Source organism: Homarus americanus, unplaced genomic scaffold (assembly GCF_018991925.1).
Source record: "Homarus americanus isolate GMGI-L3 unplaced genomic scaffold, GMGI_Hamer_2.0 scaffold54679, whole genome shotgun sequence".
NCBI classification, from domain to species: domain Eukaryota; kingdom Metazoa; phylum Arthropoda; class Malacostraca; order Decapoda; family Nephropidae; genus Homarus; species Homarus americanus.
Genome location: NW_024722701.1, coordinates 767,556 through 911,734, shown reverse-complemented (window position 1 = coordinate 911,734; position 144,179 = coordinate 767,556). Strand labels below are relative to the sequence as shown.

Below are 144,179 nucleotides of genomic sequence, written 5' to 3'. Positions count from 1 at the left end.
AGCCAGGTATGACGGTGCTTAATATAGTCTATGGCGTCTACCTCAAGCCTCGACACTCTCCTTATACTATACTGGGGCGGGGCCTGCGTGTCAACAAACAATGGCGGGGACGGTGGTGACCCTCATGTGTCTACTGTGTAGCCGCTAAACCAGAGCAAAGAGAAGAAATAAGATGAGCGAAGGGTTACCTGAGAGGCAGGGGAGCACAGCGGCTGAGTCACGCCCACCGCACCGCAGGCGGCCGCCTGTGGCCATCACGCTTCCTGACGCCCACGAGGTGAGAGGAGCGCACAGGGGGTGGTAGTGGTGGTGGGTGGGGTTGGTGCAGGGGACCTCACTACCTTGGCTGATACATGAACGCTAGGGAGGAGGGGGGAGCACGTCATCATCTATAATGTAGGCAACACAATCCTGCCCTAACACCAACACTACATCCTGCCCTACACTACACCCAAACATCCTGCCCTACACAACACCCAAACATCCTGCCCTACACTACACTCAAACATCCTGCCCTACACTACACCCAAACATCCTGCCCTACACACCCCAAACATCCTGCCCTCACACAACACCCAAACATCCTGCCCTACACCACTCAAACATCCTGCCCTACACAACACCCAAACATCCTGCCCCACACTACACTCAAACATCCTGCCCCACACAACACCCAAACATCCTGCCCACACTACACCCAAACATCCTGCCCTACAACACCAAACGTCCTGCCCTACACAACACCCAAACGTCCTGCCCCACACTACACCCAAACATCCTGCCACTACACCCAAACATCCTGCCCTACACAACACCCAAACACCCTGCCCCACACAACACTCAAACATCCTGCCCTACACTACACCTCAAACATCCTGCCCTACACAACACCCAAACATCCTGCCCTACACAACACCCAAACATCCTGCCCTACACAACACCCAAACATCCTGCCCCACACTACACCCAAACATCCTGCCCCACACAACACCCAAAACATCCTGCCCTACACTACACCCAAACATCCTGCCCTACACAACACCCAAACATCCTGCCCCACACTACACCCAAACATCCTGCCCTACACAACACCCAAACATCCTGCCTACACAACACCCAAAACATCCTGCCCCACACTACACCCTCAAACATCCTGCCCTACACTACACCCAAACATCCTGCCCTACACTACACCCAAACATCCTGCCCTACACTACACCCAAACATCCTGCCCTACACTACACCCAACATCCTGCCCCCCACACACACCCAAACATCTGCCCCTACACAACACCACATCCTGCCCTACACAACACATCCTCCTACACAACACCCAAACATCCTGCCCCTACAACACCCAAACATCCTCCCTACACCCAAACATCCTGCCCTACAACACCCAAACATCCTGCCCTACACAACACCCAAACATCCTGCCCTACACACCCAAACATCCTGCCCTACACAACACAAACATCCTGCCCTACACAACACCCAACATCCTGCCCTACACCAACACCTACACAACACCCAAACATCCTGCCTACACACCCAAACATCCTGCCCTACACAACACCCAAACATCCTGCCTACTAACACCCCAAACATCCTGCCCTACACAACACCCAAACATCCTGCCCTACACAACACCCACATCCTCCACCACCCAAACATCCTGCCCCACACAACACCCACATCCTGCCCTACACAACACCCAAACATCCTGCCTACACAACACCCAAACATCCTGCCCTACACAACACCCAAACATCCACACACACTCCTGCCCCTACACACAACACCCAAACATCCTGCCCTACACAACACCCAAACATCCTGCCCTACACAACACCCAAACATCCTGCCTCACACAACACCCAACATCCCCCTACACAACACCCAAACATCCTGCCCTACAACACCCAAACATCCCCTCTACACCCAAACATCCTGCCCTACACAACACCCAACACCTGCTCCCTACACAACACCCAAACATCCTGCCTCCACACAACACCCAAACATCCTGCCCCACTACACTCAAACATCCTGCCCTACACAACACCCAAACATCCTGCCCTACACAACACCCAAACATCCTGCCCTACAACACCCAAACATCCTGCCCTACACAACACCCAAACATCCTGCCCTACACTACACCCAAACATCCTGCCCTACACAACACCCAAACATCCCCTACACTACACCCAAACATCCTGCCCTACACAACACCCAAACATCCTCCACACACACCCAAACATCCTGCTACACAACACCCAAACATCCTGCACACACACCCAAACATCCTGCCCTACACACCCAAACACCTCCTCACCACCCAAAACCCCACACCCAAACATCCTGCCCTACACAACACCCAAACATCCTGCCCTACAACACCCAAACATCCGCCTGCCCTACACAACACCCAAACATCCTGCCCTACACAACACCCAAACATCCTGCCCTACACTACACCCAAACAGCCACACCCCAAACTCTGCCCTACACTACACCCAAACATCCTGCCCTACACACACCCAACATCTGCCCCTACACAACACTCCCAAACATCTGCACACAAACATCCTCCCCACACTACACCCAAACATCTGCCCTACACTACACTCAAACATCCCTACACACACCCAAACATCCTGCCCTACACAACACCCAAACATCCTCCACACAACACTCAAACATCCTGCCTACACAACACCCAAACATCGCCCTACAACACTCAAACATCCTGCCCTACACTACACCCAAACATCCTGCCCTACACAACACCCAAACATCCTGCCTACACAACACTCAAACATCCTGCCCTACACAACACTCAAACATCCTGCCCTACACAACACCCAAACATCCTGCCCCTACACTACACCCAAACATCCTGCCCTACACTACACCCAAGCATCCCCTACACACACCCAAACATCCTGCTACACCATCCTGCCCCTACACTACACCCAAACATCCTGCCCTACACTACACCCAAACATCCTGCCCTACACTACACCCAAACATCCTGCCTTCACCACAAACATCCTGCCTACACTACACCCAAACATCCTGCCCCACACAACACTCAAACATCCTGCCCTACACAACACCCAAACATCACCCTACACTCAAAACATCCTGCCCCACACACACCCAAACATCCCCCCACACAACACTTTTAGCATCCTGCCCTACACAACACTCAAACATCCTGCCCTACACTACACCCAAACATCCTGCCCTACACTACACCCAAACATCCTGCCCTACACAACACCCAAACATCCTGCCTACACAACACCCAAACATCCTGCCCACACTACACCCAAACATCCTACACACACCCCAAACATCCTGCCCTACACCCACACCCAAACATCTGCCCTACACTACACCCAAACATCTGCCCTACACAACACCAAACACATCCTGCCCCACACAACACCTCAAACATCCTGCCCTACACAACACCCAAACATCCCCTGCCCTTACCCAAACATCCTGCCCTACACACTACACCCCCAAACATCCTGCCCCTACACAACCCAAACATCCTGCCCTACACAACACCCAAACATCCTGCCCTACACAACACCCAAAACATCCTGCCCTACACACAACACCCAAACATCACTGCCCCTACACAGCACCCCCAACATCCTGCCCTGCACAACACTCCAAACATCCTGCCCCTACACAAACACTCCTCCTGCCCCACACAACACCCAAACATCCTGCCCTACACACCCCAAACATCCTGCCCTACACAACACTCAAACATCCTGCCCCACACCTCCAAACATCCTGCCCTACACTACACCCAAACATCCTGCCCTACACATTAACACCCAAACATCCTGCCCTACACAACACCTTACATCCTGCCCCACACAACACTTCAAACATCTGGCCCTGCCACAACACCCAAAACATCCTGCCCTACACAACACTAAACACTCCAACCCCTGATGAATTACTATGGAGGGGTGGGGGAGAGAGACAGCTGATTTCCAAGTGTGGGCAACTGTCGGAGGTAGATGGCACTATAGAATGTAGGAGTTGTGAAGGTAAGTGGTGGTGAGGAAGGTAAGTGGTGGTGAGGAAGGTAAGTGGTGGTGAGGAAGGTAAGTGGTGGTGAGGAAGGTAAGTGGTGGGTTACAGGCAGAAGGATGTACTAAACTTACAAGGTAATTAAAAACAATATACAACATACACATTAATTACAAGAACAGGATACAGAGCGTGTATAAAATACGTCTTTCCGTATTACCAGTCTATTACGGTCACTACGTTAAAGAGAAAAACAAAAGAGACATGAAAAAAACATACAATTTACATAACACAAATACAGAAAATAAACCAGAAATAACAACCTCGTTAAGGACAATTTAAAACATCCGTACAATGAATAAGAATATAATGAATAAAAATATAAAATATCAATATAACGAAACATTCATCCTATTGGAGGTAAAAAAACGAGATATAAGCGACCTCCTCCCTCCCTCCCATTGGTGGAAAAACGTAAACACACCACACGTGACGTTATTACAGGTAACTTGCCCGCCTCGCAACACACACCACACGTGACGTTATTACAGGTAACACTGCAGCCCACCTCATAACACACCCAGGGAGCCAGATATTACATCACAGGTGGCTATACTTACCAAAACAAAATATCTATATAAAATGGTATCGAAAAATTATGACACAAGGGACGCAGGATTTTGATACAACCCTACCGAGACAACAGGAGTCACAGTGTTCATTCTGGAATTCATCGATCACCCCCCCCAAGTACAGATAGTTTTTTGTGGGTAACAGGAGAGAGAACAATAACAGGGAGAGGGAATAAAGATGTGAAGAGCAACAGGTGGAAGATATAATAAAGTGGAGGGGATAGAATGACGTGGGTAGAGAAACAGTACAATAAACTGTGTGAGGTCAGGGCGGTGATGGTGAGGTCAGGGTGGTGATGGTGAGGTCAGGGCGGTGATGGTGAGGTCAGGGCGGTGATGGTGAGGTCAGGGTGGTGATGAGTAGCGGGTCAGGAATGGTCAGGGGTGGTGATGGTGGTCAGGGTGGTGATGGTGAGGTCAGGGTGGTGATGGTGAGGTCAGGGTGGTGATGGTGAGGTCAGGGCGGTGATGGTGAGGTCAGGGTGGTAGTGATGAAGTCGTGGTAATGGTGAAGCAGATATGATAATAAAACATGTGATGATGAAGCAAGGATAAAGAAGCAAAAATAATGGTGAAGCAAAGATGAAGTTAAGTCTAGCATCATCAGGTTTCCCAATAGTGAGAGGAGGCGAGGCGAGGCGGCGGCCACTCGAGACCAAGCAAACACTTCAACCCAGACGAGTGGCGAGTGTGATCTGCCGACCCTCCCGAGCGATGCCCAAACGTCAAGACAACACAAGCTAACACCACCAACCCTTTTGTGGGTGTGTGTGTGGATGGTGGGTGGGTGGGTGGGTGGGTGGGTGGTGGGTGTGGTGGATGGATGGATGGATGAATGGATGGATGGATGAATGAATGAATGAATGAATGAATGAATGGGTGGGTGGGTGGGTGGAATGTATGTGTGTGTGTGGATGGATGGATGGATGGATAGATGCACGTGGGTGGGTGGGTGGAGTGGATGTGGGCAGAGTGGTGAGTGTGTGTATCAGTAACCTAATCTAAACACAACAGCAAGAACCCCCTATTTAACAGCTGAAAAACAACCCCGATACAGAAGAGTGTCTGTAGGAGGAGTGAACGAACGAACGAACGAGTCGGTAATACGCAGCGAGACACAGTGAACGAGACACAGACAGTTAGCGAGAGAGACAGTGCTTGAAGGAGAGTAATGTGATGCTGAACAAGTTGTAAAATGAGAGAGAGAGAGAGAGAGAGAGAGAGAGAGAGAGAGAGACCCCGCCCCTGGCCTGCACCGTCTCCAGGGGGCCATCAACGCCGCGGCTGGAATACGCAATATCCCGTAACTTTTATTATGATGATGATGTCGCCAGCACTACTACACCGAGGGAGATAATAACAATACCCCCTGGCAGACAAGAGAGACGGCCCCGTGCACCTGGCAGACAAGAGAGACGGCCCCGTTTACCTGGCAGACAAGAGAGACGGCCCCGTGTACCTGGCAGAGAAGAGAGGCGGCCCCGTGCACCTGGCAGACAAAGAAGCGGCCCCGTGTACCTGGCAGCAAGAAGACGGCCCCGTGTACCTGGCAGACAAGAGACGTCCCCGTGTACCTGGCAGACCAGAGAGACGTCCCGTGTACCTGGCAAACAAGAGACGGCCCCGTGTACCTGGCAGACAAAGAGAGACGGCCCCGTGTACCTGGCAGACAAGAGGGACGTCCCCGTGTACCTGGCAGACAAGAGAGACGGCCCCGTGTACTGCCAGAACAGAGACGGCGTGCACCTGGCAGACAAGAGAGACGACCCGTGTACCTGGCAGACAAGAAGACGGCCCCGTGTACCTGGCAGACAAGAGACGTCCCCGTGTACCTGGCAGACAAAAGAGAGACGTCCCTGCACCGGCAAACAAGAGAGACGGCCCCGTGTACCTGGCAGACAGAGGGTGCTGGCCGAATGTACCCTTGGCAGACAAGAGAGACGTCCCCGTGTACCTGGCAAACAAGAGAGACGGCCCCGTGTACCTGGCAGACAAGAGGAACGTCCCCGTGTACCTGGCAAACAAGAGAGACGGCCCCGTGTACCTGGCAGACAAGAAGACGTCCCGTGTTGCAGACAAAAGAAGTCGTGTACCTGGCGACAGAAGACGGCCCGTGTACCTGGCAGACAAGAAGGGCTGTGTACCTGGCAGACAAGAGAGACGTCCCCGTGCCTGGCGAACCAGAAGAGACGGCCCCGTGTACCTGGCAGACAAGAGACGGCCCGTGTACCTGGCAGACAGAGGACGTCCCCGTGTACCTGGCAGACAAAGAGACGTCCCCGTGTACCTGAGACAAGAGAGACGGCCCCGTGTACCTGGCAGACAAGAGACGGCCCCGTGTACCTGGCAGACAAGAGGGCAGCCCCGTGTACCTGAAACAAGAGAACGGCCCCCGTGTACCTGGCAGACAAGAGAGACGGCCCCGTGTACCTGGCAGACAAGAGAGACGGCCCTGTGTACCTGGCAGACAAGAGAACGGTCCTGTGCTACCTAAGCCTCCAGCATCATGTAAACGCCTGTATACCTTGCCGGAGTCATCATCAACACCACCACTAACTGTTCATGACCCACTCCACCGGCACCCTTACTAGATACTCGTCATTAATTGATGATTTGGTGTGGGAGGGGGTGAGAGGGAGTGGGGAGAGAGAGAGGAGAGAGAGTAACCCAACCTAACCTCTCCCTGTCATTTGAATACTTTGATTCTCTCTCTCCTCTCTCTCTCTTCTCTCTCTCTCTCACAGACACCTATGATCTCTTTGACTTATATGGCCATACCATCCCAAACTATTCCACCCCTTTCATCGTGACCTTTAAATCTCCTTCCCTTACCCTCTTCCACATGAGCAAAATCTACATTTTTTGAGGAAATATCACCTTTTTTTTTTTTACCCTCGACCTGGGGACAAAATATGATCTCTCCTTCACACAGAACCGTGGGCCACACCTCCTCCCTCACAATACCATGGGCACATCACCCACACCACCATGGGACCTCCTCCCTCACACAGTATCATGGACATCACCCACACCACCATGGGCCCTCCCTCCCCTCACACAGTATCATCGGCCACATCACCCACACCACCATGGGCCACACCTCCCTCCCCACAGTGTCATGGGCCACATCACCCACACCACCATGGGCCACCACCTCCCTCCCACACAGTATCATGGGCCACACACCACCCCCACCAGGGGCCGCACCTCCCTCTCTCACCCAGTATCATGGGCCACACCACCCACCACCAGGGGCCGCACCTCCCTCCCTCACCCACTATCATGGGCCACACCACCCACCACCATGGGCATCAAGGAAGGGCGTCCCAGTGCTCACGTCATAACATCACCAATAATAACCCGCTACACGTGTTGCATTTCACAGATTGACAACTGATCATCACCAGTGGTATTAATCATGTACTCTGGAACTTCTGGTTTGGGAGTTAACATTAAATATATAACACTGAATTAAGCTATAACTGAGAAACAAATGTTAAACTCAGACACAGGTGAGACATTATTACCTTAAATAGCATCAATAGGAAGTAAATAGCCCATCATTTAATTAACACAATTGAAAAAAATAAATATAGGGTTTTTTTTTCTCTGGTCTAGTGGGTGGATGAGCGGCAGTGGGGGGGGCAGGGGGTAGGCCAACACGCATAGGTGAGGAGAACACCTGTGGGGCAAACACCGTAGCCAGACACAGGTAAAAGAATTGGGGGTATATGCCAATGTCACAAAAGTCCTCAATCTGGGAGTCACCACGCTGGGGTGTCACCAATCACAGAGTCACCGATGAGGTCATCACCAATCTGAGAGTCACCACGATGGGGTGTCATCAATCCTGGGAGTCACCACGATGGGGTGTCATCAATCTGGGGAGTTACCACGCTGGGGTGTCATCAATCTGGGAGTCACCACGCTGGGGAGTTACCACACTGGGGGTGTCATCGTCTGGGGAGTCTGATCACCACGCTGAGGAGTTACCGCTGGGAAGTCACCACGATGGGGTGTCATCAATCTGGGGAGTCACCACGCTGGGGAGTTACCACGCTGGGGTGTCATCAATCTGGGGAGTCACCACGCTGGGGAGTCACCACGATGGGGTGTCATCAATCTGGGGAGTCACCACGCTGGGGTGTCACCACGTTCAACGGTGACCTCTTCACACTCCTCCTCTCTGACGGTCACCAGGTCATCAATCACGGAGGAGGAGGTGGTGCTGCGGTGTTCACTGTCCCCGTTGAACTATGTACCTTAACCGCAACACTGGTATATGAACACACACACACACAGCTCACACCAACCGATGCGCGCCAGTCCAAGTTTCCGGGTGTAGCGCGCATACAAGCACCACTATTTGCACCTTCACGTGGCTATTGTCACCTTTAACCACCATTACAACTACTTTCTCGGTTTAGTTCACAGTGAGGCGCGGTGGGGGGGTGGTTGGTGAGGTATCCCAGACCCTCCGTCGAGCGATACCGTTACCGCCCTACGTGAATAGACGGGCGGGAATGTATAATACCGCACACGGGTCTTGGTAAACAAACACAATATTGGCGGGAAACGAGAAGGAGAGATTGTGTTGGGAGGAGGGGTGTGTATCACCCATCTACGTCATTTCCTCAGTGTGCTGTTTTATCTGCCAGGTTCTCAGCACAACAAGTAGGATGTTTCATCACGGTGTTCATACATGGAGAAGGTTTGTCCGTAACACAGTGTGGATGATGTACAAGGGAGGTGTGTGTGTGTTGGGGCGAGATAGTGAGACTAGCATGTATAGGTTGCCAGCAGCGACGATGGGTATGTGCAAGTCTGAGCGACCTCCAGGCACCACTGACACCTCCTCCTCCCCGTGCCTGCAGCCCACACACACGCTACTCCACACCAGCTGGACCTGCGTCGCCACACTACGCGCTACTACCTACACTAATCCCTAACCTACACTAATCTAACGCTAGCCTAACCTACGCTGACCTAATATTAACTTAACCTACATTAACGCTAACTTAACCTAACTACACCCTGAAATAGCGTTTGGGTGGTTAATCTGCAGGTGAAATAAGGAAAGAAGAGGGAGGGGGGAAAGGGGGAGGGGGCCAATCTTCAAGTTATCCATGACCCACTCACTTCACCTCACCCACCCACTCCTCACCCACCCACCCACTCCCTCCCTATGGCCACAACACACTCATTGGTTTCTATTCCACAAGTCCACTATACACTGTGTCTTACATACGGGTCCCATTGTGTGTACGTACGGCATATACAGTACATAAACGCCTTGTTAAATATGTTAATCCTTAGAGGCATTAACAGGTAAATTGTATTAAATATCTGAGTTTATTTATTTATTGTTTCATTCACCATAAACAATACAGCAGTTTATTTGTTAATGTACTCACTTATTAACTCCGTCTTTACTATCTTTATCCTAAACTAACAATAATAACAAACAATTTAAATTAACAAGTAAAATTTACATATCATTTTCTTTACTACGAGAAATTATACAAACTTTCCAACTGATTTTATTTACTACGAGAAATAAGTTCGTAAAATAATCTGACCTGAAAATTATTAAAACTTATCCACTGAAAATCATGTGTCAGTCTCCATTTGTGTTCCCGAGTAAACCAACACTATATGCATAATCTGGCTTGACATTCTCCCCTCTCTTTCTACTCTAGCGGTGACCTGGCCTCTCTCCCCTCCCCTGGCCACTACTACCATACCTGGCCTCTCTCCCCTCCTCTCCCCCGGCCACTACTACCACCTGGCCTCCTCCTCTCTCCCCGGCCACTACTACCATACCTGGCCTCCTCCTCCCCTCTGGCCACTACTACCCTGGCCTCCCTCCCTCCCTCCCCGGCCACTACTACCATACCTGGCCTCTCCTCCCCCTACTACCATACCTGGCCCTCCTCCTCTCTGGCCTCTCCCTCCCCTGGCCACTACCATACCTGGCCTCCCTCCTCCCTCTACTACCATACCTGGCCTCTCTCCTCCCCCTGGCCACTACTACCATACCTGGCTCTCCCCCCACTACCATGCCTGGCCTCCTCCTCCTCCGGCCACTACTACCATACCTGGCCTCCTCCCCTCCTCTCCCCGGCCACTACTACCATGCCTGGCCTCCTCCTCTCCCCCGGCCACTACTACCCACCTGGCCCTCCTCCTCTCCCGGCCACTACTACCATACCCTCCCCTCCTCCTCCCCGGCCACTACTACCATACCTGGCCTCCTCCCTCCCCTCCCCAGCCACTACTACCATACCTGGCCTCCTCCCTCCCCTCCCCCGGCCACTATTACCATACCTGGCCTCTCTCCCTCCTCTCCCCGGCCACTACTACCATACCTGGCCTCTCTCCCTCCTCTCCCCCGGCCACTACTACCATACCTGGCCTCTCTCCCCCCTCTCCCCGGCCACTATTACCATACCTGGCCTCTCCCTCCTCCCCCGGCCACTACTACCATACCTGGCCTCTCCCTCCTCTCCCCGGCCACTATTACCACACCTGGCCTCTCTCCCTCCTCTCCCCCTGGCCACTACTACCATACCTGGCCGGCCCTACACTCCTGGCCTCCTCTCCCCCGGCCACCTGGCCTCTCTCCCCTCCCCTCCTCCCTGGCCACCACCTGACTTGGCCTGTCCCCAATGACCTTCCTAGCCTGCCCACTACCATGATCTACCTGCCCTAACTTCCTCACCACTACTACCATGATCTACCTGGCCTGCTCCCCCACCCCTACCACGACCATCCTGCCCTCTCCCCTACCACCATGACCTTCTTAGCCTTCCCCCTACCATGATTTGCCCAACCTCCCTCCCACCTACTACTATTACTACTACTACTACTACTTTTTTTTAACTACTACTACTACTACTACTAGGCAGCCGTACTAACATGCCTCTCATAGCAAGACCTCAAGATGTCCACTATCGTCTCAGTTCGTATGACCTGAAGTTATTGCATCGCCAGGGATGTAATTACCAATCAATCACTCTCTCAATCAATCAACCAAGCAATCAATCAACCACGCAATCAACCACTCAATCAAGCAATCCCACCATCACTGCCGCAAATTCAAGATACTCTGAGCTAGTTTGTCGTGCCGAATTGAAAATGACTGTGGCTGCCGACAATGGTTTCCTGGAGAAGAGGAGCGAGGAGGAAGAGGAGGGAGAGGGAGGAGGGGGAGGAAGAAGAAGGAGAGGAAGAAGGGGGAGAGAAGGGGAGAGGAAGGGGAGGAAGGAGGGAGGGAAGAGGAGGAAGAGGAAGAAAGGAGGAGGAAGATTACGAGGAGGAGAGAAGTGGAAGTGAAGGGAAGGAAGGAAAGGGAAGGGATGAAGTGAAAGGAAGGAAGGAATGCAAGGGAAGGACTGAAGGAAGGAAGGAAGGAAGGAAGGAATGCAAGGAAAGGACAGGAAGGGAAGGAAGGGGAAGGAAGGAAGGGAGAATGCAGGGAAAAGGACTGAAGGAAGGAGGAAGGGAAGGAAGGAGATAAAGGGAAAGGACTGAAGGAAGGAAGGAAGGAATGCAAGGGAAAGGACTGAAAGAAGGAAGGAAGGAAGGAATGCAAGGGAAAGGAAGGAAGGAAGGAAGGAAGGAAGGAAGGAATGCAAGGGAAAGGACTGAAAGAAGGAAGGAAGGAAGGAATGCAAGGGAATGACTGAAGGAAGGAAGGAAAGAAGGAAGGAATGCAAGGGAAAGGACTGAAGGAAGGAAGGAAGGGAAAGGAAGGAATGCAAGGGAAAGGACTACAGAGGAAGGAAGGCAGTAAGAGTGTGGTGTGGTAGTTATAACTCAACAAAAACTCCCGGAGGCAGGAGAAGGAAGGAAGGAAGGGAAATGATGGTGTGGTAGCATAAACTCGAGGCAGAAGGTAATAAAGGGTAAACTGAAGAAGCAGTTAGCATATTGCAGTCACGTTCACTGCCTGGAGCCCTTACCACCTCCACTACTGAGAAGGAGAGGGAGGGAGGGGTGGGGAGGAGGACAAGGGAGGGAGGGAGGGAATGGAAGGAGTGAAGAAAGGGAGGGAGGAAGGGAGGTGGGAGGAGGATAGGAGGGGAGTGAGAGTGAAGGAGAGAGGGAGGAGGAGGAGAGTGAAGGGAGAGAGGAGGAGGAGGAGAAATATCACCTCATCATCCTTGTAGTACAGTATTTCCAATCACCATTTAGCTGCACACACACACACACACACACACACACACACACACACACACACACACACACACACACACACACACACACAGAGTACATAACCTAACCTAACCCTTTCAATTTGCAGGAGGTACACATTTGTTTTTTGAAAAGTTGGTCAAATTTCTCTTCTACTATGCAAATTTTGGGGCGTTTATTTCATACAAATTAAGATCCTTCAAGTTCTGTTGGTCATTAAAGTCAGGGAGGGCAGGGAGAAAGGGAGGGGACAGGGAGACAAAAGGGAGGGGACAGGGAGACAAAAGGGAGGGGACAGGGAGACAAAAGGGAGGGGGTAGAGGGAGAGAAAGGGGGAGGGAAGAGGGGGCAGGAGATAAAACAAAAAGGAGAGAAAGGGGTGGGGGAGGGGGTAGAAGGAGATAAAAGGGAAGGGGAGGGGACAAAGGGAAATAAAGGGTGGGGAGGTGGAGAGAAAGGGAAAGGGAGAGGTCGGTCTTCTGTTGAATATTTCCTCAAATGCAAACGATCAACATCAAAATCAACAATAATTTGCTGGAAAAACTGAAGAAATTACACTACACTTAAGGACATATACACAGTGACTCCAACACATTCATTCTAGATACAGTAATTCAATGTTGACAAAATATACATATTGGTTCCAAGAAGTATCTTTATGGAGGGTGTACAATGAGTTTCAAAATGAACACTGCGACTCCTGTTGTCTGGGTAGGGCTGTGAAAATCTTTCGTTTGCTGTGTGATATTGTGTAAAAATTGTACAGATACTTTTTTGATCGTGTGTACAAGTCCAACACCACTGAAGATGTACTGTACTAATGTTGGCTATTTCCAGTCAAAACAAAACCTTTGGTAATGTTATATTGCTTTTGTTCTATGTTTACAGCATAGTATTGTATGTGTGAACCCAAGCTGGGGCATAGTTTTGACTTTTGAAGTACTGTAGCTACCATTATTTATTGGTGTTCAATTACGGTCTCTCCTCGACTTACGACGGGGTTCCGTCCCGACGACCAGGTCGTAAGTCAAAAAGGCAAAAATAATATAGAAATTGTAAAATGGGTGTTTCTTTTTCTTCTCAGCACCACGAGAACTCTCACTTTTACGCTTGCCAGCCATTTTAAAGGGAATTACAAAAAAAAAATTTGTCAGTACACGGTGCGATCACTAAAATCATGGCTCAAAAATACGTACAGTAATGTGAAAATTATTTTATACAACCATGGCCGTCGTATGTCCGGGTTGTCGTAAGTCGAGGAGAGACTGTATGTGTACGGTAATAATAAAAACTGATTATCATTTTTATAATAATAATAATACAGTAATAATAATAATAGTAATAATAATACAGTAATAATAATAATAATAATAATAATAATATACAGTACTGTACAGTATTTATTCAATAAAATCATCATACTGTACAAGTTTACAGTTGTTTGATTTGTACAGTACTTATATAGACAATGCAGGCATACAGTTCATCATGTGTACAGCATAGACAATACAAGTATACAGTGTACTGTATACAGTGTACTGTATCTCAAAAAACATTTGTCCACACAGTGTGAAACATTATGGCAGCATTGATGACAGATACTGGGACATACTTTGGTACTGTATTTAGTTTAACATAAGTAATGCAATGTGTATTTATTTTGGAGTACAGGTACAGTACTGTAATTACTATGATGTTCGGTTACCAACTGTAGTAGGATCAGTATGCCACAGAGCCACGCATACCAACCCTCCCGGGGCATGATGAGTTGCTTGTAGCATTTCCGAAGTCATCGGACCCATCCCGGCAGATACTTGTTTGAAATACTGCACATATACCTTGCAGGTATACAGTTTCCAATGTAGCTACAGTATGTAGACAGTGCTGGTATACAACATAAATAAACAGTAAGGCAATTTGGCCAAGGATAGTCGACTAAGCCATCAGATACTATTTCCAGTATCGTCCTTTGCCTGGGCTTGGATGCTAATCAATAGCTAGTACAGTACAGTAGTATAATACTACAGTATCTATAGGAGTAAACATGTAAGTTTTTGGGTAAATATAACAAGCATTATATTGCACCTGGACCATCTGAGGCTGATGCATCACTCCAACAATACAACATTCTGTGATTTGTGGTCCAGAAACTCACTCTTTTCTCATGTGCCTTCATAGGTCTTGTACTTTTTAGTTTTAGCTTAAAAATATTTTCTAACATTCCTGGTTTACTGCGGACAGGTAATTTGTTCCAGTCCGTTATAGCTGCAAAGAAGAAAGTTTTTTTTTTCACCTTAGTGTGGACACCAGGTACCATAAAATTGCGTTAAGTCCCTCTAGTGCCGGTTCATATCATTAATCTTTACAAAACTTGCCATGAGATACTATGGGTACAGTCCACTGAAAATCATATACCCAGTAACTGTGATTCAAGTTCAATCTTAGTTTTTATCCTTATCTCCTCTAACTGTGCTACGTGGTCAAGAACATCAGTAAAAGTACTTCTGAACTTCTCCGAGGCGTCGTTTAACTCCGTGCAGTTTGTCACATGAGATCAATCAATATTTTCAAGTGTAATTTGGAACATTTCTTTATTTTAATTCTTCACTGACCATATTTTTATTACCTTATGCTGTCCTGTCTTTCCCCTGACCTTTTTCCTGCTGCAGTAAGTGATAAGTGGTCAAAAAGGTCACCAGGAATGACCACTACCTGACTGATTTTGTCTTGGTTATTACATGATCTTGTATGGTGGCTGAGGACTTTGTTATCCTGGTTCATAAATGAATTAATTGTTTATAGTGATTTATACCCAAGGTTTGTATACGCTTCTTATTCTGTATTGACTATTTTCTTCCTCTTTATATCAAATATTGAAGTATTATTACACACAAAGTTGAGAACTACACCACTAGATGTCAGACTGTCATATTCCTCCTTGGTTGTTCTTTTGACTGTTGTGTTATCTTTGAGGTGAAGTCCTGGTGACGGGTGACTTCTGTTGCTCACCAACCAGGGGTGGTGACTGATTGGATGATGGGTGATATTCATTTTCCGATACTGTGGAGGGGACGAGTGATGGCTATTCACCCACTGGGGCTGGCATCATGTTGGCGGGTGATGTTTGTCTTCCGATATTGGAGAGAGGTTGATGGGTGATGGCTGGGCTGCTCATCCACCAGGCAGGTGACATTTTGAAGGATGAGATGTTGTGGTGAGTGTATACCAAGGACCAAAGGTTCACAGGTCACTGACGATGCTGTTGTAGTGGCGTTGTTTACTGTGTGGAGCAGCCATTGTTTGATGTAACCTTATTGTTGCTACACAGTTGTTGTGGTATTCACTGTACAGTTTATGTTTATATTAACATTTATATTAACTAGAGAACCTGAGGAACAAGATCCCATAACAGGAAGTTGTTTGAGTTGAAGTAATTGTGTAGTTGTTCCTGTAGGTGCAACCTCTGTGGGTATACTATACAATACCTGGTGATAATGGTGGTCGTAGGGGAATTTCTCCTTTCATATGTTTTATTCTTAACAAATCCAGATTCTAGCTTATGTCCACTTTGTCTTTGGCTATTACAACACACTAAGTACAAATGGAGAAGACGGTGTTCATCAGCTGGTGAGTACCTGATGCACCAACTGTTGTAGCTATTGAAGACGAACCTTAAAACCATTGGACTTCTATGGAATCCCATCTCCGTACTGGTAGTGGATGGGAGAAATTTTCATGTGATGTACCAGAAGCCTGAGCTGATTCACATGGTGTATGTGTGTACGATGGTCAAGTTTCCCCAGAGGTGTAAAGTGGGGGAGGGGGTAGGGGGTGTTGCAGTTGGCATGATGTAGGTGGTGATGTGTGATGCTGCCAGTTCTGGATTGTATCACATTGAGGTTTTGTGATTTGATGATTGCCGATGCTTTATTCACTGTCTGAGTCAGAGCTTTACTTATCAACAGTACAGTATAAACAGTTCATATTTTTACCATAGCTTGGAGGCATTGTTGATGTGCGAGCATACTCTAGGGGGCAGTTGTATGTTGAAGATGGTACGGCACTGTCACTAGCCAGCTCACCATGCATTGCTTAAGGAGCTGACACTTGTTTGAGTGAAGTAACAGTTTTCCTCCAATATATTCTTCTAATTTAGTAGTACTGTATGCCTTATGTCCTCACTTGAATGTTCAACTGTGTGTTCACTGTTGTATATGCACAATTTCATAGACCCAGAGCACACACTAAGTTATTCAGGGAAATTCAATATCAAACATACTGTGAAGCATTACAGGAAAATATCTGCCGACTTCAACCATGAGTCAAAGGAATGGCTGCGGAGATTCAACAATTAAAAAACAAACGAGGACGCATCTTGGATGTACTGTTAGTAAACAAATGTACAGTGTCTCATATCCCAACTTCACGGAGACATTTCCCTAACTGAAACTAAATGTGAAAAAGATCTGGTTGTTTATTTTGCTGAAGAACTGAAGTTCTTGGTTTATTGTGAGATGACCCTTGCTAATAAACTAGTAGGAATATTAGCTACCAAGGTCCTACACACACTTAGATGGTCCCTCTCTCATAAAACTTTTCAAGTATGGTACTAACATACGTGGATTACTCTACCGTAATTCTGCTCGGTCTCTTGACACCAAAAGTACCGACTGATTGAGAAAGGTGAAAAGAGGACAACCAAACTGGTGCTGGTCCTTAGGCATCTCACTTACCAAGAAAGAACACTAAGTCTACAATTGTCTTCTTTTTATTATATACAGGGAATAGCCCATCCAGGCACAGGTCATTGATCCACAACTGGGGTCTATTTTTGTACTCTCAGCCCGAATCATTTTTTAAAAACTTGTAAATTTACTACACATTATTTTAAAAGCCTTGTTTAAGACCTGACATTAGGCCTCTCAGGGTTTTCTGTGCCAGACCAGTCAAGTTTATAATTAATATTACAGGTACAGTCGCAGAAATGTGTTCCTACACCCAATGTGGTAACCCGTGTCTCCAAACAGTAACGTCGCAGTAGTAATATTACTGTTGATGAATGGATGAGTATTGGTCGCGTGACGATGGACGTGATTGGTGGATAGGTTTGATATACTGTAGGTCATAATAGGTTGGCCGCTTGGAGACACGGGTTACCACAGGAGATGTAGGAACACATTTTCGCAACTGTATCCGTACTGTAAACTTAAACCATACTGCACTGTACTGTATTAAGAGTGGTTAATTAAGCTCAGATTAAAATACAGCACCACATGTAGCATTAGTTATGGCTCACAGGACTGTTATGTGAGGCAGTGGCAAGATGATGGCTCACAGGACTGTTATGTGGGGCAGAGGATGATGATGATGGCTCACAGAACTGTTATGTGGGATTATCATTCTGTAAGATTAGTGATACATTTTGTAGAATACAGTATCATGAAATTACTATTTTTCTAAATCAAAAGACCATGTACTGTATCAAGAGTTTCAGGCAGCAGTGGGCGACAAAAAAAAAAATCTAACATATGACAATAAGTACAAAATGGAAATATTTTTTTTGGAATTTTTGTGTTATCCTCACAGTAATATTATACTGTAAATACTGTACTATATGATAATTGGGTAGTACAGTACTTGTAATTGTTGTTCCTACCAATATTTCATTTTACCTTAGACTCGTTACAAAAAATTCTTGAACACTCTAAGGGTCAAAGAGCATGACCAAATGAATTAGAAATCTGAATAAGTTTTATGGCAAAATTAAATTACAGTATTTCTTTCACCTGTAAATAATATAAAAACAAGCAACATATATTATTACCAAATATTGAGTCACTTCACAGCCAAGCATACCAATCATTCTAAGACGACACGAGGCATAATGCCCTCTGAGGTCTGTAATGCTCTTGAAGAAGCTTTTGCGGTGAGTGCAAAAGTGACACTGGGTAAATTCCAATTAAAATCTATTAATCAATCAATCAGACAAAATAAAAGCTAATTTACTGTACAGAACATATATATTAATACTTTGTCAAACATTAGCAGATTCACTCACATACCGACAGTAATTATAAGCTCTTTGGGGATTAGGAATTAAGCCTTGTATGCAGTTTAGATTTTCAGAAATATAGCTTAACTATTCATTCCTAACCTAACCATTCCTATCTCATTACCTGTATGATTGTATGACTGTAAATTAGGTTATTATTACAGATATGTTCTCATTAAACTGGTCACCATTGCTACCTCCCAAAGCCTATAACTTACCTAACTATGTTTTTTGAGTGATATAGATGCAAAATGGGTAAATAATCTGTAGTGACCAAGTACGGAACTCTGTAACGATTTGTATACGTGTAGGGAGACTGTGCAAAAATAATAATAATAATAATAAGAAGAAGATGAAAAAGAAGAATGAGAATAAGAAGAAGAAGAAGAAGAAGACTGTACTTTACTTTATAGAAATTGTTTTTATATTTACATTTTTTCAAGTTTTCTTTCCTTTTCAATTTCACTTCAAGAAATACAATTTTAGCCATATAAAGTGGGCAGGACTTTGAAGTAAAGGGAAACTATGGGGGTAAAAACACATAAAAACTTATGTAACCAAAACTACTGACTCAAATATTAATATAATATAGAATGACCTGACCCAATCCCTCATGTGTAAACCTAACCTAACCCAAGAAGAAAAAACAAAGGAACCTAAAGAAACCAAACCTGAAATTGAAAAGTAAAAAATAAATAAATATTCCCAACTAAAACACTAGTAAGAACTGGACAATATTGTTATAGACTAAATTGATGTAAGGTATTCATAATTTTTTCTTTTTTTTAGTAATCCTATAATACCCAAATGTGAAAATCTTGCCACAGACATTAAATGAATAATAACTGCTTCCTCTAATCTACATAAAGTACCATTTAAACGAGTGTATAATTGTTAACGAGTCTATACAGTAGTCCCATGGTGAAGACTGTTACCATAATCACCCTCTGTCAGTTACGGTACTAAGGGTCATTTCAGTTACCTTTTAGTTGCTGCTGGTGTGAAATGTAATTAAAATTATATATAACAAAAATAAACAACCAACAAAATAAGTAAATGAAGGATTTTTTCCAAGTCAAATTAAATAGAAAATCCTTATCCACTCAACACAAATTAATTACAAACACAAATAGAATAAATAACCAAAAAAAAATTACAAATATTATACAAACTTTAATTAAATCTATTACATTGACTAAAAGTAATACATACCTGTTAATACATGATATTCCTTAAGAGGGACACCCACTCAGCCCTTCCCATCACTGACACAGGAACACCTCTATACGTCGCTTCGTCACCAAACCATTTACTTCATTCATATTAACAAATGATATATTTCTTAATAGCTAGTATGTACCTCTAAATATATCTCTATATTTATTATTTAGTTTTATGTGGTTTTACTTTTATAAGCATAAACTGTAGGGTTAAGAGAGTATCTATACCCATATAACTCTGAAGATCATTAAAACAAACGATAGTAAATGATTTCAAATATGCTTCTCTATCTAGTGATTTAAAAGAAAATGATCCATTCCAGTCGAACTTCTTTTTATTTATCACATCAAATACACATAAATTAGTTTAAAAAATATTATTTATAAAATTACCTTGAAATATAACATATATTTATTAATATTATAGGTTTAATTATATTTGCAATGAAATTTAATAATCTATAATATATGTTGTTCCTTTGGCTTCATGTCTTTTAACGCTCAGTCTCAATTTAAAGATTTAAAGGGTATTTTATCATAAGCTTCCTTTAAACTAAGTAATCAATAACTAATCTTCAATAATATAAAGATATAATACACAAAAATATATAAAATTTAAGAAAAAATAGATAAATTATGTAGATATCAGATAAAAACTGGGGACACGAAAGGCTCTAACTGGAGAACATTTAAAGGCAGCATTTATTAAAAGAACCGTCGCCATTTAAACATTTAAATCTTAATTAAAACCTAAACATTTTAATTTTCCTTTAATTTAGTAAACATAAACAGACTATTCATAATAAAAACATTAAATTAAAACAGAAAACGGATGAATGAGATTGAAAATTGAAGTAAATGGAGGAAAAAAGCCTAAACTAATTTTTGTAATACGGAAATAGATAGAATTATATTGAAGGATTGAAGATAAATAAGATAGACGAATTAGATAAACAAATTAGAGTTCGTATGTGAATTAAATAGTAAATAAAAGAAAGAAAATTGAGGGAAAACTTTGTAAGAGGATAAACTAAAGTAATATAATTTTTGATAATACAAAAGAAATAAATGAATGAGACATGAATTAGATAGATAGATTAGATAGTAAAATAATGTAGAGGAAACTAAAGAAAGTATAGAAGAATAAAGTAAGTTAGGTTATATTTAGTTCCTAGGTTTTATAGCTAGATTAGGTTAGTTAGATTAAGTTAGATTGATTAGGTTAAGAATCACCAAACAGAAATTTAACAAATATATTAGATGGAATAGAAAATATATGAATTAAATAGACAAATTGGATAATATATTAATAAAACTAAGGAAAGGCTTTAGTGGAGTAAGCGACGACCCACCCAGCAAACAGCAGAACGCGCTAGAAGCTTACCGGTCACCACAGAGGCAGGACCCAGCACCTCTGTCTCTCCTTCAGTTAACTCGTTACAACACTTTACCACACCTTAACAAGATGGTTCGTTGGCTACCACTCGAATCTAACCCAGCGGTAAGTTATAATATTCTTTTATCGTTATATTCCAAAGTTTCATTGATATTAAGAGTTTTTAATTTTTTCTTTGTCATGATTGTACAGTAGTTTGAGGAAATTGGGCTAAATTATATTATTCTACGTATAATATTGGACTTAAATCCCACAATAGGAGAACTTGTTAGGTATATATAATCATGATTTATTGATCCTTTGAGTGGTTTTATTACATACTTCCCATACAAAGATGAAAAGCATTATTAAACTTGCAGGTGTCACACAAAGCATTACAACAGTCTGAAGTATTCTACCTCATAAAATGGTGATTATAGATTCGTTAGATGTTTATAAAGAGAAAACTATAACACCTGTACTATATATTTGTCATTTGTATTAATAAAATTTCAAATAAGAAACAAGGATAAGTCACCTAATCCAGCACTGATGATTTTATATATTTATTAAATTTTTATGATTATTGTCCAATTGTTCATACAGGAGGGAACTTAAGTGCCTGGAGAAAACTTGTAATGGTTGGGTCAGGTCAGGTCAGGTCTCCCATCCAATGACCCTTGATGTAATGGACTGTATTCTCCCATATAGTCCGCTAAGTATAGGTCTAACAACAGTTCTTTTTAATTTGGTGTTTTTTATTGTGAAGTTTTTCATCTATTGGAACAAATTATACCTGTAAATGGTAGTTGTTGTGACTTAATAAGCGATAACGTGAACTGACCTGATCCACCTAACCTAAGATAGGGTAAGTTAGGTTGTGTTTTATTACCAATATATAGTTAATCATATAATGGGTAACAGTTTATAATAGCTCATTAACAAACTCATTTACATCACTTTAGGAAACTCTCTACTTCTCAATACACTGGATTTAATGTGTTTTTTTTCTTATTTATAATCTATATACAATGAAAATTTCTTTATTTTTTTATTTAATGAGTAAAATAAACATTACACAGCGTTTTTTAGTGTTTGGGGTCTAGTTTCTCTCTAATTTGTGTACTTCCTATTACTAGGTATACTATTTGCTTATAAAAATCATTGTGTACCTGTATAGCAAAATTTGTCGATGAAATATGTTGTGTAGGATTTTAATATTTCTTTCCATGATCCAATTTACGATTTTTTTTTTAAGAGTGAAAGCCTTTTGTAGATCAAGGAAGAAATGTATATACTGTTAAATGATCATTGATGTTTTTAGCTTTGTTATTAAAGTACACCCGAGTGAAATTATGCGTAAGGGGTTCGAGTATGTAAATCAGCGCTAAATAACCCCACGAGGCAAGAACGAGGGTTTTGACAAATAGAATGACATTGGTGAAATTTACTAAAGTGTGGTGTACTAGAGGTGTGTGTGGCTGAAAGTGACCTGGCAAGTCGTCCCAACATTCACCACATGAATTGCTCTTCAAACTCGTGCGGGTAAATAGACTCGTAACTCACATCGCCACGCAGACAATCAATCGTCCAGTTATCTGATTTTCCCATTTTTTTTTCTTATTTCGGGCAATATGTGAGAAATTAAAGAAAAAATATATTCTTTAATTTCACCTGCTATATATACTTAAGGTATAGTCATGATGGAGAGTTTGGAGTTTAGAAGTGAAGAGAAGTTTGGAGGTGTGGTGACTGCCAGCCTCTCATAGGTCTGGTGTGGACGGACTTGGAGTTCTTCTTGGGTGTTTTTATACCTTGTTATCAGTCTGGACCACAGATTATGCGTGTTATCTCATCCTAAGCTTTTAAAATTCACTTAAATATATTTGTTGGAGCTTTCATAACCTGGTTTGGTTTAAGACACTCACAAATTTTGCTAGTAGTACCCATAGGTCTAGTTCACAATGACCTAAAAATGTACATTATTATTTTAAATCATCATAACTCGGAAACTACTGGGTAAATCTTTTTAAATTTGGTATAGAGACTTTGTTGGCCCTTCGTTGGTTCATAAAATAAAAATATTAGTGAACAGTGAAATAATGTCATGGGTGTGTGGCAGATTCCCATTCCAGTGGTACTAACATGGCTGAGGAGAAGTCTGCCACTCCTTTCATTGACTCTTTAAATGATCAAACCAAATATTATTCAATACTGTATAGCTATCATACTTCTAAATTAGTTTTGGCCCATAAGAAACATTAGAGGTGGATAAATATCAGTACAGTACTATATCAGTGTTGTATTTTTAAAAAGTTTGTTTCTTGATATAAACCTTTTTTTTTTTACTAAATCTTATGATTTACAAGAAATATGAATATACCTGAAATGGGAATCTCATACTTTTTACCTATACAAACAAAGTAATACAATTTTGAAACACATTTTCACTTTTTCAAGACAAAACTGTAACTAGAAAATGTCCAGGAAATAGCTCTTACAGGGTTAGACATAAAGTATTAAATGGACTACTATACTATATTGATATGATATTTTAATGAAGCAAAAGAGTCATTAATTAAGTCCCCAGAAGCACTGTTGATTGGTGCATGAGGTGGAAGTACCTGCGAGTTTTTTAATTGGAGTTACTGGAGAGAGAGGAAATAACACCACACAATACTGTGCTATCATCTCCCTTCCTCTGTGCATAATAAAATCATCTGGCATTAGTGAAATAAAATATTAAAAGTGGCATCCGAATAGCAAAGGCATTGATATACTGTAGCCATTTTTTTTCCATACCATTTATAGTTGGTGATTTTACTTCATTCTTTGACTTGGCAATGTTGTTTGTCATCCATAATGTTGAATTTTTTTACAACAAATCCTCAATTGCGGGTTTATTCTCTTTTTCATTTACTTTTATGAGTATTGTGCATTAAAGAAGAAGACATTTGTGATATCTGCTTGTCTCTCCTCAATGTTTTATTTCTGTTCTGTGTATGTTCTAGAAACCACCACATTTGGCTCAAGTATAGGAGATAATTGAACAAATATTGTACTGTACACACTATATGGTTTGGGATTGATCAAACTTGGCCACCTAGAAGACACTTTTTGTTTTCATTGCCACTCGTTACACAATTCTGAGTAGGTCTCTGTTCTGAATACAATCGTCTGGTGTTAGCCAAATAAACTATTAAATGTAGTGTCTTGTGGTGAAGGAGTTAGCACACAATATATAGGGTAATATTGATAATGCACATTCAATTACTTTTTGCATTTGATAAAATTTCACCTTCTGGAAGTTGTTTGAAGGGGACATATATTGTCATGCAGTGTAGTTTATCATTTTGGTTATGGCAAGATGAATCACAACGCCCTTTCTCCCTCTCCAGTCATTAAATAACACACAGTACTGTACCCGAGCTTCCCTGGAGTTAAAATTTGGCATGATAACTGCTAGACTATTCCTCTGTTACTTATAAAGAAAGCATTTTCATACCCACACTTGGTTCACAGAGCAGTATGTCCACTTAGTTGTGTTAATTTTCCATTTAGTTGTGCACTGTACATTGAATCCACATTTTGAAGTTATTTAAATCAAAGTTCCCCCAAAAATCTAGCTTCACATAGCTTAAGCAGTTACCTAGTAAAAAAATATCAATGAAATCAATACATAACTATGCAATTGACTACATTGAGTAACAATTTGTTTTTTGTAAAAAAATTCCATGTCAGTAATGTATATTTTCTTTACTTCCAGGTTATGAACAAGGTAAGCATGCAGCGGTGTAAGTGACTCCCTAGGAAAGGTATGTGTTGAGGGTGCCAGTTAGTATACCCAGTAAAGATGTCCTGTCAGACCTCCCTCCCATCCATTAACCCTGTGAATCATGAACCTGTGAATCTGAGACCTCACACAGTGCCCCATCTGTGGATCCAATAATGTGTGATGTCTTGGATTCACAGAGACATGATTCACAGGGTTCATGGATGGGTGGGAGGTCTGACAGCACTTTTTTTTTGGTGGGTATACACTCCCTACAAATAGTATCTTGTAAGATAATTTGCTTGACAATATGACAATGGTTGAAGGATTTTACCAACCCTTCTGAGACAACAGGAGTTGTAGTGTCCATCAGACCTCACCTTATAGATACTTCCTGCAGTGTGAGAGTGTACAGTCTGGTATGAACCAGTTTTGTTGCAGTGTAACAGTCATACTGGTGAGTGACGGCATCAATAATAAATGAGGAAATTCCATTAACAGCATAAAGGAAGTCCTCCTGAGAAGTTCAAGACCCTGAAGTGCAGTGGATTATGGTACATAATGTTCCAGAGTATTGTTGTGGCTGTCCAGTCCTCACTTCAGTGTATTAACTGTGTGTGTGTGTGTCCCCACCATCGTGAGCATCAATGAAGAGCTCCAACATTTGATCAGATGTGTGTTTCAAACTTTTGGCACACAGTACCCCCATACTCATGTCTTGTACTGTGGGTAGTTAACACGATCAACAAAGCTACTCCTCTACCATGGAGTGGTCCTCCTCACCCTGCTGTATGGCAGTGAGACAAGGCTCACATACAGGAGACACGTTAAAAAATATTTAGAGTTGGACAAAAAGTTCATAATACTCTACTGTACAGTACGCTTTGAAGTGTTTTAAAACTGGGTCAAACGGTGGGACTTGTATATCAGGAACAGTATAGTACTTAGATAAAATATCCTGCTCTTGTTACCATTCCGTACCATTGGTCTCAATAGACATCTACTGAAGAACCGTCGTGTATGTTAAAAAAATTTTGAGGAATGAATCATGGCTCCTTAGTCGTAACACAATCCTTTAAAACGAATTTGTTGAGATCTTGAATTTATACAAGTGCTTCTGTGGAGTAGCTAGACGAGGTGGAGTGACCAGTGACGCACCAGACCCAGTACAGTATATATAGTATTGATTATGTCAGCGATAGTTTAGCTTTAGTCATGGAGGTAGGAATATCATCCACTGTGGCGGCACATTCCTCACATACCTGGACACATTACCACACCAAAGAACAAATATCTCTTGCTTTTAGTGTGGTCGTGCTGATACCAGGCTGAGTATGATTTAGTACTGTAGATGGTGGGTATAAATATTATTGTGTGTCCAGTAATAAGCCGATCATAAACTCCTTTTTTTTAAGAAAGAGGTTGGAGGCCTTTGAAGTGTGGTGTTATAGGCGAATGCTAGGAATAAGCTACGGTACACTGACAGGAAAAACAAGAGAAATACTAAGAGAATTTTAAAAGTTTAATCGAATATGTAGGAGTTTTATTATTCATCTTGTCAACACCTAGCACTCGAGGGTGTGGGTGGGAACTTCTGAGAATATTATACTGTGCCGTTTGCCGCATTCATACCACTGCCGCCACGCCATGCACCTTCTACTGGGCGCCACGTGTAATAGCATCGTGTAGCACTACTATTGGATACCTCGATTGCCTTATCCACCACGTGTAGGGAGTGGAGCAAGCCTGGCATAACTCACCATCCCAGTCTAAAGTTAACACGAAAATTCTCACCTGTTCTTATGTGTTTATAAACAGAACGTGGTGTAATGTGGGGAGGAGGGGCATCAGATGACTAGCCAAGGTTTTAATACGCTAACTGACGTCACTAGAAGGTATTGATTGAGGGGGGGGGGGAGCAGGACATATGTGTACCTCAAGGACTTAGTGTATTTATAACATTTAGCTTTATATACAAGTGTACGAATAGTTCAGTTTGGTGGGCGTGTTTAGATTGATGGCTTGTGTGGGCGGCAAAGCGACAGGAACTGAAGCTGTGCCTGTCATGTACTGAACGTGTGTTGTTCATGTGGATAATGAAGCGTTGCGATGTTATAGTTTTAGAGGCGGGATAAGGATAACATCTAATTGGAGGGATAATGAAGCTTTAGTTTTGGAAGAGTCACGTGGTTGCTCAATCGTGTTTGCTGTCTGTCTGCCTCCGTTCACCTTCACTGATTAATTATTTAAAGAAATCGAACACCTGGTGGCGGCCGACTGACATACCGTTATAACCTCCATCTACCCCAATAGTCTAACCAACTGGACAATATATTCCTGTGGATAAAAAAAAATTACCCCAGGAATATAGATTTCATAAACAAAACTCACGAATCAACTGAAGATTCTCCACCCTAGCTTACTTTACCTAAGGATTAACCACGGTTACACAGGTCTGCTTGGTGTTGTAGAAATAAATTTTAAACTTTCAGGTACTCCCAGCGATTAGAACTGTATCCTGCTGTACGTTGTGTAGATTAATCCCTTCAGTATGTGTGTGTGTGGGGCGCGGGTGTTTTGTGGCGCCGAACAGAACATTAGTCTCCAAGATATTGATTACTGAACGTGGACTGACAGGTGTACACATACCACCTGCCTGAACACCAGCGCTCACACATTCCTAAATTCACGTTACATGAATGATAATGGAACTTTTATACATATTTATACACACTTATTCACGTGTGAGATGAAGGCCAGTGCCAGTTTTTCACTAGACAGATGAGTTTGAGATTAATAGCTCTGTTGGTTGAGGGTGTGGTATAGCTCTGTTGGTTGAGGGTGTGGTATAGCTCTGTTGGTTGAGGGTGTGGTATAGCTCTGTTGGTTGGGGGTGTGGTATAGCTCTGTTGGTTGGGGGTGTGGTATAGCTCTGTTGGTTGAGGGTGTGGTATAGCTCTGTTGGTTGAGGGTGTGGTATAGCTCTGTTGGTTGAGCTCTGTTGGTATAGCTCTGTTGGTTGAGGGTGTTATAGCTCTGTTGTTGTTGGGGGTGTGGTATAGCTCTGTTGGTTGGGGGGTATAGCTCTGTTGGTTGGGGGTGTGAGTATAGCTCTGTTGGTTGAGGGTATTAGTATAGCTCTGTTGGTTGAGGGTGTGGTACTAGCTCTGTTGGTTGAGGGTGTGGTATAGCTCTGTTGGTTGAGGGTGTGGTATAGCTCTGTTGAGTTGAGGGTGTGAGTATAGCTCTGTTGGTTGAGGAATTAATGGTATAAGCTCTGTTGGTTGGGGAATTATTAGTATAGCTCTGTTGTTGGTTGAGAATTGTGGTATTATAAGCTCTGTTGGTTGAGAATTATTAGTATAGCTCTGTTGGTTGAGGTGTGAGTATAAGCTCTGTTGGTTGAGGTGTGGTATAGCTCTGTTGGTTGAGGTGTGGTATATTGGTTGGTGTGGTATAGCTCTGTTGGTTGAGGTGTGGTATAGCTCTGTTGGTTGGTGTGGGGACTCTGTTGTTGGTTGAAGTCATGGTATAGCTCTGTTGGTTGAGGGTGTGGTATAGCTCTGTTGGTTGAGGGTGTGGTATAGCTCTGTTGGTTGGGGGGTGTGGTATAGCTCTGTTGGTTGAGGGTGTGGTATAGCTCTGTTGGTTGGGGGTGTGGTATAGCTCTGTTGGTTGGGGGTGTGGTATAGCTCTGTTGGTTGAGGGTGTGGTATAGCTCTGTTGGTTGAGGGTGTGGTGTGTGTGTGGTATAGCTCTGTTGGTAATCGAGAAATAATCAGTGTTTCAGGACGGTGGTGTATCGTAGGCTGTCAAGAAAGAGGAGTTTGGGGGTCAAGGCCGGGGAGGTGGGTTAGGGTAGGTCCAAGCCAGAGGAGGGTGGGTTAGGGTAGGTCAAGCCAGCGGGAGGGGTGGGTTAGGGTGGGTCCAAGCCAGAGGGTGGGTGGGTTAGGGTAGGTCCAAGCCAGAGGGAGGGGTGGGTTAGGGTAGGTCAAGCCAGAGGGTGGGTGGGTTAGGGTAGGTCCAAGCCAGCGGGAGGTGGGTTAGGGTAGGTCCAAGCCAGAGGTGGGTGGGTTAGGGTAGGTCCAAGCCAGAGGTGGGTGGGTTAGGGTAGGTCCAAGCCAGCGGGTGGGTGGGTTGGGTGAGTCCAAGCCAGCGGGAGGTGGGTTAGGGTAGGTCAAGCCAGAGGGAGGTACATCAAGATAGGGATTAGTATATCAGGCAACAGGAAGGCTGAGAACTCCCACAAGGTAAATAACATACAATATTCGATCGTTGTTGTGAGTTAGCGAATGAGACGTGTGCTGCTGCTACCGGGAACACACACACGCACGCACACACACACACACACGCACGCACACACACACACGCACGCACACACACACACACCACACACACACACACACACACGTACACTGTACTTGGGGTGGCTATACTGTACATGTAGTTATCGTGACCACATTTATACTGGAACAAACACGGGAGGATGCTGTTTTTTTTTTGTCCCTTTGGCCATATTTAAACATTTCTTACTTTAATTTAGATTCTTTTGGTACGTTCAGTGTACAGTGACCTCCCATATTATGACCGGAGTGTTCCCTTTCGTTTACCCTAAAGCACTTGATTACCATTGTGTCCAACTTTAAAATTCCTAGCTAGGGAAGTGCTTGTGATATTACCTGTACAAGCAAGAATGACTACAAACAGGTAAACATACAGACAGAGTAATTATTAGGTCACTCCTTTCTCATAGATGTACGCGGCAACCGGGGGTGTACACTCTACCTTCGTTTCATGTCAAAAAAATGTTTATTCGTGGTGAATCTCTCTCTCTCTCGAAGCATCTGGAATACAGTTTTAGTTTCCCATTACAAAAAAACACGTCTTGTTAAATTATCGATATTTACAATTATATTCAGCTGATAAATTTATTTGGCCATCTCCTGAAATCAAAACAATTGTCTCTTATCTAACGCGACTCTCATTGGTCAGGCTGCTGTGATAATAGCCCACACGTCATTGGTCACACGTCATAGGCCACGTCATAGGCTGTAACTTTGTGGTGGTGGTCACGTGGGAGAGTGGTTGTCTAGACACTGTGGGTTGGTGACTCACGCGGCTGGAATCCCCGGGGCCCCGCAGGCATCGATTCCACCTGAGGCCACCGCCCCCCTCCTCTCTCTCTCTCTCTCTCAGCTACTTATTCTTCTTTGGTTAAATTTGACTAACAGTTTATACATACATGGCACACACATACATACATGACACACATATACATACATGGCACATATCATACATACATGACACACATATACATACATGGCACATATCATACGTACCTGGCACGCCCATCATACATACATGACACACATATACATAGATGGCACATATTTTATACATACATTGCAAATATTTCAGACATACTTGACCCATATTTCATACATACATGGTGCACACACACACACACACACATACATAGAAAGGAACTATTGATTTTGACTTAGAATTTGGTTTTTGTTATTTTAGTTAATATTTTGATTTCTACGACTATCCCAGCGCCTCTGTATTGTTTAAGCTGAAGAAACAAAATTGATTCACTAGATTGATTCAATATCATGCGTATTATCTGTGGTTGTGGGTGGCTATCGTAGTTTGGGGTTGGCGATGCTTAGGAGAGAGATGTTGATATTTCCGTGTTGTTGAGATGACATTTCCGTGTTGTTGAGATGATATTTCCGTGTTGTAGAGATGATATTTCCGTGTTGTTGAGATGATATTTCCGTGTTGTTGAGATGATATTTCCGTGTTGTAGAGAGGAATGTTAATTATTCTTCACTGATGCTTGGTTGTCATGAGGTAGTGGTGGTGGGGGAGTTAAGACGAGTGTGTGTGTGTGTTTGTTTTTGTAATGTCTGAGGGAGTAATTCACTGCTCGCCTGTTGCTGTGTATAGGGATAAGCCCTCTTGCCTAACTAGTGAATTAAGTGTTTAGAAGCTCCTGTTGTGTGTGTGGGTACTGAGAAGATGGTGACGTGTTTGTGTAGTTATGTTAATGCATTTTTTCTTACATGTTTGTTGTTATTGGTGTATGTTAGCGGGGGTGTCCACGATACTTGATCCAGCGAAGGTAGTCTAGTGTGGCCGGAACCTTGTGGGAAGCCATACATATTGTAACTTGAAGAGTGACCACTGACTTACACCCAACATAGTCAATAACTAGTGTGTTCTGTGTCTTACCTTTCACAGCTTACGAAAGGATAAATTGTATTAAATATTTCAACGGAGGAAATTATTACCGTTGTATTGAATAGAGGTGTAATAACAATAACAAAAATAATAATAAACGGTTTATTGAAAAAGTTCTGTACCCCGAAGGCTGAAAATTAACATTGGACATAAAGACTTATTACATACATTGGTGGTTTAACAAAAGCCTTCATTAGAGAAAGGTGAAGGAATATACAGTGAACATACAAATTAATGTTTACAGCGGAGGTCACGTAGATTATGTGAGCTGAGGTGTTGGACAGATGGTGTTATGAGGGGCATCACGTGGAGTAGTAGTTCCCTCACAGATGGTGTATGAGGGGCATCACGTGGTGTAGTAATTCCCTCACAGATGGTGTTATGGGGAACCTCACATGATGCTGTAGCAACTCATTCACTACGTGGTGTCGTAGCATCATGGGGACACCACTTGGTCGACTTCACTCACTCAAGTGGGTGAGGTGTGGTCCCCGGCCTCTTTATCGTGGAGTCTCAGGGGAATTACCACTGGGTACCTGGGACCTCACTGTGTGAAGGTTAGCTTGGGTAAGACTCAACTGCCGAGTTGTTTTTCACTGACTTAAGCACTGTTCACCACTATTCAACACTGGTTCCATTCCTTTCCCAAATGGAATAGTAACTTCTGGCGAGAACTTGTTGATATTCCGGTGGGGAGGAGGGTTCAGGGGAGGGAGTTGGTATGGGCCAACATAACAGTTGACGTGGCTGCTGCTGAGCAGCGCCAGGTGCGTCTTGACCCTTCAGTGTCCGCTTTATGTTCCTGGAGCAGGTAATAAATCAGCCAATCAAAATCACACGCTTTTAATTATGTCAGCCAATCAAATCACGAGTCATCATTTTTAAAGCATTGTCATTCCCAGAAGTCAGTCGCGTGTTTGGGTGGGTCAGTGGGTCACCCTTTAAGATAGAGAGGCTTCCTACACACACACACACACGGGACACGTTTCTACCTGATAATAATAGTGCTTTGAGGGTAGCTGAGGTAAACAAGTCTATTTCCGTAAAGACGTTCATCCCGGCAAATCCCATTACCCATTGTAGTGTTGACCTAAGCTGGACTTAGTTCACGTAAGAGGTTTATTCAATCCTATTTACCGTTTCTATTCAAGTATTAGGTCATGTTGCAGCTCTATCTTACTCTATCATCCCAATACGAAGCTTAACCCAATGTTTTCCCGACGCTTTGGTAACACTTATGGTTAATGTATGGTGAGTCACTTGCTAAATATATATACATCATGTTTTTGGGGGGATGGGGTGGGGAGGGATTATAATGATAAGATTGAAGGTAAATAGAATATGGTGTTGTCTGAAGGTGTGTGTGTAGTCGTGGGGTGTCCGGACCCACCCCTTCTGCCCCCATCCTCCGGCGTCTGGAAAGGGCGGTGGCGAGGGGGGCTGGCTGGCTGACTCACCGTTGTGGCTCTCCGCTCCTAGATACGTCTTTCATCTCGCTCTCTCTCTCTCTCTCTCTCCTTGTCGATAATGCATTGTCTTTTAGCTTTGATTATTATTATTATTATTTTATTTCTTGTACTCGAATTCCTCGTTTAGTGTGACGTGATGGATCGTGTTTGTTGTGGTCGATTTTGCTGACATGACGTGAGTTGTTTGTGTTATGGCTGGATGTTTGGCAGTGGGAGTTATCTAGATGGTTCCGTGACATATCTCTCTCACACACACACACACCTTCGTCTTCTGACACTTAACTCAATTTTATTCATTATTTTGACGTTTTAAGAGTTTACTTCATATGTAATAGACTTTCAGTAGACTAATAAAAGATATATTAGCATCTTTTGGGGGGAATTCTGATTGGCTTATCAGACTAGCTGAGTGACGTGTCAGTGACGTGCTATCCCAGTGTGTCGTAGTTTGCCCTTGACATTCACGAACATTGATCCCATTTTCAGCGGCGCTCTTAATAGTTCAGGGAGAAGATGGTTGTCTTAACCACCTCGTCTCAACCACCTCGTCTTAACCACCTCGTCTCAGCCACCTCGTCTTAACCACCTCGTCTCAAACCACCTCGTCTTAACCACCTCGTTTCTCCCACAGTTCTTGGCTGGACTGGGTGTACCTGCGTCATGGACCATCCACGATGTGTATGGTCTGGATGAGGAGTTGTTGGGTATTTTGCCGCTGTTGGTGCAGTCATTCTCCTGTACCCCTTCAATGACAAGGTATGTGGTGCTCATTCTACAGGTGTCAGGACTTGGTGTCTTTATCCATTCTTACAAGGCCTTTCATGTTATACACAGAGACATCTTTATCCATTATAACGATGCCTTATATTGTCCAGGGTAGATGTCTTTATCCATTCTTACAAGGCCTTTCATGTTATGCACAGAGACATCTTTATCCATTATAACGATGCCTTATATTGTCCAGGGTAGATGTCTTTATCCATTCTTACAAGGCCTTTCATGTTATGCACAGAGACATCTTTATCCATTATAACGATGCCTTATATTGTCCAGGGTAGATGTCTTTATCCATTCTTACAAGGCCTTTCATGTTATGCACAGAGACATCTTTATCCATTATAACGATGCCTTATATTGTCCAGGGTAGATGTCTTTATCCATTCTGACAAGGTCCTTCTAGATTACCTTACACTTCAATGTTTTGTTGCCATTCATTCACCATAACTACTGTGGTAGGTCTGTTCTGTTCCCTTCACACAGAAAGGCCTCAAGTTATCCATATGTCTTAACTTCTGTGTTTTCCCCTGGTGACACTCTCGTCCCCTTCATCACTTTTAACCACATTTTCTGGTCAATTTATACATGTGCAGTACTTCCTTGATGCCTGATCCCCCCCTCACCCCCAGTACTTCATAGAACCCCATTCCCTCCCCCACCCCCCAGTCTTGTAGCTATCTCTCCCCATCATCCTCTTCTTCACTTTACCCTTCTCACTTAAACTACTAACTTGTGTTCACTTCCCATTCTTGCAATTACAATATACTATAGACCTTATCACTGCAGAAAACTTTGCTTAACTCGCTGTTTGACTGCTACACTTTCACAATACTGTACTGTGGTCAAGTAAGAAATACCACTGAGGTTACTAATGGAAACGAATCCTAGAAAGTATTTGGTAAGATGTTTATATTTTTCAGGGCGAAGATTTCAAGAACAAGCAAGAGGAGGAACAGGAGTCATCAGATAAAGAGGTGTCTGAAAAGGTCTACTTCATGAAACAGTTCGTCGGTAATGCCTGTGGTACGGTGGCTCTCTGCCATGCCATCGCCAACAACTTAGACAAGTAATTATCCAATGGCTTTTGTATTGGTTTATCACAGCATATATTTTCTAAGATTTTATTTCAGTAAGAGTTTCTATGCACTACAAACAGATGAACAAGAAACTGAGGGACTGATGTCAAAAATATTTCTGAGGGTCATCAGCGGGTGGATGGTGGATAGGATAAGGACATGAGATGTTATGGTGTAGCTGGTGTGGTGAATAGGTGACAGTGGTGGATAAAATTAGTGAGGGATGTTGCTGAGTGGCTGGTACTGATAGTGAATGCTGATATGTTTCATTATACCTTCAGTAGAGAGTGAGTAGATGCCGCATTAGCCGTCTATCCCTCCAGTACTCTGTATATCTCCACGTTGCTTTTGTTTGCTTCATCACGTTTGTGTTTTCAGGATCGAGCTTGCTGATGGTGCGTTAAAGGACTTCATGGACAAGACATCATCCATGAGCTCTGAGGGAAGAGGTCATGCATTAGAAACTGATGAAGGCATTTCTAAAGCTCATGAAGAGTCAGCACAGGAAGGACAGACTGAGGTATTGGTCTTTGAACAGTCTCAACACCAGACTTTTATTGTAATAAATCATTTCACCCTGGGAGTGGGAGACATAGACCCTGACCCTTGGTGTGGCTGTTTAGTATCTGAATGAACACCTCATGGCACCGGGACATAATCCAAGTGTGGAAAATGGCTATATCTGCAGAGTATTTTTCTTGGGTAATAGCACAATAATGTACCTTATTGAATGTCTTATATACAAGTCCTATATTACAGTATATAGAACAATGTTTGTCTCGTATATATACAGTAATTATACCTAGACAACACCATTGAAGTTTTGAGAACAGTGTATTTTCATTACCATTTTACTGCCATTCTCCACACTCACGTAGGTCAGCCGTGATCATCTACAGTACTGTATAATGGATCACTTAGGTAGGGTGGAGAGACAGAAATTACAGTTTTACATGAGGTGAAATACTTGAACCTCTATAATGATTAAGAGAAAATCTAAGCTCTTGAGTGTGGCATAGAGAGACCTTTAGGAATAGCACCATTATGGGACATCAATAAAGGTGCAGAATAGTACAGGCGGGAGGGATGCAGGTATATTGTAGGTTGTGTGATATGAATCCTAATGATATTTTCACCACCTACAGGCACCAGACCGCGAGACTGAAGTAACGAGCACTTCGTCTCTCTCGTTGAGGTAGATGGCACCCTTTATGAGCTTGGTGAGTTTTGAGATATCAGCAATATTGGGGGAGATTTGTAGCCTAACTCTCACAGGTTTCGAGTAAGCTATGGGTGCATGATGTGTGAAGGTGGAAAACCCTTATCTCAAATTTGCATATTTGGTGCTTACATCCTTGCCTTAGGTAATGCCTCCTGTGTTAAGATGACTATATGAATAACAAAACATTAACCAAAGGACAGGTTCAGGCTTTGTGTTTTTACTTTGTGCAACAGAGATTGGTTCAAGTTTCTATGGTACTTTATTAATAGAAATGTTCTGTCCTCAGATGGCCGAAGGAAATTTGCAATCAACCACGGCCCCACAACCTCAGAAACACTCTTGAAAGTAAGTTATATTTATTACCCTAATAATTATATGCCTTCTCCAACTTCAAAGCATCGACTGATAACAGAAGTGAATAGGGAATAATGCAGTACCAGGAATGAATAGACATGTGTGCTGAGAGATGATGAGAACTAAAGATAACAAAAGTTTAACATGCAGTGTCACCCTCTCCTGTGTGTTCCTCCCCTCCATCAAATCCATGTGTTGTCATGGATCAATCACATATAACCTTTACTCATTTCTAACTTTTAAGCTGTGTTTAATAGGACTCTTGGTCTATGTCTTATGGATCGCTTCTCACTCGTCCCGCCCCGGCCCTTGACAACCGAGGGGGAATTCTAAAACGTAATAACCCCCCTCCCCAGTGTTGATGAGGAATCACTCTACTGTCGATGAACAAAATAAATACTCTCCCATCTGTGTTCTGGCAGGCTCGGGTCATTGTGAAACCCAGCTGGTAATATCTTATTGACCATTTTCTCGTTCCTTCAACCACAAAATAATTTAGAGTTTAATCTCCAATTTTCATTTATTGTAAAGTCTCCTGCATTGTTATATAAAGTCATATTTTTGTACTTTCCCATGTATACATTTTTATTCATCCTTATCCTTCCTAATGTATAGCCGATTGTATAGTGAATTAGTGTGGGATTGTACAGTAAGCTTTGAATGTGGATGTAATAAAACATTCTATTTACTGTACGTACTGTGTAGGAAGATGTGATCCAATATAACCTTTAGCATAAATGTGGCGTCCTTGTAGCGATGGAGTTAATATCAATAATAACTACTGAAAACTATGTATGGACTCTAATGCCCTTCCCCCCCTCTACAGGATGCCGCCAAGGTGTGCCGCCAGTTTATGGACAGGGACCCAGAAGAATCACGTTTTGCAGTGGTAGCTCTTGCTGCTGGGCCTACAGAGTAAATCAAAGATGCCTTACAACAGGACCTCTTATCATTGTTTGTCTACATAATTGACGGATACTTTTGTAACTTTCTTTGGTGCAGAAAATCATTTGAAACACAAATATTTTCAGTTTTATTTTGCTTACAATTACTTTTGTTCGATATTGATAAGCAGGTCCTTAATAAACCAAGTGAAATGTTGTTTGAGGCCAGCTATAAGTTACTGTACTAGTCAGGTATATTATTTTAAGTTGATTACCTGTGTTATAATTTGGCAGCCAGTATTATCTGATCCCTTTAAGGATAATAACTTTGGGAATACTTGATTATGATTTTTGTCAAAAAAGACCATATACTATATGATTAAAATGATATATTGAAAACTTTATGATGTTGCATTGCTTCAATCTTTTGACTTATAATGGCAAATATTGTTTGAGAGTTGAGACCTTCAATTAGAGATTTTGTCATATTAGTTTTTTTTATAATCAAATAATTTACTGACTAAACTAGAACATCCACAACATATCAGCCTTGTTAGTAAGCCCTATTTAACTCTTGAACATTCCTTATATACTTAAATATTTTGCATCTTGGAGTATTATATTGTGTGCGAGCTATTTACGTTACAGTGGTCTCCTGGTACTCTGATAGGGTACAGTATATTTGTTCTCCCTGTAGTACAGATATTTCATGGAAGAGAAGGTACATTAATTCACTTGGGTTATTTCTTCTAGTTCGTAAATCTGTCAGTGTTCGGCTCCACAAAAAAGCACTAAAACTGTGGTGTGTGATATGTATATTGTCAACTATGTCTGCTTACACATGGCTTGTAAATGTTAATGTTATGTATGTCCAGATTAATCAGACGTGTGCTTTTAAAAGAATTTTGAACGAAATTGCATCTTATTGGTGACGACGCATTAAAAAAACCTAATATTTCAATAACTAATCGTAAGCACTTTTAAGATTATTAGACCACCTAGATTGGATATTTCCATTGTCACTTTGCTAACCCTGTTTATATCCCTCAGTACCTTGGAACTTACACATGATGATGATGATGATGGTGTTGTAAACTTAGTGTATTTTCAAGCTTCAAGTAAATTATGATATAAATTGACCTTTTATGTAAACCTTATTATATAGATATTTAACTTATCACATCATCCTTACTATTTTATTCAGTTCACTATACAGTACTGATACTACAGAGGGTCCCTGGGTTCTGTTCATGAGAAAGCCTGTAGTCTTAAGGCGGAACATGCTCTGTTCTCACGGTGCTTACAGAACAATGTTTAAAATCCCACTATATCATAACCTAAGTCCTTCATCTAAAATCACTTAATTTGAGAGAAAATATTAAATAGAATAATAAAATACAGTAAATGAATGTAAAAGTAAATCAGGTAAATAAAATGCTGTAAATTTCAAGTTTAACCTCACACGTAGCAGTGGGCGTTGCTAAGTCGGGGACCCCCTGTACTTTGAATTGCATATAAAGATGTTTTATCCTAAGCCTGTATAGAATGATGTAAGAATATGTCTAACAAAGGCTTGGATGGGAGGATTGGGGCCTTGGGAAATCTTTACCTAATAACAGTTGGGTCAGTAAACCAAAGGTAAGTCACTCTAAGGCTAGCCGAGTCTGCTAACTATAAGTCCCCGATGAAAGGGTGTACTGCACTATGGGAATGTCCACACCAACCATCAACTGTTTTTCTTTTCACAATATAAATGAGTAATTAAATATACAGTGCACATTTATTTATTTATTCGGGTCAATACTGTATTTTATGGTATATAAGACATACGACCATATAAGAGACACAACCCCTATTTTAGCAGGGAGTATTGAGGAGAGTTTATTATTTGTATTTTCCTCCTGTAGCCATAGTTTTCAAAAAATATTATATACAGTACCAGTAAATGTTAGGAATAAATAAAAATACCAATAAATAAGTTACAACAAAGATTGCTGTATTGACAAACAAGTAAATACAAGTCAAATGAAAGTTTAACAGTTGTAATTTGCATATAGTCCCTGCTTCACTATGGTAACAGACGCCTCCTCCACCGATCCCCTAGCAACACTCTCCCTTCAACACGGCGTGGTGTCCTCCCGCTCCCCCTGCCGGTTAACTTGTGTGCAATGAAATGTATTTTCCCTTTATGGGTTTGCCTTTAGGACAATTATTTCTTTACTTTTTCACTATGTAGTTAGGATGGTGTGTGCAAGTATATCGGTTAAAATAATGAAAGAAAGTTACGTATGTCTACCCAAAAACACGAGTTCAAAAACAACCATAACACCTCACAGCTTGGCCCAGTAGCCTGGCGGTGACAGTGACGAGTCTAACCTGGCTACAATGCCGCCAGTAACATTCATTTGTATCAAGTATTTGTAGATTTAAAAATTAATGTAGTAGGTATGGCATTAATAGATTATAATGCTTATAAGAATTCAGTAATGGTCACTGCTAAGCTCCCTCTGAAGAGTTGGGTGTCAGCCGTACGGACGTTAATCGTCTTGGGTTATAATCAGTACTGTAGTTATAAATCGACCCTTTATATTTACAGTAATTATTTTCTTAATTAATTAAAAAAAATGTGTTAGTAAACAATAACATTCAAAATTCTGGAGTTGGATGACATAGAATTTAGTCTACTGGACACATCAACTGGGGATTCAGTAGCTTATGGGAGACAGCACCTTCACACATAGGATGCAGACTGATCTTTTTAGCCATTTTTCAGAAATAAAGTATGTCTTATGTCATAAAATACAGTATCTATAACATCAGGCTCATGTGTCATATCTAGGTACAGTAGATCCTTGATATAACACAAGATTGGGACTGACAATTTTCACTCTATAACAAATTACATTACAGCAATTGTATGTATGTATTTTAATGGGACTGCAGCACCAAAACATACACCAAAATTTCTTAACTTGAGGTTTCGATTCATGTTAATCGTGTGCTTACTGGACTGGTTTACATTTGGTATTTTTTGCAATGTAGGGGGTCCGTGACTTGCCAACGTCCGACTTGTGAATGCCCGCTGATATGAATGGGGTTAAACTTGAAATTTAAAGTTTTTTTTTTTTGACTGGGAATAACCCACCCGGGCACAGGTCATCAACCCACAACAGGGCCTTAGGGATAAGGGTAAAAGAAATTAAAAATAGAAGAGAGAGATTATTTATCTACACGTTGATGCCGGAATCATACATGATGTGCATAGATGCTACTGGCCAGTGCTCGTGTACAACTCTCCTGTTCGTGCTACCATCTACTGAGGGCAGGGGAGAGCCAGATAAAGGAGGCAGTGGGAGTGATGTTGCTTAATGAATGTTCCTAGAAGATTATTTTAGTTTTATTAGAATATTTTACATTTTAGTGAAATTTAGTTCTCTCCCATCTAGAAGCAGTATGATTTCATAGATGTTTGTTCACTAAGTAAAGAATGTTCCTCTAACATCAAAGAATGGCTGAAAACTGTGTGACCACAAAACTGTAGAACCATTTGCAAAGTGAGGCCAGTGAGAGAGTAATACATTAGCTCCCTGAAGGCATTGATACACCACTTGTACCAACTCCCACCTACTCTCTGATGACAGGACCTTTGCTACATGTAAACCTCGTTATATACTGAGAAAGGTCCTTAGAGACTTTGTCTGCTGTTTGAACTACAGAGACCTCAGCAAAATAAAGTTAACAAGATATTACAGCTGTTATTTGGGTGCAATTCCCAAGGTAGAGAATGTGGTAGGATTTTCAGAAGCTTTATAAGCACTAATAGTTGAGGAAAAGACCAATATTAATAAAAATATAGGCTATATACTTTTCAAGGGACACGTGGCTGGCTAGTAAAATAGGTACATGTATATAAAAAATCCTGAACTGTGTAAATTTAACTGCGAGAGAGAGGCAGAGCAGTACACAGTGGTCCAGGTCATCTCATATCTGGCTTAGGTCCACCATGTCATCAGGCCATATTGGTGCCAATAAAACACTTACCATCTGTGTCCTTGGCTACAGACTTCCTCAAGAACTTTCATCAAGCCCAACAAAAGCATGTATACTGTACATGAACCAAGAGAGAAATTACGAGGAACTTAAATACAATGTAGGTGTTCGTGGTATAGTGTACGTCCACTACAACAACACCAAAGGTCTCTGGTCTACCGTCAATACCCTCGTCCTCCTTGGCCAGCAGCGGGGCCTCACCATTAGAGACCTTACTCAAATAAGTAATTTCAAAGCTCTCTTAGATCTAACCTGATGTTGCTGAGCATTTTGTCAAGGTCCCTCCCCCTCACTGCCGAACACACCAGCCATTGCACCCGAAATGAACTGATACACATTCTAGGAAAGTAAATCCAATTGTATGCTATCTAGGCTGATGACATTATTGATGTTAGTGGAACTGAGCAAATCTCCCTTCATCTGCACTGTGTTGTAAAAAATAAGTTAAATGACCGTTTGGAGATTCATGAGAATTTTATGTCCTTCCTCCCAGCCCACAGAACGACTGGTGCTTCCTTTGCTTTATGTATTGCCAATGAACTCAAGAACTGGTCCCTCTCCCAAGATAACATAGGTGGCCAAAGTCATGACAGTAGTTGTAATATGAGTGGCAGTAAGAATAGTCCCCAAGTCCTTTTGTTCATCATCTACCAACACGACACACCTACAGGCACTGCATGAACCCACTCCACTGACGTCCCTTACCTAAACATCAAGGAGTTGTCTTTACTTTCTGATAACATCTTCCAAACCCTCAGAATCCCCCAAGAACCAAATAAACTAACCAAGTCCTAATTTACAATAACTAATTAAATCTACCGTTAGATCGTTGCATTTGATTAATTTTAGGAGGATTTTAAGTCCATTTGGGTTGCCTAATCTTCACGTGATGATATTTGACAATTCCCCGTAAACACCTTTAATAATTTCGTCATTTATTTTTTCCTTTTATCTTTAACACCATTGCTTTTTATAGTTATACAAACGTTAGAGTGAAAATTCCGAGGAAAACAAACCGTTAGTAGAGACGCCAGATTAAACACTGAAATCTCCAGATCTCAAACACTCATTACCATTACCAGAAAACATACCAACAAATCAGCACATTAATGGAGTAACTTAGTAAATGTTTATTTAAATAACATGATTAACCAACATCTGATTGAGTTTACACAAATGAAAAGTGGATAAAATATGAGTACCGTACTTACTTGTACAAGGTAGATATCACGGAGCAATTGTCACACACCCTTCCCTCACGCCGTCACTCAAGTCAATGACTGATTACTTGGGGAATTTGAAATGTTATAAAATTACCACGAACAAGGATTGTGAGCTATTTATATTTTATCCTAAAAAAATGGCTGAAACTTATTTTAAATTCATCAAATGGAATTATCTGATAATATCTTTAATTAAGTTAGGATAGTAGATGATTAATTCATGCTACTAAAAAAACGGATGTTCCGATTCTGTTTGTGATATTTTTTAACATTAATCACTTTGAGAGTCACAATGATAGATAGGGACACGCTGGCATCTAGAAAAACGAGTGACTACTCCTCCAAGCTGGCAACTAGAAAAAAGAGTGAATACCCCTCCAAGCTGGCAACTTACTAGACTATCTAAAGCTGAATATTGTCAACTAAAATTATTGTAAAACCCTGACCACTACAACATATTAAGTAATTGTTAGAAAGTAAAAAAAAATAATGAAAATCTTCGTATTTTTTGTTAATAATTCACAGTAAATGAAAAATACTTGTTTCTTAAGGTTCCAACACTGAAACTACATATACTGTACACCCCCTTGAAGACGTGAACTCCCATATGGATAAACAACTCTCCTATCCACAGTCATGAACTTGAACTTGTCCCCATGACCGTCCGCGGGACATATTTCACAAGAGAGGAAAATTGACAAAATGGCAGGAATCTGTAACTTTCACACAAAATCAGCCACTGGTTCAGGACCACCCACCCACAAACGTCCTGTCACTTTATACATATATAATTATGTCAAACTCTTCCGGATTATACATTAAGTTCTAGAAATTATTTGGCCCGTTTATACATCTTTTGTATTGGGTACAATATACTATACAGTATGTAACACAAACACCTGTGTATGGGCAATGTCTGTCGTAGATATACATGAACATCTATATTTCAACCTTACGATTATAAGATTTTAATACAACTTTTGTCTTTAATTTGAAATTTCCAAGTGATGCCAAACTGACAGCGAGTGTATGACGTGGGCACAGTCAGTGTTGTGACTTCCTGTGTTTGAGCACTGTGGCTGTGTAGTCAGTGTTGACAATAGGGACTTTGAGAGCTTCTGGCATGGACGAGTGTCAGTAAGAAGTCTTAATCGTCAAATGTTAGAAGCTGAGAATTTCTTTTATATTGTAGCAACTTGGTTGTTCACCTGTCCTGTGATCTCTTCGAGGGAGCGTCCCTTTGTCTCCGGCAAGGCGACAGCGCTAACGATGGTGATTGTCACACATATACCGCTGAAGAACCAGAAAACCAGGTCCTCGCCAACTGCCTCTACTGCCGATGGGTAAAGCTGAACTGATATAAATGATCCCAGCATTACGATTAACAGTTGAAATGAATAACCAACACTTCGGGAAGATATTGGCATCAGTTCTCCCGCCAACACTGAAAACACTGGCTGGCCAATACCAGCAAAAAAGATGAAGATAACTGCTACAGTAACTGGGAGCCAGCCCAGGGTGTCGGCACTCCCCGTCGTCTGAAGGTAGAAGTACCCACCGAATACAGCCATACTCACAGCAGCGACAGAATACGAGACAATGATCAAGGGTTTACGGCCCAGACGGTCAACTATAAAGATGTACACTACGGACCCGACGACCCTGAAGAAGGAAAATATCATGGCGCAGGTGTAGGCATCTATGTCGGTCTGCGCCACCTTGAAGATGGGCACCAAGTAACTTGCCAGCACTAAACACCCATTAAAGGCCACCAAGATATTCAGAAACGCCAACCAACAAAATATACGACATGTTGATGGTTCTAAGAGGCCGCCGAGTTGCTGCCAAACAGTAGTCTTTGTTTTGTCTGAACCTTCAACTTCTTCTTTCATGGACATTAACTCTGTCTTGGAGTCGTAGTGTTTACCTCTGAAGAAAGTTAGAGCTTTCTCAGCCTCTGAGACACGACCTAGGACAACGAGCCAGCGAGGAGAATTTGGCAGTAAGAACAGACCAATGAAGGGAATTACAGAGACTCCACAGAAAACGAAGCCCATCTGTCGCCAGTCGAACTTCAAACCCCCAAGAGCAGACACCAAAAATACCCCCATTTGTCTCGCTAATGTGGTAAGGCCGACCAGACTTCCACGATTACTCTTGTGAGCAATCTCGATGACGTAGGGGCTAGAACCGGATGACATCACGCCAGCAGCGGCACCGAGGAGTGAGCGGGATGTGAGGAGCACCCAGGCACTGGGGGAGAAGGAGAGTAAGAGCCAGAGAGCCGCCGTGACGGGCAGAGTCACTAACAGCGTCACCCGATGACCCAGCCTGACCAGGACGGCCCCTCCTACAAGGCACCCTACGGCAGCACCGATGTTCACTGTACTGCCTGCAAAAGTTGGAATCAGTTTTAGCTCAAAATATCAAGGAAATAAGATAGAGATATTGACTCAAGAAGCGTCAAGTGATTATAAAAGGATTGAAACAATGCATTATTATGGATCACAGTATGGCTTGAAGGATAACAAGATGCAGGTGGTGACTAGTGAAATTCTTTAACGTTTATGCAAATTAACAGAAAGTTCACTCCACTTAAGACTTTTATGCAGTGTTGAGTCTGTGTGTCTTTTGAATTTCTCCTTCTTGATACTAGTAATATGTAGAAACAGTGTAATGGAGGTGCAACAAGAGACCGAAAATTAACAAAAAATATCTGATGATTTGTTAATGAAATACGTCACTATTCCATAACAATCTAACCTTATCTTTCACTATGAGGTCAATACCTATGAAATCCTTTATAAATCACTTAGAACAATTATCCTAATCCCTCACTGACCCGTATTACCTTTACAGCAACTGATGAGAAATAACTAAACCTGACTTACTGTAGAGCGCCGCTTGTGTTGGGTTGAGCCGGATATCCTGTGAGTCTTGGCTGGTGAGCTCGAGGAGTGTTATACCAGAGAACCCCATTATGGTGCCAATGATTAACTGCACCAATGCCATAATCACCGACGCAAACAACTGTAAACAAAGTAGGATTTATTAGTTAATTATAGGTAGAAAATTATAGGCTACTGATAAGGATATTTTATATTAATGAATCTTTCTAAGCATCTGGTTTTGTTGATTATATCCTTGTTTAAAATACCCTTACTGTTTACAACTGTTGTATAGCTCTACTGTATACCTCCATGGTCTATGTATACTGTATACTCGAGTTGTTTCCATACATGGTGAACTGTATACTTGCATTATCTATATACAAGTCAAACCAATTGCAAACTTGTATGATGATTTAATGAGTATCTAAATAATTTTTCGTGAGGACAAGTCGTCAAGCTTAGGGGTATTATTCACCAGCCATCAGCTTACTCGTGGGTGGTCGGTTAGAGGCAGATACCAAACAGGGAGGTACTACCGCCTGGGAAGATATTGGAAGCATAATGTGTTGGTAGACCCTGCTGCCATATGTGACCAAGTCCCAGGTTGCTGATCTCACTTTCTGCCTCATTTACACACAATTGCAGGGTCTCAATTGTTTCTCTTACTATTGACAACACAACATACATATATTGTTTCTCACTCTTGATATTTTTTTTTCTTTTTTTCTTTATGGTTCTTTATTATTATTATTATTATTATTATTACTACTGTTACTATTATTATTATTATTATTATTATTATTATTATTATTATTATTGTTATTATTATTATTATTATTGTTATTATTATCATTACATTTTCGCCCCCCAGGCCCCGATATGGGTCAGTGACCTGTGCCCGGGTGAGCTAATACCCGTAAAAAAAAAAAAAAATTCTGTTACGACCAGCTTACTCGTAGATGGTCGGTTAGTTCTCTGTTATGATCAGCTTACTAGTGGGTGGTCGGTTAGTTCTCTGTTATGATCAGCTTACTAGTGGGTGATCGGTTAGTTCTCTGTTATGATCAGCTTACTAGTGGGTGGTCGGTTAGTTCTCTGTTATGATCAGCTTACTAGTGGGTGGTCGGTTAGTTCTCTGTTATGATCAGCTTACTAGTGGGTGGTCGGTTAGTTCTCTGTTATGATCAGCTTACTAGCTTAGTTCTATGATCAGCTTACTAGTGGGTGGTCGGTTAGTTCTCTGTTATGATCTTACTAGTGGGTGGTCGGTTAGTTCTCTGTTATGATCAGCTTACTAGGGGTGGTCGGTTATCAGCTTACTAGCGGGTGGTCGGTTAGTTCTCTGATGATCAGCTTACTAGTGGGTGGTCGGTTAGTTCTCTGTTATGATCAGCTTAGCTACTCTGGTATGATCAGCTTACTAGCGGGTGGTCGGTTAAGATCAGCTTACTAGTGGGTGGTCGGTTAGTTCTCTGTTACGACCAGCTTACTCGTAGATGGTCGGTTAGTTCTCTGTTATGATCAGCTTACTAGCGGGTGGTCGGTTTGTTCTCTGTTACGATCAGCTTACTAGTGGGTGGTCGGTTAGTTCTCTGTTATGATCAGCTTACTAGTGGGTGGTCGGTTAGTTCTCTGTTATGATCAGCTTACTAGTGGGTGGTCAGTTAGTTCTCTGTTATGATCAGCTTACTAGTGGGGTGTCGGTTAGTTTTCTGTTATGATCAGCTTACTAGTGGGTGGTCGGTTAGTTCTCTGTTACGATCAGCTTACTAGCGGGTGGTCGGTTAGTTCTCTGTTACGATCAGCTTACTAGCGGGTGGTCGGTTAGTTCTCTGTTACGATCTTTAATGTCCAGCGTTAGTACAGGAGGAACAGGGAGTACTGGGGTGAGCTGTGTCATACTGTGATAATATTAAAAACAAAAATCATATTATGAGTGAGAGTAAAGACAAAATTTGTAAATACTGAAGGTGTTTAATCCAAGGGACATGGCAGTCACAGAAAAGACGTGATTGGTTATTTTTTTACGGAGTGAATACCTGAGTGGCAATAGTAGGCTTGACGTCATCAGTAACCAGATTCGGCCGAGAGCAACCTTCAGGAGGGTGTTGAGGAGCGTTGGAGCACTGAGGAACGACGGTGGTGTTCCTCAGGCCGTCAGTCGCGCCACTCAAGTTACCATCACTGTTTTCTTTCTGTTTATAATACATTTCCTTACCGACAGGGGTTCGTAGATTTTCCTTTGCTTTCTCGAAGTCGTATTTTATTGTTTTTGCTTTAGTGTGAAGTTCTGAGGGTCGTATATTTCTCTATTGTTGTGGTATAGTGATTCTATTGTTTATAAATGTTTACACCCGAATTGTAAGGCATGAAAATATTATGACGAATCACAAATTTTCTCACTTGTTTAGAATATCAAAATAATTATTGTCCTGTATGAAGCAAATGGTGATCACTTGTGAGTTTGTCGTACACTGTATAATTCTATTTTCTTAAAAGTTTCGGTGATTTTAACTGAGATAACTGGACTGACTAGAAGATAAATTGATAATAAACTTGTATTGATAAAGGAGAGTAACAGAGTACGTAAAAAAACTTGTGGTGGACTTCCAGCTTTGTGCATTAAGAAAATTGAAATTACAGTGATATTGACACAGGAACTCGTATAGGAATAGTTCTTGAGAATCTTTGTCCTGACGAAGATGTTGTAGAACTGGTAACGAAAGATTCTACAGGAGTTTATACAAGTGAAGTGAAGAGCTCAGGTGAAGATACTGTTCACCAATCACTGTAAAGAAGTATAGACTGATGTGCCTTCTGCAGGTTGGGATGAGTGGCTGATGGAAGATCACGAACCTCGCAGAAGGGGGGGCTACGACATGACTGAAAGTGAAACGTTAGGAAACAAATCCAACGCGTGTTGCTGCATATAAGACCATGACACAATACCAACCACAACATAAAGTGTCGTAACAAATGACTTAATACAATTTCTTTCCTTAAAACATCACGAAAAAACTCAACCAAAATAAACAACTAAGCAATGGTTTTATTTAGGGAAGGGGATGGTAAGTTGAACGGGGAAAAATATACGTAATTACACATGATGTGTTGGGAGCGATCAGCACAGATAGTTGTTTCAGCTACTGTACGTATGTATAGATGTATGTATAAGTGGAAGCGTGATATGGGTTGTATACATGTAGGGGTGGACGAAACTTGATGTGATGTATCAGAGGATGAACCTGGGGCCGAGAGAGGGGGCAGTAAGGTGACAGTCACCCTGGCCTTGTGTTTACACCTCCTTGAGTCGCCCCCACCAACACCTGAACATTTATTCTCTCACCTTGTTTCACTTTAATATCATCTAACCTAACCTAACCTAAGCTAACCTAACCTAACATAAACTAACATAACCTAACATAGCCTAACCTAAGCTAACCTAACATAAGCTAACATTTACCTAACCTAAGCTAACCTAACCCCAAAACGTAGCAATAATGCGTTAAATCATTAAGTAATATGAATTATTTAATTTCTATGTGAAGTGTAGAGTGTGGAGAGGGGTGTGGAGTGTGGAGAGGGGTGTGGAGTGTGGAGAGGGGTGTGGAGTGTGGAGAGGGGTGTGGAGTGTGGAGAGGGGTGTGGAGTGTGGAGAGGGGTGTGGGTGTGTGGAGAGAGGGGTGTGGGAGGGGGTGTGGGGTGTGGAGTGGGTGTGGAGAGGGGGTGTGGAGGGGGTGGTGTGGAGGGGGTGTGGAGTGTGGGAGAGGGTGGGGTGGGATGGGGTGTGTGGAGAGGAGTGTGGAGAGGGGTGAGGTGTGTGGAGAGGAGTGTGGAGAGGGGTGTGGGTTGTGGAGAGGGGTGTGGAGTACTTGCCAACAGTGCGTAACAAAGACGTGAGCGACCGTCCAAGTGGCTAACGATCCAATCAGTGGCGAAGAGGATAAAATAATAAGAGGATAAATAGATAAATTAAAAAGATGAACCTTAACTATACCCAAAAATTTCTTTAACAAACATCAACCTTTTCGTTTTCTTTGATAGATGAACAACACAACAGGTGGCCTTTACCCCAAACTATTACCTACTGAGAAACTCTTTTATTCCTTCTGGTGCCAAATAAAACCTTTTATCTCTAGACTGTGTTGATACCAAATACACATTATCTTATATAACCGTTAACAAAACTCATCCACACACCAAATGTAACGAAGACTCCTTAACGACCACCTATCTACCTGCATGGAGTAACCCCCAAATTGTGTTAAGGACTAAATAACAACAGTAAGAACAATATATAACATATACCCTTCTCGATCTGTGACTCCTTGGCTGGGGACTGGGAGTGACATGAAGCCACATCTCTAACCTAACCTAACCAGTTTGTTCAAAAGAAGACATGAATAATAATGACACTACGGAGCTCCACCGCCTGACCACCTCACTTCATCTTACCTGTACGAATATAAGGAATTAACTCTTATATACACCTGCTTTACTATCCTAATTGCCACACTATCTGTGTACGCGTTCACCTCGACACACCAAGAAACAAACTGATTTTCGAGCAACTTACAGACCCGTATGTAGGCTTTGGGGGCATTAGTCTCCTCCAATCACTGCAAGTCTTACAAAAAGCCATGGCACATCTCGTCGATGATTGGTTACATGAAGGCTGTGGGCGGAGTTAGTCAATTCAGTGTTGTCTGTTGCCTTAAAACAACTTCTTGCTTGATCAATCTCTATTTTTTCTTTTTTTTACGGTTATTAGCTCACCCGGGCACAGGTCACTGACCCACATCAGGGCCTGGGGGCGAAAATGTAATAATAATAATAATAATAATAATAATAATAATAATAATAATAATAATAATAATAATAATAATAATAATAATAATAATAATAATAATAATAATGATAATAATAATAAAAATAATAATAATAATAATAATAATAATAATAATAATAATAATAATAACAATAATAAATAATAGTCATAATAATTCATAATAAATAAAATTTATGATAAAACAAACAATATAAAATAATAAAATAATGATGATAATAATACAGTAACTGTAATAATAATAATATTAATAATAAAGAACTATAAATACAAAAATGAAAAAAAAGATCAAACGTGAGAAATAATATATGTTGTGTTGTAAGAGAAACAATTGAGACCCTGCAGTTGTGTGTAGACGAGGCAGAAAGTGAGATCATCAACCTGGGACTTGGTCACATATGGCAGCAGGGTCTACCAACACATTATGCTTCTAATACCTTCCCAGTACCTCCCTGTTTGGTAACTGCCTACTGACTATCTATCTATCTATCTCTCTATATATCTATCTATCTATCTATCTATCTATCCATCTATCTATCCATCTATCTATCTATCTATCTATCCAAATTACCCATAGAAGGTGAAGGAAATAAGGCTTCAGTGTATAAAAATTTATTAAAATTACAAAGCAGAAATAACAATGACAATACATCAGGTTGGGAAATGCGCTGCTTGTTACAGTAAACTTCAGGTGGACTGGTCGCTCATACTCCACCCCGCCCCCCTGCCTCCACTGGTCGCTCATACTCCACCCTGCCCCCCTGCCTCCACACACACACACTCCACCTTGTCACTGTGTACTGTCAATAACAACAAAGGGAATTTATCTTGACTTTACAGTAAGTTTAAAGGTGTGATTGTATTGTGGGTATTGTAGTAACATTGTTCTTTTCTGTATAAATGTTGTATTAGCAAAAACTCTATTATCCTGAAAAAAGCGATTTATTAACTTTAAATCCTTTATTTGACTGGATTCATGTTTATGTATATCCATGTATATCAATGTATCATAATTAATTTACCATTTTAGTCGATTAAATTATTATAGATGTAATTAATTTTGTTAATCCTTGTTTCTATTATTATCCATAGATTATCAGGATGTGTGTGTGTGTGTGTGTGTGTGTGTGTGTCTTAGTCGACAGGGGGACGGCCGTTGTTTCACTTGTTTTATTGAACTAATTTTACCACACTTCAATGGCCCCAAACGCCTGCCGTAACAATTACTGTGCTTGTTTTTAAATATTCTTCAATTTCACTTCTAGTTACATTATATATCTCAAAGTCTTCAATTAATAGTTATATATAACGGTGGGCAGCTTGTTCAGGGGTCAGTGGTCAGAAGTCATGAATATTGGTCAAATGAGAAACTTAGTTCGAAATTTTGATCCCAAGACGTTTGTTATCTATTAACATTATTTGTTTATCTCGAGTATTAATTCCTGTAAGTTATTCCGGAGAGAAAAATTTTCCAAGGTTCATAATTTCGAACGTTTGATTTTAATTTTGTCGAGCAGATTCAAGATCATAGTTATTCATGATCACGTTCACAGCTTAGCAATGCCGGTGAAAATAAACAAGAAACATTCCCTAGATACAGTTACTATGGTGAAAATAAAAGATATGGGGGTAAATAACAACCTAAATACGTAATGTAATGTAATTGTCATGCAACATACGGTACAGCATGGCGCATGGCAAGTCTCCTAACTTAGAAAATGCTTCGTTGATCAGCAAGAAGTGTGACGTCATATTAATGGAACATAACTGTCGTGTCCTTTGCTATATATAATTTCAATATAAGGCATAAAAAATTGTCTAGTTGGATTAATAACGTTCATATATATATCATTAAATATTGCTCCAGGACACAAGACGCCCCACTCTCGCGTTATATTATGTACACTTCTATATTATAAAGTCTACTGTACTGTAGGTCGTATCCACACCTTCTAAAACGGGCGGGTTACACCGTGTTGCTTTAGACCAGCGTCCACTGTGACAACACCACCGCTAACATCATCACCTCACGTTAATCTTCAATTAAACTGGTGAAATATGCGATTATGGATCGTCGTCTATATAAAGTGGATCATCTTGTCACAGTCGATCAAGTCTAAAAAAAAAAAAATCATATTCATGCCCTTTGGAAGACTGGTCGGTTAAACACCTATCCACTGACTAGTAAACCAAGAACAACTACTTGGTAATCAACAATGACACTTAGCTAAAACTAATTTAGATTACAGGAAACAATCTTCTTTGGGGGTCTACAATATGTAACACAAATGGCGAATAGCAATTTAACCAACACGTCTAAGGCAGAGACATAAACAAAACAGACTTCAATCATTTTTTTTTTTTAGAATTATTATATCATGAAATGGAGGGAAAACTGGAATATATGGTTATACTCAATTGCAATGGTATTTAGGCATACATACACGCAATCACTTGTCATGCACTATTGTAACATCTCAATCAAACTCTGGAAATGTCAACAATGTCAGATTCCGTAGAACATTCGGACATCACCCAGAGAAAACACTTATGATAATGACCGTCAAAAGCCCGCGTGAAAAACTGGAAAAATCTCGTTAAAATAATGAACTCTAAACTTGTGTTAATATGGAGTTTTAGGTCATCAAAGGTGATTAACTATTCGTTGTTGTTATGTTACATTATTCTCCAGTCTTACACAGTTGGAGTTTCTGATGAGTTACCTCCAGGGAAGTGTGTATGTGTGTGTGTGTGTGTGTGTGTGTGTGTGTGTGTGTGTGTGTGTGGTTTTACCCTGTACTGTTCTCCTAACTTGACGGAGGGAAACACGCGCAGAGAGGCATAACACCATCACAGTCTGCTAACTTGCTGAAAAATGTATATAAAGCCAATCCGCTGAGATTAAATGCCGGTGAAGTAGAGAAAATGATATCAATTTAAATGCACCTTAGGATATATGTAATAATATACCAGATGAGTTTAATTATACCCTACTACATAACTTATAGCACCTATATAGAATGTAGATATAGTCAACAAAAACAAGATAAAAATCATTTAAATCAACTTATAATTGCTGGATATGTACACGATATAGTTTTTTTTATAAAGCTCCAACAGCTGATAACATTAACAGCTGTAAACAAGACTTAGACTATAATGTTAAATGTATCAGTTATATCCAACAAAATCAAGAAACAAACGTGGATACAAATGGATTAACGCCTCCAATATATAGGTAAAGCATTCCTTACCTTATGTAAGAGTACACAAGGGCGACAAACCCAGTCTACAAAAATCACACTAATGTCTTTTCAGCTAAACAATCAATACAAATTCTCTGGCAACACTCACGAAGTTGCAGTGATTCAATATTTACAAGTCATTAAGGTAAAATTGTTTGATTCAAAATGTTCACCAACTAATGTCTTTCCTGATGCAGGTAAAGACGAACTTTGTTTCCCCTTACATTGTGTCTACATTGTTTACATGTGCTGTTTACAAGGTACAAAATGAAGCCTTCTCACACGAACGCTGAGTGGATGACGTTCTGGAGGAGTGGAAATCTTCCCATTCCCATAATTTCCTATACGACACACCTCCACCAACAGCAGTCTTCTTAGTATCAGGTTCGTCGTGATGATGGGAGCGGTTCTTGGCTGCTGCTGGTGATCCTTGGCTGCTGCTGGTGATCCTTGGCTGCTGCTGGTGATCCTTGGCTGCTGCTGGTGATCCTTGGCTGCTGCTGGTGATCCTTGGCTGCTGCTGGTGATCCTTGGCTGCTGCTGGTGATCCTTGGCTGCTGCTGGTGATCCTTGGCTGCTGCTGGTGATCCTTGGCTGCTGCTGGTGATAACTGGCTGATGTGATGGTTGCCAAACACCTCCGCCACGACACGGGAGAAATGGCAACAAGGTAAGGCTGGCTCACTCCCCGGGTCCTCCTGATGTCTGCGGTCTGCTACACGGGGAGGGAAACTCGCTACTGCCGCCCCTTCATGGTTCTATCTCTGCATGGAAGGTGTGCAACATTAGAGACATCATCAGCAAACACAGCAAGACTCTCAAAACAAAACAAGTGAGAGGTTTGTTAACATCTTTGTATAAGGGAAGGAATGGAAACTGTTCTGATCTAAAGTACTCACACACACACACACACACACACATCGAAATTCCTTTGATTTATCTTAATTTCATTCATATATCTTCATCTAAGCTGCATCAGTCATTTTCATTCAAATACAGTGAAACCTCCACATAACGGACTATAAGGGAGGGAATAGTCCAGTAAATCAAGGTCCGTTATATATAAAAACTCCATATAACTGAATATACAGGAAAGTATAGTCTGATAAATGAAATTCCGGTATATCAGAAACCATCTCTATATAACGGACTATATTCATTAGATCTAGGTTCGTTAAAGGGAGGTTACATTATAGTTCATGCTTCTATATTCTAATGCTCTTTCATTTTATTACTAACTTATATATAATAATTAAATAAAAAGTAATAGCCTCAGTAAATCAAGAACGAATCTATGTAAAGTCACTCAAATAAAAAATATCTATACAAAATTGTGTTGAAAAAATATGACACAACGGACGAAGGATTTTGACAATCCTACCGAGACAACAGGAGTCACAGTGTTCATTGTGAAACTCATCAATCACCCCAAGTACAGATAGTTTTTTGAGTGACTGTACACACACTGCTAAGACACACAAGAATATACTGTAGTGTACACCTTAAGCCACTCACTGTAGATTCACTTTCACTACAAAATTAAAACAATAACAACATTAGATACTCAGTTTAGTAAGCCGAGAGACGTAGACTTTGAAAAACATTAATAAATACCATATTTTACCTCAGAAATGTATCAACTTTGAAGACTTCATACACTGGGCTAACCCATTATACATTGGGCTAACCCATTATATACTGGGCTACCCATCATACACTGGGCTACCCATCATACACTGGGCTACCCATCATACACTGGGCTACCCATCAAACTGCCCAAGAAAACAATAGTCCAGGTCTCTTTTTTAACATTGTCTCTCGATGGTCGATAAATATGGCGTAATAGAAAGTTCGTGAACCCAAAATGCCTAACTAGTAACCGAGAGAAGAACTTGGCTTAGCTTTGAAGAGGAGTAATGAGAGAGAGTGTGACGGTAAGAAGACTGGCCAAGGAGAGTGAAGTGAGACCCACCCTGGAGCTCACAACTGGAGGAAAGAGAACAACACCAATTAGAGACCAAGAACACGTAAATAAGTCATCGTGCACCTGGCAACATAAATAGGTCGTCGTACATCTGGTAACATAAATAAGTCATCGTGCATCTGGCAACGTAAATAAGTCGTCGTATAACCTGGCAACGTAAATAAGTCGTCGTACATCTGGCAACATTAATAAGTCGTCGTACATCTGGCAACATTAATAAGTCGTCGTACATCTGGCAACATAAATAAGTCGTCGTACATCTGGCAACATTAATAAGTCGTCGTACATCTGGCAACATAAATAAGTCGTCGTACATCTGGCAACATAATAAGTCGTCGTACATCTGGCAACATAAATAAGTCGTCGTACATCTGGCAACATAAATAAGTCGTCGTACATCTGGCAACAAAAATAAGTCGTCGTACATCTGGCAACATAAATAAGTCGTCGTACATCTGGCAACAAAAATAAGTCGTCGTACATCTGGCAACATAAATAAGTCGTCGTACATCTGGCAACAAAAATAAGTCGTCGTACATCTGGCAACATAAATAAGTCGTCGTACATCTGGCAACAAAAATAAGTCGTCGTACATCTGGCAACATAAATAAGTCGTCGTACATCTGGCAACATAAATAAGTCGTACGTACATACATGGCAACATAAATAAGTCGTCGTAAATAAGTCGTCGTACATCTGGCAACATAAATAAGTCGTCGTACATCTGGCAACATAAATAAGTCGTCGTACATCTGGCAACATAAATAAGTCGTCGTACATCTGGCAACATAAATAAGTCGTCGTACATCTGGCAACATAAATAAGTCGTCGTACATCTGGCAACATAAATAAGTCGTCGTACATCTGGCAACAAAAATAAGTCGTCGTACATCTGGCAACATAAATAAGTCGTCGTACATCTGGCAACATAAATAAGTCGTCGTACATCTGGCAACATAAATAAGTCGTCGTACATCTGGCAACAAAAATAAGTCGTCGTACATCTGGCAACATAAATAAGTCGTCGTACATCTGGCAACATAAATATGACATCGTACATCTGACAACACACCTGACAACACGGAACAAACCTAATACGTCGAAATATAAATCTGATCAAATAAATACAATTATAATTATATAAATTAAGTGACTTATTTTTATTACAATGTTTATGGGAAGAAAATTATTCCAAATATTAAGTAAATAATTTAAGGAAAGTTTTAGAATATATAAATTAATAGAAAAATTAAATGAAACATGTCATTGGTTTAAGAATAACTTAGAGAAATGATTGATATATTACTTACTGATGAAAGATGTTTAGATATTATATAAACATTAAGACGTAAACATCAATATAAACATCAATATATTAAAACATCCTTGACAGTTATACAGAACAACAATGCTTAAAAAAATATTAATTACTCATATTATAATAATCAAGTAATGTAATTATTTGTTAGTTAATAATTAGACCCTACATAACACACATAACTAAAGGCTAATTAATACATCCATAGAGGTTTGTTAATTGGGGTGAAGGAGAGACAAAAAATATGTATTATATCGCATGGAAGTTATTGAATAGGTTTGGTTATAGAGTAAATTTATAAAACTTATTATTTTTCTTCACGGGAGAGGAGAGAAGGAAGCAGGGAATGCTTCTACACGTGATAGTTTGGCTCCAGGGTAAGGAAGAGGAGGAGGAGGAAGAGGGGGAGGAAGAGAAGGAGGAAGAGAAGGAGGGAGAGGATGAAGAGGAGGAAGATGAGGAAGAGGAGGAAGATGAGGAGGAGGAAGAGGGGGAAGATGAGGGGAGGAGGAAGAGGGGGAGGAAGAGAAGGAGGAAGAGAAGGGAGGAAGAGGAGGAAGAGGAGGAAGAGGAAGGGGATGAAGAGGAGAAAAGAGGAGAAGGAAAAGAGGAAATGACACAGAGAAAGAAAATTGTATTAAATATTCAGTAAATCAACACTTCAGCTTTTAAATGGGGGGGGGAGGGGGAGAGGGAAGGAAGGAGGGGAGGAAAGGAAGGGGAAGAGGAGGAAGGGAGATGGATAGGGAGGAGGGGGGGGGAGAGAGAATAGAGTGAGAAAAAGGTAGTAAAGTGGAGGGGGATAAAGGAGTGGGGAGGAGGGGAAGAGGAGAAGAAGACGAGAAGAGGGGAGGGGAAGAAGAGAGGAGGGGGAAGAGAGATGGGGAAGAAGAGGGGGAGGAGGAAGAAGAGAGGGAGGGGGAAGAAGGGGAAGAAGAGAGGGAGGGGGAAGAAGAGAGGGGAAAGAGGAGAAGAGGGAATGCTCAAGTTATCGTCAGTGGTTTTAAGAGTTCTTCAAAAAAATGAAATCATGGAGAGAGAGAGAGAGAGAGAGAGAGAGAGAGAGAGAGAGAGAGAGAGAGAGAGAGAGAGAGAGAGAGAGAGAGAGAGAGAGAGAGAGAGAGAGAGAGAGAGAGAGAGAGAGAGAGAGAGAGAGAGGGAGAGAGAGAGAGAGAGAGAGAGAGAGAGAGAGAGGAATATTCATCAAAAGATAAACACGACAAAAAACACGACAAAATCATCTCCATAAATGACTCCAAATATCCCTCCCTTTAACTCACCTTCAGGTTAAATTCTCTACGACTCCACCAATTAATTATTATTAGATGCCTGACGAAGAAGAAAGATGTATGGAAGGGAACTTACGGTATCTACTGTAGCAGTTGTTGCCTTGGACTCCTCCTCCTGGCTTGACGGGGGCCCCCACCACCACCATCACCATCACTACCACCACACTGACACTACAAGACACACACACTCACACGTAGTCTAGAGAAGGAGACAAGGAATGTTTAATCTAGTGTATAAGTAGGGGTTTCTTTCTCTACTTCTCATCTATAGGGTGAAGGAGGTGTGGGGGTGTGGGTGAAAGGAGGTGTGTGTAAGGAGGTGAAGAAGGAGGTGTGGGTGTGGGGGGTGAAGGAGGTGTGTGTGGGGGTGATGTGTGGGTGGGGTAGGAGGTATGGGGTGTTGGGGGTGGGGGTGAAGGAGGTGTGTGTGAAGGAGATGTGGGGGGAAGGAGGTAGGGAAGGAGGTGTGTGGGGGTGTGGGAGGTTTAGGAGGTGTGTGTGTGGGGTGGGGGTGTGGGGGTGAAGGAGGTGTGTGTGTGTGGGTGATGAAGGAGAGGGTGACAGAGGTGTGTGTGTGGGGGGAAGGAGTGAAGGAGGGGGGGGTGAAGGAGGTGTGTGTGAAGGAGGTGTGGGTGTGGGGTGAAGGAGGTGTGTGTTGGGGAAGGAGGTGTGTGTCTGGGTGGTGGGGGTGAAGGAGGTATGTGGGGCATGGGGTGTAGGGGTGTGTGTGGGGTGTTGGGGTGTGAAGGAGGTGCGTGGGGTGTGTGGGGGGGAAGGAGGTGTGTGGGGTGTGGGGTGAAGGAGGTGTGTGGGGGTGTGGGGGGTAAGGAGGTGTGTGTGGGGGTGTGGGGGGTGAAGGGTGTGTGGGGTGTGGGGGTGAAGGGGGTGGGGGTGTGTTGTGGGGGTGTGGGGGGTGTGTGTGGAGGTGTGTGTGTGGGGGTGTTGGGGGGTGAAGGGTGTGGGGTGTGGTGGGGTGTGTGTGTGTGTGGGGGTGAGGGTGTGTGGGGTGTGTGTGGGGTGAAGGAGGTGTGTGGGGTGGTGGGGGTGAAGGAGGTGTGTCGGGTGTGTGGGGGTGAAGGAGGTGTGGGAGTGTGTGGGGTGAAGGTGTGTGTGGGGTGTGTGGGGTGTGGGGAAGGTGTGTGGGGTGTGTGGGGGTGAAGGAGGTGTGTGGGTGTGGGGTGTAGGGTGTGTGTGATGTGGGGGTGAGGGTGTGTGGGGTGGTGAAGGAGGTGTGGGTGTGTGGGTAAAGGGTGTGTGTGGGGTGTGTGGTGTGTGGGGTGAAGGAGGTGTGTGGGTGTGTTGGGGGTGAAGGAGGTGTGTGGGTGAAGGAGGTGTGTGGGTGTGTGGGGGTGAAGGAGGTGTGTGTGTGGGGGTGTGTGGGGTGAAGGAGGTGTTTGTGGGGGTGTGGGGGTGAAGGAGGTGTGTGGAGTGTGTGGGGTGTAGGGTGTGTGTGGTGTGTGGGGGGTGTAGGGAGTGTGTGTGGGGTGTGTGGGGGTGAAGGGGTGTGTGAGGTGATGTGGGGGTGTGTGTGGGTGTAGGAGTGTGTGGGGGGTGGGGGTGAAGGAGGTGTGTGGGGGTAAGGGTGTGTGTGTGGGGTGTGTGGGGGGTGAAGGAGGTGTGGGGGTGTGTGGGGGGTGAAGGAGGTGTGTGGGGGGTGTGTGGGGGTGAATGAAGGTGTGGGGGTGTGGGGGTGAAAGGGTGAGTGGGGGGTGTGTTGTGGGGGTGAAGGGTGTGTGGGGTGTGTTGGGGTGTAAGTGTGTGTGTGGTGTATGGGTGTAGGTGTGTGTGTGTGTGTGTGTGGGGGTGAAGGAGTGTGGGGGTAAAGGATGTGTGTGTGGGTGTGGGTGTGGGGTGTGGGGGTGAAGTGTGTGGGTGTGTGGGGTGAAGGATGTGTGTGTGTGTGGGGGTGTGGGGTGTGGGTGTGTGGGGTGTGGGGTGAAGGAGGTGTGTGGGGTGTGTGGGGGTGAAGGAGGTGTGTGGGGTGTGTGGGGGTGTGGGGGTGTGTGGGGGTGAAGGTTGTGTGGGGAGGTGTGTTGTGGGGGTGAAGGGTGTTGTGTGGTGTGTGGGGTTGTAGGGTATGTATGTATGTATGTATGTATGTATGTATGTATGTATGTATGTATGTCTGTCTGCATGAATGTGTCTTTGTATGTATGTCTGTCTGCATGAATGTGTCTTTGTATATATGTATGTATGTATGTATGTATGTATGTATGTATGTATATATGTATGTATTTATATATGTATGTATGTATGTATGTATGTATGTATGTATGTATGTATGTATGTATGAATGTGTTTTTGTATGTATGTATGTATGTATGTATGTATGTATGTATGTATGTATGTATATATGTATGTATTTATATATGTATGTATGTATGTATGTATGTATGTATGTATGTATGTATGTATGTATGCATGAATGTGTTTTTGTATGTATGTATGTATGTATGTATGTATGTAATACAAGAAACATATCTAAATACATTACATCATATTAACTCAATTCAAAAGTCAACAATTACTAATAACACAAAACATAATATCAATGTACTGAACAGATTCGATTCTATACTCAAAAAAAGAAGATTTCAAGTCCAGATAAACAAACATGCAGACAACAGCTTTTGGGAACTACTTTACTTCATATAAGAATCATACTAAGAAGCTGTAAATCTATTCCAATGAAGCAGTGATAATGTGTAAAATAACTAGGGGGCAGGTGGATAATACGGGAATATGTGTTGGGTTATAGACCTAATGGGAAAAACAAATGAAAGTCGTCAGTAAGGTAAACATTGAAGATCAACTAACAGGGTCTAGAAAGGTAATAGACGAATGAAAAACAAATGAAAGTCGTCAGTAAGGTAAACATTGAAGATCATGTAACAGGATCTAGTAAGGTAATAGACGAATGAAAAACAAATGAAAGTCGTCAGTAAGGTAAACATAGAGGATCAACTAACAGGGTCTAGTAACGTAATAGACGAATGAAAAACAAATGAAAGTCGTCAGTAAGGTAAACATAGAGGATCATCTAACAGGATCTAGTAACGTAATAGACGAATGAAAAACAAATGAAAGTCGTTAGTAAGGTAAACATAGAGGATCATCTAACAGGGTCTAGAAAGGTAATAGACGAATGAAAAACAAATGAAAGTCGTCAGTAAGGTAAACATTGAAGATCAACTAACAGGGTCTAGAAAGGTAATAGACGAATGAAAAACAAATGAAAGTCGTCAGTAAGGTAAACATAGAGGATCATCTAACAGGATCTAGTAAGGTAATAGACGAATGAAAAACAAATGAAAGTCGTTAGTAAGGTAAACATAGAGGATCATGTAACAGGATCTAGTAAGGTAATAGACGAATGAAAAACAAATGAAAGTCGTCAGTAAGGTAAACATAGAGGATCAACTAACAGGGTCTAGTAAGGTAATAGACGAATGAAAAACAAATGAAAGTCGTTAGTAAGGTAAACATAGAGGATCATCTAACAGGATCTAGTAAGGTAATAGACGAAATGGAAAACAAAAATGAAAATCGTCAATCAGGTAAGCACAGAGCATCAACTAACAGGATCGAGTGCAATTATGTGGAATCAAACACGATTTATGTTTAGTATGTACTCAGTTTTGTCATCTATATTGCCATGTCAACATCTTCGCAGTTAAAGTTACATGTAAATAGATATCTGGTTTTACTGGAAGAATATAAACGACTGACACAAGAATACCGTGAAGGAGTGGGAAGTTATTAACAGTGACAGGTTATTCACGATCATTTACCTATACTAATTTCAACCTCAGGTGTACGTCTTTACCTTTCAAGAACATTTTCAGGTCTTGTTATAGCTTTGAGTGAGTGAGGTCGTGAGGTCGTGATTTAGTGATAATATGGCAAAAAAAAAATCATATTCCACACCTAAGGCACCAGAATAAGGCCAGAATAAGTCATTTAGTCTCAGTGCCATTTTGACGCCAATTTGAAAGATTGGATTAGTTCTATGCATCTAATCATTTCAATGGTGAAGAGATTCGGGATTAGGGGTATACAGGAGGTCTACTGGATAATACTAATCATATAATATATAATACACAATACATACTTAACATAAACATCAAATGCCAAAGATGAAAAACACAACAACACTACAATCGAAAAAGAAATTAAATTTTTTAAGACATGCAGAGATTTATATCAATACTATTCAAAACAAACAACTCCCCCTCCAAAAACTGTACAAAATATTAAAGTATTAAAACATGCAGATATACCATTAAAAACTACCGAAAAATCCCCCCCCCCTCAAAAAAAAATATATAAAAATATTAAAACATACAGATATATAATACAAAAACAAACCCACAAAAAAACATAAGAAAACATTACAAACAAAAGACTTCTAAAAGACATAGAGAAATAGTATTGGAATCTTAGTCTACATTTAACCAGCACAGTGATGACAGGAGAACACACTTAACGTCTAGTCTCGTTCACAACCACACATAACCCCCTCTCACCACCTGCAAGAGGATAAATAAAATACAATCACAGGGGGACAATCTGCTCAAGTAACAATCCACGTGTGTTTGGATGTTGTGTGTGTGTGTGGATGTGTTATAGAGGATGTGTGTGGATGGGGTGTATAGTGGATTTATGTGTGGATGTATGTGGGTGTATTGTATTTGGATTTGTTTGGATGGGGGTGTATAGTGGATTTGTGTGGATGTGATGTGTGTGTGTGGATAGTTTGTATATTATGGATGTCTTGTATGTGGATGTGGTGTATAGCGGATGTGATGTATGTGGCTGTGTTTTATGTGGATGTGATGTATGTGGATATAACATATACTAATTGGCCCTGCTCACATTGTTAAGTTTACTTAGGTTAGGTTAGGTTAGGTGTGCGTGTGGTAAGGCCCCAAAACACCACAGGTACTCCCTCATACACGTGGATTGTACCTAATTACAGTACAGGTATATAAGGTGACATAAAAATTAATTGATGCTATAAATTTTTACATATAAACACATATATAAACACCTATATAACATACATACATATATTTATGTATATATAAACACACAAAAAGAGAACATTAAATTATAAAATATTCACCAAAGGGATACGACACTATTAAAATTTTATTCAGCTTAGAGGGGCCACAATGCAAAAGGGGTAAAGGAGAGTTGCGCCATCTCGGTTCTAACAAGAGGTTTACAAAATGGCGACTGGTAACACTACTCTGAGGAAAAACGTAGAAAATTAACTTACTCACTAAAAAATGAAGTTATGACGTTATAGAGTTGTGTGTTGATGGTAGACTAATACTAGGAGAGATTAAGTAACTAGCGGCGTATATGTACAGGAAGGTTTACAGAGTGGGGTTTACAAAATGGCGGCGCCTAGGGTAAAGTTGGCGTAACTCTCCCATTGATGGCGCAGCGCAGGAGTTGTCTTGGTTGAATGGTAACAATAGTAAACATCCCCTGACATTACGAGAGTGACGTAAGACCTATTTTCTTATACTTTATTCTAGCATAACCAAACCTAAGCCAAATCTAACCTAACTTAACCCAATCTAACCAAACGTATCTTAATCTAACCTAATTTAACGTAACCTAACCTAATCCTACATATTTTACTAAGGTGTTTAATCTTAAGGGAAGGTGGAGCCAAGATATCGCCCAGTCTCGTCAATACCGAAAAAAGTCTACGGATATCGCGCGCCACGTTTCACTACCTCGCGTTAAAATACCGCCCTATGTATGCTGGCTGTCTTGGAAGTAATTAGGGGTTAAGAATCATCGTACTCAAGAGGATAAGTTCATCGTTATCAAGGTGTTAGGTCATCGTACTCAAGGGGTTAAGTCATCGTACTTATAGGGTTAAGTCATCGTACTCAAGGGGTTAAATCATCGTACTTATGGGGTTAAATCATCGTACTCAAGGGTTTAAATTGTCGTACTTATGGGGTTAAATCATCGTACTCAAGGGTTTAAATTGTCGTACTAAAAATCAAGAGATTAAACAATCTTACTCAATATTTCTCAATTGTATATTCCTCACGACCAATCATTTCTAAGGTACATATTTGAAACAGTCTTTTTATATCAATTCAATCTTTCTATTTATCTTCATTCCTGACACATGAGCGAGTTAGTGGGGCATGAATTAAATCTCTATGTTAGTTTCTATGGCCTATCCTTAATAAAACAACGATAGAATTCTTATTATTGACTTTTATGAAACTTTGGTCGCGTTTAGTGGCGATATCAGAACTCAGGATTAATTCGATTTTGGGGTTAATTTTTTATTCCACCAAATTATCAAATACATAGATACCAGAAATTTTGTGTATTAGTTCTTATTGGCTAGATGACAGTGGTTAGAGTATACTGTATATTGTATAACAGGACAGTATAGATACACTCTGGCATGGGTATTGAGAAGCAGCGAGGCAAAACATACTAAGTGAAACAGCTATGGCGTGGAACAAGTGTCTTTAATATGAGTAGCAACTGTGGAAGATTAAACCCCATAGGTACAGTTGTTGACTTTGAGAGTAAACATTACATACTTTTTACAACAGTGTGTTTACGTAATAACCCCCAGATGATCCGTCAAACGTGTAAACAATGAGTCAACATCTGACAGAGTTTACACCAAATGATAATCCTGTAGTGGTACTGTCTTCTCTACACTCTGAGCTTGATGTAGTGATTGGTGGAGGATTTTCTGTCTATATTTAACCACAGAGACCAGCAGGTTGAGTTAAATGGTAATAATAATATAATTGATGATTTGACGACTAGATCTCGTTCTCGGAAATTACGAAGGAAAAATATCAATATTCTGTTTATCCCCGCTGCTGGAGACTTAACTGAGGCTCATAACTAGTGTCTCACTCATTATACAGGCTCCACGTATTATCCCGCCACTTAGGAGTCATTGACCGTCCAGGTGAGGCTCTTTACCTGAGGAGTCTCCACCTTGTCCAACAATACCTGTGTTTTTCCCCTTAGAAGTTTAGACTTTAGGGAGCTTCCAACCTTCCCATGTGTGTGTGTGTGTGTATGTGTGTGTGTGTGTGTGTGTGTGTGTGTGTGTGTGTGTGTGTGTGTGTGTGTGTGTGTGAGTGTGTGATTATATGTATGTATGTTTTGTACACACAATTACATCAACCAACCTTGATTACCCTCGAACAGTCAACCAAATTCTCCCTCACCCTCCACCACTATCACCCTCCACCACTATCACCCTCCACCACCATCACCCTCCCATATCACCTCCACCACTATCACCCTCACCACTATCACCCTCCACCACTATCACCCTCCACCACTATCACCCTCCACCACTATCACCCTCCACCACTATCACCCTCCCACCACTATCACCCTCCACCACTATCACCCTCCACCACTATCACCCTCCACCACTATCACCCTCCACCACTATCACCCTCCACCACTATCACCCTCCACCACTATCACCCTCCACCACTATCACCCTCCACCACTATCACCCCACCACTATCACCCTCCACCTATCACCTCCACCACTATCACCTCCACCACTATCACCCTCCACCACTATCACCTCCACCACTATCACCTCCACCACCCCACCACACCACCACACACCCTCCACCACACACCTCCACCACATCACCCCCACCACACCACCCTCACCCATCACCCACCACACCCCCCACACCTCACACACCCCACCACTATCACCCTCCACCATCACCCTCCACCACTATCACCCTCCACCACTATCACCCTCCACCACTATCACCCTCCACCACTATCCCCTCCACCACTATCACCTCCACCACTATCACCCTCCACCACTATCACCCTCACCACTATCACCTCCACCATTATCACCCTCCACCACTATCACCCTCCACCACTATCACCCTCCACCACTATCACCCTCCCACCACTATCACCCTCCACCACTATCACCTCCCACCACTCACCCTCCCATCACCTCACCACATCACCTCCCCACCTCCCACCACTATCACCCTCACCACTATCACCTCCACCACTATCACCCTCCACCACTATCACCTCCACCACTATCACCCTCCACCACTATCACCCTCCACCACTATCACCCTCCACCACTATCACCCTCCACCACTATCACCCTCCACCACTCTCACCCTCCACCTTGTATTGATAGTCACCCCAAGAGACACTTACGCTACTAGACTAAACAACTAATTATAAATATCTGCCAACAACTAACAGCTGGTTATCCCACCCCCACCCCTCCCCTTGACCCATGCCCCCGACCTCCCACCAGATCCCCAGCCCGAACTCCCTCCCCAACCTCCCTCACCGACTTCTCTTCCCAACCTCCAGGCCCGACCTCCCGCCACGAGGCCAGTCTGGCGACATCCGGCACCCGCAGACGCAGCAGCAATGCGGAGTGACTCATATTGATTTTCTCTTCCTTGCCACCCGTCCTCCCTCCCAAACTGAACTGCCTAATTTTCCCCTGTCTATAAATATGAGGAGCAGAAGACAGACAGAAGCAGACAGGAGTAGACAGGAAACAGACAGAAGCAAAGAGGATCAGGAAGAGGAGGAAGAGAAGGAAAGAGGGCGTAGGAAACAGCAGAGACAGACAGAAACAGAGAAGAAGCAGACAGATAGAAGCAGACAGAAGGAGACAGCAGGAAGAGAAAGCAGGAGGTATTTATAGAACAGATTGGTCGTTGATTGATCGTAAATAACAAGGGGAAGTTGAAGACGAATATGCAGGTGTAATATTTGTGAGCATTTATCTAATTGGGGTAATGTTTGTGGTGATCTGAGCCATCACTGCCGCCATAACACCTGTACAATTAAGAAACGCCTTTATTTTTGTAATTTTTAGCCGGATTTTTAATAAGTATAAAATTATGAAATGTATTTAATATATAGGTAAATTATTATTAACGATATATTAACTCCTTGCATACGATGACTCATGGGTGTTAAATCATCGTAATTAGAGGTTAAGTCATCGTACTCATGGGGTTAAATCATCGTACTCAAGGGGTTAAGTCATTGTACTCAAGGGGTTAAGTCATCGTACTTAAGAGGTTAAGGAAAATCTCTACCTTAATTATCTCTGCTGCTAATTAACAATATATCTTTAACTTTCAGCTTTACAATATAATTTCTATCTAATCTTCGGATCTAATTCTTCAATAATATCTTAACTCAAAGATTTTCGGGGGAATTCTTACATCAACACTAAAGAATAATATTTACCTTGTCTCATGACCATTCATAAATGCATAAAATTATAAAACGACGGAAAATACTCAATATTCATGTAGAATTTAATGCCATAGTCAATATACCACGGCTCACGGGCAGGTAATGTAAGGTGGTGACCTATATACAAGGTTAAAGGTCACTGAGAAAGAGGAAAAAATGAAACATCTGTGACCTTTTGTTTTCATATCAGCAACGGAAACCTTGTCTGTTGTCTGAAAACACTGATACGTACAGTATTCTGTGTAGGGATCTTAAATAATAATATCCTTCATGAACTGCCATTAAATACAAGCAAATATAAATGTCAGTTAAGTAAATCATGAGTATTATTTATTTATATTTAAAAATATAATTAAATCAGGTTATATAAACGAGCTTAGAGGCAAGACTGTAGAGTAAAAATATGAACAGGTACAATATGAAAGGTCAAACGTTACTGATTAGAAAAAAAATATTAACTAGAGGTCAAAGGGTTAAAGGTAAAAGATAAATAATGACCTTTAATACTTATCTTCAAGTATATAATAAAGATAGACGACATATGAGAAATATAGATTGAATTACATTTTTTCTAACCTAACCTAACTTCTTTTAACCGAACCTAACTTAACATAACCTAACTTAGCATAACCTAAACTAACGCATAATAACATAATATAACCTAACCAAATCCCACATCTCATACTAGGGTGTTTTATCTTAAGGTGAAATAAGAAGGCGGAGGAAGCAAGGCTATCACGCCGGCTCGCCAAACGCTACAAAACTCTACGGACATCGCTTGCCACGTTTCACTACCTCACGTTACTGTAAACGAATATCACCCTAAGAAAGTGTACGGTGTCTGTCTTGGGATTACTGATTGATTACTGATTGATATTTAATTCTTTTAAGTACTATAATATTATTCTCAAACTGTATTAAGTTGAATTTAAGCTGGAACGCATTTAAAATATATTATATCGGTGTGAGCAAAAACCGCATTGGGAATGAAAAATGACGAAATAGCATTTAAAATTCCTCACCTGTGTTACGCCTTTATGCAGGAGGAAGAAAGAGAAGGAATACAGCAATACAAGAATATATAATACAGTAATATAAAAATACAGTAATACTTATCATTAACCTCAATAATTACAAATACACAAAACATTAGTAATCATATCCGACATACTTACCGTCCATACATACACACGTAAACTCATACATACATGCACAAATGATATACATGAGGATTATGTATATTTGTTTATATATAATACTAACGAGGGGACACCATTGATAAATTATTTAAAGGGTTTTAGTATATGAATAACAATAGTTCTTACAATGATAACAATAGCTTCCAAAGTTACAAAGAGTTCCATTAATAATAAGACTCACGATGAAGAGGAATAAGGGGTTGATATATTAAGGAGGGTAACTGCAAGAATACCGCAAGTCTTATAGCCACAGGTAAGACTGGTGATTGCAGGTAAGACTTATGGCCACATGCAAAGACTTAGGACTTATGGCTACAGGTAAGACTGATGATTACAGGTAAGGTTTATGGCCACTGTTACGAACCCCGCCACCAATTGTCATGATCTACCTACCCAGCACTACGAACCACGCCATCTATTGTCCTGATCTACCTACCCAGCACCACGAGCAACGCCATCTAGGGACGAGACACGAGTATGACTCGTCTTAGTTACCACCCGGGGTTTCCTTCTCCATATCCTGGTTGTTGCGTCACTTCCTACAAGTCTTCTTTGTCAGCTCCAATTCGAGGAGAGAGCACTACACTCGAAGTGACCACAGGATCACCTATCCTGAAACCTACGGCACAGTGACTACCTACCGTCTTCACAATACTCAGCCTTACTCGTCAGCCATCTCAGCTCCGCACTTAAGTATTTGTAATCTTATATTGTCTCCCCCACGTCCACTTGCTTCAAATTATTGTATGTTGTATAAATATGTATATACTGTTAATGTTTAGGTTAAGTTTGGTTAAGGATAAATTATAGGAAGCTGAATATTTTGTTAAGGGATTTATGGTACTTTATTATACACAAGAAAAAACTCGCATCCTTTGTCTACCCTTTTATAGTCCGATTGTCTTTGTTTTTTTGTTGTTGTTGCCTGTTGGGATCTGGGTAGACTTTTAACTATATTCTAAATCCCCAACTCGTAACACCACAGATAAAGACTTATGGGTTTGTGGCTACAGGTAAGACTGGTGATTACAGGTAAGATTTATGACCACAGGTAAAGACTTACAACAGTGCAAGAAGGACATAATACAAACACCACGAGTAAAAGGGGCATAAGTAAGAGTCTTATTCAGGAGCACAACATTGTTACTTCCACATGAACAGGAACGACGGAACAGCAGCACTCTCTTAGTTACGTAACCACACTAAGGAACAACAACATGTGATTCACCCAATACCCAGGCAGGCACAGGTACATAGGTACACCACAACAAGCTTAACATATGAAGAAACTGCTGTTCTAATCACCTTCTGTAGTAACCTAACCTCACCCCGTATGTGCCTAAGATTTAGTTAGGTATAGATGGAGTATTTATTAATTATTATGTTATGTCAAAGAATCACTGTTACGATGCTGTTAGCTGTCATTATATTTATGAATACATTCCATGGTGACCGGTTGTGAGTATTGGTGTGTGTGTGTGTGTGTGTGTGTGTGTGGTGGGGGGTGTATGTGTGTGTGTGTGGGGTGTGTGTGTGTGTGTGTGTGTGTGTGTGTGGGGTGTGTGTGTGTGTGTGTGTGTGTGTGTGTGTGTGTGTGTGGACAGATGACGTCCTAGTGGGTAAGGTTACGTGGCTACAGTTTTCTCTTCCTTTATGTGATAATAATGACAATAATACACAAGGAGGACGATGATAAATACCTTGAGAAGATGGCGTATGTTACGACAGGTGAGTGGAGATGATCCAGGTGAGGTCAGCTGTGTAGGTTGTGGCGGCGAGAGACAGCTGGTTGGTACTACAGACGGTGGTAGTAGTGGTGACTGACTAGCTGTTGCAGGACGTGGAGTAGTAGTAGTAGTGTGTAGGTGGAGACCCAGGTGGTGCGTGGTGGCTGCTACAGGTGGTATGGTCTTGCAGGTGATGTGGCGCGGCAGACGAGGCCCCAAATGGTGCTGGGGTGTGGCTGCTCCTGACAGTGTATTTACAAGTACATTTAAAACCGTTTAATGTTTTGCCGTTTAAAGTTATTATAGCTGCTAACTGTACTTGATATTCTATTTCTTCCACACGAGTGGTTATCTTGACGTGTGAGTCGACGTGGGGTCAGGTGCGACACCTCACTTGTCGGCTGAATCGGGAGTTATTTGTGTCACGGGTTTTCATACCTTTTGGAGCCTGGCTTTACTGAGCACCTGCAACATTTCTCAACCATATAAGAACCTTTGTCTCTTCACTTGTATAGAAGAGTTTATACATAGGCCTCTTCTTCCCCGGGTTCAGTTTGGTAAAGCTATTGCATCAGGTATTATGGTGTGAGGTCAGTTCTCCTCTCTACTGTACTAAGGCGGTCAGATACAGCCAAGTCATCGGTGAAATGACTCGTTATTAACTGTATGACTGGGCAGCTGGAGAGTCCCTACCTTGCTCCCAGCTGTACTAAAGCCGCTGCAAATACTGTCCTGTTGTGATTAGACGATGAGTGAATAGTGGAAGGTACCCACCCCTGGCCACACGTTGCATCTTTCTTCACACCTTTTTGTAATGAGTGAAACTCGTGTAACTAGAAAAGGACTGCGTCGTGCGTCCTGTTAGTACCTGTTTAGAGGATCAGTTTGCAGCCCCATGAAAAGTTCTCCCGAGTTAGCAAAGATAAAACTTGAAATAAAGGTGTCCTCATAGGGTAACAAACCACAGGCGTCAGAGTTAGCGGTTCATGTCTCTGGACGAGTAATTGACTGATACTCATGGGTAAAATGAGACAAGTGATTGGACGAGATTTCACTGACGTCATGGGAAATGGGGATAAGTGATTGGACAGTCAGTCAGTGATATTAGTTTTTTTTGACCAATAGTAAAACTGGGCTCCTTACTATCTACGGGCTAGGATATGTATTAATGAGTATTAGGAGGAGTGTTATATTTGTTAAAGAGGCAGAGGATGTACTGTAATGGGGGCGGTATAGATCAACAACATCATCAAGTAAGAATACGGTTTGGAAAGACTAATAACAAAAAATAAAATATAAACCGTATCTAATCAATAACAAAAGTACTTAACTTTTATAATTAATAACAGTTTACAGTATAATGCTTCAGGGGAACGAGTGGGCGTGATAACCATCTATAAATACAAGCGGGTTCGGCCGGTCAAAAAATTGAACAGCTACCGACCTTAACCCGCGGTACTACTGTCTAATGCAATATAACAACGTAAGAATTATGCACTAGTCGTCAACATATTTTATCACAATCGTCATCAGGACCCGGGGTGAGTTAGGGGAGAGCACCCTGGCAAAAATCTGATAGGTGCATCAAAATGGAAAGGTAAATCTCCTGCTGCTTATGGTGAAGAAGCCTTGATAAACAATGCTTAAGTCTTAAGACGTCCGAGGTGGTTCACGGTGACACATTGACTCTAAGACTTAAAATTAACACATGTTTACCTCTACAACTCGAGAAAAGCCCCGCCCGTCATGGAAGACTGGTCCTCTGTGTAGGGTAAGTCAGCAGGCGCCTCACTCTCTCGACTCCCGCATTCACTCCTCTATCCAAAAAGGCCAATTACTCCATTTTTTTTAAGAGTTAAGATGAGGTAGAAGCAATCTGGTAGCCAATGAAACGAGTCTCCAAATTAATTAAGGCGATTAGTGGAAGTTTGACGGAGGAAAGTGACGTAGCAATACGATGAACAAGAGAAGCACAAGATGCGGAGTTCAACCTCACCAACTTGTCGCTCCAAAAGTGTTTCAGAATCACACGTTACTTCCATGACAGGAGGGATTTTGGCCCAGTCTACAGTGGGTTCAACATCCAAGCTCACAGGAGTACAACACCGCCTCTCAAAAAAATTAGGCAAGAGGCCAATAAAAAGAAAAAAGACAAAAAATGAGCGAAAAGTTGCGAAAAACAATAATTTAGAATGGGAAAATAATCGACAGATGTGCGAGAGAAACAGGGAGAGTTTATAGTGATACACGATAACTAATCTCCATAGCAGGCAGTGAGCGACAGTGCATATCTCAGGGAACAAATGAAGGGGGAACGGCGCACGGTTTTTAGTATAGTGAGGCCGAACGCTACCAACAGTAACAGAGCAGCAACGTACAACTACGCGACGCAGCGCAGGAGGTTACAATAAGAGGACGATAGGTAGATGCTAGCAGGAGAATGAGCAGGAGCAGGAGCAGGAGCAGGAGCAGGGAGGCAGGAGCAGGAGCAGGAGCAATCAAAGCATAACCAGCAAGGAGGATAAAAGCCAAGACAAGAATTAAAAACATTCTAATTAAAACGAGAAAAAGAACGACAGATGGTGAAAGCCAGACACATGAAGCAAAATAGATTCGCACAAGCTAAAGGGGGGTGAGGGGGGAGGGTGCGAGGGGAGGAGAAAGCTAAGAAGAGGTGATGATAGAAGAGGAGAAACAGTACTAAAGGATGTATCAGAACCCTCCAAGAGTCACTGGGAACATTAAGCCGTGCAGTAAAAGGTTCTCCGAGAAGATCGTCTAAAAGAGAAGAAAGAGAAGTGTAAAAAGAGAAGCAACTACTGAGAATAACTAAAAAAAAGAGATATAAAATAGATACTCAAATGGGGAAGAGAAAATATTTAAAAAAGAACATTGTAGTACTAAGATGCTGGTAATGGCAGCATTGGGAGAGAGGAGACTGAGGAGAGAGAAGAGAGGATGTAGAGGAAGCGACTCTAGTACTTCTATCAGCTGGAGAGAAGAGAGAGAGAGAGAGAGAGAGAGAGAGAGAGAGAGAGAGAGAGGAATTTATCTGGAGCGGAGAAGGAGAGCGTGAATTAAGGAAAGCAGGGGGAGGAGGGAGGCCCAGGGGAGGGGGGAACGCAGGAGATGGGGCTGCATTGCACCAGTCCTCCTCACAGAAGCACATGTGACCATGGCCGCTACTTTCCATCATGCACACATGGTCCACCATAAACAGGTTGATCTGCACCCTCCGTGCACGTCCGCCTGATGGACGCGTAGGCTGTGAGAGAGGGAGAGGGAGAGAGAGAGAGGACACCTGTTAGTTAATGTAGATTAGAGAGATGACATAAACTCTCCCACCCAAGACAAACACAAAGAGAGAGAGAGAGAGAGAGAGAGAACACAGACATTCTTGCACTTTATTGTATGTTGTTTATGTAATGCGAACGAGAACGAATGATTGAATGGCTGCGTGAATGAACGTGTGTATGAGTGCTGCTGCCTGGTGGTGTTAATAAAACTTGTTTGTGGGTTGAATGTCTGATTACTTAGATGACGTGGCACGAGGTTTGGTGAGTCTTGTTACCCGGTAGAGGAGAATGTAATCTGCTGCAGCACTGTACGGACCACTCCTGTGTTTGTTTGGGTCGTCGGCACTGAGTAGCAGCTGAGCATTTATAAGATAAGGCAGATCATCAAAATAAAATCATCTCTAGGAACATGATAAAAATACTTCTACCTGCAAAATAAATAAGGTTAGTATTATTTAACGTGGACCCCAGTGCCAAGCTAACGTACACCACATTACCAAGCTAACGTAGACTCCACTGCCAAGCTAACGTGGATCCCAGTGCCAAGCTAACGTACACCGCAGTGCCAAGCTAACGTACACTACAGTGTCAAGCTAACGTACACCACAGTTAAGCTAACGTAGACTCCAGTGCCAAGCTAACGTACACCGCAGTGCCAAGCTAACGTACACCACAGTGCCAAGCTAACATACACCAGTGCCAAGCTAACAGAGGTGGCAATTCCTCAAGATAAAAAGCCGAGTGTCAAGCTAGAAAAAGTGTCAAATCAATTCCTAAATCTAATCCCAGTGCGAGCAACAGGGAATGATTAGTCAAGGTAAAGGTGATCCAGGTGCCAAGGTAAGAGACCTGTTAATGAGTACCAATGTTACCAATAGCTTAAAGCAAATCCGTAATGCCGTCCACCTCACTGCAAAATTGTCGCCAGTATTTCATATAGGTGTCTCAAAAACTGCCCTCCCTCCCTCCCTGCCTGCCTGCCTGCTCCTGAAACACTGGAGTTGGAGGGAGGCAGGAGCAGGCAGGGGAAGGGGAGCGGGGAGCAGGTAGGGAGAGAGGGAGGAAACAGAGGGAGGAGGCAGGGGACAGACAGGGGGAGGCAGAACAGACAAGGGGAGGCAGGGAACAGACAGGGAGGGGAGGCAGGGAACAGACGGGGAGGGAGGCAGGGAACAGACAGGGAGGGGAGGCAGGGAACAGACAGGAGGGAGGCAGGGAACAGACAGGAGGGGAGGGAAACAGACAAGGGGGAGGAGGGAACAGACAGGGAGGGGAGGCAGGGAACAGACGGGGGGGGAGGAGGCAGGAGCAGGTAGGGAACAGACAGGAAGGAGGTAGGGAGCAGACAGGGAGCAGGCAGCAGGGAACAGACAGGGAGGAGGCTGGGGAACAGACAGGGAGGGGAGCGAGGGAGCAGGTAGGGGAGAGGGAGGAACAGACGGGGAGGGAGGCAGGGGACAGACAGGGGGGAGGCAGGAACAGACAGGGGGGAGGCAGGGACAGACAGGGGAGAGAGGCAGGAACAGACAGGGAGGGGAGCGAGGGAGCAGGTAGAGAGAGAGGGGAGGGCAGACAGGGAGGAGGCAGGGAACAGACAGGGAGGGAGGCAGGAACAGACAGGGAGGGGGAGCGAGGGAGATAGGGAGAGAGGGAGGGAACAGACAGGGGAGGGAGGCAGGGGACAGACAGGGGGGGGAGGAGGAACAGACAGGGGAGGCAGGGAACAGACAGGGAGGGAGGCAGGGAACAGACAGGGAGGGGGAGCGAGGGAGCAGATAGGAGAGAGGGAGGGAACAGACAGGGAGGGAGGGGGGACAGACAGGGGGGGAGGCAGGGAACAGACAGGGGGGGGGGAGCGAGGGAGCAGATAGGGAGAGAGGAGGGAAACAGACAGGGAGGGAGGCAGGGGACAGACAGGGGGGGGAGGAGGAACAGAGGGGGAGCAGGGAACAGACAGGGAGGAGGCAGGAACAGACAGGGAGGGAGGCAGGGAAACAGACAGGGAAGGGGAGCGAGGGAGCAGATAGGGAGAGAGGGAGGGAAACAGACAGGGAGGGGAGGCAGGGGACAGACAGGGGGGAGGCAGGGAACAGACAGGGAGGGAGGCAGGGAACAGACAGGGAGGGGAGGCAGGAACAGACAGGGAGGGGAGGCAGGGAACAGACAGGGAGGGGGAGCGGGGAGCAGATAGGGAGAGAGGGAGGGAACAGACATGGAGGGAGGCAGGGGACAGACAGGGGGGGGCAGGGAACAGACAGGGGGGAGGCAGGGAACAGACAGGGAGGGAGGCAGGGAACAGACAGGGAGGGGGGAGCGAGGGAGCAGATAGGGAGAGAGGGAGGGAACAGACAGGGAGGAGGCATGGGACAGACAGGGGGGGAGGCAGGAACAGACAGGGGGGAGGCAGGGAACAGACAGGGAGGGAGGCAGGGCAGACAGGGAGGGGGAGGAGGGAGCAGGTGGGGAGAGAGGGAGGGAACAGACAGGGGGAGGCAGGGAACAGACAGGGAGGGAGGCAGGGAACAGACAGGGGAGGGGGGGAGCAGGGAGCAGGTAGGAGAGAGAGGGAGGAACAGACAGGGAGGGAGGCAGGGGACAGACAGGGGGGGGAGGGAGGAACAGACAGGGAGGAGGCAGGGAAACAGACAGGAGGGAGGCAGGGAACAGACAGGGAGGGGAGCGAGGAGCAGGGTAGAGAGAGAGGGAGGGAACAGACAGGGAGGGAGGCAGGGGACAGACAGAGGGGGAGGCAGGGAACAGACAGGGGAGGCAGGGAACAGACAGGAGAGAGGCAGGAACAGACAGGGAGGAGGCAGGGAAACAGACAGGGAGGAGGCAGGGAACAGACAGGGAGGGAGGCAGGAAACAGACAGGGAGGGAGGCAGGGGACAGACAGGAGGGAGGCAGGGAACAGACAGGGGGAGGCAGGGAACAGACAGGGAGGGGAGGGAACAGACAGGGAGGGAGGCAGGGAGCAGACAGGGGGGAGGCAGGGAACAGACAGGGAGGGGAGGCAGGAGCAGACAGGAGGGGAGGGGAGCAGACAGGGGGGGAGGCAGGGAGCAGACGGGGGGAGGGAGCAGGAGAGAACAGACAGGAGGGAGGCAGGGAGCAGACAGGGGAGGCAGGAGCAGACAGGGGGAGGCAGGAGCAGGCAGGAACAGACAGGGAGGGAGGCAGGAGCAGGCAGAGAGGGGGAGCGAGGGAGCAGGTAGGGAAAGAGGCAGGGAGCAGGCAGGAAGGGAAACGTAAATCAAAGGAACATCACTCAGCATGTAGCAGTGACCTCTCAAGGGGGTAGAATAAAGGTCACTAAAGGTCACTTACTTACTAAAGTCACACGTCATTACCTGTATTATACCTGTAAACGTCTGATGGAGTGTTGAGCGTTATATTAGGTGCAATTTTCATGACTAACCTAACCTAACCTAACCTAACCCACTTTGAGCTGTTGGCCATCTACACTCAATCATGGCCAACACTCTCACCTACCAGCTGGCCATTTACCGAGTGTCATGGTTTTCTCTGCAAATAAGTAAACTGGTCTTCAATCTTCCTCTACCTGACAGTCCCATTATTTACACCTGTACTAATGACCTTCAGGTGCGCTTTAAACCAGGTAATCTGAACCTTAACCTAACCTAACCTAACCTAACACTAATCTAACATCAGAGACCCTAAACTGTGATATGGAATTGCAGGTTGTTAATTGAAGGAAGGAAGGAAGGAAGGAAGGATCACAGACGATTATTCTGAGAGGGCAGGAACGACTGTGTGTGGGTTGGATTTAAAATGTATTGGTATTGGGAATAATTTCTTCTAGTTATTCTGGGAAGGAAGGAGGGAGGGAAGGATGAAGGGAGGGAGTGAGGGAGAGATAGAAGGAGAGAGGGAGGAAGGAATGGAGGAAAATAGGGATAAAGAGAAGGAAGGGTAAGAGAGATGGATGGAAGGAGGAAGGGAGGGAAGGGTAAAGGAAAAATTTGAGAAGAGAGGAGGGAGAAATAAAGGAAGGGATGGAGGAAGGGAGGAAGGAGGGGAGGACGAGAGGAAAAAAGGGGTAAAGAAAGAGAGGGAGGGGAGGAGGAAAGCATGGAAGAAGGAAGGAAGGGAAGAAAAGAGGAAGGGAGGAAGGGAGGAAGGGACAACTTTAGCTGTTACCTCCTGATATAATGTTTTATTATGAACCTGAGACCGGTACCAAGGACCGCCAGAGCAGCAAACAAAATGGTGGTGAAGGGAAAAGGAGAGGAAAGGGAGCAGAGAGGAGAGGAAGGAGAGTTGGGGAAGGGGAGGGGAGGGTAGGGGAAGGGAGGAAGAGGAGGGGAGGGAAGGGAGAGGGAATAACACAGAAGGTGGCTGGCTCCATTGATCGGTTAGGACCTTCCACAATGGCTACGTCTTCTTGAGGGTATCCGAGGGTGGTGGCAGAGTGGGGTGGGTCAGCCGTCGAGAGGGGCGGCAGAGGTAGAGGTTCAACCACAGAGTGAGAAGGAGTGAGAGAGGGAGAGAGAGAGAGGGGGAGAACTTTTAAAGATGAGTGGGGATGAGTGAGAGGAGAAAGAGGGACGTGGATATAAAGAAAGGGAACAGGAGAGAGAGAGAGAGAGAGAGAGAGAGAGAGAGAGAGAGAGAGAGAGAGAGAGAGAGAGAGAGAGAGAGAGAGAGAGAGAGAGAGAGAGAGAGAGAGAGAGAGAGAGAGAGAGAGAGTTACAGTAGAAAGATAAATCTCAACAGGAAGATAAACACAATAAACAGAAGAAACAGTAAACAAGACTGAAGGATAAACGGTAATAAAGAGACCAAATGAGACAAGAGGGTGATAAGGAGGAAAAGAGAGGAGAAGGATTACTTAGAGATGAGAGAAGTGAAGGAGGGACAGTGAGAGAAAGAGGAGGAGATAAGAAGGAAGAGGGAAGTTCCTGAGTGATATTTAATCCCAACGGGTTTATAAGACGATGATTACACACACACACACACACACACACACACACACACACACACACACACACACACACACACACACACACACACACACACACACACCTCTCCCTTTATGAGTGACCTGACCTCTGACCCCCATGAGTTAACCTGACCTAGTGTAGATACAAAATCAAGATGAAATCACCCATTGGCAAAAATTCGAATACATTTGACTTTCCATTAACTGGCTAAGCTCCTGTGAGAAATTCCGACTCTTCTGTGGAACTTAATGATTCCTGATGAAATTCTAATGATAAACTGAACCAGAGGAACAACGGGTAGAGGAGACGATTGAACTTATTATAGGTTATAAGTTACCTCCCACGACCTGACCACCTTGAGAGAGATGGAGGGGTGAGGGTGAAGGAAGGTGGGGTAGATGGAGGGGTAGGGGTAGAAGGAGGGGGAGGGGAGATGGAGGGGGAGGGGGTGAAGGAGGGGTGAGGGGTAGAAGGAGGTGAGGGGGGAAGGAAGGTGGGGGGGAGAAGGGGGTGGGGGGTAGAAGGAGGGGTGAGGGGTAGAAGGAGGGGTGAGGGGGGTAGAAGGAAGGTGGGGGGTAAGGAGGTGAGGGGTAGAAGGAGGGGTGGGGGTAGAAGGGAGGGGTGGGGGGGAAGGAGGGGTGAGGGGTAGAAGGAGAGGGTGAGGGGGTAGATGGAGGGGTGAGGGGGTGATGGAGGGGGGGGGGGGGTAGAAGGAGGGGTGAGGGGGATGGAGGGGTGAGGGGTAGATGGAGGGTGTGGGGGTAGAAGGAGGGGTGAGGGTAGGGTTAATGATCGTGGAGCTGTGAGGAGGAACTGGCTCAGTTCCAAAGGAAATAATGGAACAGCCAGCCACCACAAACCGGCCCTCACCAAAACCCGGCCCTCGCAACAAGCCGACCCTCACCAAAACCCGTCCCTCACAACAAGCCGGACCTCACCACAAGCCGGTCTTCACCACAACCTGGCCCTCACCACAACCTGGCCCTCACCATAACCTGGCCCTCACCACAAACCAGCCGTCACCACCACAAGCCGGCAGTATTAACCTAATTATAAGACACATTTACACACTAATCACTATATCTTGTGTCAACTCTATTATGTAAACAAGGAGAGTTTGTGTGTGTGTGTGTGTGTGTGTACCTTGAAACACGAATCCAGATCTGCCGTCTAAATCATGTTCCTTAAATATCTAAGTTATGGCTTAAAAGACAACAAAAGGTCGATTAATTGTCACCTTTAAACATATTACATAGTTTACCCTCAAACCTCCCATCAAACCATCATTTTCTAAGATACCGTATTACCACTACCTTAAAACATAAAGATAAACCCTTAATTAATCTTCCTTAAATCAATTACTATAATCTACATCAACATAAACTCATTCGAAAACAGAAAATGGATGTAGTAGGGAGGGGGGACTTACGTGTTCCTATGTTCTGTACCAACTTGACACAACACCCATCACAAGAGGCGAATGGTGGACCCTTCTCGGCGGAAAGTGTGAAGTTGAAGGGGTCATCACAGAGCGGGTGGGTCCAAGACGAACACTCATAACACATCACGTTACCTGTCTGGGAGAACACACATATGAGTTAGTATTTCACTCAACCTGTGGTTAATTAGCGCTCTTGAGGTATACATACACATACATACATACATACATACATACATACATACATACATACATACATACATATCAATATCCCCTAAAAAATCTTTAACCATGATCGATTGCAGTGACCACTTACTACAGTGACCACCTTACTACAGTGACCACCTTACTACAGTGACCACTTATTACAGTGACCACCCATTACAGTGACCACCTTACTACAGTGACCACTTTATTACAGTGACCACCTTACTACAGTGACCACCTTACTACAGTGACCACCTTACTACAGTGACCACCTTACTGTGACCACCTTACTACAGTGACCACCTTACTACAGTGACCACCTTACTACAGTGATCACCTTACTACAGTGACCACCTTATTACAGTGACCACCTTACTACAGTGACCACCTTAGTACAGTGACCACCTTACTACAGTGACCACCTTACTACAGTGACCACCTTACTACAGTGACCACCTTACTACAGTGACCACCTTACTACAGTGACCATCTTACCACAACAATATTAACCTAACCTAACCTAACCTAACCTTTAGTACCAGCTGCTACACACCTGTCTAATTAGCGTCAGGTGTGAAGTAATAAACAAACATAATAATTAATGGTGTGTGTGTGTGTGTGTGTGTGTGTGTGTGTGTGTGTGTGTGTGTGTGTGTGTGTGTGTGTGTGAGGCCGTAGTCAGATCTCTTATTGATCTACTGACTGAAAAAGGTTTACAGGTGATAATTTCTATACTAATCTATGTAAGGATGATGTTGTAACCCTTTGAGGATGATGTTTTAACCCTTCGAGGATGATGTTTTAACCCCTTGATGCCAATGTGGTTATTTTTCACTTTAATAAGTATATTTGTCTCAGGAATTACTATATCAGGTTATAATATATTCTTATAATACTATCAGTCACGTCAGGAGTCCCGTCTTAACCAACATTTTTTTTATCTTATTAATATGAAACTTTTTGCTTATTTTCGAGATTTTGTAACTTGTGCTGAGAGCCTTAGTCACACCTCCTGGGGACGACCAACCCTCTGATCCATGACTAGAGCTCGTCTTCTTTTTCCTCCTCTTCCTTCCGGTAGCGAAAACCTGCCACCCTTCCTCCTGAAGAAGACAGTCCTCTCCTCCCTGCTCCTCTTCCTCCTCCTCCTCCTCCTCCTCTGGCTAGTGGAGACCACCCACCCTCTCATCTCTGCTCCTCCTCTTCATCTGGCTAGTAAATGCCTGCTACCCTCCCTCCTGAAGAAGACAGTCCTCTCCTCCCTACTCCTTCTCTTCCTCCAGCTAGCTAGGACCCTCCACCCTCCCTCCTGCAGAAGACAATCCTTTCCTCCTCCTCCTCCTCCTCCTCCTCCTCCTCCTCTTCCTCCTTTCACTTTTCTCTTGAAGAAAAGAAGATGCTTGGGTTAATCCTCTGTCCTCCATGGTAAATAAAGATCATATGAGATGGTATAAGTTGGTGTTAACGTGAGGAAACTGACACGATCCTGTAAACAGTGCGAGAGGAATTTACAGGTGAGTTCAGGAAAGGTGTTTTTGTTTACACACCAGGTGACGCCCTTACTGTGTGGCCTCGCCGTTAATGTGCAGCCTGGTCTTTACTGTAACCTGGCCTCATCGTGGTCCAGGCCTTATTGCAGCCCGGTCTTTACTGTGTGACCCGGCCCTTACGCCTCACGCCCAGCTGTTGATTTTCTTACCTCTGTTATAATTGGTTACTACAGCAAGTCAAATAAGGTGATTGAAAAGTCCCTTCACACCTGTACTAATTAACCCTATAGTTGTTTACACACACACACACACACACACACACACACGCCATAAATAACTACACACAGTAAAGCGTAATAACAGAAATGAATTACAAATGTATGTTATATATTATTTAGACATTATTTAAGTCCCATTCACTCAGATAATTATTCATATCCAAAGGTAAGGTATTTGTTTTGAATAGTAACATTATTCAGAACTGTTGGTTGTTGAAGAGATTAAATACATTATAGGATTTATGAATACATTATGATAAATTGCTGATATTATTATGTGTAGTGTGCAGGTGTGGTGTGTAGGTGTGGTGTGTAGGTGTGGTGTGTAGGTGTGGTGTGTAGGTGTGGTGTGTAGGTGTGGTGTGTAGGTGTGGTGTGTAGGTGTGGTGTGCAGGTGTGATGTGTAGGTGAGATGTGTAGGTGTGGTGTGCAGGTGTGATGTGTAGGTGTAGTGTGCAGGTGTGATGTGTAGGTGTGCTTATTACTATTTCAAGAATGAAGTGAGGATTATGCCTTTATTCACTAACCTGGGTTCCTACCTGGCCAGTTCACCACCTTGGCCTTACTCATGGCTGACCTTGACACACACACATACCCCCCACACACACACTAACACATACACACACTTCCCCACACACACATACACACACACCCCACACACACCCCCCACACACACACACCCCACACACACATTGGCTTACCCCACACACACACACACCCCACGCACACACCCCCCCACACACTCACACACAAGACATCCTTAGAATACGTCTTAAAGGTATTGTTAATAATATAAACACAACTAATCTACATCACTACAACAGGAAGTACAACTCTATCTACTTCAAGTCATTTTATTCTACCGCACACCACACAAGACACCAGAATTTAAATAAACATAGCGAAAAATAGATCATACGTTACATTATTAACTGTTTAGGCGAGTTATCTCTCTCTCTCTCTCTCCCTCTCTCTCTCTCTCTCTCGTATTCTTAAAGACTAGCCAATCCAGTTAGTGAATTACCTTCAAGTCTCAAAGAATCATAAATTTGTGTCAATTTCTCGTAAACTGGATATAAAGGAACGCATGCAGAATGATGACGTCATGCTCAAGTCGTCAGTGCTGCCATCTATACATGTAATGGATAAAATGAAGTCGCTAGAAATATTGTTCTTTTAAATTACCAATTAGGAGAGAAATTTAACATCCAAATCTTCGAAAATTTAACGCAGGGTCATTCTTAGACACACACACAGACACACACGGTGAGCATTTTTCACACACACACACATACACAAACAGTTGTTAAGAAGCACCGGGATATATGGCCGGTGTGTGAGTTAGTCACTTCGGACACTAACACATAGATGGCGCTGACTGTGTTATCCCCGGGGTCATCTCGTGCCAGATGAGTGTCTCGTCTTGGTTATTCAAGTTTATATTATGAAGAAAAAATAGGAGTTTCCGCTAATGGTTAATATTTTCATCTATTTATTTCATTTCATTGTTGTTGAGGGAAAGATCTAGAAGGTGTAAACACGAATTTAACTTTTGACTGATAAATACTTTCTCCCGTATTATTTAACACATCTTTTATAAGTAAATATGTAGAGTAAAACGTCCAATTGTTATTCAGAATTAGGTGAGTGTAATTCGGTATTTTTATCAGCATTGTATTACCGTGGTAATCCCATTCCTTCTTCCGTTGTGTCGACCAGGGCTAGTGTACAGTGGTGGTGTACAGTGGTGTTAAGTGTACTTTGGTGGTGTACAGTGGTGTTAAGTGTACAGTGGTGATGTACAGTGGTGTTAAGTGTACAGTGGTGATGTACAGTGGTGTTAAGTGTACAGTGGTGATGTACAGTGGTGTTAAGTGTACAGTGGTGGTGTACAGTGGTGATATACAGTGGTGTTAAGTGTACAGTGGTGTTAAGTGCACAGTAAGTGTACAGTGGTGTTAAGTGTACAGTGGTGGTGTACAGTGGTGTTATGTACAGTGGTGGTGTACAGTGGTGTTAAGTGGTATGAAGTGGTGTGCAGTGTAGTACAGTGGTGGTGTACAGTGGTGTTAAGTGTACAGTGGTGGTGTACAGGTTAGTGTACAGTGGTGGTGTACAGTGGTGTTAAGGTACAGTGGTGAGGCACAGTGGTGTTAAGTGTACAGTGGTGTTAAGTGTACAGTGGTGTTAAGTGTACAGTGGTGTTAAGTGTACAGTGGTGATGTACAGTGGTGTTAAGTGTACAGTGGTGTTAAGTGTACAATAGTATTAAGTGTACATCAATACCAAGTCTACTACAGTAATAAAAGTACAGTAAGAAGTACATTATGTAAGTACAGTATAATCTATAGTGTTCAATTAATGTACATAAGTAAAGAATATGGTGCAGTATTTCATAGTTAGGGTGCATCAGAATTAAGACATATCCGTACAGTGATATGTATGGCTTAATGTCTGGTCTTCACATCCCAAAACATTAGAAGACATCCCCAAGATATTTCAAGACATTCCAAGACATCAAAGGACATCAGAAGACATCCCCAAGATATTTCAAGACATCTCAAGACATCAAAGGACATCCTAAGACATTCCAAGACATCCAAAAACATCAAAGGACATCAGAAGACATCCCCAAGATATCCTAAGACATTCCAAGAGATTCCAAGACATCCCCAAGATATTTCAAGACATCTCAAGACATCAAAGGACATCCTAAGACATTCCAAGACATCCAAAAACATCAAAGGACATCAGAAGACATCCCCAAGATATCCTAAGACATTCCAAGAGATTCCAAGACATCCCAAGATATTTCAAGACATCTCACGACATCCCGAGACACCCCTACAGAGTTCACCACAGTCTACATCATAGTAAGTCATATATTTCTGTATTACGTTTTTTTTTCACATTTATACTATGTAAAAATAACAGACGAGTGAACGTAAATATACGGAAAAAATGTTGAATTGTGGAGCAAGATCGATAATTCGGATATTTCGGTAATTCGGATATTTCGGTAATTCGGATATTTCGGTAATTCGGATATTTCGGTAATTCGGATATATCGGTAATTCAGATACTCCGGTAACTGGAATATTTCGGTAATTCGGATATATCGGTAATTCGGATATTCCAGTTACTCGGATATTTAGGTAATTCGGATATTTAAGTAACTCGTATATTTCGGTAATTCGGATATATTGGTAATCCGGATATTTCAGTAACTCGGATATTTCGGTAATTCGGATATATCGGTAACTCAGATATTTCAGTAACTCAGATATTTCGGTAATTCGGATATATCGGTAACTCGGATATTTAAGTAACTCGGATATCTCGGTAATTCGGATAAGGTAGAGTCCCAATGATACCGTATTCGTAAGGCTCCAGTGTGTTTTGGTTCACTAAAGAAATCGTCCAAAACAACAGAAACGAATAAATGGGGGGGAACTTGGGTAATTATAATATACTAGAAACAATAATAATCTCCGTAACCTTCTTCGTGTTTGTAACTTGTTTGCTTAGCTTCATGTATATTTATTATTATTATTAATGTGGGCGTTTTGGTGTAATATTATTGTATTGTGTGTGTATGCAGGTGGGTGGTGGGGTCAATGTGTGTGTGTGTGTAACGTTCTAGACTACACCTGTATCAACCTCGACACCTCAATCTGGCACTACACCTTTCCTGTGGGCGTTTGACCTTTCCTCCTCCCGCCCTACGCCGACGAGACACAGGGAGAGAGAAAAAAAGAGGGAGAGAGAGAGGGGGAGAGACAGACAGACAGACAGAGAAATAAGTAAATACAACGAGAGAGACAGAGAGAGAGAGAGAGAGAGAGAGAGAGAGAGAGAGAGAGAGAGAGAGAGAGAGAGAGATAAGACCCCAGGGAGTATACAGCAGTAGCCACAGTCACTACACAGACCACCACACCACCACACCACCTTTGGGCTCGATCACTATCCGCACGTTCGGCTCTGATTCTGAAACGAACATTAGAAGGCATTTTTTCTTAATACAATTCACGTAAATTTTATTAATGCAATTCACGTAACTTATATTAATAAAATTCACGTAAATTTTATTAATTCAATTCACGTAAATTTTATTAATAAAATTCACGTAAATTTTATTAATACAATTCACGTAACTTATTAGTAAAATTCACTTAAATTTTATTAATACAATTCACGTAAATTTTATCAATACAATCACTTCTCATATGATAAAATATTAAACAAAACACTACGTGAATATTACAGAAACAACAGGCAATAATTAAACTTTTCTTTACGTTAAATTATAGGTTTTTGTTAAATACTTTTTATGAATATTTTAACAAAAGTCATTCAGTAAAGATACGTTTTTGTTAATAGTTGATAATTAACTTTAAATCTGTTGTTAAAATGATGTGATAATGTGTTAGTGGTTAGAGAGAGAGTTAGTGGTTAGAGAGAGAGAGAGAGAGAGAGAGAGAGAGAGAGAGAGAGAGAGAGAGTCTGGCCTTGTGAGGTCTTGACATTTTGGAGTCTTTTATAGGATAGACACACACACACACACACACACACACACACACACACACACACACACACACACACACACTCTGTTTTAACTAGATTGTGACTCGACTGTATAAAGCAAAAATCCATTCACTCAGCCAGTCAACCAATAAGCGAGCGGTACTCCTACGTATCCAGTTAATCCCAGCCAATAAGCGGGCAGTATTCCCACACATCAGCCAATAAGCGACCAGTACACACACCCCCTCAGCACGTCATAACAACAACAACAACAATAATAATAATAATAATAATAATAATAATAATAATAACAACAACAACAACAATAATAATAATAATAATAATAATAATAATAACAATAATAATAACAACAACAACAACAATAATAATAATAATAATAATAATAACAATAATAACAACAACAACAACAACAACAACAATAATAATAATAATAATAATAATAATAATAATAATAATAATAATAATAATAATAATAATAATAATAACACTAATAATAATAATAACAATAATAACAATAATAATAACAATAATAATAATAATAATAACAATAATAATAATAATAACCCAGCAGTCTTCACCACATCCTAACGCGTCCAGAGAGTAAGGGAAATTGTGTTTACCTTCGTGACGTCACTGATTGATCGAGGAGAAGCAGTGACGTCAGACGTGTGAACTGCCCTCCCCTCCCCTCCCTCCCTGTCCCTCCTCCTCCTCCCGCCTTATGGGTAATTAACCTAATAAGGCAGTCCTCTCTCTCCGGGTCGGGAACTCAAAGACCATTATTGAAAAAAAATAATTTATGTCGATTGAAAAAGTATTAGAAAGTTTTACAGTAAAATTATGAAATTATTATTGTTATTATTATTTATTAAATGTTGATATAATACTTTAGTGATCGTTGTGATGAATTCTTTTGAGTTACATACACACAGACGTTCATATATACACACGTACACACATATATATATACACACAGACACAGATTCACACACTTATATACAAACACACGCATATACACACATACCCACACACACACACACACATACACACATACCATACATACACTCACACATACACACACACACACACACACACACACACACACACATACCTACACATACACACACACACACACACACACACACGCATACACACATACATTGATGTCGGTTAGCTTAGGGATCTCTCAATTTCTGGCTTAACCCACACTCTTAAACATCGTACTCAAGGGATTAAAACATCGTACTCAAAGAGTTAAAACATCGTACTCAAGGAGTTAAAACATCGTACTCAAGGGGTTAAAACATCGTACTCAAGAGGTTAAGACATCGTACTCAAGGGGTTAAAACATCGTACTCAAGAGGTTAAGACATCGTACTCAAGGGGTTAAAACATCGTACTCAAGGGGTTAAAACATCGTACTCAAGGGATTAAAACATCGTACTCAAGAGGTTAAGACATCGTACTCAAGGGGTTAAAACATCGTACTCAAGGGATTAAAACATCGTACTCAAAGAGTTAAGACATCGTACTCAAGGGGTTAAAACATCATACTCAAGGGGTTAAAACATCGTACTCAAGGGGTTAAAACATCGTACTCAAGGGATTAAAACATCGTACTCAAAGAGTTAAAACATCGTACTCAAGGAGTTTCTTCATCATTACTCAGGGTTCGCTGCTCGTACTCAAGTTTACTTATCGGCCTTGAGGGATTCTAATGCCGAATGACCTCGATGGATTGGATCTCGTGGGAAGAAGAAAGTTCAAAGTGGCACTTTGGTAAAAATTTATTGGAGAAGAGTATGGGGAAATTCTATCACCAATACTATGACGTTCTCTTGAAGTAAATCCCCAAATACCTCCCAGGAATTTATCTTAAAAATTTCCTGAGTATAGAAATTCTCCGTGCATAACTTTTAATACAATTTTTTTTTTGTGCGTGTTTTTTTTCTCGTTGTAAAATTCTTGAATAAATTTTGGGTGATGGGAGATTCTAGAGTAAATTATTTGATACTGATGCAAGGGTAAAGGGGCAGTCAACTTACCTTCGTCATCAGCTGAAATAAACATAGAAACGGGATCAGTTAATTGTGGCTAGGCCTATAATGAGAGGGCTCCTCTTCAATGGAAGCTATGATTATTGGTGGAGGTGAAACTACATTGCCTAGGTCGCTTATATTTCAGGCCAGTTCACGAGATCGACTTATTGAGGGACAATGCAAGGTGGAATAAAGATGTGTTGAGAGGGATAACAGAATATGACAAAAAACTATAGATGATGCCTAACTGCCTTCACCCTAACTTCTTCTTTCTTCTTAAGCCCAGCCTAACCTGCTAACACAACCCAAGCCAGCTAGCTAACACTGCCTAACCTAACCTAACTAACCTGGCAACCTAACCTAACCTAACTTAGCCCAACCTTCAACCTAACCTAACCTAACCAAACCTAACCCTAACCTAACTAAGCTGGCAAGAATGGGACCCCATGTTCAGAATCATGTAGGCATTTTTTGCTACTCTTACAAGACAGTCACCTTGGTATATTGCTGCCTGTGGCTGGAGGTGAAGTGCCATTTGTCACCAGTAACAGGTGTATAATCTGGCACCTGTGTCGTGTAGCTCATGCCTGACACTTTGACAACGTACAGTGTGCCTCAGTGATTTGGATTGAGGTTGGGGTATACCTTGATAGTCTTGGTTGGTCTGGCAAGCTTTGCGATCTTCCTTATGTGAGGATTGCATCGTGGTAGGTATTCTGGCCTCCTGTCATGATGTTGCAACATCACAGGGTAAAAGAATCTAATGCCTTTCAGGGATTTATAGTTTAGATTCAATTATCTATACTTCAATGGTTTCCTGGAACAACAACTTTGATCTGTTGGGACTCAGGTAAAACGTCTATAGGCAGGTGTGTATAATAACGCTCTTCCTATACGCATGTCGCCATTTATATTGCTGTTGATTTGGCGTCGCTTCAGCGTAGCAGGCCTATCGTTAGCGAAGGTTGGCGATACAACTTCAGCTGATCATTCCCCACAATCTGAACCCTGATATCAAAAATTTCACCAGATCCTTCAGGTCTGGCGAGAGAGTGGGGGGGCATTCATCTCGGTCAAAGTGTTGGTTTGTCAACACAGCGCAAGAGAGCATAATTGAGCATCTTTCAAACCGACATCGATGCCTCTGTTCCTAACTCCTTAACACCACACAACCCCGGCGCGCTGATAACATCATGGGACGCTAGCGGTATATGACGGCAGGAAGGTCAATATGTGTGTTGAAAAACGACAACACCGATTTTTTTGTGCTGACCAAAAGTGACAGAGCAATCTGCTGATTTTTGTGCTGACGAAGACTAATATATGAACGAGCAACACCGATTTTTTGTGCTGACCTAAGTTGACAGAACGAGCAACACCGATTTTTTGTGCTGACCAAAGTTGACAAATATTTACAGAGAGGAAGACAGGGGAATATTATCTTTAAAATGTGTCTTACTTTAGGGAAATTCCTCAATGTTATGATCGACTTGAGAGATATGATGAGAGTAAGAGAGTGAGAATGATGAAAATGTGTAAGTGTGTGGGTGTATGTGTGTGCATGTGTAAGTGTGTGGGTGTATGTGTGTGCATGTGTAAGTGTGTAAGTGTATGTGTGATTGTATGTCTGTGTGTGTGTGTGTATGTAAAGCCCTCTGTAGTTTCAGTTTCTATATCATATAACCAACATCACAACAACATTCCCTTCATAACCTACAACCCATCAATACGTCCGTCACAACCTGGTAAACACGTTATCATTGTTATGTTTCCGACTGTCTGCATATTGTGAACAAAAATATGACATGGCAACTGAACCGTATCTCAGGAACGAAGGTTTGATAATTTACATAATTTTTTTCTGATTGCATAATTTTTTTAACCAATAAATCGTAAAAAAAAAAATAAAAAAAAATAAAGGGTGAACAACAAAAGGTTAAAGCTTATATATAAAAGTGAAATGTTTTTGTGTATAATGATAGTGAAGAACCTACCCTAACCTACACTACCCTACCCTACCCTACCCTACCCCACCCCACCTTTACTCCACTCCTACCCTACCACCCTACCCTACACCCACCCTACCCTACTCCTACCCCACCCAACGAACCCTACCCTAACCTACTCCTACCTACCCTGCACTCCCATCTCCCACCTACCCTACCCCACCCCACCCCACCCTACCTCACTTAACCCAATTCTACCCAAACCCAACTGTCCCACCTGCATCTTACTCCTACCACCCTACCCCACCTCACCACCACCCTACCCTACCCTACCCTACCCTACCCTACCCTACCCTACCCTGTTTTATTTTCTCCTGCCACAACCACCACCACACCACACCTTAGTCGCCTCGGTGAACACAAATGAGAATGACATTTATTTGACATTTCCGTTCGTTATTAATTCAGTGGATGTTGTGAAGGCCAATGGTTCGATTCCAGGCCACTGCTAGTCCACCCAGGTGTAGATAGGTACAGTACCCTAATTATACAGTTGAGTTTTGGAGGTGTTCGAGTGCAGTGCCGGCTATGGGAGATTCCTTGAATAGTTGAAGGTTTTGTTTTGTTTACACTTTTTATGTGACCCGGTTTTATTTACACTGTTTAAGAATGATAGTAATAGGAGTTTAAATACATACAAATACATACATACAATCATATACATACATACAAACACACACACACACACACACACACACACACACACACACACACACACACACTCACTCTACTACTACTACTTTGCTGTCACTTGGAATCGAGTATAACGATCATCCAGCTGTGATACAATGATACGAGTTATTAAGGATGTCACCTTAGTTGGTGAGCTCTGAGGTGACTAAAGCGGCCGATACGGGACCGGCGCTTGTCTGCCTCGGTATGCAGTCGGGCTAACTCGAAAGTAGTGTGGTGCTTCCCTGTTCATCACGAGGGCCAGCCAGCGGCAGTAGCTGAAAGCGAGAGAGAGCATGCAATGCTTGTACCTTAACACTGACATAGTGCTGCCACGCTAGATGCATTACATCACCCTGTGCACACACACACACACACACACTTGTACTAACTGACAGCCTCTCACACCTGTACAAACCTGCACCAGCTGACAGCCTCCTACACCTGTGACCTCCAGTTTATGTGTTGAGGTAAACATATTCCACATTCATATTTACACTAAAGAAACAAATTTACAGTGAATGAAACTTTATTTTACAACACGCAGGTTATTCATAGATTCAGTGATATGCAAATGAGTCAAATCACCTCAATATAAACCGGAATATATTAATCATACCAATGTTATATCAGGATTATACATCGTAGTATACTCTAACACGGCTCCCTGGCTGTTCCGTAGCCCTGCTGGGTCAAAGGTCAAAGGTTATTAAGGTCAAGTGTAAGAAAGATAAGTGTTAGTAAAGGGAAAACTCACCACAAGCCAGAATAACACAGCTTATGTAGGTCACACAGTACCAAGGTCACCACACAGTACCAAGGTCAACACACAGTACCAAGGTCACCACACAGTACCAAGGTCAAGGTCACCACACAGTACCAAGGTCAACACACAATACCAAGGTCAATGCAGTACAAGGGTAGGTCATCTACTACTCTAAAACATTATGTATAAATATATATTATAATATACATATGTATGCTTATATATAATTATACATAACTGAAAACATTATTAGAAGTCGGAGGGTGTGGAGGTGTGTGGAGGTGTGGATGGTGTGGAGGGTGTGGAGTGTGAGGACATGGATCAGCAAGTATGTGGATGGAGAGATAGTGAAGTGGAAATAAGAAATGGTGATTGGGTCTTGTCGGGTCAGATAGGGTCAGGGCGAGGAGGGGGAGGTGGGCAGGGCAGGAGGAGGTGGGCAGGGCGAGGAGGAGGTGGGCAGGGTGAGGAGGTGGGCAGGGGTGAGGAGGGAGGTGGGCAGGGCGAGGAGGGGGAGACGGAGGTGGGCATTGGGCAAGGCTTTAGGTCTGGGCAATGGGGCGTGGTGGGGCAGGGCGACGGGGCACGATTAGTAAGGGTAAGGGGGCAGCTGGAGGGGCATAGATACATCGTTACCATACCTGGCTTGCCTCTGGGTACATACACCACAGTCTCGTTTTCTCCTAGGCAGAGAGAACAAAAAATAACATTGAGATTGGCATTAAATTTTGTACCATTAACACTCTTAAGTTGACCTTCTGAAAATAAATAAGTAATAATAATATAATGTTCTTTATTTTTTTATTTGTGTTTCAATTTAAATATGATGAATAAAATCCCCTTTGTATTTTTTAATCAATATTATGAAAGAAATTTATTTTATTTTAAGGGGAAACTTCGATATTTTTTTCTTAATTCCTAGATTTTTTTTTTACGACTTTTAAGCTTTTATTCTCTTTTGAGTTTCATTTTCTTGGTATTGTCTTAATTAAATTTACTAAATATATTCATGATTTATGTACAAACACCTATACTATGATTGTAAAGGTAGTAAAATCTTAATTAAGACCTAAAATCCTTATTTACCTGGTTGTTTTTAAAGTTCTTAGAGTCTAACTACAGAAGTTAGTCCACACAACACAGTTAGTTAGGTGATCTATTGTATTCGTTCGCTTGTGATTGTGAATATTGTAATGGAGTTTAACATTTGCCTGCGAGATTGTACACACACACACACACACACACACACACACACACACACACACACACACACTTTACTTTCTCTCTCTTATTTCTTCTTCTTCTTTTCTTGCATAATTATCCTCTCTCTCTTTCCTTCTTTCCCTCCTTCCTTCCCTCCGCCGCTTACTCCCTCCTTCTTTCCCCCTCGACCACCACTATTTCTCCCTCCTTCCTTCCCTCCGCCGCTTACTCCCTCCTTCCTTCCTTCCCTCCGCCGCTTACTCCCTCCTTCTTTCCCCCTCGACCACCACTATTTCTCCCTCCTTCCTTCCTCCTCTCCCCCCCCCTCCTCCCCCTCTCCCCTCTACCTCCTCCCTAAATGACTCAGTTTGTTCCCTCCTCTTTAACCCAATGCTGCCGTGGCGAGTTTCCTGCATGCCTCCATCCTACCCGCCTCTATCCTGCCCTACCCTATCCTTCCCCAATCTATCCTGCTCTACTCTATCCTGCCCCATTCTATCCTGCCTTACCCTGCTCTACTCTATCCTACCCCAATCTATCCTGCCTTACTTTATCCTGCTCTACTCTATCCTGCCCCAATCTATCCTCCCCAACTCTATCATGTTATCCTGCTATTATTACGTGTATAGGTATGGGTAGATCCACAATGTAATGTTACCTGTGTGTGTGTCGTCAAGGAAGGAGTAACTTGGGTGTCTAATCTTCAGGTGATCATCCAGGTTTACACCGCCACCCACACATTGACCACAACCTTCTCGTGTGGTTCTCTCTTCTCATTTTGTCTAGGAGTTATTTACATTTTTATTTAACTAGCTGTCAGTCCTGTTACCTAAGGAGAGGAGGAGTCACTCATGTCAATCCACCAATCATAACTTGAGAAAAATATAGTTTGTTTTTGTAAGTGGGTGTCATCAAACTAATGCCTCATCTTCAAAGGTTTTATAAGAGACCAAAAGTAAGAATGTAAACACAGACTCTCACGAAGATGAAGTTTAAGTTTGTTTACATTGTTTCTGTGTAAATATAAACAAAATAACAATAACAATAGTAATTTCGAGGTGTTGTGATTGTGGTGATTGTAGTGAATGTTGTGATTGTTTAATGACACGGTTGTCACTCAGCTGTCACTAATAACTGACTGTGTTTACTTTTTTTATATAAACAAATGAGCATCGGGAGACATCAAACAAGTCGATGGTCCATTGTTAGCCCGATCGTCTCTCAACCTTTGCGACTGGGGTTCGATTCCCACTTAGTTTGGTGTGAGAATGGTATTGTATGGTGGCAGGGTGGAAGGGTGTTGGTGGCAGGGTGGAAGGGTGTTGGTGGCAGGGTGGAAGGGTGTTGGTGGCAGGGTGGAAGGGTGTTGGTGGCAGGGTGGAAGGGTGTTGGTGGCAGGTGTTGTGAAGGGTGTTGGTGAAGGGTGTTGGTGGAAGGGTAGAGAAGGTGTTGGTGCATGGTGTTGGTGGCAGGGGAAGGGTGTTGGTAAGAGAAAGAGAAGAAGAATGAAGGAACAGATAGAAATGAAAGCTGTATAATGTAATAAAAAAGGATTACATTTCTCCTGCCAAATAAGAGACAATTACAGACTAATTCCCTCTCTCTCATCTCTATCTCTCTCTTTTCTCTCTCTCTCCAATATATCACAGCCAAACCACAAGAGACACAGATACAAACACACATCTGATATGAACTTCCTTTCAGACGGGAGGACAAACTGATACAATTCTTAGTTTACCTCAAGTTTGTAAACAGTGTTGTGCCGAGTTACCAAGGTAGTGGAGTCCCTGTGTTTTCTGTTACTGAGCTGTAGTTTATTGTTAAAATGATAAATGAAATGTTAATAAAATAAGGTTAATATACGCTAGATTTATTTATTTGTTTATTTATGTAGTTAGTTATGTAGTTATCTGTTTATTCTTGCACTCTCTGTCCACACATTCACGCAACAGCTGAGAGGTAACACTAAGGGAGGCCACGTATAATGACCTAAGTTAAATGTTGTTAGGATAGTGCCAGGCTGGTTGGCTCTCGGTGAAAGTGATTAATCGAGTAATGACCAATTGGTAGTAGTTATTGGCTTATCGGGGGGAGGGAGAGAGGAGGTACGCGATAGGATTTTGTTTTTTATATTAATTATCCCTCTTGTTTGGTCTGGTTCAGGTGTGTGGTTCATTAGACGTCATATTTCAGATACCTATATAGCCTTCAGGTCAATAAATTTCATAAATAACTTGTAGATGGATTTATGAAACGTGTATCTTTATTTCTTTGAGAGTAAATTATTTGTTTTATTATTGAATTTCCCGCCAAAACACGACGAAGAAAATGATTTTAAAACAATGCTCAAAATAATGTCAAAATACGAGTCTTTACTTTCCTTTGTGCTCTATTTCTTTTTTTTTCTCATTTTCTCGCCTTCTACGTTTTCTTCTTGTTTCTATCTTATTTCCCCTCTTCCTTATACTTTCTTCTTATTTCTACCCCTCTCCTCTCTCCTCTTCCTCTCTATCGTCCCTACCTCCTTTCCTTCTCTCTCATTCTTTCCCTTATTCTCTCCCTTCCTATATTATCCTCCCTCCTCCTCCTCACTACCACCACCAATCACCACCACCACCCAGCATCTCTCCCTCCTTCCTCTCTCTCCCTCACTACCACCACCAATCACCTCCACCACCCAGCATCTCCCTTCCTTCCCTCCTCCCTCTCTCCCCTACCACCACCACCAATCACCTCCACCACCCAGCATCTCCTTCCTCCCTCCCTCTCTCTCCTCACTACCACCACCAATCAATCACCACCCAGCATCTCTCCCTCCCTCCTCCTCACTACCACCACCAATCACCACCACCACCCAGCATCTCTCCCTCCTCCTCCTACTACCACCACCAATCACCACCACCACCAGCATCTTCTCCTCCTCCTTCCCTCCTCACCACACAGCCCAGCCACACACTCACCCTTAAAGGCGATACACTGATTCACTCTTCATAAGGAGTAACAGTGACGAGGCTATGGCGCTGAACAGGATGGCTGGCACTGAGAACAGACATATAAGATGCAGCAGCCCGCCCAACTCTCTGTAATAAGCCGCCATTACAGGGTTCTACAGTATATAATCTCTCGTGCTATTTTGGGAGACTCCGCTATAGAACATGCTATTTCGGTGAGGTGTTGTGTGTTCGAAACCTAAATCTAGAATTTCATCGAGTCATTTAGTCTAATCAGTGAGATAATAAACATAATATTTGTTATTATTTACTATACTACTAAATATAAACATAAAATAAAGATATATTTTTATTTGGAATTCATTAATGAATTGAAACAATAACTTGAACTAAACCTAAGTCGAGGATAAGTGTAGGGATGCAGACACAGTGGGCCGCGGGTCGGATGCAACCTGAGTTTTATACGCCGACTCCCTCCACCAAATTTCCAACTTTTTTTCTCTCTCACTAATTTACCTCCTCTATACTTTTGTCATTTTATTAACGTAACAATAATACTTTTTTTTAATCATTCATCAAGTTTATTATTAATCTACGATGCCTTAATTATACGAGTTTATATATGGGCTACCTGAAGACTACACACTCCTAGTTTAGGTTAGGTTAGGTTAGGTTAGGTTAGGTTAGGTTAGGTTAGGTTAGGTTAGGTTAGGAAGTAGGTGGGTAGGTTCAGGTGGTTAATCTTCAGGTGATATAAGCTTAGAGGGCTAATTAATGTCCCTCCAAAATATATATCAGTATAATTGAAACATTTCACCTTAAAACCAACCTAACCTAACCTAACCTAACCTAACCTACCCTAACCTAACTCACTCCAACCTAACCTAACCTAACCTAACCTAACCTAACCTAACCTAACCTAACCTAACCTACCCTGACCTAACCTAACCTAACCCCAACCTAAGCAAAGCTAACCTAACCATGAACCAGCAGCTGCAATTCGTAAAGGCGTGAAGGACCATTACGCACCATTATACGGCTAGACTGGAGGTGCAACACGCGCCATTACCTAACCACTGGCGCCTCTCAACCCTTTACAACAAATACGATAAACTCCGCTCAGGTGTAAACCATACTGAGGGTAAACTGTGTATTGGGTGCACTGTAAACTAGGTGTAGCTCCTTGATGAGTCTTAGTGACGTCATTCATTGTTTACTTGTGAGGTATAGCTCCCTGATGAGTCTTAGTGACGTCATTCTTTGTTTACTTGAGAGGTATAGCTCCTTGATGAGTCTTAGTGACGTCAATCTTTGTTTACTTGAGAGGTATAGCTCCTTGATGAGTCTTAGTGACGTCAATCTTTGTTTACTTGAGAGGTATAGCTCCTTGATGAGTCTTAGTGACGTCATTCTTTGTTTACTTGAGAGGTATAGCTCCTTGATGAGTCTTAGTGACGTCATTCTTTGTTTACCTGAGAGGTATAGCTCCCTGATGAGTCTTAGTGACGTCATTCTTTGTTTACCTGTCGTATTTTTTAAAAAGTGAAAACATAATTATCTCTCAGGTCAGGTCAGGTCAGGTCAGGTTAGGTTCGGTCAGGTCAGGTCAGGTCAGGTCAGGTCAGGTTAGGTTAGGTTAGGTTACCTGACCTTTATTAGTTTCTGTACTGTTTAATTCTCTTAAAAAACCGGCAGTGACGTTTTCTATTGAGATTTCTTTACCCTTTACAACAGTATATCTTGTGGTATATATCAGTATATCCCTTATAAGATATACTGTTATATAACCAACAGTAATATATCAATATATCTCCTCTTATATATACTGGCATATCTTCTACAGTATACTATTATAATATTTATCAGTATATCAGTATATCCCTTATAGCATATACAGTATAACCCCCACAATATATCCCCAACAGTATACTGACCCCTCCTCTCCCCTAGGTCTCACCCTTCTCCCCACACCCCCTCACCCCTCACCCCCTAACTAGCCCAAAATATCCCCAGCTAACATGTTTCCTCCCCCACACTATATTCCTGTCCTCCCCACCACCCCCTCACCATGACTTCACACCTGTTACACCTGTCTTCACACCTGTTACACCTGTCGACTGTAAATAAAAACAAAAATCAACGCAGGTAAATTTTAATCTTTATATAGAACGTAAATTAATACATATTTTTTAATACAAATATTCACATGTTATAGATCCGGCAGTGATGAGGTTTATATATATATATACGTCACCTGGTTATGGAGATTGTCATTTGTATTCCATCTTGCTGTTAACTCAACATGCTTATTCATGCATTTATATTAAGTTAAATGTGATAATTCTACGTCTAAATCATGCATATATCTAACTACAATATTACTCTGTTTTTTTTTATCATGCGAATCATTTATTTATGAGTTAAAATTCTAATCTAATTATTTTGACTAAACACGAACGCTACTATGATAACATACCGCTTGGCTATATTACTCAACTACGGTAGTGAATTCAAATAGTAACCCCCTTATCTATCTTCTTATACAAGCCCACCTGGTAACTCTTCTGATGTTTATAAATTAATATAAACCTTTTGAATTCACTGATAATAAATCTTGAAAACTAGAAACATTAAAAGCAGTAGAGAGTCATGTATTTCAGCGACACCAAACACGCGCATTCTCCTCAGGGAAGCATTTTAGGCGCCATATCTCGAGGTGACTGAGTAATCAATTGAGCATCCGATGTAAACAGAGAAAAACGCGCCAAATTACATCTCACTAACAGTTAACTTTACCCTTATAACGCAGCCAGGGGATTTAAAATTTAAGGTTTGTTATTTTAGGGATTTAAAGATGGTGTGATATTATTTTTGAGTGTATGAAACCAAAAAAAATCACTTGGGTTATGTCAAATGAGAACCTTTAACATGACCCCAAAAACTAATTGGAGAGGGTACAAATCTTCTCAATCTAGGTACATTTTTATACCAGGGGTCGCCCTAAAGGTACACAGTTGAACATAAAAACTAGTGAATTTTGATTCCATAGTCAATTTCTATAACGTCTTCTGTGCTTTTATAGATTCACAAATATCATCTATATCATCTCCTGTATATATTAGGCCCCAGAAAACAAAATCTAATCGTTTCCTGTCCACATTTAGGCTCAAAAACAAAATCTAATCGTTTCCTGTCCACACATAGCCTCCAAACAAAATCTAATCGTTTCCGGTCCACACATAGCCCCCAAAACAAAATCTAATCGTTTCCTGTCCACATACAGTCTCAAAAACAAAATCTAATCGTTTCCTGTCCACACATAGCCTCCAAACAAAATCTAATCGTTTCCTGTCCACATACAGTCTCAAAAACAAAATCTAATCGTTTCCTGTCCACACATAGCCCCCCAAACAAAATTTAATCGTTTCCTGTCCACACATAGCCCCCAAAACAAAATCTAATCGTTTCCTGTCCACATACAGTCTCAAAAACAAAATCTAATCGTTTCCTGTCCACACATAGCCTCCAAACAAAATCTAATCGTTTCCTGTCCACATACAGTCTCAAAAACAAAATCTAATCGTTTCCTGTCCACACATAGCCCCCCAAACAAAATTTAATCGTTTCCTGTCCACATAAAGGTTCAAAAAGAATATCGCACCACCATTGAACACCTGTTAGGATTCCTCAACAAGTGATCTGACTCGTTATTGTAAAGTAGAGAAGGATACTGACGGGAGGGAGGGTGGGAAGGAAGGAGGGAGAGAGGGAAGGAAGGAGGGAGGGTGGTGAAGGAAAATAAGCTAGACCTTCCCCTAGATCACTACATTTTTCTCTAGATCACTACACTTTCCCCTAAATCACCACACTTTCCCCTAGATCACTCCACTTTCCCCTAGATCATTACACTTTCCCCTAGATGTGAGGTAAAAAATAATTACCCCACCTTAAGATTTTATCCGACTTTATTATGAATACAAATTGAAAGCCTTATTGTGAGTCGTCCCCCTGGTGGCAAATATCGTCCCTCTATGAAAGTCAATATTATGTCATTTATTTTTGTTCTCGGATTCTGAGGAAAATTGTTTTGATAAACTCCAGAAGACTTTTAATTTGTTATCGCTGTCTAATTTAATGATTTATTTTGATTTAAGTCAATTTGAGTTTATTTTGAAGTTTCGGACACCCTCCCCCCTCATCCCTCACTCCTCTCTACTCTCCCTCACTCCCTCCTACTCTCCCTCACTCCCTCCTACTCTCCCTCACTCCTTCACTCCCTCTACTCTCCCTCACTCCCCCATCTCCTCCCACATTTGGTCGCGTTTTCTTGATATAAAAATCCAAATTTAAACGACAGAAAAAAAAAAATCCCTCCTTATCGAATTAATCCATTACTGTAACTTGAGTTGTGCTTAAGGGCGCGTTTTTAAACCAATCCCTTAAGGGCACGTTTAGACACTCCTGCAGGGCGCGGTGTGTGAGAGGTGTCCCTTATAGGTCGCGGCTGGTGGGGCTAGGGGACATATACTCTCTACTCACTGCTACATTCTTCCTCACCCTGGACCGCGGTGCACGTGAGCAACAACACTGCAACAGAGATACAATGTTAGTTCACACCGTATATAAAGGATGTTCAAAAAAGTACCTCGTACATTTGGGTTATTTTATAATTTCACTATTTATTTATAACACTTTAATAGCTGATTCTACTTATGATTTAATATCTGGATCTACTTATAAAATTTTAATAGCTGATTCTACATATGATTTAATACCTGTATTTACTTATAATACTTTAACACCTGATTCTACATATAATAATTAAACACTATTTTTACAACTTATAAAAAATTAACACAACTTATTTCCTACTTATATCACTGAAGGAGTAATAAAACAAGTCTTATTAATTATCTCAGGTACACAGGTACTCTACAAGTGACCTGTGTATGAGAGAGAGAGAGAGAGAGAGAGAGAGAGAGAGTCATTAACCATCGTCTCTTTAATACAGTGTCGCCATTTCAACTATTCAGGTTAACGCCAGACGACTTTATCCCTCCATCAAACACACACACACACACACACACACACACACACACTAAATTCTTCATTAAACTGGTCATTAATGATATAAGACTCATTATACCTATGATAATACTTAATTAAAATGTAAAGTTCTATCAGATAAGTGTAAGTAAATGTTGTATAAGTGAGTAGATAAGTAACATTATTGAGTTGGGTGGAGTTTATGTTTACAAGGGATTTATTTAAGTTAGGATTTATTTAAGTTAGGATTTATTTAAGTTAGGATTTATTTAAGTAAGGGATTTATTTAAGTGAAGGATTTATTTAAGTAAGGGATTTATTTAAGTAAGGGATTTATTTAAGTTAGGATTTATTTAAGTATGGGATTTATTTAAGTGAAGGATTTATTTAAGTAAGGGATTTATTTAAGTTAGGATTTATTTAAGTTAGGATTTATTTAAGTTAGGATTTATTTAAGTAAGGGATTTATTTAAGTGAAGGATTTATTTAAGTAAGGGATTTATTTAAGTAAGGGATTTATTTAAGTTAGGATTTATTTAAGTATGGGATTTATTTAAGTGAAGGATTTATTTAAGTAAGGGATTTATTTAAGTAAGGGATTTATTTAAGTAAGGGATTTATTTAAGTGAAGGATTTATTTAAGTAAGGGATTTATTTAAGTTAGGATTTATTTAAGTAAGGGATATATTTAAGCTAAGGATTTATTTAAGTTAGGGATTTAAGTAATTTATGTAATCCCTAAAATATTCTGAAATTTCTTGTTATTTCTGTGGCCATTATGTAACCTAACCTAACCAAACCATAGGGGTGGAAGGAGCATTATAGTTGGAGGGAGCATTATAGTTGGAGGGAGCATCATATTTGGAGGGAGCATTATAGGTGGAGGGAGCATTATAGGTGGAGGGAGGATTATAGGTGGAGGAAGCATTATAGTTGGAGGGAGCATTATAGGTGGAAGTAGCATTATAGATGGAGGGAGCATTATAGATGGAGGGAACATCATATTTGGAGGGAGCATTATAGGTGGAGGGAGCATTATAGTGGAGGGCAAAACAACAAAAGTATAATGAGGCATTATAGATGGGAGCATCATATTTGGAGGGAGCATTAGGTGGAGGGAGCATTATAGGGAGGAGATACAGGGGGAGCATATAGAGAGGAGCATCATATTTGGAGGGAGCATTATAGGTGGAGGGAGCATTATAGGTGGAGGGAGCATTATAGGTGGAGGGAGCATTATAGATGGATGGAGATCAATTGAGGATTATAGGAGGAGGAGGATAATAACACCATTACCGCTCACTAATTATACTCCTGAATGCCACAATTAGACCAATTAACTGGGGTCGTTAACAATCTGATCAGTGCCACAGGGGTCACGGTATGATCAGTGCCACAGGGGTCACGGAGTATGATCAGTGCCACAGGGGTCACGGGTCTGATCAGTGCCACAGGGGGTCACGGGTATGATCAGTGCCACAGGGGTCACGGGGCCGGGCAAGTTGAGGGAATACAAGGAGTGGAGGGAGGAGAGGGAGGGAGGCGAAGGAAGGAAAGGAAGGAGGGAGGGAGGAGAGGAAGGAGAGGAGGAGAGGGAGAGAGGAAGCCCACTCATGATGAACACAACTCTCAATGGAGCCAGACCCCACTCATCGATTTCTGTCAGAGAGTTTGCATGAGGCACCGCCGAGTGTTTACCCTCCCCACTCTCTCCCACCTCCTCTCCCTCTCCTCCCCTCTCCCTCATTCTCCTCTCACCGCCTTCTCTCCTCACTTCCCCTCTCCTTACCTCCCTCTCCTCACCTCCCTCTCTCCTCGCCTCCCTCTCCTCTCCCCTTCCTCTCCTCTCACCTCCCACTCCTCCCACCTCCCTCTCCTCTCACCACCATTCTCTCCTCGCCTCCCTCTCCCTCTCCTTCCTCTCCTCTCACCTCCTCTCCTCCCGCCTCCCTCTCCTCCCACCTCCCTCTCCTCTCACCTCCCTATCCCTCTCTCTCCTTCCTCTCCCCTCACCTCTCTCCTCACCTACCTCTTTCCTCACCTCATTCTCCTCTCACCTCCCTCTCCTCACTTCATTCTCTCTCACTTCACCCTCATTTGCCATGCCTTCCACCTGCCGTCCTAGTCACTGTCACCACCTGCCGTCCTAGCCACTGTCACCACCTGCCGTCCTACCGTCACCACCTGCCGTCCTAGTCACTGTCACCACCTGCCGTCCTAGCCACTGTCACCACCTGCCGTCCTAGTCACTGTCACCACCTGCCGTCCATAGCCACTGTCCCACCTGCCGTCCTAGTCACTGTCACCACCTGCCGTCCTAGTCACTCACCTGCCGCCTAGTCACTGTCACCACCTGCCGTCCTAGCCACTGTCACCACCTGCCGTCCTAGTCACTGTCACCACCTGCCGTCCTAGTCACTGTCACCACCTGCCGTCCTAGCCACCTGTCACCACCTGCCGTCCTAGTCACTGTCACCACCTGCCGTCCTACGTCACTGTCACCACCTGCCGTCCTAGCTCACTGTCACCACCCTGCCGTCCCAGCCACTGTCACCACCTGCCGTCCTGTCACTGTCACCACCTGCCGTCCTAGTCACTGTCACCACCTGCCGTCCTAGTCACTGTCACCACCTGCCGTCCTAGTCACTGTCACCACCTGCCGTCCTAGCCACTGTCACCACCTGCCGTCCTAGTCACTGTCACCACCTGCCGTCCTAGTCACTGTCACCACCTGCCGTCCTAGTCACTGTCCCCACCTGCCGTCCTAGTCACTGTCACCACCGTCCTAGTCACTGTCACCAAGCTGTCCTAGCACTGTCACCACCTGCTGTCCTAGTCTCACTGTCACCACACCTGCCGTCCTAGTCACTGTCCCCACCTGGTCGTCCTAGTCACTGTCCCCACCTGCCGTCCTAGTCACTGTCCCCCACCTGTCGTCCTAGTCACTGTCACCACCTGCCGTCCTAGTCACTGTCCCCACCTGTCGTCCTAGTCACTGTCACCACCTGCCGTCCTAGTCACTGTCCCCACCTGCCGTCCCTAGTCACTGTCACCACCTGCCAGTCCTAGTCACTGTCACCACCTGCCGTCCTAGTCACTGTCACCCGCCGTCCCAGTCACTGTCACCACCTGCCGTCCTAGTCACTGTCACCACCTGCCGTCCGTAGCCACTGTCACCACTCGCCGTCCTAGTCACCGTCACCACCTGCCGTCCTAGTCACCGTCACCACCTGCCGTCCTAGTCACTGTCACCACCTGCCGTCCTAGTCACTGTCCCCACCTGTCGTCCTAGTCACAGTCACCACCCGCCGTCCTAGTCACTGTCACCACCTGCCGTCCTAGTCACTGTCACCACCTGCCGTCCTAGTCACTGTCACCACCTGCCGTCCTAGCCACCTCACCACCCGCCGTCCTAGCCACTGTCAACACCTGCCGTCCTAGCCACTGTCACCATCTGCCGTCCTAGTCACTGTCACCACCTGCCGTCCTAGTCACTGTCACCATCTGCCGTCCTAGTCACTGTCACCACCTGCCGTCCTAGTCACCGTCACCACCTGCCGTCCCAGTCACTGTCACCACCTGCCGTCCTAGTCACACTGTCACCATCTGCCGTCCTAGTCACTGCCACCACCTGCCGTCCTAGTCACTGTCACCACCTGCCGTCCTAGTCACTGTCACCACCTGCCGTCCTAGCCACTGTCACCATCTGCCGTCCCAAGTCACTGTCACCACCTGCCGTCCTAGTCACTGTCACCATCTGCCGTCCTAGTCACTGTCACCACCTGCCGTCCTAGTCACTGTCACCACCTGCCGTCCTAGTCACTGTCACCACCTGCCGTCCTAGTCACCGTCACCACCCGCCGTCCCAGCCACCGTCACCACCTGCCGTCCTAGTCACTCGTCACCACCTGCCGTCCCAGCCACTGTCACCACCTGCCGTCCTAGTCACTGTCACCACCTGCCGTCCTAGCCACTGCTGTCACCATCTGCCGTCCTAGTCACTGTCACCACCTGCCGTCCTAGTCACTGTCACCACCTGCCGTCCTAGTCACCTGTCACCACCTGCCGTCCTAGTCACTGTCACCACCCGCCGTCCTAGCCATTGTCACCACCTGCCGTCCTAGTCATTGTCACCACCTGCCGTCCTAGTCACTGTCACCACCTGCCGTCCCAGCCACTGTCACCACCTGCCGTCCTTGTCACTGTCACCACCTGCCGTCCTAGTCACTGTCACCATCTGCCGTCCTAGTCACTGTCACCACCTGCCGTCCTAGTCACTGTCACCACCTGCCGTCCTAGTCACTGTCACCACCTGCCGTCCTAGTCACTGTCACCACCTGCCGTCCTAGCCACTGTCACCACCTGCCGTCCTAGTCACTGTCACCACCTGCCGTCCTAGCCACTGTCACCACCTGCCGTCCCTAGTCACTGTCACCACCTGCCGTCCTAGCCACTGTCACCATCTGCCGTCCTAGTCACTGTCACCACCTGCCGTCCTAGTCACTGTCACCACCTGCCGTCCTAGTCACTGTCACCACCCGTCCTAGTCACTGTCACCACCTGCCGTCCTAGCCACTGTCACCACCTGCCGTCCTAGTCATTGTCACCACCTGCCGTCCTAGTCACTGTCACCACCTGCCGTCCTAGCCACTGTCACCACCTGCCGTCCTTGTCACTGTCACCACCTGCCGTCCTAGTCACTGTCACCATCTGCCGTCCTAGTCACTGTCACCACCTGCCGTCCTAGTCACTGTCACCACCTGCCGTCCACACTGTCACCACCTGCCGTCCTAGCCACTGTCACCACCTGCCGTCCTAGTCACTGTCACCACCTGCCGTCCTAGTCACTGTCACCACCTGCCGTCCTAGTCACTGTCACCACCTTCCGTCCTTGTCACTGTCACCTCGTCTAGGCCACAGGTGGTAGAGTGCGCGTATTAGGAGTGTGGTGGTGGTGGTAGTGGTGGTAGAGTGCGTGGATTAGGAGTGTGGTGGTAGTGGTGGTAGTGGTGGTAGAGTGCGTGGGAAAGTTAAAGTTCGTGATTAAAAATTTAAGGGTGTGGCTGCTACAACTCCTGATATTGATCCACCACATGCACCACACCGTCTCTACCACAATCACCACAATCACCACCACCATTACCACAATCACATCCCCCATCACCACCACAATCACCAACTTCGAATATAAATGACGAGTCTAAAACAATCACACTACACTAACTCCTTAAACACAAAATGCAATCAATCAACAGTTATCTCTGTTCTAAATCACCGAATGTTATTGAATGTCGTTATTGATGTTTAGTTAGGTTTAGGTTTTTCTATGAATGTTATTGTTATTGTTTACAGATTATACTGGAGGCGATTGAACGTTGAAGTGATTTATGAGGATATTTATTTGGGTGATTTAATGCTGATGGTGATTTAACTCTGTGAGATTGATGGTTTAGCTTTAAGGATGGTGTTTTAGCTTTGTGTGAACGATGGTTTAACAGTACGGACAATAATTTAACTATCAGAACAATGGTTTAATATCCCCAAGGGGTTTAACATACACAAAAACATCAATAACATCTAAGAATCGTTCCTTTGTTCAGTAAATCTTTGCTGTTTTGTCGTATTTTATAAAGAATGTAAATTAAGTTGTGTGTGGTGCTTGATATTGAAGTGATATTAATGTTCTATATTTTATTAAGTTATTTATGTTAATTTTAGAACAGTCACTCCAAAAAAACTATCTGTACTCGGGGTGATCGATGAGTTTCACAATGAACGCTACGACTCCTGTTGTCTCGGTAGGGTTTTATCAAAATCATTCGTCCATTGTGTCAAATTTTTTCAACACAATTTTGTATAGATAGTTTTTTGAGAATGACTGTATATGTTTGGTGGTTATTTCTAGCGATTTATTATGATGTTGAAGTTTGATGTATTGAAAAGGATATTGTTTGTTGACATATTTTGGGTAAGACTGACAAACAGACACGTAAACAGAGATAATTAAAAGTAAACAATAATTCACTCATTTGAAGTTATCATTAATATCTATGATAACTCTAATCTTGTTTTGTAATTAATTAAAAATAATTCACTCCTCCTCAAGTAAAAATAATACGAATACATTTTATTTCCTGTAACTAAGCGAGTGGGGTAATGTTGGCAAGCCTGCTCCGCCAGTACTACCAACGTTGATGGATCACAGCCAATCTCCCACATAAGCCATAATCTCATCTTTATTTTCTTTTTTCCTTTAAATACCGTTTTATATCATTGTAAATTATAAATAAGTGATAATAACAACAAGCAAGGCGTGACATTAGAGAGATATATGTCTCATTTATGACTGGGTACTGTTGGCACACCTGGGCTTCTACCTGACAGCCACAACGTTGCCAAATCCTACAGGTGACTCGTGTGAGGCCTTCAGTCGTCTACTCTCTCTCTCTCTCTCTCTCTCTCTCTCTCTCTCTCTCTCTCTCTCTCCTTCACCTTACCACAAGGCTCGAGTGTCATCCTCTGTGGAATCTCTTACTGTTTACAGAACGATACATCTCGGAATTCTCTATAAAATAACTCGAATGCACATTATTGTATGTTGCTCTCGGTGCCTTGAGCTGCTAGTTCATCGATGTGTGTGTGTGTGTAAGGGCGAGCACCACTGTTTTTGTCCCTGTCATAAACGCGAGTCATGACACCACTGACAAGACCACGGGCGTTGAGAGAAGCGGCATCGAGCCAAGAGGGAGAGATATTGATGCCTAAAGAGACTCAAGTCATTATCACAAACATTTACGTATATTAGAAAGAAAACGAACCAAACGACCTTGATATCAGTTGGGGGTGCGACAAATCTCCATTGCTTTTGTGTTTAGTGTAGTTACCCGTCAACACTTAAAATTTTTAAGGTAGAAGAGACTAATGGTTGATCTTTTACGTCAGATTCAAGGTCCATTTTCTATTATTATTTGTGTATAGAGTTAAACCTTCATTAATCCCTATATAAGTATGTTGGGTTAGGTTAAGTTAGGTTAGATTAGGTTAGGTTAGGTTGAAATCTGATATAATCTCCATTGTCGGTCTATTACACTGTGCTACATATATAAATGCGTACTATAAAGCATATATGTCTGTCTGTCAGTGCGTCTGGTTGTCCAAGCCTCTCTACATCACACTTGGCACGAGGAGCGCTTCTAGGAACACACAGTAAAAAGATTGTGTTTAATGGTGACGGAAAAAAAAATATTATAAAAAAATATATCTTCATTTCACTAACCAGGAGACGCCTCGGTGAGCAGCCTTGACAATAGCACCAATTTGATCCCTCACTGTGTTTTGTATTTACTAGAAAGATAACAAAGTATCGTACGTCCGCCAGTACAAATCAGCTAGAGGTATACACTAGCTAAAGAAAACGATAATATGGTGCCAGGTGTCCCGACTGAAACTATCGCACCTGGGGGCTGGGATCAGGTGAAGATTGAGGTATTTTTAATCTTCAGGTGGAATATATTAGGATGTTTAATCTTTACATCATCTTGAAGCTGTGTTGCTTTTGTTAATAATAGGAGTTTTTGTTGAGGGCTAATGAATATAAACTGACACACACACACACACACACCTAGCTCCCTCTCGTGACCCAACCAAACAAGAACGAGAGGAACATGTGTGGCCGCCGCTCACACCTGTCACCGTTGCAGGTAATTAACGCAGATGTTGGCAGGTATCAATAGACCAGGTATACAATGCTGTTACCTTCTGCTGGATCAACAATGAAACGTTTCAAGAAGTTCACTTGTTTTTAATACACCAAGTAAAACCAAATATAACCAAGGCTATATAGAGACTTGACTTAACACAATAGACCAAATATAATCCACTGCTAGGTATGTCAGCCACTGCATGGTATATAATTAAGAGTCTGTCAAGTATAGTTGAATTATATAATGAGTTCACAAGCTGCCAGAATGAACCTAGACTTAAGCCTGGGGTGTGTGGGTGATTATTTGGCTTATGACACAAATTATTACTCAACGGCACGAATCAAGGAACACTGGAGGCAGGGAGAAAGGCAAGGAGAGAGGCAGGGAGAGAGAGGCAGGGAGAGGGAGGCAAGGAGAGAGGTAGGGAGAGAGACAGGGAGAGGGAGGCAGGGAGAGGGAGGCAAGGAGAGAGACAGGGAGAGAGGCAGGGAGAAAGACAGGGAGAGAGGCAGGGAGCATTAATTACCCAACACGTGCCTCTTTCCCGACCCGGTGCTCACGCTATAAGGAGAAGAGGCTCCCCGCACACCCTCAAGACATCTCCCCTGACCCTTGAGTGATGAGGTACTGACGTAGGTAGCCAGCAGTGCCTTGTTGGTGGTAATCATGCCTACCTACTTCAGTTTCCTCTCTCCTCCTCCTCCAACTCCCTTGCACCAGTTTCCTCCCCATTATCACACCCCATTAGGACACTCCCACTCCTCCCATATCCTCGCTGTGGGGGGCATGAGTGAGCATAGATATGACTAGAGACACAGACCCCCACAGAATGCGGCTGTCTTCACCCCCACAGTCGACGCATTGCAGAGGTGCCGCCCCCTCCACCCCTTCCCACATACATAAACACACACACACACACACACACACACACCAAGTAGCCAAATATCAGCATGTAGCCAAAAAATCTAGCCAAGTAGCACACAGCCAGCCGGTCAACCAACAAGCTACCAAAAGCCGGACAGCCAGACAGGGCAGTCAAGAGCCAGCCAGCCAGCCTCCATGTCGCCTACTTGAGCCAAGACACTCACCACACACCCCACACACACACACGCCCACCACACACACACGCCCACCACACACACCCACGCCCACCACACACACCCACGCCCACCACACACACCCACGCCCACCACACACACCCACCACACACACACACACACGGGTAAACAAAGTGCCATAGTTTAAAGGGAAAGGTAAACAGATTGCCTCCTTTACCTGGTCTTAATTACCCATTTTGATGACTGTGTTGTGTGTGGTCGTTGATCTTAAAGGGGTTTCAGGTTTAAGTAAAGGGGTTTCTAATTCCCCTTAAGGGTTTATTATTAAAGTTGGATTAGGGGGTTTAAATTCTCTTAAGGGGTTTAATGGGTTGGTTTATGGGTTTTAATTTCCTTGAGGTTTTAAGGTTTGGATTAAAGTTATTTTTTTATGGATGGATTAAGATATTTTTAGGATTGGATAAAGAGTTAGCTTAGGTTAGGTTAGGTTAGGTTAGGTTAGGTTAGGATGGGTTGGGTTAGGTCAGGTTACGTTAGGTTAGGTTAGGTTAGGTTAGGTTAGGTATGGAAGTGTATACACAAAATAATAGCAAATCATTCAAATTAATTAATAAGGTCTACCTGATAAATTCCTTGATATAAATAAATACAAAATAAATAAATCCTATATTAGTGAAAATAAAATATTAATTAAAAGCCAAGAGGTGTGTGTGTGTGTGTGTGTGTGTGTGTGTGTGTGTGTGTGTGTGTGTGTGTGTCGGACCCAACTTGAGAGACCTGAGAAAATCAAACCTAACTAATTCTTTTTGGCTCGTATCCCCCAGGTGTGCTAGATGCCGTCGCTTCCTTGTTTACATAAATTCTACATAATTACAAAGATATATATCTATTTCTTAAGGATATATATATGTTGATAGTATATATAAATAGCTTTGAGATATAAAATTAAGAGATGAAGAGATAGATAGAGAGGTAGAGAGAAAAATATCTCCCCTCTGTCGGGTCGGCAAGAATGATCAGCGATAAAACTTGGCAAACATATCACATTATTTTTACACACTGTCTGATCTTTCCGTCGTGGTCCCAGGATGCTAACCCCAATAACCCCCCCTGCCCCCCTCTCCCCTCTTTAAGACCCCAGTTCCCCTCCTGTCCCCCTTCTACAAGACCCCAGTCTCCTCCCTTCTTATCTAAGACCCCCAGTTCCCCTCCTGTCCCCCTTCTGAGACCCCATTCCTCCTCGTCCCCCCAATATAAGACCCCAGTTCCCTCAGTCTCCCTCCTGTCACCCCTCCCTCCTTAAGACCCCAGTCAGCCACCTGTCCCCCTCCTCCCTCTGTCATAGTCGTCAGGTATAATTCCGTGGTCTTCCTGTCATTTCCAACCCCCCCCTCTCTCTCTCTCTGTCTCTCTCTGTCTCTCTCTCTCTCTCTCTCTCTAGCTGTCTGTCTTAATCTCTCCCTCTCTTTCTAACTCACTACAATACACTCTATACTACACCCACCATACACCCCTCTACACCCTATTTGATACACCTTCAAAAACACTGACGATGGCCGTTTGGCTCTGAGTAATTGACTGATTCGGTGACTGGAGATTATTTTTAGCTGCCGAGGGAGTAAAGGTGGCAGATTAGGCCGGGGATTAGGATTAGTTAACACTGCCCGGATTGTAAACTTAGCGGAAACAGCCGGATAGTGATGTTCAATGGAGCGACCGGATAATAATCTTAATGGTAAATGCCGGATTGTATATTTATCGGAAGCTGTTAGATAGTAAACTTAGCGGAAACGGCTAAATAACAACCTTAGCGGCAGCAGCTGAATGGGGTTAAATGACAGTGCTGGAAGCTTGAGTTTAGCGGAAATTGCTGAATGATTAAGTTTGACGGAAATGGCCAGACAAATTCAGCAGAAATTGTGGGATAACCGAATGTAGCGAAAATTCCTGTGTATTATACGTACTGAATCGAACGCTGGTAAAACCTCGATGCGCTCTGAAAATGATAAAGAATATGTAGCAAATACTGTTGGATGCTGAGTCGAGCGGAGGTTGCTTGATATTCTTGAGAGTAAATCTTTGGCGGGAAGAATTATTGGAACATAAAGTGGAAATACAAGACTCCTTACTTCAATAATACCGGGTTATATTTTCTTCTTTTTTAATATGATTATTTTATTTTAATAAGTCTTATTTTGTGGGTATTTTTCTGTTAATTATGAACATTAGAGTATAATTAATTCGCTCAAACCACAACGTAACAAGTATATTTAATTCTCTAAACCATTACACAAACAGTATAATTATAACTCCTTAAATCCAGCATCATCTAACGAGCATAATTAATTCACTAGATCTACTAACATATTATAATGCTTTCCGAAACACACCCCTAATGCCAGTTGTGTGGGTTGGCCTGTTCCTGACCCCGACACTGACACAGAAATATCCCGCTAATTACATTTCAGAAAATCGCTCGTACAATGTCGTCTGAAGTTTCGCTACACTGGACATGACAACAACACCGTAGGAAATGTATACGTTAGATTAGAACAAATTTCGTTTTTGTGAAATTCTGGTTGTAATTTTTTCTACTGAGGTTAAAAAAATTTGTGGTGGTTATTGATACGTAATGGTAAATGAGGGATAATGTAGGTTAATGTAGGGAGGTTTTGTTTTCTGAATAAATTACCTGGTGAAATTAATCTCTCACTTACCTCCAAAATTCTCCCTCAGTCCTTACCTCCAAAACTTCCCTAGCCTTGACCTCCCAAGACTTCCCCAGCTTTAACCTTGAAATACTTATCCCTAATCCTTATATACCTCTAGAATTTCCACAGCTTTAACCTTCAAAATATAACCCCCCACCAACCACAAGCCTCCAAATAGTTCCTTAGTCATTACCAAAAAAAAAAAAAATCCCTACCTTTCCAAAAAATTCCCACATCCCCCAAAATCCCTAATATTTACGTGAAAAAAAAATCCTAGCTTTCCCCCTGCCAAAAAAATCTCCCCAGTCCTAACCTAAAAAAAAACCCCGCCAGCTCCAACCTCCAAAACCCCAACATAATTTTCAACACGATCCCTCCAAAGTTGTAACACAAGAGAAATAAAAAAAATGAAAGTTTGGAGTGAGATGACGAGTTGAAGGTCGGGTGGGGGGTGAAAGGAGGAAGGAAGAGGAGAGTTGGAAAAGGAGAGGGAGGAAAGGAGAGAGGGACATAAGAGACAGAGGTAGGGAGAGAAGAGAGAGAGAGAGAGATGGGGAAGGAAAAGATAGAGGAGAGGAGAGAAGGAGAGGAGAGACAGATGAAGAGGAGAAAACCGAAGAAGAAAGAGAGAGAGAGAGAGAGAGAGAGAAGAGGAGAAATCAGAGTAAGCAAGAACCAACACATTATGCATTCACAAACACACTACCTCATTATAGCGCACAGTTAACACCCACTCTTCTGATACGCGTATGTAATTATAGGCATATACGTATAACAAACTCCTAAATATAAAAAAATCAAGTAACGGTCATTAAATTACATCTCAATATACTTAATCTCTATAATGAAAACGAGATGTAAGCTCTGGTATAATGTTTACTGAAATGAATGGTGTAAAAGCCGCTAATATTAGCCATTAGCGCTGAGTAAACGTTCGGGGTTAGTTCTAAACATTATCTCAGTCTCTGGTCGTCTCTCGTGAAGCTGTTTTGGGAGTTTGTTGACATGTAGTGATGTGGGAGATAGGTAGTTACACACACACACACACACAAGCCACTAGATACAGTACAGTTATAGTCAATTAAGTCTCCATCACCCTCTACCTCATCCCCCCCTCCTTCATCCACTCCCCCACCCCCTCCTTCACCTGTTCCTCACAACACGTAAACACTTCCCAAGATTGTTAGAGAAAGTAACGAGGTATTATTAAACACATTGACAAGTCTAGTACAAACAGGTTATATTTCATTACTGACAGGAGAGAGAGAGAGAGAGAGAGAGAGAGGTCTTCAGCAGCATTAGAGAGAGTAAACACGGGATGTCAATAGCCAGGAAGAGCAGTGTGTGTCTCATAGGACCTGCCTCTCCCTCCTACTTCCTCGAATCTTGATGTCCTTCTAACCTTCCTCCTTTCCTATCCTCCTATCCGCATCCTCCCTGCCTACCTGATGTGGGTCGTTGATGGATAGAGAGGCTAGGTGGATAGGTGGATAATTTTAGTCAATAATGAATAGGGTAGATAGGTGGGCAGGTTAAGTTAGGTTAGGTTAGGTTAGGTCAGGTTAGGTTAGATGGAAGGTGGAATAAGGTGCTTGAAGCCATACGAGAGCGGATCATGTCTAAGTTATAGATATTTTAATATACATGAGTTCTTACACACACACACACACACACACACACACACACACACACACACACACACTCACTCACTCTACTACTACTACTTTGCTGTCACTCTGAATCGAGTATGACGATCATCCAGCTGTGATACAATGATATGAGTTATTAAGGATGTCACCTTCGTTGGTGAGTTTTGAGGTGACTAAAGCGGCCGATACGGGACCGGCAGGGCCGTCCACAGATGTTGCACACATGGAGGGCTACATCTAGTGCGGGAGGGGTGGTGGCAGCGTCTTTCCTGCGTTGGCGCTTGTCTGCCTCGGTATGCAGTCGGGCTAACTCGAAAGTATTGACACCTTCTCGTGTGGTGCTCCTCCAAGCGTTATGGTGTGGAGTAATCGTCTCCCAGGTGTGGGGGTCGATTTGGCACTTATTCAGGTTTGTCTTAAGACTATCCTTATACCTTTTCAGTTGCCCGCCAGCGTTACGTTTACTATTCGTTAGGTGACTGTAAAGTAGCTGCTTTGACAGTCTACTGTCGTCCATGCGGGTAACATGGCCAGTCCAGGGGAGAACCACTGCTCGATATACGTGCAACTTTGTAGATAATTTCAGCTCCCTACAGCTGAAGGCTTGAGATGCACATCTCATCAGATGCTGACTCTCTTCATTGATGTCCGTGGCGGTGGACAGGTGGGAGCCGAGATACTGAAAGTGAGTAACTTTAGAGAGGGTAGTACTACCGATAAGCTGGATGGATGGTGGAGGTGTGTCTGAACCGGGAGTAAAAACACACACGTACGAGGGAATGAAATACCTTGGCAAGAAACACAATTCCTATTCCACCGTGAGAGATCAGGTCGTGTTGGTAGTAAAAATAGTGAGTTGGATTTAGCGCGTGGTCGAGATACTGACGAAAGCGTTCTCGTGTTTTCCTTGGGCCACTAACTACGTCTATAAGAAGATATATATAATAATGTAATAATTGAGAGATATTTATGTCGTGTACAGAGTTAGTATAATAATGTATATAGAAAATATAGGAACAATTTCACGGATATCCTGAAGATTAGACACCCTAGATTAGGTTAGGTTATGGTAGGTTAGCCTTAGGTTAGGTTAGGTTAGGTTAGGTTAGCCTTAGGTTAGGTTAGGTTTGGTTAGGTTAGGTTAGCCTTAGGGTGCTTAATCTTCAGTTGAAATGGACTGGGGTGTCTAATCTTCACCTGAATGATGGGTTACAACCACACCTGTCAGAATCTAATGAGTCACACCTGTCAATGTACCTGTGGGAATCTGATTTGTATGTCTCTCTCTCTCTCTCTTTCTCTCCCCTCCCTCTCCCCTCCTCTCTCCCGTGTCATCATTGGAAGGACACCAACGACAGGTCCGAAAGTTTGTTAGATAATCACAACTTGTTTGATTTAGCTGTTACAGATGATTCACGTATCTGAGAGAGAGAGAGAGAGAGAGAGAGAGAGAGAGAGAGAGAGAGAGAGAGAGTTTGGGAGTGGGAGAGAGCTAGAGAGTGGGCAGAGAAAAGAGAGAGAGAGTTAGAGAATGCACAGAAAACGAAAGAGAGAGAGAGAGAGAGGGGGGGGGGCAGACGAGAGCGACTTACAGAACAGAATCGGAGTGAGAGACTACCTTTAACTCACAGCCAGTTGGTCCATCCATCACCAGGTGGCAGCACTAGTAATACCCTTGTAATTAGCTATGAATCCCTGCTATTTACGGATTTATAATACCTAGTTAATTTGTGTACCTCTCCCTTTTGTCTATAATTCCTCTAAAAATTATACGTATTATCCCCAAAATAAATATTTATTATTATAATTGTATTGAGGAAGCAAACTGTAAACTGATCATCTTTTGTTTACGTCGGTTAGTCTACGATTTTTGAAGATATATGTCTTCCATCCACTCCAGTTTTTATCTAATATTTCCGGGAATTAATGAATAAAAATAATTCATTCAATATTAATTAAAGTTTTATCTATAAACTATTCGTTCCTTTAGTATATCAAGAGTAAATAGGAGATATATAAGATAATAAGTCATTTCGGAAGAGCCTGTATGAGCCGATGGAGAAGAACCTCCCACGTAGACTCAAGTTGTTTCATTATGCAGACCAAAGCAAGTGGTGAACTCCGACTCGGGTTAAAGCTTGTCCATGAGGCTGACAGGAACACAATTCTTGCCTCATAACCCTTACTGGGGCATTAATATCTACCTCGGTTTTGATTGGTCCATTTACTTGTGGGTGTTTTGATTGGTCCATCTACCTGTGGGTGTTTTGATTGGTCCATCTATCTGTGGGTGTTTTGATTGGTCCATTTACATCTGGGTGTTTTGATTGGTCCATTTACATGTGGGTGTTTTGATTGGTCCATCTACCTGTGGGTGTTTTGATTGGTCCATCTACCTGTTCACCTGGAGTCATTAACCACCTGTCGTTCACCTGGAGTCATTAACCACTGCCTCATTATCTACCTACAGTCGTATACATTAAGGGGAGTGAGGGGAGTGAGGAGTGAGGGGAGTGTGAAGTGAGGGGAGTGTGAAGTGAGGGGAGTGTGAAGTGAGGGGAGTGTAGAGTGAGGGGAGTGTGAAGTGAGGGGAGTGTGAAGTGAGGGGAGTGTGAAGTGAGGGGAGTGTAGAGTGAGGGGAGTGTGAAGTGAGGGGAGTGTGTGGAGGAAGGGAGTGAGGAGGAGGGGAGGGAGGAGGGGAGTGTGGAGTGAGGGGAGTGTGGAGTGAAGGGAGTGTAGAGTGAGGGGAGTGTGGAGTGAGGGAGAGTATGGAGTGAAGGAATAACTAGAAACGAGAATAAAGTAAATACCAAAGAAGAAGGGAAAGAGATAGGGTGACAGAGGGAAGGAATGAGGGTGAAGGAAGGAGAGACAGAAGGAAGGAAAAGGGAGAAGCAAGGAATTGAAGGAGAAAGGAAGAATGAAAGAGTAAGGAAGTGGGGAAGAGGAAGAAGGGGAAGTGAAGATAATAGAGAGAATAGGGATAGGAGGAAGGGTAGATAAAGAAGAGAATAATAAGAAGAAAAGGATAGGTTAGGAATATTGTTCGAATAATCGACTCATAAAATAGTGACGATAAGAAATACGTCACAACTATTAATTTTAGTGTAAACAAACTATCGTACCTAAGGGATTAAAGTATCGTACTGAAAGGTTTATCGTATCGTCCTCAAAGGGTTTATTTCGTCCTCAAAGGGTTAAACATTGTCCTCAAAGGGTTAAACATGACCTCAAAGGGTTAAACATCGTCCTCAAAGGGTTAAACATGACCTCAAAGGGTTAAACATCGTCCTCAAAGGGTTAAACATTGTCCTCAAAGGGTTAAACATCGTCCTCAAAGGGGTTAAACCATCATTCTTAAAGGGTTAAAACATTTATTTTCTATTAAAACAAATCTTCGTGGCAATATTACTTTACGAAATTAAAAATAATAAATAAACCAAGAAATTAAGATACCAAAAATATCGAATAAATTTTGGTAATAAAGAGATACCGAGAGAAGTGATCAAATTTATACCTATGAGGAACTGTACAAGATTCACGACACCTGACCAACACCTGGACAATTGGCTCCCAGAATATAATTAGTTTCGTGGGGGTTCGGCTTACCTAGTGCCACGGCATTCCAAAGATTGGGTGTCACCGTTGACCGCATCGTTGTCGTCGTGGTGTCGTGGTGCTTTACCGCTGCACCACCCACACTAGCACGCGGTGATAGGGGCAGCTCACACCCGCCCGTTAACCATGTCTCCGTCACACCGCCCACCCCGAACACTACATTCAAGTACTGCCTCTTGTTATATAGGGGAGGAACACCTACTACACGAGCACCCTGGCCCCTCCCTCTCCCATAGGTAAATCCTGACGTGGCGGGAGAGCTACTGCTTCTTCTACGTATATCCAGAGCTCCAAGGAGTATTGCCCAGAGCAGTGAGGGCGTGGAGGGGCGTACGGGTAAGCTCAAGAGCAGAGAGAGACGTGAGGAACAGAGCCGCACTGGCCCGTGTCACAACTCCGACTGTGAGGGCAGTGTGGTGGCTGCTGGCTCACTGCTGCCTTCTACCGCGCCGCCACCACCACCGCCACCTTTATCACCACCACCACCGCTCCTGACCCAATTATGTGTGTTGTGTTACGCTAAATAGGGATAATTGACGTTAGGTTAGGTTAGGTTAGGTTACAATCACCAACAGTCATTACCAAGTTGTTAAGTGTCATCATGTTTCCCTTGAGTGGCACTTGTTACACAGGGTTAAACATACACTCAGACACGTACACTCACCCACACCCTTCTCCTCTTCCTTCCCTCTTCCTCTTCCTTCCCTCTTCCTCTTCCTTCCCTCTTCCTCTTCCTTCCCACTCCTCCCCTTTCTTCCCTCTCATCTTTTATCCCTCTCCTCCCCTTTCTTCCCTCTTATTTTTACGTCTTTCTCCTCCTCTTTCTTTCTCTCTTCTCTCAAGTTTCTCATTTTTCCTCTTTCCTCTTATTTTTCTCTCTCACATTTCCTGTCTTTATCCTTTCCTCTCCTTACACTCTCTGTACTTTCAATTTGACGTCATATTCACCAATCTAACTTTGACTCACTTTCCTTTCACTTTCTAATTACTCATATTTCCACTGCTCTTATTTTTACTAAGACTTTTACTATTTTTACGTTCATTATATTTTAATTCTTTGTCTTAATGTTATTGTTGTTGTTGTTGTTCTTCTTCTTCTTCGTCTTATTGTTGTTGTTGTTGTTGTTCTTCTTCTTCGTCTTATTGTTGTTGTTGTTGTTGTTGTTCTTGTTGTTCTTCGTCTTATTGTTGTTGTTGTTCTTCGTTTCGTTGTTATTACTGTTGTTGTTGTTGTTCTTCTTCTTCTCCTCTTTCTCTCCATTCTTCTCTCTCTCTCTCCCATCTCTTTATTTTCTTCTTCTTTCACTTATCCATCTCCTCTTTTATTCTCTCTTCTCTCTATCTACTTTTCATTATCGGATTTTCTCTCACTTCCCCACAGCACGTACAGTACATGTACACACTCATGCATAATTTTGTACACACGAGCATACACATGCATAGGGCTGCTTCCTCTGTCTCTCTGTCTGTCTGTCTGTCTGACTGTCTGTCTGTCTCCCTGTCTGTCTGTCTGTTTGTCTGACTGTCTCCCCGTCTGCCTGTCTGTCTGTCTATCTATCTGTCTGTCTGTCTGTCTGTCTGTCTGTCTGTCTGTCTGTCTGTCTGTCTGTCTGTCTGTCTGTCTTTCTTTTCTCTTTTGTCTGTCTGTCTGTCTGTCTGTCTGTCTGGCTGTCTGTCTTTCTTTCTCTCTGTCTGTCTGTTTTTTTTTCTCCTGTCTGTCTGTCTGTCTGTCTTTCTTTCTTCTCCCCTGTCTGTCTGTTGTCTGTCTGTCTGTCTGCCTGCCTGTCTGTCTGTCTGTCTGTCTGTCTGTCTGTCTGTCTGTCTGTCTTTATCCCTGTCTGTCTGTCTGTCTGTCTGTCTGTCTCCCAACCTAACAAGCTTTGAAGTCTCTAGTGTTGTGATGAAAATATAAGCCCAGTAATTTGTTCGCCAGGCGCTGTGAGTTCCAGGGCTGACTTTACCTCTCACAGTCACCCCTTTCATCTCAAGCTTTCATCCTAACTTTCAATAGCAAAATCACAAGCCGTGTGTGTGTGTGTGTGTGTGTATATGTGTGGTGTATGTCTGTCTGGGCCTGCATGTGTGTCAGTATGTCTGTCTGGGCGTGTGTATGTGCTTGGTGGGTGTACAGTATGTGTCTGGTATGTGAGAGAGCAGCAGCAGCAGCAGCAACAACACGTCAGGGCCACATATCTAGTTTACTCTCCTCGTAAAGTGTCTCGTGTATATATGAATGTGTGTTTATATCTGCGTCCCTGCCATCTCCCTTATGCTGGGGCTGTGAGACGGCATTCTTCTTGGCATTATGGTGTTCCTAGGAGAGAAATAACATATATGGCACTGTTCCTGGCATTCTCTTGGTGTTGTGGGAGCATCTACAGGTGTGGCATTGTTCCTGGCATTCTCTTGGTGTTGTGGGAGCATCTACAGGTGTGGCATTGTTCCTGGCATTCTCTTGGTGTTGTGGGAGCATCTACAGGTGTGGCATTGTTCCTGGCATCAGTACCTGGACGTTCAACACAAACACATTTTACAATTTCGTCTACGAGTCCTAACAAGCTGCTTAATGAGTGTTCACGCACGGCACGATACTCTCTGGAGCCTATGTGTGTACAGGAGAGGTGGAAAGCATGTGTGTGTGGAGTCCTCAAACCTCTTGTATCATAACAATAAATAAACTATTAAAAATTCACCTGGATCGGGGCCCATAAATCAATCTCAGTCCGGGTGAGTTTTCCAGTGTTTGAGTTTCGTCTTAGAATGTTGATCGAACACTCGTGATGTTTGGTTCGTGAGACACACTAATACCGTCTGATGTACTCACAATGGATGTTTAAACTGTCCTCTTGATTATAAGTTTAAAGAGACATTATCAGTTTATAGTCATTACCTCACTTTACCATACGAATGACACAAAAATTTTTAAGTTAGTTATAATATTACATTTTGTTCTCTCTAAAAATTTAATTAAAGAAAATGAAAACAAGTGAGTTGTGGGTATCGTATGACAATTCCCACAAAAAAATAATCACACAAATTTGATGAAGAACTGAAGTGACAGAGCATTCACAGCGTACGTAGTTAATTATTCTGTGTAAATATGGAAAAGGTTAGGTGCGCAAGCTGCCAACAGGGATAAAATGATGTAGCGTGTTGGCCAAGGGTTGTGAAAGTATGGCTTGATGTACATGCGCGCCTCATCCCCCCCCCCCCGACCACACTCAACACCCGACCACACTCAACACCCGACCACACTCAATCCGACCACAACCGCACTCAACACCCGACCACACTCAATCGCACGCAACATTCAACCACACTCAATCACTCTATATTTTAACACAAACACAGTGATAAATTCGCGCTTCATAATACAAACTGAAATTCTTGATTATATATTTCTTGAAGGCAAACAAATAAAGCTTTCAGGATATATCATAAGATACGTGAAAGGTATATTATTATTATTATTATTATTATTATTATTATTATTATTATTATTATTATAGCGCATTCGACTACAATACTTAACCTCTTCATTATAGAGACGCCACTTTTAATATTTTATTGGGTCAACGCCAGATGATTTTAGTCAGCTCAGAGGGGACACCGTACACAAGGGGTTAAAGCGGGTAGTGTACTATAAACTAGTGGGTCACCCCACCCCACCCCACCCCACCCACACCCCACCCACCTAAACCCCACCCCACCCCACCCCACCCCACCCCACCCACACCCCACCCCCCACCCCACCCCACCCACACCCCACCCACCCAAACCCCACCCCACCCCACCCCACCCAAATCCCCACCCCACTCCCCTTGATCAGGTGTCTGAGGTGTCAGTGTGCGTGTAGTGAGTATTGAGCTCCTGAGACTTGATAGAATATTAACGTTGCTCGGAGGTAGACGATATTGCTCAGTTGCCGGATAAGAATTAGTAAAATGAGACGAATTATTGATTTTTATTGATTTATTTATTTTTTACATGTGTGTCTCGTGTTTGTTGTTGTTGTTGTTGTTGTTTGTATTTTTTTTGTTTTTGTCTTTTGGATATCTCTCTCTCTCTCTCTCTCTCTCTCTCTCTCTCTCTCTCTCTCCTATTTATTCTCTATTATTGTTACCCTTTTATCTCTATTTTTCTCACACGTACGACTTTATACACCCAGGGGGTCAAAGTTACAGTTACTGGCTGTAGTGACCCCCTAAAGTGACCCCCTGAAGTGACCCCCTGAAGTGACCCCCTGAAGTGACCCCCTTAAGTGACTCCCTGAAGTAACACTACCGCAGTACGGTCGTGTCTCCACCAATCAACACACTGTCATGACAACAAGCCAACCAGTGTGGTGGTGTGACCTCACGACACGAATATACACACACACACACTCACACGCTGACACACATAGAGACACACACACACACACACACACACACACACACACACACACTACAGAATTTCCTTTAAGGTGTAGGCAGTGTAGCAGTCACCCAGCAGGCCAACAGCCACACCCATACACCATCTCCTCCAACAGGTGTCCCAGGTAACAGGACCATAAAAACCGCGCCGCTCCCTCACCTTCCCACGCTGACTTTTACACCACAAGGAAATCGACCCCGAAATCGCTTGAATAATGAATAGACAGACGGAGGTAAATAACTGTAATGGAAATTGATCTTTTGTAGTGAGTCAGACAATATGGGAGGTGAGACACAGGAACTTACGGAGATATAGGAAGGTAAACATGGAGAATATGTGAACAGACAATAAGGATACCGATCGTAAACAAATGCGAACAGAAGTACGATTTAAAGATAAAAAATAAACAAGAAGTTATGGGGAGAATAAACCCGATAAAAGTAAACAGTAAACTCAAACAACAACAGCCGGACACACACAAACAAACAAACAAACAGGTCTTGAGAAGTACACACCCTGATAGCACAGCATGAACACACGAGCAAGCGTCGCCGCATTGCGGACTGGCATATCGTTGTCGTCCCATGCAGCCCAAACTCCACACACACACGTCTGTCTCACCTTACAGTATGTGACATTTCAATCTCACGCCATCTCCTGCCTTTGACGCAACAAGTATACACTTACCTACGACCTCGTATTTACTAACTGTGTGTGTGTCACCCTTACCACCTGACGTCAACCCTTACCCTTCTCATTGCATTTCCCTTCATACACTACGAAATAAACCGTCTCATTAATTACCTTGTTAACCTAACCTAACCCCAACACAACACTCTACCACTCATACCCCACAACTACACCCATAGCCACGCCCACAGCCACGCCCACAGCTACGTCCACAACCACGCCCACACTGGCCCTCAAGAGCAACAAACAAAAATCATGAGATAGAATAACAAGATTTAGAGAGCGTGAAGTAATAAGAGACAAAATCAACAGTTCATATCGAGTGAGGGTGAGAGGCCAGTCATAACAGGGAGAGGTGTAGACCTTGGAGCATTGCCAGTGTTATCAGGGAGTACCAACCTCCACACACTCACTTACTACATTCGACGTATTTTTGTATAATTGATTTATTTACGCAGGTAGCCAATGTGGTCAGATATTTAATTATTAGAAAACAAAGGAAATTTTTTTTCTCGACGAGTAATTATTTTCCTAGCTCAGGTAATTATTTTTTATTCAACTAATTATTAATAACTTAATTTATCTTGTTGGTCATGTCAGTGAGCTGGTACTACAGTACTGACTTTGTCTCGTGATAGCCAGAACAAGGCAGCCAAGGTAGACACTATCCACCAAGGCCGTCACCACCACCCTCTACTCCGTCACCACCTCGACCACCAACCACCTCTCACCGCCTCGACCACCACCACCACCCCCACTCCACCTGGATACCTGGCATCCTGAGTCAGGTCACTCTACTCCACAGTTCCACAACCAGACCACGGACCTCCACACCCCACCCCCCTCTACACCCCCCCCCTCCACACACCCCCCCTCCGTACACCTCTCCCACCACACCACCTCCTCCACACACCCCCAAAGCCCACCCCTCCACCACACCCTCCAGCACCTCTTCATAACATTAACCCCCCTGCACTCTAGTTAAACAACATAAAAGAAACCTTATCCACTCTTCCAGCTCGTCTCCTTAACTCCCCTCCCCGGTAACACCAGAGAGTTAATATCCACCCACCACCATCACCATTATCCACTTGAGAGGGACCTTCACCACCACGGCCCTCTCAACTACACCCTTCACGGTCTAATCATCACACACAACTAAATCCCTCGTCTCTCTTCTCACTGATTTCCTCAAGACTAAACACTTCAGCTATTTCTTCCCCCGTTTTTCCCCGTCAAGGTTACCTTAGGGGAGACTACGGGCCCAGGAAGTGAGGAAGAACCGTATCTACTGTCTCTGTGATGATCAAGACGCATATATTCTAACCCAACAAGTCCTCCTGATGTAATGGTATAGTGAGTGACTCGGTAAACATACTCAAAACTTTCGAGTTACTTACGTGTTACACTACAACTGTCAGTACTCCTCAAAAGTACTGTGATATGTACTTTCCCTGATCCTATCATATATCAACGTAATGTAAGGACATTTAGATGCTGTTTTTGCCATATTTTGCTATATTTTATTCCTGGTTGATAAAGATGATAATGAAGAAGAATATCGATAAACAATACAAACCAGACGAAGGAGAAACAAATGAATGACGATAACGACGAAGGAGGAAGATAATGAGAGAAAAAATACATAAATGAAGACATAAATGAAATAAGAACAAAGAAACAAGAAAAAACTGCATATTAGTGATCAGCGCCCCACCAGAGCTGGACATTCAGGGCATAAAATCGTTGAGTAATTACGTCACCATGATTTCCATTTTCTATTGCTCCGTTTTCTTTAATGGCAGACGTGGGTGGGAAGTGGTTGAAGGCGGTGGGTGGTTGAGGGTGGACGTGGGTAGTTGTGGGTCGTAGGTGAGCATGGGTGGGGATGGTATTGGGTGGACGTGGGCCTTGGGTGCTTATGGGTGTTGGGTGGTGAAAAGACGTGGGTTTTTACGGGTGGTTGGTGGACGTAGGTGGCTGTGGGTCGTGGGTGAGCATGGATAGGGTTGAAAATGGGTGTATGTGGGTTTTGGGTGGAAATGGGTTTAGGATAGTTGTGGGTGGTGGGGAGATGTGGGTAACTGGTACTTCATTTGACCCCCTTCATTTCCCCAGCAGTAATTGTAGGTACCTCGGGGATCGAACCAGGAAGCACGAGTCGAGAACTGTATCCACTCAGCCACTGCATCCAAATTTAATTATTATATATGGATAAACATTCAAGTTACTGCAGCATTTCCTTAATTTTAGGGGTGGGTCCTTAATTTTAGGGGTGGGTCCTTAATTTTAGGGGTGGGTTCTTAATTTTAGGTGTGGGTCCTTAATTTTTGGGGTGGGTTCTTAATTTTATGTGTGGGTCCTTAATTTTAGGGGTGGGTCCTTAATTTTAGGGGGTAGGTTTTATCATGATGGGACCAGGGTTTTTAGCATGATAGGACCATTTTTCATAATTGGTGACACGTAAGATGGAACAAAAGTTAAGAACCATTGATGTAGTGTAGTGTAGTGTAGTGTAGTGTAGTGCAGCGTAGTGTAGTGTAGTGTAGTGTAGTGTAGTGTAGTGTAGTGTAGTGTAGGATATACTGGAGTTTACATTCTAATAGTATTAAAGAACTCCTAAACGTTACAGAATTCCACAACTAGTTTTATAATAGTTAATAGTGGAAGGAATGTCTCGCTAGCTAGCAGGGAAGTTCACATCCCCTGAAAGGCTAAAAAAAAAAAAAACATTAAAATAAAACAGGAGAATTTGGGCGGAATGTTGCGTAGTCTGGGCCAGCGGCGGTAGTAAGAGAAAACGTGTTCGTTCTTCACTACTATGCTGGGGTAACTGAGCCAATTATAACGTTGCTGTCAGGAGGCTTCTCACAGCTTTACTCTATTTAATCAATTAACTTAAAGCAAGGGCGATTAATTAATTTAGGGGTTAATTAGTTATAATATAGCATTTCATGGCGGTAATAATCAAGGAAAATACAAAAGTAATCAAGAAAACCAATGTGACTTACGGACCATGACAAGATATTTTTTTTACTCCCGATATTGTATACTGATTTAGAGAACAAATACACAGAAGGAAGTTGTAGACAAATTTACTAAAGACTTATAGTACACATAATACTTCTTCAGGGTTACATAAGTGTTAAATACGGGTTACATAAGCGTAAAATACAATGATGTGATAGCTAAGAGGGTAGGAGAGGGTGCATAAAATATCCAGGGGACTCGAAAAATTCACTAACTCATCAAATCGAGAAGCCAAGTCGTCAAGTATGAAATCGAAGTCGTTACTCAAGTCAATTTTCGTGTATCTTAGATTTTCAAGAGGTTGGATAAAGCTGATAAGAGCAATCAGCTGGTGTAGTGGATGATGATTGGGTTAAAAAAAAGGAGTTTGTAGTTTGATTCTGATGGTGAAGATAGAGTGGGTGGGAGAGGGGGGTTAGTTAGACAGTTAGTTGTAAGAGGTGGAGTGTCAGGAAACAGCTGATGCTACCGCTGTTGAGACTAGGACATACACCACAGCTGACAATATCTGAACGCCACTATTGCTGATAATTAATAGGACACCACTGCTGGAGACATATGGATACCACAACCACCACCACCACCACCATCTACTGACAACACCTCAACACCACCACCACCATCTACTGACAACACCTCAACACCACCACCACCACCATCTACTGATAACACCTCAACACCACCACCACCACCACCATCTACTGACAACACCTCAACACCACTACCACCACCACTACCGACAACACCTCAGCACCACCACCACCACCACTGACAGCATTCCTCAACACCACCACCAACACCATCTACTGACAACACCTCAACACCACACCACCACCACCACCACTACTGACAACACTCAACACCAACACCACCACCACCACTACTGACAACACCTCAACACCACCACCGCAGTTCAGGTGTGGCAGGTGTGTCCCAAATTATAATTAAGGTTCAGGTGTGACCGGATATTAACAGTCACCTGCTGCGCCTCTCTAATCACCTGCTACGGGATATGAATGAAGGGAAATTACTGTAGAGGATGGAGCTGATGCCTTGAGTCCTACATCCTTGAGTACAACGACTTAAATCTCTTGAGTACGATCATTTAATCTTTTGGTTTGGTTAGGTTAGGTTAAGTTAGGTTTGGTTAGGTTAGGTTTGGTTTGGTTTGGTTAGGTTAGGTTTGGTTAGGTTAGGTTTGGTTTGGTTTGGTTAGGTTTGGTTTGGTTTGGTTGGGTTGGTTGGGTTTAGTTTGGTTAGGTTAAGGTTTGGTTTGGTTTGGTTTAGTTAGGTTTGGTTTGGTTTGGTTAGATTTGGTTTGATTGGGTTTTGGTTAGGTTTGGTTGGAGTTAGGTTAGGTTAGGTTTGGTTTGGTTAGGTTAGGTTAGGTTTGGTTTGGTTAGGTTAGGTTAGGTTAGGTTTGGTTTGGTTCAGGTTGGGTTGGGTTTGGTTTGGTTGGGATTAGGTTAGGTTAGGTTTGGTTTGGTTAGGTTAGGTTTGGTTAGGTTTGGTTAGGTTAGGTTAGGTTAGGTTTGGTTTGGTTAGGTTAGGTTAGGTTTGGTTTGGTTAGGTTTCGTTAGGTTAGGTTACGTTAGGTTACGTTAGGTTAGGTTTGGTTAGGTTAGGTTAGTTTAGGTTCGTTAATCTTCACGTGACAACCAAGACAAAAAAACACATTAGAAAATCTTTCTTTTGTAAATACTAATAATACAAATTCTCATGAAACTTCTATCACAAGATGGACGACAGCAATATATCCTACAATGGTAATAATTCTTAGCATTTAAGAGAGATTTTTGGCTAATAAATTCCATCTTAACGACACCTGCTGGGATCCTCATTAGCATATATACAGGTAGGTGGGGGTGGGGAGGAGGAGGATCGTCGAATTCATATTATAATCTATATGTATTTTTGTTAGTTTGGATTTATCTGCTAATTAATTGAGAACAGTCCCCCTCCCTCCCCCCCACCTCCATAACACAACGCAACACAACACAACACAACACAACACAGCCATTAGCGTGTTATTCCCCCGCCACAGCATATCTTTAGACCAATCATGGCTGGCGTCTAGGTCACCCTTCTTCCCTCTCCCTCCCATCCCCCTCCCTCTCCCCCCCCTCCCAACCCCTCCCTCTCCCCTTCCCAGGAACAATATAAGACTAACAAAGCATTATTGGTTGTGTCTGGGGAAAAAAAAAAAACCTCAAAGGGAAAAAAGTCACAAGAAAAAAGTCAGAGGGAAAAAAATCACAGGAAAAAAATCACAAATATGGCAAGGAAAAAAGTTACTTAAGACTAGATTAGGTTTAGTTACGTTAGGTTTAGGTTAGGTTTGGTTAGGTTAGGTTAGGATTGGTTTGGTTAGGTTAGGTTAGGTTAGGTTAGGTTAGGTTAGGTTAGATTAGGTTAGGTTAGGTTAGGTTAGAGTGTAGGGCAGGTAATGATTTGTGAGGAGGAGAGAAGAAGAGAAAAGGTTTCCTTCAACAAGTCTGGGAGGAGTTGAGCCCGTGTAGGATGTTCACCGAAGGATTAAGACTGTCCCTAGAGATCAGGAGAGGGGCAAGTCCTTCCAGTGGGCTAAAACAACGGGATACTTAACACTAGGTTTGTTTTTAGGAAGGGGAAGGACTCCTATTATGTTTAGAAGGACTAAAATGGTCTCAGAGATCAGGATAGGTACCAGTCTGTTTGTTTTAAGGAAGGGTAAGGACTCCTAGGATATATGGAAGGATTCATGGAAGGTCTAGCACGTTGTTGAATCTAGGAACTTTAGGATGTGAAACAACAGTCATTTGAGGGGAAGAGGTTGATGAAGGAGTGAGGGAGTTCAGAGATGAGAAGGACATCAGAGGGTCAAGTGAATAGCCTATCAGACTTGGGGGGTGAAAATCAGAGCCACCAGACGGAGGGAGGGGGGAAATCAGAGCCATCTTGAACTGAGAGGAGGTAACACGGCCTTAGAGGAATGCAGGTTAATATAATATCAGAGATAAAGTGTTGTGCCATTTCACACACACACACACACAGAGACACACACACACACACACACACACACACACACACACACACACACACGCACACACACACACACACACACACACACACACACACACACATCAATACAGGTAAGCCAAATATATCAGCTGTAAAGGTTAGTGTTGACTCCCAGCCGCAGACTCCATCCTGAACCCTGGTGGATGGAGGAAGTGGAGTGGATAGTTGGTGGACGGGTGGAGTGGATAGCTGATGGACGGGTGGAGTGGATAGTTGGTGGACAGGTGGAGTGGATAGCTGATGGACAGGTGGAGTGGATAGTTGGTGGACGGGTGGTGGATAGCTGGTGGACAGGTAGGTGGATAGTTGGTGGACGGGTGGAGTGGATAGCTGGTGGACAGGTGGAGTGGATAGCTGGTGGACAGGTGGAGTGGACAGCTGGTGGACAGGTGAAGTGGATAGTTGGTGGACGGGTGGAGTGGATATTCAGTAAAAGTCTCGTCTTATTGAAAAAAACCCTCAAGAATTAAGTCATAGTTTTTTATGTCTACGTTAAGAAATAAATAAATCTGAAATTGATACAAATATATAAAATGTATAAATGTATGAAATGTATAAAATATATAAATGAATGAAATGTATAAATATGTAAGAATTCCTTTTTTTTTTCACCCTGTACAAGTAGGTCAGTCAACATTCCCCTTCAGTGTCTCTAAGTTCTCGCCTCCGTCTTAAGGGTCAGTCTGATGGTGTGGAGGATGAGTCTGCCGTTGATGTCTGCCGTTGATGTCTGCCGTTGATGTCTGCCGTTGATGTCTGCCGTTGATGTCTGTCGTTGATGTCTGTCGCAGAAATTAAAAGTGGAAATCTAAGATCCTCGTGAAATGGATTAAACTGATTATGGCGGCGTGTAGGTCTCCCCACACCCACCTACTGCCTACCTACTACCACCACCCCACACCTACCACCACCGCACCCAAACCCACACCCCACCAAAACCCACACCACACCCAAACCCACACCACACCCACAACCACACTATATTTTATCTAATTTATCCGTTCTAGATATATCAAGATTCATCATTTGGATCCATCGACCACATTCTGTACACAAAACACAAATACCTTTACATTAAGATGATTTAAAACAAAGAATTAATTTAGTTTCCCCAAAAGCACTTTGTAGTTGGTAAATATAATATAGTTTCCTAAACCTTGTGATTAAGATTAATAGTACATTTATAAACACAGCACATAAAACTAAGTAAGTCAGTCCAATAATAATGAGTTATCCCTAAAAATAATAGCATTCTCTTTTAATGCATTACTAAAGAAAACGGATAATATTGTGACGTAATAAAGTGTAGAGAGAACGGCAACACAAATCCTCACCAACAACTCGAGTGACTGATGACAACACCGTGTTTCGCTATCACACACTTCTCTGCTCAGGTGTTTTAGACTTTGTTTGGGTGTTTTAATGGCTCTTGTGGCACTCTGGGTGAGACTAGTGGTGCAGGATAGTTCAATGATCACCTGCGTAAGTGCAGTGCCAATATATAGTGCCAGGTTATAGTGCCAGGGATAAGTTACGAGTGAATATTTCGAAGTTCCCTCGTGATTGATCCTTCTCTATATATCCATCTAGCTCGGACGCTCATAGCCCTAATGGATAAAGTGATTTAAGGTCAAAATAACTCCTCGTCACCTATCTGTTTACATTCCTAGCCAGGTGGTGGTGAGGGAGGGGTTGGGTGGTGGTGAGGGAGGGGTTGGGTGGTGGTGAGGAAGGGGTTGGGTGGTGGTGAGAGGGGGTGGTGGTGGTGGGGTTGGGTGATGGTGAGGGAGGGGTTTGGTGATGGTGAGGGAGGGGTTGGGTGGTGGTGAGGGAGGGGTTTGGTGATGGTGAGGGAGGGGTTGGGTGGTGGTGAGGGAGGGGTTTGGTGATGGTGAGGGAGGGGTTGGGTGATGGTGAGGGAGGGGTTTGGTGGTGGTGGGGGAGGAGTTTTGGTGGAGGGATAGGGAAAGTGGAAAAGGATAATGATGAGGCTACGTGAGACTCCTGAAAGATTGGGTGAGAGACTCTTTTGTGTGATTTGAAACGTGATGCCAGACTGGTGCAGGGATAGAGAGGTCTGTCTGTCTCTGTCTCTGTCTCTCTGTCTAATTTTCCTTATAATAACAACACAAAAACAAAAAACAAATAAACGACATTCTCTTACTTGGAGACTTCGGGGAGACAGCAAAGAGAGAGACGTGACTTCAAAGAGAAATTCTCATATCATTATTTCCCTTATCTACCGCGGGCGTTTGCTTCTATATTTCTCATTAATTCTCATCATCCGGGGGTGAGGGGTGTGGGGGGAGTGGGTGAGGGTGAGGGTGTGGGTGAGGTGAGGGTGGGTGAGGGTGAGGGTGTGGGGGGTGGGTGTGAGGTGAGGAGGTGTGGGGGGGTGGGTGAGGTGTGTGGGGTCGGTGAGGAGGTGAGGGTGTGGGGGGTGGGTGAGAGGTGGGGGGTGTGGGTGAGGGGTGAGGGGTGTGGGGGTGGGGTGGGGGTGTGGGGTGGGTGAGGGTGAGGGTGTGGGGGGTGGGTGAGGGTGAGGGGGTGAGGTGAGGGGGTGAGGGGGGGGTGAAGGTGAGGACAATGTTTGCGTTGGTTACCTGTGCTTAGTAAGACACCTGGAGGCTTTAAGGTTTAGAGATATTGTAACTTAGAACACGAGATGGTAGCGAAGATTGACGTGTGTGTGTGTGTGTGTGTGTGTGTGTGTGTGTTTGAGGGGGTTAGACAGGTGTGGAGCGCTGAACAGGTGTGGAAAATACAGTGGATGGTTGTGATAATACAGGTGTTCTGGCCATCACTCCTCCCCATCACCCATCTCACACCCCATCACCCACCTCACACCCCATCACCCACCTCACCTACACCTCATTAAAAGCTTCAGGAGGTAGAATATCCTGCGGGCATTAGTTTATTAATTAATCTACCTGAGGGAACACTTCTCTCTCTCTCTCTCTCTCTCTCTCTCTCTCTCTCTCAGGCCTACTTGCTCCTAACCACAAGGCTTCCTTAACGAGAGGGGCTACAATTAAGGAAGGGAGAGGGAGGGAGGGAGATAGAAGGTTAATAATAGGAGTCGGGGAGGAGGGGGAGGGAGAGGGAAGAGGAGAGGGAGGAGGGAGGAGGGAGGCTAGGGAATGTGTGGTGGATGGAGGTTAGGTTTGGGGCTGAGGGTGTGTGGGGTGGATGGGTTGGGTTAGGGGAGGCTAGGAGTGTGTGGTGGATAGGTTAGGTTTGGGGCGGCTAGGAGTGTGTGGTGGATAGGTTAGGTTAGGGGCGGCTAGGAGTGTGTGGTGGATAGGTTAGGTTAGGGGAGGCTAGGAGTGTGTGGTGGATAGGTTAGGTTAGGGGAGGCTAGGAGTGTGTGGTGGATAGTGGGTGACCAGTATTAAAGGCCTGTGTAGCACTTCCTAATTCAGCCTCACAAACGGAATATTATATAACACAATCTCCTCCTTCCTGCCCACCACCCCTCCACTCCTCCCACCCTCCATCCACTCCCTCTTACCCTCCATCCTTCCCTTCTTCCTTCCCTCCCTTATTTCTCTCCTTCCTCCTTTCTTTCCTCCCTTCCTGCCCTCCACCCCCTATTTCTTTCTCTCCTTCCCTATTTCCCTTCCTTCTTCCTTCCTTTCCTTCCTTTCCTCCCTCCCTTTCTTCTTCCTTCCCTCCCTTTCACCCTTCTTCCCTCTCCTCCTCCTCCCTTCCTCTCCCTTCCTCCCTTCTTCCCTCCTCCTTTCCTTTCTCCCTTCCCATTCCTTCCAGCTATTACCCCTCACCTCACCTCACCCCACCTCACCATCACCTCACCTCACCTCACACAACGCCTTATTTTACAACCTCCTCCACACCCACACATGAGGGCAGTGACACGCCCATCCAGGCATGTGACCACGCCCACCTCTAGAGAAAGCACCTAACAACCTCCTCCCTTCTTCATCTCTCCCTCCTCACCACCTCCACCGTTACCGCCTCTCCCCCACCTCCCCTCCTCCACCCCCTCTCCCCCACCTCCCCCTCCTCTACCTCCCCACCTCCCCTCCTCCTACCTCCCCCACCTCCCCTCCTCCCCACCTCTCCCCACCTCCCCTCCTCACCACCTCTCCCCTCCCCTCCTCACCACCTCTCCCCCACCTCCCCTCCCTCCCACCCCCCTCTCCCCCCCCTCCCCCTCCCTCCCACCACCTCTCCCCCCACCTCCCCTCCTCACCCCACCCCTCTCCCCACCTCCCCCTCCCTCCCCACACCACCTCTCCCCCACCTCCCCTCCCCTCCCTACCTCTCCCCACCTCCCCTCCTCCACCACCTCTCCCCACCTCCCCTCCTCCACCCCGTCTCCCCCACCTCTGCAGCAGTAATTACAGCTCCCGCAGTAGTCCCCTCAGCCATTCATTACACCAGGACACAGTCAGTCAGTTTCCCTCGTTGTCAAGATAAAAACAAAACAGAAAAACATTGACTATTTTTTTTAGTATTAGGTTAAATATAGCGACTTATTGACTCGTATTAGGATGAAGCAAACAGTATGACACTTAGTAATCAATGACTCAGTGTAAACAAAGATGAGTTATTATTAGGTTAAGTTAGGTTAGATTAGGTTTGGTTAGGTTAGGTTAATCTGCCGTCATAGCCTCACAAGAATCATAATTATATAGTGTGAATATCCGAGACGAGGTTAAACTGTGCACCAGAAATAAAGATCTTTGGGACGAGGAGTTTCTCAAGACATAGTTAACACAGCCAGCAGCAAGTCAGCCAGCAAGGGATGTCTGAATGTCTGGAAGCTTTCACCAACTCTAATGACGTCCCTCAAACATGGCTAAGACGCTCTTTATGATGGGGTCGTCCAGGGAGGTTCGTTAAGGGTCTTTTGAGAGCGTCTGTGATCCAAGTGGGTGATTCCTGAGGGAGTCTGGCAGCGTTCACCTGGTGGGGGTATTTACAGGTTCTGGCGGACTTTCCCTCACCTAGTGGCTGGTTGGTATAGGGGGGAGGATGGTTGATAGGAGGATGGTTGATAGGAGGATGGTTGATAGAAGGATGGTTGAGAGGAGGATGGTAGAGAAGAAGGAGGAGAAAAAAAGGGAAAAAAATGTGTGTATGTGTGTGTGTGTGTAGGAAGCAGTACCATGGCAACCTCAGCACATGCCAATCCTTTTTACGTGTTTAAGTTCAAAGGTTCATCGTCGTCACACACACACAAAACACAAAACACTACGCAGAAACCTTATAGCATTTTCTGTAGCAAAAACCTATGGCCACATTAACATAAAAATAGATTTCCAATTTTACGTTTATCCCAAAGTGGTTCCGTTTTCTTTTGACACATATGAGGAAGGACTCAATTATTTTCTTCTGACGAGGAAAATGACACGACTCAACCAAACTTACCTTAAAACAGCTTACGTGAGGTTTGGTCAGGTTTGGTTAGGTTAGATTTGGTTAGGTTAAGTCACGAACAAATATTACTATTTCTTGAAAGCTGACGACGAAACTCCAGCAGGTCGGGACAATAACAGCTGAGTCATATAAACAGAGGAAGAGTATGAAGGAGTTTGTATCCACTCAACAGAAACAATGAGCCCTCCACACACTCCTTCCCTCCACACACTCCTTCCCTCCACACACTCCTTCCCTCCACACACTCCTTCCCTCCACACACTCCTTCCCTCCCACACACTCCTTCCCTCCACACACTCCTTCCCTCCACACACTCCTTCCCTCCACACACTCCTTCCCTCCACACACTCCTTCCCTCCACACACTCCTTCCCTCCACACACTCCTTCCCTCCCCAGCATCCGTATTGTCCAGCCTGAGATATGACTCATGAAGCTTCTTAATGGAGTGTGATGCTTCGGATAGGGGAGAGAAATGGCTTCATATGTGAGAGATTTTGGCTTCACTATCATCTTACACTACATCACCTTCACTATCATCTTCACTACATCACCTTCACTATCATCTTACACTACATCACCTTCACTATCATCTTCACTACATCATCTTCTACATCATCATCTTCACTACATCACCTTCACTATCATCTTCACTACATCACCTTCACTATCATCTTCACTACACCACCTTCACTATCATCTTCACTACATCACCTTCACTATCATCTTACACTACATCACCTTCACTATCATCTTCACTACATCACCTTCACTATCATCTTCACTACATCACCTTCACTATCATCTTACACTACATCAACTATACTACATTAACACTATACTATAAAGACAATGTCCTGTTACCTCTTACTACAATAATTCTCTGCCCATTGATGACAAACGACTACTGTCAGTGTACAGGAAGTGCTAATATGTGTTGGTGTTGCACGATGAACAAAATAACGAAAACAGTGATGTCCGGGTGGCGTAAAATGAAGCGGCTCCTGTGCTGCAAAAAACCACTTACCGACTCCACTCCCCACTCACCTCAACCCACTCCACTCCCTACACCTACTCTCACTACTCCCCCCCTCGTTTCTCTCACCACCCCCTTGCTTGTGTCTAAGAGCATCTCAATTCCCCCCCACACTTCTTTCCCCACACCTCGTCACTCACCCCCCCTCACCCCACACCCCTTCCTTCCTCTCACTACTTCCACTCGCACCGCTCTGTCTCGCATGTCAACGAGAATCACAACTCTACCCCACTGTACTCCATCAATACCTCCTCCCTCATCTACCCACACCCCCCTCATCTCCCCATTCCCTCTCTCACTCATCCACTCCCCCTCATTTTCCCACCCCTCTCATTGCTCTCCCCATTCCAACTCACCCGATTACATTTTGCTGTCTCTTAGGGAGGTGCAAACAATTCCAGTTATAAGGCGACTTGGGGCAGGGACTTTTGGGGTAGTTGACCTGATAATTTATAATAGGGGCCTTAAAGTTTTAAAAAAAATGAAAGAAGTAAATTATGCGAAATTCATTAAAGAAGTGAAGATTCAAAGGAAGCTTGACGGTGCCGGTGGTGCCCCCCGTATACACGCAGTGTGTCAAGAAGATTCGTCTGTCATCATGGACTACACCGGTATAACTTATGATGAGTACATCAATTATGCCACCACAAGACAAAAGGTCCATACACTGGTTAAAATCGCGGAAGCCTTGTGTGAGATTCACCAGAAAAATATATTTCATAATGATTTAAAACAAAATAATATAACAATTACCGTCAAAGAAAAAGATTCTACCGTCCATATAATCGACTTTGGAAAAGCAACAGACCACGAAAAGTATATAAACCGCGGTAAAAAATCAAGATATTGGATTGCACCGGAATTCGCCTCTGGTGGCGTCACTTCTGCTGCGTCCGACACGTACTCTTTTGGACAGCTGGTGCGGGACGTCAGGGACTATATCACTGATAACAGACTAATACTTGAACTCTTTGACAAGATTGTTGACATGACCACCTGTGAAGATCCTCTCCACCGCGTACCGCTGACAGAAGTTGTACGCGTCATGAATGAGTGCCTACCAATCGCAAACTGATCCTCCCCCTGGCCAGCTAATCCTCCCCCTGGCCAGCTACTCCACCCCTGACCGGCTAATCCACCCCTGGCCGGTCAATCCTCCCCCTGGCCAGCTGACATGTTCATAAAATAATAAATAAAATTTACAAAATTATTGAATAATGTTTTTATTCCTTTTATAGATATTGTTTATTATGAATTTATTGTGACAATAACATGTACTACAGTATATACAGACAACTGTTGACTGATTCTGCTTGTTGAGATACATTCAGTGACACGCTTACAAGTACTGTCATATACATTATAATTTACAACTGTTATGTATCTTATTAGCAGAATAAATAAACAACATTTTTTATACCTATACCATATTTTCTACATATAATTGTGAATCACCTGTACATAGACTAATTAAACACACGAGAAGGTAAATAACAAATTGATATTCTTATAATACTAGTAGGTTGCGTTAGATTACGTTAGGTTAGGTTATGTTAGGTTAGGTTAGATTACGTTAAGTTACGTTATGTTAGGTTACGTTAGGTTATGTTAGGTTAGGTTACGTTAGGTTACGTTAGGTTAGGTTAGGTTAGGTTAGGTTACGTTACGTTAGGTTACGTTAGGTTACGTTAGGTTACGTTAGGTTTACACACAGAAACACACAATTATTAAGGATTTATGTATTATCCTAAATACAAATAAAGGTACTACAGTTATTACAGGATTTAGGAGACGCGATGATTGGTGTGAGGGTGACAACTGATGGTGTGAGAGAGTGTGAGGCAGTGGTGGTATACTGCACGTGATTGTCTCGTTATCACTACTGAACGTGTAGTTACCATCACTTATGGTGTGTGGGGGGAGGAGGAGCAGGTGTGGGTGTGCTGTGTGGGTGTGGTTTGTGTAGAGTGTGTGTGTGTGTGTGTGTGGGGGGTGTGTTTGTTTGTGTAGAGTGTGTGTGTGTGTGTGTGTGGGGAGTGTTTGTGGGGTATTTGTGGAGAGTGTGTGTGGGGGTGGGAGTATGGGTGCATATTAGGAAGATTGGCTTATGGGAGAAGATGTTTAGGATTAGCTTGGTAATTTTAAGGTGTTTTAAGGGATTTTGCGTGATTTTAAGGGGTTTTAGGGTGATTTTAAGGGGATTAAGGTGTTTGAACGGCTTTTAACTGAGGTAAGTAGTTGTAGTTACCTTAAGGGGTTTTAAGGGCGGTAAGGGTTTTTGTAGTTATTTCAAGGGGTTTTAAGGTTGGATAAGGGGTTGGTATTTATACTATTGAACATAATGGTGAGATAAGGTATAATGGGTCAAAACTCATATGAAGAAAGACTGAAAAGCTTAGGCTTACATTCATTAGAGAGGCGTAGAGTTAAGGGAGATATGATAGAGGTGTACAAGTGGGTAAGTGGGATTAACAAGGGTAAAATGGAAGATGTTCTGAAGCTCAGTAATAACGAAATAACTAGAACAAATGGCTTTAAATTAGATAAATTCCGATTCAGAAAGGATATAGGCAAGCACTGGTTTGGTAATAGAGTTGTGGATATGTGGAATAGGCTACCGAGTGCTATAGTAGTAGGATCGGGGACGCTAGGGAGCTTCAAGACGAAGTTGGATAGGCACATGGAAGTGCTGGGATGGGTGTGAAAGGGATCTGCCCTGTATGGGCCAGTCGGCCTCCTGCAGTATCCCACTTTCTTATGTTCTTATGTTCTTATTTAAGAGTCGTAAAGCTTCATTTAGGGACCATTGGTTTTATTAAGAGTCATAGAGCTTCATTTCAGAAACTCGTAGGGATTTTATATACGAATTTCGGGTTAGTATCTACACATTAATTATTATCCACACTTAAAAAAATATAAATCTGTTTTTATTTAAGCTATTTTTTCCTTTACTAATTACCTTCGACTTTTAATAATATAAAAACACGAACATTTCAAATAAGTTTGTTTTTTATAATGAAACAGAAGGAAAAAAAAAACCTATTTGTTCCTCTATGAATATTAACTAGGAAAAAAAAAGATCCTGAATTTCAACCTCACAAAGTTTATTTTTGTTTTCGTCCAACAACAACAACAACAACAACAACAAGTAAACATATTGGGTTTCCACAGCCCAAGTCAATTATATATTCTGATGGCCAGGTATTGAAAACATGTTCAAAATTGGATGATTAAGTTAACATAACAGAAATATAAAATAGAATTAAGAGGAGGAATTTAATGTTGTGTGTGTGTGTGTGTGTGTGCGTGTGTGTGTGTGTGTGTGTGTGTGTGTGTGTGTGAGTGTGAGTGTGTGTGTGTGTGTGTGTGTGTGTGTCAATCTATAATTCCCAGCCACCTCTTAAACCTCTCCTTCCCTCATCTCAAAGTCCCTTCTCTTCCTCCTCCCTCATCCTTCTTCCTCCTTCTCCACCTCCTCCCTATTCCTTCCCTCCCTCCTCATAGTCCCTCCTCTTCCTCCTCCCACTCCTCACCCCTCCCTCACAGTCCCTCCTCGTAGTCCCTCCTCTTCCTCCTCCCGCTCCTCACAGTCCCTCCTCGTCTCTAACCTTCCTCCACCCTCACAGTTCCCCCTCCTCCTCCCTCACTTTCCTCCCGCACACAGTTGCTTGCATGACGCCTGATTATTGGGTCAGGCACCCTCGTCCCTTCACCCCTTCCCCCTTCCCTTCTCTCCCCTTGATAGTCACGCATGCCACATTAACCCCTCCCCCCATTCTCCCTCACTCCTCCCCCCATTCTCCCTCACTCCTCCCTCCATTCTCCCTCACCCCTCCCTCCACCCTTCTTTAACCCGATAGAGAGAGAGAGAGAGAAAGAGAGAGAGAGAGAGAGATAATATAATTTTCATTGGTTGATGAACACACACACACACACACAGGTGCCAACAACAGGAGCATAGTGCCACCTTTGAACTTATGAAATGACCTTTTTAATGGGCAGTTATCAGTAATTAACTTGACACTGGCACTGTTAACATCAAAGGTACAATTGGTGGTGTATATTTTCTATGAATAAGATTAACAGTCAACTATATCAACAATATATACATTATACTACAGTCGTATAATATTATCTAATTGATTCATGTTTACTAAAATATTCCTATTGAGTATAACATTAATAATAAGAGTTATGTATGTCATGTATACTGATGTAAGATATTCATACAATCATACACACTCAAAGTAAACATATACATTAATACAAGATACTCATACTGTCATTCTAAAAGGTAGGTTTAGCTTTAAGGTGTTTATTTACGTTCATACATAGGGACGACCCCCATACTGAGTCAAGCTAACTCCCTCCTCATAGGTCAACTGCTCTTCATGACTGCTAGTGGGTGTATGGCATCAGTTACCGGACCTCACACCTTATACAATACGCTAAAACAAGTGAGTAACGGGGTGGTTTTTTAGAGTTGGTATTTTATAATATAGGATAAAGTATATAATAGTATCCAGGAGTTAGGATGTAATTATAGTGTGTTCAGGTGGATTTTGTGAGGTTGTCTACGGAGTCGTGTTTGTGGAGGCCGATATGGGGTGGTATTTATATGAGGTGGATAAGGAGGGCATCCGTCTTTACCCTTTAGGAGGTAATGGTGGATTTGTCTCACTAGATCTTGACAACCACACACACATACACAGTCATACTAAAACCTAACCTAACCTAACCTGACCTAACCTGACCTGACCTAACCTGACCCCCCCTAAAAGAAAATTCAAAACATATCAATTAAAATTACAATCGATTAAAAAAATCAATTATCATTCTGTAATTGCCTCATAGAGTGATATAGAATGTTGATTACAAGAAATACCTGACGTGATTATAATAATATTTAATGAGGTATCGGGATTGTTCATATCAGGTGGGGCCAATACAGGGCTATATATCGATTTGTGTGTGTGTGTGTGTAGAGGTGGGGGGATCACAGTGCTTTAGGCTACTGCATACACACACTCACATGACCATAATATGCCTCGACCCTCATGGTAACTTTATCACGGAAGAGGCAAGGCAATGTGATCCACTTGGCTATTTATGCTGACTGTGGTGTTTGTTATAAGCCAAGGTTAACTTAGTTACTGTTAATTGTTTACATTCATGGTTTGGTTAGGTTAAGTTCCTCCATGTTGGGTGAATTTTAATGACATAATTATATACTGTGTTGTGGCGCCGTCGTGGACAGATATCAACAATGTTTACGCTTCGTGGCGCCACTCAAATGAGAGCTTAAAATGTTTACATCACGGTAATGTTTATGTTTATTCTTAAAACTGTTTCAACTGTGAGAAATATATCCAAGAACAATGGAAAACCTGTATCGTCGACCATAATTAAAAGTAAATTAATGAATGTGGTAAGTCGAGAGTTTAAAGCCAATACAATAACTAACGATTGACAGCTGAGTGAAAATGTCTGTCTTCGTCTCTTTAATTTTTTTTATCTATTTCCTCTGTTACATTGTTAGTTATCCTTTTACGTACAAATAGACTGAAAGCAAATATCCGTTGGGTGTTTATCTCGTGACGATATGGCGAATTGACTTTGAAAACTGAATATTCTTTATTTTGCGGGAAGGTTACCAAGTGAAACGACAGACGTGTGTATTAGTGGTGGAAAATATACTTAAAATGGTATATTAACATGTGCTCCTTCATACGTCATTTATATATGCAATTAATGGGAATTAATATGCAAAGAAACAAAGATGAGGTGAGCTGTTTTCTGTCATTGGTTTTCGACTCGTTTTCTTCTACAAAATTGACTCGGTAAATCTTTACATGTCATTTCTAATGCCTTTATTAGGATGAATTAAGGGTGGTGGTGATGAGGCTGATCACTGTAGCAAGAACAAATATATACAGATTCTTGAAGTCATAAAAATCGGTAGGTAATAGTAGTGATGCTGTCTATGGATACTAGTCATAAATCCAGTGTGTGTTACCAGACGATACGTAATTCAGTGATTCAGGGTTATTAAATTTTACTTTTATTGCTTTTACCATTATCTTCTTTGCCACTGATCGGCTCGTTAGCCACTTGGGTGATCGGTCACGTCTCTGTTACACACTGTTGGCAAGTACTGTACTGGCTCCTGAATGTATCTAAACCCGCTCCAGTGTTGGTCAAGTCTGATCTTGAAAAAGCTCACACTCGGTGCCGTCACAACACTCTCTGGCAGATTGTTCCAAGAGTTCACAACTCTCATTCCGAAAAAGTTTGCCCTCACAGTTTTCTGGACTTGTGGCTTCTTAAATCTTGAGCTGTGACCCCTTGTGGGGCGAGCGTCCGCCAGCTCCAAGTAAGGGCACTCGACTGAGTAGTGCCCCTTGAGATGTTTATAAACCTCAATTAGGTCACGTCTCGCCCTCCTGTAGTATAAGCAAGGCAGTTACAGGCGCTTTAATTTCTATGGATAGCTGAGGTGCCGAAGTGCAGGCACCAGACTGGTGGCCCTCCTTTGGATATTTTCAATCAACTGACAAGGTAGTGTCGTGGTGATACTCTTGGGTTTACAATAATATTTATATGCCTTATGCTAATCGACGATTTCTCCTTTTTTGATAGATATAGCCCTCCCCTTTGGCCCCCACCCCACCCCATCCCCCCACCCGTTCCTCACCATACCCCCACCCCACACCCCCTCCTGGCCCTCTCCCCCCACCCCACCCCTCTTCTCACCCGTTGGCCCTCACCATACCCCACCCACTCCTCGGCCTCCTGTTGGCCCCCCACCCCCACCCTCTCCTCAGCCCCTCTTTCCCCACCTGAGGACTGTTCCTGCCACAGTTTCCTCACTACACTCACGACTCCCGCCAGTCAAAGACTCTTCACTAATCACAAACGAATTTGATGGCCAATTCCTAGTCACCTCTCTTTCCTTAATCCTCTTGCCCCCCTTCCCCCTCCCTCCCCCTCCATATATTTAATTCAATGTATTAAAACAAACAAAAATGAAAAGATTCCCTCACAAAAAATCGCATTAAATCGGCATCCCTCTACGGAACTTTTACCAAATCGTAAAATATTAACGTGGTTGAGAATTAGGCCATGATTATTATTCATCCCTGGCAAAGCGAAATCAAATGGGTGATAATTTGGTGGAGTTGTCGGTAACTATTTCACCTGAATGTATTGCTTGGCCTTTATCAGTGTGTGTGTGTGTGTGTGTGTGTGTGTGTGTGTGTGTGTGTGTGTGTTGGTCTGGTTTATTTTGAGGGATATAAAAGACTTTTTTTTATCTTTTGTTCTCTGTCAATAGTTATAAAATTCGAACTAATATACAGATAAATATTTTAATAATGTGATTGTTGTTTTAGGCAAGACGGTCCCTGGGCAAGAGGAATGACGTGATGATATGACACCAAGGCTTCTTCACTACAGCAACATGACGCCAAGGCTTCTTCACTCCCAGAACATGACGCCAAGGCTTCTTCACTACAGCAACATGACGCCAAGGCTTCACTCCTGCAACAACATGACCCTTGGGCTTCTTCACTCCCCAGAACATGACGCCAGAGCTTCTTCACTGAGACATGACGCCAGGAAGCTTCTTCCTACAGCAACATGACATAAGGGCTTCCTCACTACAACAACATGACGCCAAGGAAGCTTCTTCTCCCCAGAACATGACGCCAAGGCTTTTTCACTCCCAGAATATGACGCCAAAAGCTTCTTCACTACCAGAACATGACCTTAAGGAGCTTCCACTACTGAGACACTTAAGCGCCAAAGGCTTCTTTTCACAGCAACATGACGCCAAAGGCTTCCTCACTACAACAACTTATGGCCTTAGGGGCTAGCTGCTCTCCCAGAACATGACGCCAAGGCTTCTTCACTCACAGAACATGACGCCAAGGCTTCTTCATTACCACAACATGACGCCAAGGCTTCTTCATTACCAGAACATGACGCCAAGGCTTCCTCACTCCCAGAACATGACACCAAGGCTTCTTCACTACAGCAACTAGGTAAGCACTACTACTACCCGTGTCATTAGGCCGTATTGAACCAGTCTATTGAATCACACTGCAAGGTTCATATGTGTCAGGTGTTTAACCGTGGGATTCGAACCTTTGTTTATTGTTTTTTTGTTTCGACTCCCATCCTTCCACTTCCAACCCCCCCTCCCCCAGAAGTGAGTTACTACGAATCCTTCCCCCTCTCTCCTCCCCTACCCCCACCCTCTCTCCCCCCCTACCCCCCCCTACCCCCCCCTGCCCCTCACCCCAGAAGTGAATTAAAACAAATCCTCTTTCCACCCCGCCTTCAGGGATTAGTCAAATAAAAGGGCTCCTCCGTATATGTCAGGTCCCGGTTTAAGCTTAGGAGTGAGGACCCGAGAGATCTTCCTAACTTTCCTCTAGAATCTGTCTTTGGTGGTATCAGGTTTAGCATAAGCCAGTGGGATGACCTAAGGATTAGACACCACT

General features: G+C 43.1%; 5 protein-coding genes across 14 annotated transcripts in view; 2 read left to right on the top strand and 3 right to left on the bottom strand.

Annotated features, from left to right (window-relative positions):
• LOC121863098 (inositol polyphosphate-4-phosphatase type I A-like) overlaps nt 1-20,200 on the bottom strand; it is a 93,753-nt gene extending 73,553 nt beyond the window's left edge. Inside the window, exons 1-2 of the mRNA XM_042361596.1 lie at nt 20,155-20,200; nt 189-360 (exon numbers count right to left, since the gene is read on the bottom strand). Of these exons, the coding sequence (XP_042217530.1) occupies nt 189-255 (67 nt within the window). The 5' untranslated portion in view covers nt 256-360; nt 20,155-20,200. The remainder of the gene's footprint in view (nt 1-188; nt 361-20,154) is intronic.
• Nucleotides 20,201-21,513: 1,313 nt separating this feature from the next.
• On the top strand, nt 21,514-37,667 carry LOC121863036 (ubiquitin carboxyl-terminal hydrolase isozyme L3-like). Its single transcript, XM_042361495.1, is given in 10 exon segments — nt 21,514-21,663; nt 25,304-25,315; nt 33,656-33,737; nt 33,740-33,780; nt 34,722-34,867; nt 35,256-35,397; nt 36,023-36,041; nt 36,044-36,097; nt 36,386-36,444; nt 37,280-37,667. Coding segments are annotated over 10 exon segments (684 nt in total). The 5' UTR covers nt 21,514-21,627; the 3' UTR covers nt 37,373-37,667.
• Nucleotides 37,668-40,523: 2,856 nt separating this feature from the next.
• Nucleotides 40,524-45,638, bottom strand: LOC121863035 (facilitated trehalose transporter Tret1-2 homolog). The gene is made up of 2 exons (XM_042361494.1): nt 45,502-45,638; nt 40,524-45,002 (listed from the first exon to the last, which is right to left on the bottom strand). The coding sequence occupies exons 1-2, from the start codon at nt 45,620-45,622 to the stop codon at nt 43,792-43,794; spliced, it is 1,332 nt and encodes a 443-aa protein (XP_042217428.1). The 5' UTR covers nt 45,623-45,638; the 3' UTR covers nt 40,524-43,791.
• A 5,305-nt stretch (nt 45,639-50,943) lies between these two features.
• LOC121863034 lies at nt 50,944-118,473 on the bottom strand. Of its 10 annotated transcripts, XM_042361492.1 has the most exons (8): nt 118,034-118,473; nt 100,815-100,844; nt 92,745-92,786; nt 88,666-88,677; nt 86,024-86,062; nt 80,092-80,235; nt 58,375-58,381; nt 50,944-54,355 (listed from the first exon to the last, which is right to left on the bottom strand). In XM_042361492.1, exons 1-8 carry the CDS (start codon nt 118,077-118,079, stop codon nt 54,328-54,330), a joined length of 348 nt encoding a protein of 115 aa, XP_042217426.1. In that variant the 5' UTR covers nt 118,080-118,473; the 3' UTR covers nt 50,944-54,327. The 10 variants fall into 10 exon arrangements, 2 of the variants coding, with proteins under 2 accessions (XP_042217426.1, XP_042217425.1); XM_042361491.1 differs by lacking the exons at nt 50,944-54,355; nt 58,375-58,381 and adding an exon at nt 73,441-73,667; XR_006088305.1 differs by lacking the exons at nt 80,092-80,235; nt 86,024-86,062; nt 88,666-88,677; ... (1 more) ...; nt 100,815-100,844; nt 118,034-118,473 and adding exons at nt 62,631-62,711; nt 68,499-68,509; nt 70,376-73,247 and having other exon boundaries at nt 50,944-55,577; nt 58,259-58,381.
• A 17,683-nt stretch (nt 118,474-136,156) lies between these two features.
• LOC121863097 (casein kinase I-like) lies at nt 136,157-136,750 on the top strand. The gene has a single exon (XM_042361595.1). The coding sequence runs from the start codon at nt 136,157-136,159 to the stop codon at nt 136,748-136,750; it is 594 nt and encodes a 197-aa protein (XP_042217529.1).
• The last annotated feature ends 7,429 nt before the right edge of the window (nt 136,751-144,179 follow it).

Excerpts from the sequence above, each read along its gene's own strand:
- LOC121863035 (XM_042361494.1), bottom strand. The coding sequence starts at position 45,622 with ATGGCATTGGTGCAGTTAATCATTGGCACCATAATGGGGTTCTCTGGT. Across the intron at positions 45,003-45,501 it reads AACACAAGCGGCGCTCTACA|GCAGTACAGTGAACATCGGT; the intron begins GTAAGTCAGGTT and ends CAACTTTTGCAG.
- LOC121863034 (XM_042361491.1), bottom strand. The coding sequence starts at position 118,079 with ATGCGGTCAACGGTGACACCCAATCTTTGGAATGCCGTGGCACTAG. Across the intron at positions 80,236-86,023 it reads GATAGTGATCGAGCCCAAAG|GTAACGTGATGTGTTATGAG; the intron begins GTGGTGTGGTGG and ends TCTCCCAGACAG. Across the intron at positions 73,668-80,091 it reads GGTACAGAACATAGGAACAC|CCTACGCGTCCATCAGGCGG; the intron begins GTAAGTCCCCCC and ends CCTCTCTCACAG.
- LOC121863097 (XM_042361595.1), top strand. The coding sequence starts at position 136,157 with ATGAAAGAAGTAAATTATGCGAAATTCATTAAAGAAGTGAAGATTCAA.